Source organism: Nothobranchius furzeri, chromosome 6 (assembly GCF_043380555.1).
Source record: "Nothobranchius furzeri strain GRZ-AD chromosome 6, NfurGRZ-RIMD1, whole genome shotgun sequence".
Lineage (NCBI taxonomy): Eukaryota > Metazoa > Chordata > Actinopteri > Cyprinodontiformes > Nothobranchiidae > Nothobranchius > Nothobranchius furzeri.
The window spans coordinates 58782079-58926257 of record NC_091746.1 but is presented as its reverse complement, the minus strand read 5'-3'; the positions used below and the strand labels follow the sequence as shown (position 1 = coordinate 58926257).

Genomic DNA, 144179 nt, shown 5'->3' with positions numbered 1-144179 from the left:
CTGTTGTCACTCACTAGGGATTGACCAGATAATTGGCTTAAAATAAAGACACAATGCATGAATTTTAAATGAGGTAAAATATAAACACAGCACTTTTTGCTTTGAGTCAGAAAAAAAGGAAAAGCTTTTCCAGTAACTCACTTATCTCTGAAATAAACGAGAGTGCATTGATGCGTCTTTGAATACTATTATCTAGTGTTAGCTTTGAGGCCCTCTGATATATATTTTCTGGGACAACAAAACCTCATAAATCTCCAGCATAAACACTGAAACCCAGAGATGATGACACGGGAGAAAGAGACCTAGTTAAACTCCCCAAGAGCTTAAAATACCAAACAAAGTAGGCCTGCATCATACAGAACAAACCAGGCACCTGGGATGAGGCGCATATAGCTACAACCCACAAACTGTACGTTACACACAGACATACACGCGAGCTGTCGAGGAGCCTTCAGCCGCAACCAGACGGTGTCTGCAGGATAATCACAGACCAAAATAGCTGCATATCAACCTTTGTAATAATTAATGTACATTTGTAAACCTGAACCAACAAAGACACGATGTTTGCACATAATCTGAGTGTCAAAACGCTCCCACAATGAGAATGATCAAAAGCTGATTTCATCCTGATTATTATTAATAATGGATTCTTACCTTTAAGACAAATATTTACATTTTCTGATTTGATTTTATGAAAAGCTTCAAATTATGGAAGCACACAGCTGCCACCCATGCAAAATCAAAATTAGAGCAAAATCACGTTATAACATTGTAACTTTATTGTTCTTACAATAACATTTTCACATTCATACAATATGCAGATTTATCCCTTTTATACAATATAATATCACATTCTTACATTATCAATATTATATTGTACAAACAGCATATTTATAATGTCTAAATATGATCGCATATGGTATAAGAGTGATAACATATTGCAGGAAAGTGAAAATTATATTGTTAAATCAATAAAGTTAAGATGTTAATATAGGATATCACTCCATTTTTATTTAGCGCATGTGGCAGATTTACATTTCTGTACAAAATAGAATAGAATACAAATATCTATTGTCCATCAGTGGGGGAAAGTTTGGTGTCAGAAGCAATTAAATTCACAAAAGGAGCAAAATAGGAGAGTAAAAATGAAAATAGTAAAATACAAAACAGCACAGAAATCTTAGGTGTGTTCTTGCTGTGTGGTATCCATCCATCTTCAAAATTCTCCTCCATACCTTCAAAGCAATCCACAACCTCTCTCCTCCATATATCTCAGACCTTATAAGTATTCACACCCCGTCCCGTTCACTCAGATCTTCTTCTTCCATCCATCTTGCGGTTCCTTCTGCCCGTCTCGCTACCATGGGGAGCAGAGCTTTCAGCCGCTCTTCTCCTCGACTCTGGAACTCACTTCCCCCAGACATCAGGAACATCGACAGTTTTACCTTTTTCAAAACAAAACTCAAAACACATATGTTTAAATCTGCCTACAACCTCTGATTTTATTGAACTGTTTCTCTCTTTGTTTTTTCTTCTTTGGGTTTTATTATTGTTTTATTGTATTTTATGACGCGTTTTCTGTCAAGTGACCTTGGGTGTCCTGAAAGGCGCTTTTAAATAAAATGTATTATTATATTATTATTATCTCTAATTCCATGCTGTAGTTCTTTTTTAAAACACAGAGCAGTGTTGTTTACCGCGCACGGGCGGCCCCGTGCGTGGGAAAACAGGTAAACAACACTGCTCTGTGTTTTATAAATAACTACAGCATGGAATTACAGCACAGAAATATTTAAAATATTCAAAATGCTGAATATGTACATGCTTTAGAAATTAAAACAGAAATGACAACATATAAGAAACACTGTATGGAACACAAAAAGATGGCAGTCTTTACTGGGAAACCTGAATGGGGAACTGTGTAAATGAAATAATGAGTTGGTGCAAGTAGGACAGAAAAATGTACAAATCACAAAAACAGCAGATATGAAGGAATGCAAAGGAGATTATTACTGGGAGCAGTAGCGGTTGTAAATCCCAACAGCTGGAAAATAAAGCCTGTCATGTTCATCAACATTTGAAGCAGGTAAATGGACCTCTCTGGTGGACAGGGCTGGCAGGTCTTGGTGAAAATTCCTGGGATGAAAAGCCATAACGGTCACAATGACCTGAAGTGTGCTAAAGCTTTCTGACAAATTCCTCCACCTCTCCAAACCTGCAAATGTTTTTGCTCACAGTTGGACACAAGAGGCTGGAATACAGAAATAAACTTTCTGTTCCATTATTTTATGATCTTATCCAGGAGGCTGCATGTCCCTCCAAGTCACGACTAAATAATTCCATTATAGTCCTCCAAATGAAATCCATATAACCGGATATCTCTGAAAATACAAGTTGACCTACATAAGACTTTGCATGCAGTAGCGCTGACATCACGATTTGAAGATTATACTTTGGGAAGGATCTGTGATTTATCTTGAGCTGCTCGGTTAACTTCAGTATTAATCATTCAGTGAACTGCTGCAAATCTAAAATCTGCAAATCCAACCAACTCTCCACTTGCATGTTTATGTTGTGCAAGATAAAAGAAAGTCTCACGTCGTGTGTTTGGTGGCCTCCTTCTAGGTTAGACGTATTTATTTGCACTGTTTTTTGTTTACCTGTTTTGGCAGCTTAACATAAATCATTAGAATTTTTTTGATGCACAAATAAATGAAGACTAATAAAAATCTCTGGCGCACAAACAAAGCAGAAATGACATAGTATAAAAATGGTATAAAAACTTTTATTTTGACAGCATTTGGGTTAAAATTCTAGAGATTTTGTCTCAGCTAAGATTGTCCTTTCCTTGCTTTTGATGTATTTGAGGTCAAATCTTACAACTGCAACTCTGTTGTGAGAACTATTCTAGGTTTACACACAAGCGTTCGATAACTTTGATGCACTTTTATGGATCAGGAGATTAGGATTTTAAATCCAGAACTGTCTATAATTAACAGAGTTAATGCAAGTTTGCCTGCAAACTACTGGCTTATTTACAAGGTGGCAGATGTATGGCTAGAGGAACAAATAGTGTGCAAAAAGGAATGTAAAGAATAGTGCATGGGCATGTGTAACGTCCAGCAATGGTCAGTTTTTAGGTACATTTTGACCATTCAACATCTGGTCAAAATGGAGACTCAAGACTGCATGTGTTCCCTTTAAATCGGCCTGCCTTCATCCCATCAGCTGGAGCTCAGAGCCTCTCTGCAGCTCTGAACACGTGATAACGAATTGTCAACAATAGTGTTCTCTCCTCAAGGTCCATCCTTATCGTCCTACAGGATTCTTCACGCCTAACACTCGCAGCTCGGGTTAGTTGCTAAATCAAAGGATGGTTTCCTAAATTAAATATGAACTTCTAAAACTTATAAGCTTGATAATCATTAATTAAACCTTTGTTTATTGCTACTTAGAATAATTATAATATAATGACATGTTTCATTAATCTGTGCTCAATGATTGAATTTTGAAATGAACGTTATGTTATGATTACAGTGACTGAAATACGTTTCAGCGTGTTAATATGACAAGGTCATCACCATTTGCACTCACACAAGGACAAAGTAAGGTAAAGTTAAACTCTGACACATAAATAGTCCTTTACCCCAGTCAGAGCATCCGTATCAAAGAAGGCGTGTTTCTGAGATTCTTGGTAATATTCGTCAAACTTGTCAACCTCTGGTTGGCTACACAAATCATAACATGAGAACATTAAAACTGGATCACTCTGGTGATTCATCAGTTCTTGAGAAAAGCTTCAGACTGGCCATCTGAAGCAAAACCTCTTTAACCCATCAAAGCTTTTGACACGTCGTCAAAATCTTTTTGCACCTGCAAAGTTGATACAGCAAACAGTTCCTGTAGAACAAGCTGATATTGTTCAGACTCCTTAAGGAGTCCCAGAAGCGCGGTCCCATCCATCTGTCGTGACCCGAGACATCTTTGGACTGGAGAAGTTGGTGCTGTGGTCAATCTACTGGACCTTCGGTGTCAGAGGTCATCCGACCTCTCTGACCTTCGGATCCACCAAGAGGGTCTCTGAAAACGGGTGAAGTAGACACACAGATAGCATCTGATGTGTTTTGATAATAATCAGCTTCATAGCTTAGCGCAACCCAAATTCTTTTACGTCCAGAACTCAGCTTTCCTAGATACGAAAGTTCTGATAACATTGCATTCACACATAGGTTTCATACATCTTATCTAGTTCCATCCATCACAGTAAATGTTAGTTAACCTGTCATGTTTTAATTATTGGTAAAATAAATTCTTACTTTTATAAACTTGACTCTTTTCTGAAGCAAAAGGAAGTGTGTACAATCCCTTAATGAACAAAGAATCCTAGAATCTTCTGATAAACACAGTAAAGACCAAGCAGGGTGATATTCTATATTTAGATAGAGTATCACAGCTTGTTGGTCATGAGTAGAGGTAATGTATACTGAGCTCTTAAAGCACTCAATTTCCCAAACCCTACACATGGAAACATTTAATTTAGCATGTAGCTCTGTGCTGTGGGTGTAAGAACAGCTGTTGTTCAGAAACATTCATGCTAATGAGTCCACCCGTTCAGAAGCTTTTGCAAGAACACAACAGAAAAATCTACACTGAAAAAATAACTTGTTGAGATAACATGTAAAATAGTTTTAAAATGCAGCATTTTGTGTGTTTTTAGATCATTTAGTTATGTTGTAATATTTTAGGTCATTTAGGCCTGTCACCTGGCGACCTGTACCCCCGCCTCTCAATGCCTGCTGGAGTTAGGCACCAGCTCCCCCGCTAACCTACTGAGAAATATGCTGAGCTAATAAGATAAAAACTAGTCTGGTTACTTGTAATTAAGTTGGTAACGTAATTGTATTTGTAAAGTAAATGTGTTTGTATTTCACATCTACTTTTACTACAGATGGGAAAGGACACAGACAAATGTTTCAAGAGAAAAAAAGAAAATTATAGTTATATCTTATAAAACTTATATAACACTTTAGAGTTCAACAGTTTTATTTTTCAAATATTTTAATTCAAGTCAAGTCAAGTCAAATTTATTTATAAAGTATATTTAAAACAGCACGGCAGCCAAAAAGGCTTATAGAGATTTTCTTGTAAAAGATTAAAAGATGTTGACTCAAACAAATTTTTTGCAAATCAAATCTGTTTTGGTTTACTATTTAAATAATTGTCAAAAGAGATTTTATTTTAAATCAACAAGTGACTTTTTGTGGCATTAGATTTACACAAAACAACATACTTACACCCTGTGTTTGTGGTAAGGAATCATACCTGTGTTTAATTCAAAGACACATGTTTCAGTTTTTTTTTTGAGAGCAGAAACCCATCGTATCTTCAGACTCTTCCTTGTTTTTGTGGGCGGGGCTGTCATTAAGAGGTTTGATGTCATTAATCACTTGGAACATTGTCTTAACATTGTTTCTGTAATTTACAGCATGTAAAACCCGCACGTTTCACGGAAAACATCATCTGCGTACTTTGTCATGTAGATTTTTATTTATAGATCTTGGGTTTATGAACACAAAATTTAGACTGCGTAAAACGGAGCAGCCAGCTCTTGGAGAGGACACCGTATTAGTCAGCATTTTATAATCGGCCCTTATATATATGTTGATGAATCGGCCCCAAGCTGACCTGCTTGAATGCCTGTTAGCATATGCATATATATGCATACATTCCCTTAAATGACAGAAAATTAAGAACAAGACCTCATTAAATTAAGTTCTGCTTGCATGTTGAAGTCGTATGATTCAATTTGTGCGTGTACCCCTCTGTTTAGATAGGTGCCGTTATCTAATCAAGCCATAATAGGAAGAAAACATCATAACATTACAGAATGTTATTACAGAGCCCTCTAGCAGTTTAAAAAAACTGTGTAGTCTTAATTATCTACATAAAAATCATTAAATAAAAAAATACATAATCTGGGAAAAGCCTGAGCTCCACTTCCAATCTATTTATAGGGTTTTGGCTTGGAAGAGAAAAAGAAAAGCTTCATTGCATAATGAGATGAAACAAGGCGAATGGTGCACAGCTGACCTTCCGGGGTAAAGATGCTGGCAGACAGACAGCGGATGGACCGGTAGCTGTAACAGATGTCCCCACGTGTTACGCTGCTTGTTTTGTGAGTCCAACGATGCAGTCTGGGACATGCACCCTGTGTCGTTGTTTCATTTCAGATGAAGGAAGTTGGTAGAGAAGGACAGCAAGCAAATAGATTGGAGTGTCTTTGAGGAAAATGTGTGTGTTGTTTTGCAGTTACATTAGCGTCAAAGTAACATGTCAGGCTAGCAGAGTTTCTTCAATTAAGGCGATCTATGGGCATATCAGTCATGATGCATCTCATTCCTCCCATCGCAGTCACTCAGTCATTCGGTCACTCACTCACATGCAGCTGTTATTTTATTCTCCTGATGGTTCAGCTGCTTTCTGCTGGACAACATGACGGTTTCTTTTTTTTTTGTTGGAATAAAGAAAGAGATGAGACGTCCAACAAAACACACTGCCAACTGTTTTCTGCTTTTCCCTTCTTTGATTAATAAACATCAGAGTGACCCTCTACAGAAAGGCTAAAAAGTTCAAATCCATCATCTGTGTGTTCTTGCTCTGAAAGCTCATTTTCTTGAAAGCCTCCACATGTCAAAGACTGGATGCTGCCATCTTCCCCTTCAGTCTCTGATATACAGCGGCATTTCACATCCACCCTTTGTCGCAGGAATTGATGGTGCTCTGCTGCATCCGGTTGAGCTACACAGCCAAAGATTCTTCACGTGTGATGCACACTGGTGTGATGTAAGCAGGCAGACTTACTGCGAGAGCAAAGGTCGACCCGCCTAAGCAGATTTATTACAACCCTGCAAGAATAATGGATCATAGGATAATCAGTGGGCCAAGAGGCTGTCCACTATCCTCACCAACATGATGTCCCAAAGTTAAGCATCTGTTAAGCCTTGTTGTTTGTAACAATCATAGAACACGGAGTACTTTAACTAAAATCACAGGACATAGGATCTTTTTAGTATTATTAGTTTTTTTTTTTTTCAAATTAAATAGTATAGTTGTTGATGATGATGAAGATGGTAATGTTATGAGGTAATATGGTTTGATGTTAGACACATATATACATATACATATATACATGTAAACATGTATATACATATATACATGTACATATATACATTTTAGTGTTTTCCAAAAAATCGATACCTAGCTATAAATCGATACAAAAAGTGGTATCTAAATTAGATATTCCATCCCTGTGTATCGATATTATGGACTATTATACACAGCCTTCTTCAAGTACACCGACACGCACGACAGCCAGATGCCGTAAAGCAGCCTCCGCCTCCCAGACAAACAGAAGAAGAAGAAAACGCCACATGGCTACATTGCAATTTCCCACGCGAGTTGTCTCCGATCCAAGTTTTGTCTGCCAAATAAATAAACAAAAACATAAACAGCGAATTTGGGAGGCGCTTCACAGCCCAACTTAATTAGCATACCAAGTCCGACACTTAGCTGTAAATTCACGCTTACATGCTTAAAGGAAAACTCCTGTTTATTGCAACCCGGACTTAATTTCTAGCATGCAGTACGTTTGTTTACTCACGCTGACAACTTTGGTGCTACTTGGATTCTCCGGGGTATTTAGATCCATCGGCGAATCGCCATCAGTGGATATCCATATAACGGGTGCGGACGGGCACCCATGGTGCAGCCTCGAAATAAGACATTATCTGCACCAAAACATCTTCATGTCGAAAGGTTTTGTTAAGAATCATTAACATGATTCCCCTGTTCGTTTGGAGCGAGTCTGGGATTTCTAGGCGTAAACAGACTAGCTGCGGCTAATTAACCAGCGCTTTTAATGACGTCACTGCCGTGCGCCAATCTGTTTTTATTAAGATTACCGGTAGATGTACCTTTGTCCTACTGTGGAGAAATTCGTTTTCTCCCTATATTGACCAACAGAGTTGGTCAAAGGTACAGAACAAAACATACGGCATTACATCTTATGACAAAAATGCACCTTAAACAGAGTTTAAGCAGCAAAACATCACTCTGCAAATAGTGTATATATAGTGAGACAATTCATGATGTAAAATGTTAACTTTCGCCAGTTTTTGTATGCACGTTTTAAAAAAGCCTGATACTTGAAAAGTTTAAGCACTTTATACACTTAATTCTTAACATTTAATTTTTGCAATATAAATTGAGGAATGTTATTTTTTGAATAAACTTGTTCAATAAATTGGTGTTTTTAAATAGTATCGAAATCGAGTATCGAGTTTTTTTTCAAGTATTGAATCGAGTTTGAAATTTTAGTATCGTGACAACCCTAATACATATATACATGTACATATATGTATATATATATACTGTATATATATATATATATATATATGTACATATATGTATATATATACTGTATATATATATATATATATATATATATATATATATATATATATATTTGCCTAACAACAAACCAAATTTCCTCAGAACAGGAGCTTATCAGTGAGAACTCACCCCACCCATCTAAAGTCAGGCAGATTAATTATCAAAATGGCAGTAGCTTTTTACCAAAGGACAGATTAAATGAACTTCCATAACCCACTCAGCACTGGAAACAGCTTTGTTGTTGTTGCAGGGAACAATCTGAAGGCTCAAATATGTTCCAGTAAACACACATCTGCATCCTCTTAATCTGGTGTGAAAATCAATAAGTTGTGAATTGTAAACATCTTAAATTCAGTAAATATTACTTTGAGTAGTAAAACAGAATATTGACCAAATGATGTGCCTTGAATCCCTAGTTCTCCATCACCTTTGACTAAAAAATAAAGAGATTTATTCAAATAAGATTGTGTAAACGAGAGCGCTAGTAATGAGAGTGAGGTTGTAATTATCCATGCACTGATTAGGAAGCAGTCCAAAATGAAGCTGGAAAGGTGTTTGTATCGACTCTGGCCAATGATGGCTAATGACTATTCAAATATTTAGATGGAAGAATAAATATTTCATAGAGCAAACAGCAAAAGGAGCTCACTATGGCAAAGTGAGCGGAAGGAAAACCCTCAGAGAGACGGGAAGATATGAAAAACAACAAAAGATGGTTTTGTATCATTTCTTCTTTCTGTAAAGTTCAGAATGATGAGAAATTTAGCAGTGATGTTGGAAGATATGTGTGTGTGTGTGTGTGTTCGTGCGTGTGTGTGTGTGTGTGTTTGCGCATGCGTGTGCATACGTGCATGCATGCGTGTGTGTGAGTGTGCGTGTGTGCGTGTTTATGTGCATGCGTACATGTGTGTGTGTTGGCTACCTGCCATCTTGTGTTTTAGTATAAAGTGTATAATCAGTCTGAATAGCCCCAGGCTCGATGATCAATGACTGCCATTTTTCAGAAGCTTGGTAATTCTACCAACCTGCACTGATATTTAAATCTGTTTACTAAACAAATAACAGATTTGTTAAAATCTGATAATTTTATGCTGCATCTGACACAACAAAATTAGTAGCCAAAAATCAGAGCCTAATAGTTATTATTACACCTAGAGATAGTATATTTAGCTATTGCCTGCTTAGTTTAAGATCTACAACTTGTTGAAATGTTATGTCTTCTCTAAACCAACTTAAATAGGTATTTTAGTTTTTTATGTGTTTACATTAAGAAAAATAATAAAAAAGAAAAACAAGTAGTTTTTCTAAAGATTACCCAAAAGGCCTCATTGTGGCTCAGATTATGAAAATGGATTTCATTCGTTACAATTTTTTACACAAAATAAAGATTACTAAATAGTAAGAAAATAAGCCTGTTCTTCTTATTATTATCATTCCATCCATCCATCTTCTGAACCCGCTTTGTCCACGCAGGGACGCGGGGGGGGGTGGGGGGCTGGTGCCTATCTCCAGCAGTTATTATTATTATCATTATCATTATCATTATTATTATTATTATTATTATTATTATTATTATTATTATTATTATTATTCATAAATCCAGAAAGAGCTATATCTGCCACTTCTTAAATTATTCTGATGTCGTAATACATTTTATGCAGAGTATTCAAATGGATCAGTTGTTGAAATCAATTGAATCAATTACCTCTTCATCATGCGATCATCACAAGTCTAAATACAAACAGCTAAGAGTCTTTCTCCTGTCCCATTTGGGGAAGTCAGAGAAACTGGAGACAAGACCAGAGGATTCTGGACGTCTTAAGCCAACCCTCGAAGTTAGCCGAATTGGACTGGAGTGTTGTAAAATGTTGGGCCTACTGATGTCGCGCTTGGTGAGCTAAGTGACTCATCAGTGATAGAATCATTAACTTGAGATTGAAGTATGGCGCCCTGCCATTGTGATGCACTTAATTATTGAAGAGGATGAGCTCAAAGACTTAAACCTGGATTTTAAGCCTTTTTTTGCTGCGTTTTCAAGCTTCAAAGCAGCTGCAAAAAGGCGAAGAATCTACGTTGCTTAATGTCACCATAGAGACCATTTGTTCCACTAATTATACATTTTTTCCAGTTTTCTCCACTAAAACCTCCTCAGAGACACCCTGCTATGACCTGACATTCTGCTCCGAGATCTGCTTTGCATTCGAGATAAATTCATCTCTTCAATTTATTTCAAAAGATCTGTGACACAACAAACCCCTCACACAGAAATCACATGTTTAATTGGAGGTGGCTGCCTTCAACTGGACACCACTCGCTTTAAAAAATCCGATTCTCACAGGTCAATTAAACTTTAAAGGATCCTGATTGGATGACAGGACGTTCTTATCTCACCTTCTGAAAGACAAAGAACACAATAAATATTGCATTGTTTCAGATTGCTGTGGTGATCTAAGCAGGTCAGTGCGCTAGTAAGGCATTAGTGGAGTTTGGACACAAACAGGTTTAATTAAACCTTTACTGGATTAAAATATAAATAGGATTTTGCTTTTTTCCTCCCCCAATTGATGGCATTAAAATCATCAGAACTGAAACACAATCAAAGTCTAAGTTGTAAAGTCTGCAAGTAAAATGAGTAAAATACACAATATTTGCAAATTATTTTATGTCCTCTGAGATCAAACATGTTCTCAAAATGATAGCACCAATAACCAAAGGAATTCAAATATATAATCAGGTTTGTGTCAAGTCAATTATGACCATCTAAATGTGGAAGCATTTCAAATGACTCTCTCAGATGGAGCTAATAATATTACAATGATCTGTTAATTATCAATCACCTTGTTACTGCAACATGTTTTCTGAGCCCTGCTGGATCTGCAAATTAGAAAATGGCACACAATAAAGCAATTACAATGAACATGACGAGATAACCCCAAATGAGACACTCAAATCGATGGTTCCCATTCAAAATCCAACTTGACAGCTCTGAGGTGATTCTTACTCATCTGCGAGTGTGTCTTTGCCCTCTGTCTGTCAGTAGCTGCTGAGACATCTATAGGCCTTTTTCAAGGTGGACGTTTTGACATGCTGCAGCGGGGAAAGCCCAGGTGTGACTAACAGTAATGAGCCAATCAAACGGTCCTGCTAAGCCTCAGGAACCAGCCGGATGGCAGAGCAACACGGGGCCTGGAACTGGATCATCTGGAGTCTTTGAACAGTTTCAATTTCGCTCGAATTGAAAATTACAAAAACGTTCAGAAAATTTTCAAATAAATAGGTGCAATTCTGAGAGAATTTTTGACATAAAATGCTAGTGCAGACCACTGAAAGATAGGGTAGGAGCTCCTGGAAAACATTCCAGCAAGCTACATTTAGAAAATAGCACAATGTAAAGGTCTATATTGACTCCCCGTATGTTTCAGGATCCATTTTAAGATACTTTTAATGCTTTTTAAAGTGTCTTAATGGTAGTGGCCCATCTTATCTCTGTCACACTGAGCCAGGAGGAGGTTAGGACCCAAGATGCAGAAACCCAGAACGACACAAGGCAGGAGCAAAATCAAAGAAAAATCCTTAATTTATTTATTTAGGAAGAGAGTCCAAAATTAAAAAAAATCCAAAAAGGGCAGGAAGCCAAGCCTAAAGTCAGTAACCTGACTAACGAAAACAAAAAGCTCTTTGATGACCAATACCTAGAGTTTCATGAGGAGGAACAGAACTCTGACAACGACAATGGACCGACAAACACTGGGAGACACAGACAGGGTTGTATACACAGGGCTGGGTGATAGGAGACGAGGAGCAGGTGCGTGGGGAACTGGGCACAGGTGAAACTAATGAACTGAGGGAAGAGGCAGAAATAAGCAGCGGAGAAACCCATATCTAAATCCTAAACCAAAGCTACTAAAATAACCTGAACTTTAAACACTGTAGAACAAAGACTAAAGATAAATAAACTAGTGATAAGTGAAGTGACTAAAGGGAAACCTGAAGAAGCTGGGGACCAAAAGGGGGGCACAGAAGATTAGGGGACACATGAGGGGAACCAGGAGGGGGCTGGGGACCACAGGGACATAGAACATGACAATCTCTCACTTTTGCTTTTACCATATGAACCCTCAAGGTCTCTGCGCTCCTCTGGCAGCCGTCTCCTTGTCATTCCTAAAGTCAGGACTCACACTCACGGCGGCCCTCGCCTCTGGAACGGGCTGCTGGAAGATCTCAGGGTCGCAGAGAACATTCACGTTTTTAAGAACAGGCTCAAGACCCACCTTTTTAGTTTAGCTTTAAACTGATTACTATTTATTGCATTGCTTGTTTTACTTATTTATTTTAATTACTGTTGTGTTACACATTTATGTTTTATTTGTATAATCACATTTTATTGGATACTTTACTATCTGTATTAGCTCTTGTGATTTTGCATGTTACGTATTTTGTTCCTTCCAGTGTTTCCTCTGTGGAGCCCTCTGCCTCGGGACCGGTGGTCGGTGGCGGCGGCTGGGGTGCTCCTTGGGTAGTGCCCAGATAGTTGTGGGGGGTTGCCACCCTCCCTCCCAGGGCACCCTGGATTGGTGTCTTGGCTGCTGCCGTCGATCTGCTGCTGTCGAGGCAGATGGCTCCCTTGATGGCGTGTCTTTCATTACCTGTCCAATCTGAGCTCAGCCTAGTGTTTACTGTGGTCTTTTAATGTGTTATGTGTATGAGTGTGTGTGTGTGTGTGTGTGTGTGTGTGTGTGTGTGTGTGTGTGTGTGTGTGTGTGTGTGTGTGTGTGTGTGTGTGTGTGTGTGTGTGTGTGTGCGCCTGGGAATGGTATGTGGATTGGGGGTGAAACTGTCATAACTGTTTTAAGTGTGGGAAATGGTGGGAATGTGGGTTATCTGGGTCATTTTAATCTGTTAGGCACTTTGTGTTGTTTGCTGTGCATGAAAAGTGCTATATAAATAAAGTTTGATTTATTTGATTTTGATATAATCCCCTTTCTTCAAGATCCCTCCAAGCCAAGCTGACTTTCTTTTTCGGCCCATGGTTGGAACCTTTTCTGCCTCATTTCCTAACAGAACACACCCACGTAACAGCCGCAGAGCCGGTGGGATTCTGATGGATTCCTCATAGTCTGATGATGGTCAGGAGTTCTCGGGTCAGAGGGCAGTTTTATATCAGAATCCAATCATTAAGAATGGAACATTCCCAATGACTGGATGAGGTTCGTCCAGGATGGCATGTTTCAGAGACGATTAAAATGATTCATTTCATGACAAAACATTTAACTCATCGGTTGCCATTGGCATGTGAAGAGCATCTCAAGCCACATGGCAAAAAATGCTCCAGCAAAACATCTGCCACCCCTCCTCTAAAGTTGGTCACTAACTCAAAAGTATTCACTCTGCTTCTACTAACTAAAACCTATCTACAATTTCATCTCAGGTGAGAAATATAGCTTTTATATATACAGACCTTATATAAACAAAGACACGACTGTGTTTACTTCTCTTGCACATAATCAGAATATCTTGTTAATGGTGTATGTTTGGAGCATATATGCAGATATGCATATCATTATATGACTAATTACATTTTAAAGTGTCATCAAGGTATAAACTGCACAATAAAAAAGCAAAAACTTGGAATTCTTTATGTTTTTGTTGCACATGGTGAGGGGAGGGTGTAAGTTCTGCAACCTGCCACTGGGGGAGCTCTATTTATTTATTTATTTATTCATCCAACTATCCTATTTTATGAAAAAAAATGTGAGGAGTCATTTCATTGCTGAAAGAACCGGTTCATTTTTGACGGTAACCAGAAGGAGGGGGCACATTACTCCTGTTCTGGCCCAGCTGCACCAACTCCCGGTGCGCTACCGCATCAAGTTAAAAATTTTACTTCTTGTTTTTAAGCCATGACTCTATCTTTATGCGCCTCTCTACTTGACTCAGCTGGTTCAGCCTTACATACCTGGTCGAATTCTTCAGTCAGCAGACCACCGCCTGTTACAGGTCCCAAGTGTTCGGGTGAGGATGCGAGGAGAACGAGCGTTCTCAGTCTGTGCGCCTCGTCTCTGGAACCAACTCCCCCTAGCAGTGAGAATGGCCCCCCCTCTCTCTGATTTTAAATCACACCTGAAGGCTCATTTTTATTCCTTGGCTTTTACTTCAGCCTAGCTGGCATTTTACAATGTTTTTGTTTCATTTTTATTGTTTTTATAGTAATTACTGTACTACTTTTATTACTTCTTCACGTGGGTCACTAATTCACACTGTAGTTGTGACAAGGTGGTGATGAGCTACATGTAGCCACAGCTGCGCGGTGACACAATGACAGAGGCGAGGCTGCTGAACCCAGAGTCCATCGGTCCTGACCACCACCGACGTGCAAGCAGGGTGAAGTGTCTTGCCCAAGGACACAAAAACTGATGGAGCCTGTGTTCAAACCAGCAACTGATTACAGGGCATAAGAGGAGCAACAAGCACATTGCCACACAAACCCTGTTCTATACAACTGTACATTGCTATAAGACTTACATGTAATTCTATGGTGATTTGCATCAGAATCAAACAGCAGATAGCTGTTAGTAAAACACACCCTTCTAATTCAGACTAATGGTGATCTAAAGGTTTACTAAATGACATCTGCATGAACTGTGAGACATTTAGGAGGTTAGTCGTTTTAAGACGACAGCAATTCAATTGGAGCTGGACTTGCTGTGACTAACTTTCACCTCATCTGTCCAATCAGAACTGGTCTCTATCTCTCTGAGGCTGGTCGGTGAGTTTCCCACTACAGGTAAAACATTAGTCATCCACAGTCTGTTCACACACAGTTCTGGCTGTATCTAAAGTGGAACAGACTGCAATATATTAAAATTCTCTCCATGTGCAGGCCCTAACAGTGGGGCGTGCTCGTGTCTGTGCTTCCTCTGTTTACAATCGTGTGAAATGCATAATCAAGTCGGAAAGCTGTCACTCTTCCAAGGTGATGACACTGCGTGTGGTAATGAGTAAAGCTGCCCCGGAGCCTTTTCCATTTGGGAGCTTTAACCTTGCTGTTCTGCTGAGGCAGCAGACCCAAACACCAACAAGTTGCTCTGCTACACGGCAGAAAGAGAAAAAACAGAACAAGCAGCAGGAGGAAATGGTGTTTGGAAGAAGAAGTGCTGTGCCACGGGTAAAGTCTGAGTCTAGAGGACAGGTTGGAATAGAGGGATGAGGCAGTGGGAGGGAGGGGTGATGTCATAGGTTTTTATCACGCTCAGTGCTGCAACTTCTGAGTTCTTTTAGTCAGACAAGGGACTCAATATATCCTCATACCCTAAAACATTTAGATTAAAGGAAATTCCTTCCTGTTGTTTCAAACTCCAAATGCGTTCAGACACACACGCATGTAAACACACAGATGCAGGCTGGCTGGGGTCGGGGCTGTCCAGTAGTACTCTTGATCGCCATGGATTACTATTGGATTACTATTGGATTTTGCCAACAGCCACGAAAATCTCTGGCTTTCAACGTTTAGGCGATTTGACTTTTTGGAGCCTTAAATAAACATTTGGACTTTTGTACTCAGACAGCCAGGGAGCAGCTATTGTTTTATTCTGCTGCGTCGGCTTGTTTTTAATAATTATAGACATGATGACCTTTAAATTCTGACATTGTCACATGCAAATCTTCATTTATCCAAAGCAGTGGATAGGTCAAATATTTTTAGTCAAGTTTTTACTAGTTTTGGTGTGAAATAAGTGAAGCATTTATGTGTTTGCTTAAGCGTCCGCTCAAACACAACAATAGCATCAAAATAAATACTATTCATGCTAGAAAAACGATACTATTCAGCACGAGATACAATTAGAACGTGTGACAGCTCAACAGAAACTGTTTCCTAAAACCTTGCTGCAACTAGGGAAACTGTCTCAGAGCAAAGACGTAATTTTTTTTTGGGGGGGGGCATGTCCCCCCCCACTTTTTCCAAATATATTAAATTGGCACTGGTTGAGCTCTAGGACCAAGTGGAAAACAACCGTTTGTGTTGAAGCCTGTTTCTCATTAGTACATACTGTAAAGATACCCCCCCCCCCCCGTGCCCCCCCACTTCAAAAGTGAAAATTACGTTCATGTCTCAGAGGTTCCACTGATTTGCCACACTTGCACAGCCTTCCCCACTTTATTTATAGATTTACAAAGGAATAATTAATGGAATAAAAGAAAATAAAGTACATACAGTCATTTGTAGTTATTACAAAAATGACACCAATCAAGTCAATCCCTCAAATGTTAGAGAACAAGTGAAAAGAGGAGCTTGCAAAAATTCAAATCAATTAAGCTCAAAGCTGAAGTAAAGAGCATTTCCACACGAAAATAACATCTGTTTCATTTCTTCGTTTTGGCTCTCATGGATAAAAATGCTTCTATAGAAAAGCCCTCTGACCTCACACAAACTCTTGACGACTAAAGTGGTAATCACAAGTGCATTTGCAGAAGAAATCTGAGCAAATGCCACTTTTAAAGTGGGTATCAGTTTAATTAATAAACATTTTGTCACGGTGTAGGAGGTGGAGACGGCGGACCATGTGTGGATGAGCTGAGCAGGAGGTAAAAATGCAGGCTTCGGATAAAGTAAAAATGGTTTAATGGCAGGATGGGATGAACAGGAACACCAACAGACAACAACAATGATCTGACAAAGGACAGGGGCAAAACAGGTGGTATAAATACAGAGGGCTAATTAGGGAAACATGGGCAGGTAAACGAGGGACAGGTGAGAACAATAAGGGTAATCATGGCAGGAGAGGAACACAGTCAGGCGGGCAGGGGCAGATCGTGACACATTTTAAGGTGAAAATTGTTTACATTATGCAGCGTCCTGATTCTTCTCCAGCTTTTATTACAATTATTTGTAATAAGAACCAAATAAAACTCCAGACTTTTTAAATGTTTTTGTCTCTTAGAAAATAAAGCTCACACACACACACACACACAGGCTGCATGATGGTGCAGTGGTTAGCACTGTTGCCTCGCAGCACGAAGGTTGCAGGTTCGAAACTCGGCTGCGGCCTTTCTGCGTGGAGTTGCGTGTTCTCCCCATGCATGCGTGGGTTTCCTCCGGGTACTCCGGTTTCCCCCCACAGATCACAATATGCCCTATAGGTTATAAATTGTAAGTCCCTTTGGATAAAAGCATCTGCTAAATAAATAAACATAAACATGAACACACACACACACTTTCCTATGACTGTTCTGAAAGGCACTCCCCATCAACGGATCAAAGGACGTCAGTAAATCCATTACTAAAAATACTTACCGATCCTTTGGGATTACTACGCTAAGCAAGTGGACATTGTGCATGGCACAAATCTGGAATTAGGCAGTGAAAGGCTGTCAATGGTCCACCAACACCTGATCCACTGGGCTGACATATGTTTTCTAGGGGCAAAGGTGCCAGTAACCATGCTTCACCTGACCTGCACCATGTGGTGCACTGATTTTCCATTCTTCTGAGATAGTGTCATGGTGGTGCTCATTAGCTTGTAAAATAACCTTTGTGAAGTGAATACCAGAAGCCAATATTATAAAAACCGTGTGTGAAATAATAAGATTTTATTGTTTGTTCAATGAAAAAACAAGAAATAATCAGTGATGCAATTGGTCTGAAGCTAATTATTACCAGGAGTTTGTTTTGGTGGCTTGGAGCTTAGGCAGGCAGCCTGGTAGAGTATTAGTGCATAGTCTGACGGTATCCTGCTGTGTGTTAGTTCCCCGGCTAATTATACCCACCGCTACTACCAGTGTTGGTTTGATGTGGGAGAAAATGCAGAAAACACAGAATCTAATAAAAAGATTTTATTCTTCCTCCAACAAGTTGTTTGTTTCTCATTTACTCCTTTTTTACAACTGCAAATAAAATGCCCCAGCTCCAATACACTTTACACTTCACACATCGTTCACCAGTCACATGTCATTAAAGACGGGAGGAAGTGGTTTATAAAGACAACTCAAATTAATGCATGTTGTTAGCACAGACTTTGAAGGTGGAACAAAGATCGCAAACACCAAAGTGACATCTAGTGTGTGGAGGTTGTAATTGCAACAATAAAACAAGGTTTGCAGTCGTCGGGATACCAGGTTCATTTACGATACGTGTAATTTATTTATTTGGGTCCATCTGTTTCTTCTAGTGATGGGTCCAGCAACACTGGCGCACCGGCGTATGTATCGGGCTCATTAGAGCAACACCCATGTCGGTGTGCGTATTGTTAAGGAAGTAGTCACGTGACCGATACAGCTGCTGTGTCGCTCATCAGTAAAGCGTCGAGCTGTGTTTGAATGCAGGAGTGTTTCCCTCAGTCAACGGGATGAGTTTCTGTCACAAATAGCTAAATTATTCTACCGTTCCACCAAGGAGCCAGAAAGAAAATACAAGGTGGTCCACGAGGCATTATTTCCTTGTTCCATTCTGTTTCTCTCAGTTTCTGCTTGATCCATCAGAAAGACATTTTTAAATTATTGTTTTTTAAATCATTCATAGTGTTTTATGCAGGTTAAACATCAGTTACATCAGTGATCTGATTGTTCCATACATTCCTAACCGAGCACTTTGCTCTCAGACTGCAGGTTCACTGGTGGTCCCCAGAATATCTAAAATTAGGATGGGAGGAAGATCTTTTAGTTATCAGGCTCCTCACCTGTGAAACCAGCTCCCAGCTTTAGTCCGTGAGGCAGACACCTTGTCTACTTTTAAGAATAGGCTTTAAACATTTTTGTTTGATAGGGCCTATGGTTAAAATCTGATGTTAGCCTAGATCTGGACAAGTGGGGGAGTAGAGGGAGGTGGAGTGTACAGTCGGTAAAGACAGCTCTCCCTTGCCCTGCCTCCAACATGCCTCCATCTAAAAAGGCTAGGTTATCCAGATTTATCTCTGTAGTTATGCTTAGACTGCTGGAGGATGCACTGACCCCTTTTCACACTCTACTACTTTCTTCTACAATCTGCTCTTTAACCGTATAATTTTCTGCAATTTCAGCTGTTAACTTTATTTTTTCTTTGTGTTTTTCTCCCCAGAAGAAGCTAAAATGAAGTTCTGCTGAGCTGTGGTGACCTCATGGAGGGGGCCATCGTCTAGCACACTGCTGCTAACCACTAATACATTCTCTCTCTCCTGATAATAACTTTTTGGTTTCCTTGACGTTGGATGTGCTACTGCTAGTTTACCCGTTTAATTATAGATTCACTAGGATAAATACAATAAAGTTTATCTCTCACCAAATAGAATATTTACCAAGCATTCACAATGTAACCATAGACACATTGCTTTGTGTGTGTGTGTGTGTGTGTGTGTGTGTGTGTGTGTGTGTGCATGCGCGCGTGTGTGTGTCTGCTCTGTCTTCTCGATCCCCAGTGAGTCGTGGAGGATGGCTGCTTATACTGATACAGGATCCTCTGGAGGTTTCTTTCTGTTAAAAGGGAGTTTTCCTCTCCACTGTCGCTAAATGCTTGCTTAGTTTGAGGATTGCTGTAAAGACTCTGACACTAGTCATCAGTGACTTGATGCAATTTGCTGGGTTCCTTATGTAGGAAGCGATTTTTCTTATTGGCTTAATGAACTGACCTGAATTGGAATGTTTATTATGTGAAGTGCCTTGAGATGACTCTTGTCGTGATTTGGCGCTATATAAATAAATAAAAATAAATAAATAATATTTGTCACGAGTCACGAACCAAGTTGACTCAACAAAACATCTTTTAGGATTTTTTCCCCACAGGTGAGGAGCGGAGGGGACACCAGCTGCGCTGGATCTGTAATCAGGTGTCCTGGCATAAAGGGAGGATGGAGACACTACTCCACGCCGGATGATTGCTACAGTTTGGTTAGCTCCAGCCACTCGTACTAAGTCTTTCATACTCGCAGTTTTTGTGTATATAACTTTGGATTTTACTTGGATCTCTCATTGAACCTTCATATGTTTGATTCATCATAGGAACCTCTCAGACCATCCTCATCTCCACCACTACGACCTCCGGAACCCTCAGAGCCAAGTCCCATCCTCCTCCATGGCACCTGCCCCTTCGCCTTTCCGCTTCCTCACCCACCTCACCAGGACCCCTCCACCAGGCACCTCAGCTCGTTACATTCCCCTTGGCTCCCTGGACTCTCACTCTGGATCTACGCCTGCCGGCGATCTACTCACTGGACTCCCCAGTGCTCCTTTTGTTCCCGTTTTATAATAAAGAGACTTTATTTTTACTCACCCCTGGTTGTCGTGTTGATTTTGCATGTCTTGGGTTAGACACCTCCCGCAAGTCATGACGACGTTACTTTTGTCAAACTGAACGTACATACATTGATTAAAGAATGTCGTCAATTCTGAAACATTATAGAGAAACACATGGGAATTTGGCTGTGTAATCTAAAGGTAAATAAACCAGCTCATCCTTGCTATGTGGATCGTTCTCCAATAATACCAACTTTTGCTGAGACAAAACTGCTTTTTTATGTTCGATTGATGCAGTCTGAACCATGTCTCTGCAACAGGAGAAGCAAATGGGATTTATTGTGTATTTGAACATTAATGTGTGCTTTTGCACACTAATTTGACGGTTTGCAAACCTAAAACTGTTGTATAATCAAGGTCATGCTCGCTGACGATGCTCTTTGTTTATTCAAGTCTGTTTGTTGATTAAGTGAGCCCTGCCTCCAGCTGCTTCCTGTCCAAAGCTCTTCCCTGATCCCTGAGCGCCATGATACCATAGCCGATTCAGTGGGAAACAGACCAAAGCTCACAATCCTATTACAACACTACCGTCTTCTCAGCCCCAATCAAGGTTTAATTAAAGTTGGTCCGATAACAAGATCCTAAAGAGGACAAAGGAATCAGCTTACGAGTTTGGATTTTTTTATCTCATGCAACATTTATGTTTAATTTAATTCAGTTAAAATAATATTTCAATGTTGCCTTTTACAGAAATGTTGTCTCATTGATTATTCAGATCATTCAAGGTTACTTTGTTTCTATACTCATTGCTCCTTTAAGCTCGACTTGTTTATCTGTAGTTATAATTCCTCTGACTCAGAGTAATCACTTACTTGAGGCCTCATACACCATTAAAGTGTCTGATCATCCTCCATTTTTCCTCCTATTCCTGATTTTGTGTCATGAGTCCAGCTTCAACATTGTTTTATGACAAGTTTGAAAACATATGGAAAATTGGAGTGCACTCATGTGCTGGGAAAATCGTGGTGACATTTTGAAGAAGCAAACTCAATAGAAAATCGGAACTAACAATCATCTTTTTTTTCCTAACAAAACCAATTGTTTAGAGGACTTGATCTAAGTCAGGGGTGTCCAACCATGGACCCTGAGGTCTCCTATAAAGCAGGCTTTGTTTCTCAGCTCAACACACCACATTCAATGGTCAGATAACCTGTTCAGCATGAGAAAGCCGCAGGAACAAATGCTGGTTTTGGCTTTTCTGCAAGGTGTTAGCATGTCCTTCTGCATGCATGCATGCATACATTTTCTCTGGTTTCCTCCTACAGATTAAAAACATCTATGGGTGGTGTTAAATATCCCTGTGAATGCTTGGTTGTTTCTGGGTGGCCTGATGGACTGTCCAGGGTGTCCCCTGCCTCTCCAATGAGGAATTCTGGACATAGGCACCAGCTACCTGCAACCCTTTGCTGTGTAAGTCAGGAAACGTAATACAAGGGTTTTGCCAGATAGCAGCACATGCAACAACCGCCTCTTTCTCTCACTCTGATTTGCAGTTTTTAAAAGGCAGTCAGCCAGAAATTCAACCAAAATCAAGCATTAAAACAATGAGCAACATGCAAAAACCTTGAGTTGTGTTAAAAAACGATGACCCATGAGTAGCAAAAGGATGAGAAAGTGGCATGTTAATGTTGTTTTATGAAATTAAAAGAAAATAAACATAAATGACCATGTTCAATGCTGCTCTGTGGCTCGAACAATACCAGGCAAAGCAGCGGTACATAATGTTTCAGGTCCAGATGAAATATTGACTGTAAGCAGAGAAGACTGGGTGAATTCATGTAAAATGCAATTTTGGAAAAGGCCAATGAGACCAACAGAAGACTCGAGGGCAAGGGGTTTCCCCATGCTTGAAGAAAGATACACTGTAGGCCTATCACGTGTGATTTATAGTCATGGCTACAATAAACATTATTAAATATTATGCAACACTCTTCTCTATGACTGACCCCCCGACTCTGTGGCTGCATTAGCTGTGTTGCTGAAGTTGCACAAGCATTGTGGAAGGGTAACAGTTGGCATTTCAGCTAATCCAACCCAAATCTGCAGCGAGGGTAAACACATTTCAGAAAAATTAAGGAATGTCTGCTTCAATTACGAAAACGTTCAGATCATTACATCATAATCCACAACGTAACATACAAAAAAAATCTGAGCTAATACTCTCTTTTGTGATGTGCACACAGCCAGCTGTGGTTTTGTGTGGCCATGAATTGTGTGTGTGTGTGTGCGCGCGCGTGTGTGTGTGTGTGTGTGTGTGTGTGTGTGTGTGTGTGCGCGCGTGTGTGTGTGTGTGTGTGTGTGTGTGTGTGTGTGTGTGTGTGTGTGTCATGCCCCTTTGTGGAAAAAGCTACAGCAGCAGCAATATTCAGAGGAAACACATCTATATTATTACTCATCTACTGTTCAGTGAAGCATGATTAAAAAATTGCACACACACACACACACGTAATTTTTAAAACATGCTCTTATATATGCATGCATACATTTACATATATGTGTGTGTATATTTCTCTTCACAATATCCCACGGATTCTCTATGGGGTTCAGGTTAGGAGAGTTGGCAGGCCAATTGAGCACAGTAATAATACCATGGTCAGTAAACCATTTACCAGTGGTTTTGGCACTGTGAGCAGGTGCCAGGTCGTGCTGAAAAAGGAAAACTTCATCTCCATAAAGCTTTTCAGCAGATGGAAGCATGAGCTCCAAGATTTCCTGATCGCTAGCTGCATTGACCCTGCCCTTGATAAAACACAGTGGACCAACACCAGCAGCTGACATGACAACCCTGACCATCACTGACTGTGAGTACTTGACACTGGACTTCAGGCATTTCAGCATTTCCCTCTGCCCAGTCTTCCTCCAGACTCTGGCACCTTGATTTCCAAATGGCATTCAACATTTGCTTTCATCCGACAAAAGTACTTTGGACCACTGAGCAACAGTCCAGTGCTGCTTCTCTGTAGCCCAGGTCAGGCGCTTCTGCCTCTGTTTCTGGTTCAAAAGTGGCTTGACCTGGGGAATGCGGCACCTGTAGCCCATTTCCTGCACACGCCTGTACACGGTGTCTCTGGATGTTTCCACTCCAGACTCAGTCCACTGCTTCCGCAGGTCCCCCAAGGTCTGGAATCAGTCCTTCTCCACAATCTTCCTCAGGGTCCAGTCACCTCTTCTCGTTGTGCAGTGTTTTCTGACACACTTTTTCCTTCCCACAGACTTCCCACTGAGGAGCCTTGATACAGCACTCTGGGAACAGCCTATTCGTTCAGACTTTTCTTTCTGGGTCTTACCCTCTTTCTTGAGGGTGTCACTGATGGCCTTCTGGCCAGCAGTCAAGTCAGCAGTCTTACCCATGATTGCGGTTTTGAGTAATGAACCAGGTTGAGAGTTTTTAAAAGCCATGGGAATCTTTTGCAGGTGTTTAGAGTTAATTAGTTGATTCAGATGATTAGGTTAATAGCTCGTTTAGAGAACCTTTTCATGATATGCAAATTTTTTGAGATAGGAATTTTGGGTTTTCATGAGCTGTATGCCAAAATCATCAATATTAGAAACAATAAAAGGCTTGAACTACTTCAGTTGTGTGTAATGAATCTAATATATATAAGAAAGTCTAATGTTTATTAGTACATTACAGACAATAATGAACTTTATCACAATATGCTAATTTTTTTAGAAGGATCTATACAGTAGATGTATATATATATATATATATATATATATATATATATATATATATATATATATATATATATATATATATATATATAGAGAGAGAGAGAGAGAGAGAGATAAAATACCTATTAAAGCCATAGAAGCCATAAGATCCTGGTAAGCTATTGAAATTTCAGGAATTACTGTCCTCATTCTCTGCCAGCATCACTGATGCAAAGAAAGCTTTCTACACTGACAAAATTCTCAGCTCTGCCGACTCTCAGAAACTATTTTCAACATTCAAAACTCTGCTCACCCCTCCATCTCCACCTCCTACCAACAATCTATCAGCTGACACCTTTGCCTCATTCTTCACTGACAAAGTGGCAGCTAAAAGGCAAACAGTTTACTCAACTGGCCAATCCTGAACATTCACTACCACAAACTCCTTCAAGCCCAACCATCTCAGGCCCTACTGCTTCATTTTCCTCTTTTTCCCCTGTCACTGAGAATTGTGTGTCCAAGCTTCTCACGTGCAGTCGCCCTACTACATGCCCACTTGACCCCATTCCGACTAAGCTGCTCCAAGCTATTGCTCCTACAGTAGCCGCAGCAGTCACACATGTGATCAATGCATCACTGACATCCGGTACATTTCCCACCTCTCTCAAGCATTCTCAGGTTAAACTGTTGCGAGTCCCCACATGCCAAAGACAGTGGCAAGTACGGGGTCAAAAGGTGAGCCACACTGGACTGGCTTGTACGAGCAAAATCAGCCAAAGGACAGGAGCTGGGCTGCAGGTCAAAAAACTGTGGTCAGAAACAAGGGTCACACAAGGGTCACAGGGACAAGAGGACAGAACTAGGCAAAAGGTCAGGCTGGCTGGCCCCACCCCTGGATCCACCCCTGGCTTGGAAAGACGGGATTGGAGGAGAACAGAATGAAGACAAGCCCATCAGATCCAGAAGCCCTCTCAGGAACATTGGAGAGAAACTGAAGAATACTGCAAAAGATGATGTAATGACCTGTGTTAAGAAGAATGCTGCATGTAGTGAAAATGACACCAAATGTTTTGTGTTGAGCTACAAAGTGTGTATCTGGTAAATGACCCCATGACCTTAAGCTGGCCCAGGAAGGGTATATAAGAACAGCTCTGAACAGCAGAGAGAGATTGAGAGAGAGCTGAGGCAGGCAACAAGAAGAGACAGAGCAGATTTGGAGGGGTCATCCCCCATCCAAACCTGGATGGGGGATGACAGAGAGTTTAGGGATTCCAAGACGAGAGTTTTTGGGGAGATTCTTAGAAGACAGGAGCTAGTGTAAACTAACTCTTATTTAATAATTTTGAACTAATTCCTCCTTGGGGGATAGCAGTTGTTTTTTATTTACCCATTTTTGTATTTTCTATTTTGTAATAAACTTTTTTGGAAAAGAAACATAATCCTGATTATTTCAGGTTTTCTCTAAAGCTTCACGGTTGGGGGCCCTGGCCATAAATTGCACAGAGGTAAGCATGTCGATCACAGGTCTCTGAATTATCAGGACTTACTTTACAGTTTATAATAAAATAATATAAAGAAACCTTAAGATAAGGGGAGTTTTAACTCCCCCTCCTTACGAGTAACGAGTTGTCTTAAGGGCGATAAAAACAGAATATTAGAGGTTATTTTTGGCTCTGATTGCAGGTTGAAAAAGTCTCTAACAGCTGGAGTGGTTGGATTAATAAATAAATTGATAAACTTATGATAGCCTGATCAACTAGCATAAATCATTTTATAGTTACCAACCTCCCACATAAGCTGTTAGAGGCGCAATTAATCCGGATAACCCAAACAATTGCTGAGAGGCTTGGCTTGCCTCCAGACTTCTCTCTAGTATCTTAACCAAAAGGTAACGAGTTTAAAAGAAGTGGACTACTCTGGGGATTGCTATTCGTGCAAGTCATTTCACCTTTAAAATAAAAGACACAATTCTAATTAGGTGGTCCAAACCCGGGTCTAGTACGATTAAACTCGCCGACACCCCCACTCGAACCCTGATGGATGCACCGTCTCATAAGTTCTAACGGAACCGGTAAATGGGACGGGCACGCGACAAAACCGCTGCTAAAAAAACCCATCTCTTCCTCCAAATCATGTGGAGAACTACCGACCTATCTCTCTCCTCCCTTTTCTGTCCAAAATCATTGAAAGGGTGGCTTTCAAGCAGATCAAAGAATACCTCTCACAAAACTGTCTGCTTGACCCTTACCAATCTGGGTTCAAAAAGGGCCACTCCACTGAAACTGCTCTGTTAGCAGTGACTGAATCCTTAAAAGAAGCTAGAGCGACAGGCAAATCCTCAGTGCTTATCCTGCTCGACTTATCGGCTGCATTTGACACTGTCAACCATGGCTTCCTTTTGTCCACACTCTCTAGCATGGGCATCACAGAGAAAGCACACGCCTGGTTTAAATGGTACCTCACAGGATGAACATTCAGTATCTTGGCTTGGACAATCCTCTACCGTGCACCATCTTGCCACAGGAGTCCCCCAGGACTCTGTACTAGGACCTCTTCTCTTTGCCATATGCACCACCTCACTGGGTGAAATCATTCGATCACATGGCTTCTCCTACCACTGCTATGCAGACGACACCCAGCTCTATCTGTCATTTCCACCGGATGTCTGCACGAATATCAAACTGTCTCTCTGACATATCAAAATGGATGAAATCCCACCATCTCCAACTCAGCCTCTCTACAACTGAACTACTTGTCATCCCAGCAAAACCATCCCTACAGCACAATATCTCTATCCAAAATTATTTCCCATCTATGGCTCCTTCAAAGGCAGTTCGAAATCTGGGTGTTGTGATTGATGAACACCTGACCTTTAAAGATCATGTTGCCTCTGTTGCCCGTTCATGCCGCTTTGCGCTGTAAAACATACAAAAAATCAGACCATACCTAACACAACATGCTACCCAGCTCCTGGTGCAATCTACTGTCATCTCCCGCCTCGATTACTGCAATGCCCTTCTAACTGGTCTTCCAGCCTGTACTGTGAGACCTCTTCAAATGGTCCAGAATGCAGCGGCGCGTCTGGTATTCAATCAGCCAAAAAGAGCACACGTCACCCCTCTGTTCATTGAGCTCCACTGGCTACCGCTAGCAGCACGCATCAAATTCAAATTGCTAAATCTAGCATACAAAGTCCGAGATGGTACGGCTCCCATCTACCTGAATCCTCTTGCAAAGGCTTACGTCTCGGCCCGGCCGCTCCGGTCATCACAGGATTGTCGGCTAGCAGTGCCTACACCACGCTCAGGACAATCCAGACTCTTCTCATGCATCGTTCCACAAATGTGGAATGACCTTCCAAGCACTACCAGAACTGCGGCTTCCTTTTCGATTTTCAAGAAACTCCTGAAGACCCTGCTCTTCAGAGAGCATCTTCTTAACTAGCAGCTTGCCTGCACCCGTCCCCCCTCTCTACTGTTCACTCCTTGTTCCCTACTCTCCATGACTGATGCCAATGTTGTTGTTGTTATTGTTGTTGTTAGCCTCAAGGGCAAAATGCTGGTTATCACTTGTAAGTCGCTTTGGACAAAAGCGTCTGCTAAATACATAAACATAAACATAAGCTTAATGAGTTTCTGTTGCCATAACAAAACTACTACTACTCCTATCACTACTGCCCCCACTACTGCTACTACTACCAAGGATTAAAAAAACTGTTATTTTTTCTAGTTTGGAAGGATTATTCAACATACACATTCTATTATTTTTAAAGGGCAGGCTCACTGAGAAACAATTTTTTTACCTATTATTTTTGAAAATAATTGGTCACTCAGAGTTTTTCATGCAGGCTGAACGTGAAAATAGTCTCCTGCATCTATCTCCTGCATTAGCTTCTGATAGGAAATAAATGGTGAAACTTTAGGATTTGAAAAGTTTCTGGTCAATGTGCCGGAAGATTGTTTTAAGTCTGATCGCTTGCCTTGCACATATTGTTTATGAGAACAGTCCTTTTATGTCCAGTTGTTTTACACTTAATTTTATCTTATCGGTCTGTTGTTCTTTGATGTAAAGCTAACTATGTGTCTGTTGCTGCTAGCTTTTGGCCAGATTGTTGTTGTAAATGAGAATGCGTTCTCAATCGACTCATCTGGTTAAATAAAGGTTAAAAAAATTAAAATAAATGAATAAAAGCCTGACAGATCTATGTCACACTGTCATCTAACATTCATGGATTCACCCACAATGGCTCACAATGGGGAAGGCAGTTGTTGGTGTCCAGGAAACAGCAGAGAACGTCTCGACTAGCAGAAGCTAATCATTAGCATTAGTAATGATTAGCAGAACTCCTTCAGGCTTGTGTTATTTGTATAGATAATACATCCAAGTTGCAGAGCAAACAGTCAGTGGTGGAGTCACATTGCTGTTATCCAGTCAGAGGCAAGATGTCCAGATATCAGGAAATAAGACTCAATATCACGATATATTGAGGATTTCACCTCGATAACGATAAATGGGCGATAACTACATATGCCATCGCTCACTGTGCATGACAAAATCCACGTCTCAGTCCAGCCAGGACTTATCCATTTTTGACAGAACTAATAGCATGGCATAGTTTATTTATATAGCACGTTTAAAACGCAGCATGGGAGCTGCCCAAAGTGCTGTACAGGCTAAAACAAAACACAGCCATTACAAGGAGCTAAAACTGAGGATAAAAATCTCAATCAAAGGCAGATAAACCATGATGAATACTAAGAACACAATTAAAACAATGATACAATAAAACACTAAAACGAGTCACTGTCTAAAAGCCAAAGTGTAAAAGTGGGTCTTTAAATGAGATTTAAAAACCGCCAGAGATGGAGCCTGCTGAACTCCAATGGGCAGTGAGTTCCATAGCTTTGGGGCAGCATGCATAAATGCTCGATCACCCTGCGATTTGAGTCTCATCCGCGGCGTGTACAGCAGCAAAAGGTCAGCCGACCTCAACGTGCGCGTGGGCACATATGGAGTGAGCAGGGCAGAGAGGTGGGGAGGCGTCAGGTCATTGAGTGCTTTAAAAACAATAGTCGGTAACTTAAACTGCACTCTGAAAAAGACAGGGAGCCAGTGAAGACGTGTCAGTAGGCTATTGTAACATTTGGGTTGTGCTCGGTAGTCGAGATGGCACAGTGGAAAACACGCAGGACAGTGAAAACACACAACCACACTGGTACGGGGAATTCCACACTGTTTGTCCTTTAATATCTCTCTTCAACAACCTTACAAGGCCCGGTTGAATGGCTGCTATAGTCACACATGAAAAAGAAGCAGAGCTCACACAACCTGTAACGTCACTTGAGAGAAGAAAATGTTGTCCATTTGAGTCCATACATCCATCTGCATCCCGCTTCTCACACACTCTGGAGGGCAGGTAGCGGCGCATACTTGTGACATCACTAACAAACAACTCAAGCTATCTCAAAGTGACCACACAATCACGGCTGTTACACTATATAAACAATCATTCAAGGGTATTGTGTTAAAGCTCAGTAGTCCACATGTGGTTCTTCAGTGTATTTGCATTGCACTAAAATGCATTCACTTTCAATGGGCATATATGTGGCTGATACAGGTAGCCTATGAAATGTGTAAAAATTAACATTTTTACATAACAATATAGTCATTATAGTCTAGTAAACGTGTTTTTGAGGGAAGTGTGCACTGTTGTGTTTGTGTCATGTATAACTTTTCTTTTTTAAGTAATTATTTTTTATTTACCCTGACTGTTAGATTATTTGTTGATACAAATATCTGTTTTTTTAAATTGTAATTTGCGACCTAAAAAGTAAAGTAAACAAAATTAACTTATTATAACTACAGAAAATGGTTTTGAAATAAATGTTTCCTTCTTTTTACTTTTACTTGAGTAAAGAGCTTGAATTAATACTTTCTCTTAAGTAGTCTCTATACTTATAACTGTGATAAATGTGAATACCGTTGTCTCCACTGATTACCAGTCAGGTGCTGCAGACACACCTGAGACTGACAGCACCTGAAACAAGAGTGGACATCAGCAGGAGGCCACTGCAGGGGATTGGCATTGAGATTATCATTGTTTGAACATAAATAACCTACAATAACAATATGATCACGAAAACTTTGCAACGTGTTTCATTGAGTCAGCTGGAAACTAATCTGCAGCCAGTGGATAAATAAATAAAAAAGGTCCCAAACAAAGTAATAAATTCACATATTGTGTTGGATTATCCCCACCATGTGAGATGGATGTTGACGGAGGATAACGGGAGGAGATCGAGCAGGAGGAGGATTTCACTGGCCACATTTATATTATGTAAATAAGGCGCAGGAGCGTGTGGCAGTGAAGCCGCAGTGGCGCGCGGAGTGAGATGAGGCTCAGGCTGTGATCGGTACAAGCCGGGCCCGTCGGTAGATGGCGGTAACTCGAGAAACCTGATCCACCGGGCTCTCGTGCACTCCAGCTCAGTTTGCAGCACTCGCATTGGAGACAGGAGGAGCTGAACAGTTTTGAAGGACATCAAAAGAAAAGAAAAAAAAGAGTGGAGCTCGCGGCGGGCTCCTCTCCAGTTTAACGCGCAGCTCTCGCGAGCAGGCGGCGGACCGCTTCATCTCCCTGAGAGAAGACAAAGATCCAAACTCAGAGCACCATGGAAGACAAATCCAACTCGTTCTCCAGCAACAAGGAGGAGAAGGCGGATGGGAATAATGTTTTCCAGAGGCAAGACTCGATACAGAAAAACAGCACGGGAAGCCAGAACATGAAGGACCATGGCAACTCCGTGGGCTTCAAGGGGGAGCGGGAAGAGGCCATGGTCGGATTTGACGATCTGGACGGGGCGTCCAGGCAGTATGGTTTTATGCAGAGGCAATTTGGGGCGATGATGCAGCCCGGAGTCAATAAGTTCTCCTTGCGTATGTTCGGCAGTCAGAAAGCCGTGGAGAAGGAGCAAGAACGCGTCCAGACGGCCGGATACTGGATCATTCATCCATATAGCGATTTTAGGTAAGGGCTGGAATAGACACCTGCTCACCCCTCCTTCCTTTATACATCCCGTCACCCTAGGGTCTGCAAAATTTAGCCGACACTTTCACACACACGAGCGCGCGCGCACACACCTGCCCCTGAGCGCATCCTGTAATCTAGCTCAGTATTAAGACTATTCGACTCCTGCTGGCCTTCCCCGTTTCATTGCGGCATTTCAAATAAATCTTAATAATGAAACCAAACTGATAGACTTCAAGCTAAAGATGTGTTGGTGGTATGTCCTTGGAAGCAGAATGGTGAATGTCACACACACACATACACACACTCACGTGCGTGCGCACACACACAGGCAGCAGTGTCGGGTCCTCTTTGCGACATATTCCGCTTGTGTCGGGGCGACGGTACCTGGACACAACGTGACACCGCCACTGCACCACCGTAGTAAACACTACCCTGTAGTCAGTGGTGAGACGGAGGGCCAGGCTGCGTGGAGGAGAAAAAAACGTACAGAATGCGGTAAAATCATGCAGCTGGAAGATTGAACTCAAAATGCCGTGTTGAATAAATTAGAGAAATATTATATCTGGGTATATACAGGGAGGAGAGGGCAAATCATATAGCTGGACGTATCAGAGGTGTGTGTGTGTTTTATTTACGTGGAAACGTGATCAATAGTTGAAGCATCATAATTACTGATATTTATTCTCACATGATGCGCAGGCCTCTTGCACCAGGAAGGATGTACAAAATAATCTACTTTTCATAGTTTGAACAAACTCCTGATTTGTTTAACGTTGTCAGCAGTGTTTGGGATGAAAAAGAGCATCTAAAAGATGATTAAGATCCTCTCAAAATGCGTATTTACAGCCCAGCACGACCGGTTAAGCCCTCAGATTCTTCACCACTGAGCTGTCCATGGTCCTGAACCCAGAGCAGCTAAAGGGAAAAGAAGTGTGTAGCTCGGCTCCCCTCTGATGTTATTGATTGATATAAAAGTTTTTATCGATTACAGTGCAACAGGCAGATAGCATGCACACGATATTTCCAAGCTGTGCATATGCCATCATCCTATATTTTGGACGTTTTCTTTTTTTTTTTTTTTTTGTTGTTGCAAAAATGACTTGGCCAGAATGAAGCTAACCAACTAATCCTGTACTCAGACCCACAGATAGAGTCATATGCACATGCACACACAGATGTACAACCATGGTGGGCAAGGATTAGCATAACAGTAAATGAGCTCAGCAGACTCTGAAAACAGTTACGTAAGGAGATTGACCCCTTCCAAAGATGGCCAAAGAGTACGACCCACACAATAGAGTGAAATCTATACGTCTTCTTTACATGTTTTTTTATTGTCTTTACATTTTAAGCTGCATTGATTATAGTTTCTTTATACTTTTTAAAAGTATTTACCCAAACTATATCCCTGTTTCCTGAAGCAAACTAACTCTTTTATTCCTGCACTGTCAGAAAAATCCTGCTCTGGGTTATCTTCCAGTGGCATTTTCCAAAGAGGAAATTTTCAGAAGGAGTGCTTCCCCTCTAGCTGACATAAAGACACAACTCTGCTTTGGGTTTACAGTTTGGCTTCAAAATGATGGATGGAGGAGAAAACATTCCAGCTCTTCAAAAATAAACCACTTTTCATTTCTAAAATTGGATAAATAATAATTTCAAACACTTTGGAATCCTTAACTTGCATTTAACAAGACAGGACCTTGTAGGACCAAACATTAGTCAACGGTGTTACATAAGTACAACACATGAATGACTACACCATTCACACAGGCTTATAATGCTTCATGGGAGTGTGTGGAACCCAATATCCAACATGTTATTTGCACACAATAGCTGCTTGAATATTGATGGCAGGTTAGTAATATTCATTATTCATAGATTTTTGGAGAGGCCTTGTGCATAGCCACAAACACTCCATCCCATTCTGAGAGACTCTTGGTATATTTCCATTAGTCTATGTGAAATATTTCCTGTCATAATCTGCTTTTATATGGAAATGGGCTAAATTCTTGTCATTTCAAAAGATATCGTCAGTTGATAGTGTGAACTAATGAATAAAGGCAGGTTTTTAGGGAAAATGTCGTTGGGTTCCATATATTAGGCTTTCGGGGAGAAATTTCCTTGATGCAGCCATCATCGTTGTGTGACCTCTATCAATGCTGTACCTGTTACATTGCAGACTGGATTGGGCCGCTCTGTGCTGAGTAAGATCATGTGGGGTTCCCTCTGTTGCTTGGCAGGATTGGTCTGGCACTGATTATGATGGATCGCTTGTTGTAAAGTGGAAATCTACAGGAAAAAAAAAGTGCTGGCTTGATTTGAAGCGTGATTAGTACCAGTAGTGTTCCCTCTGTCTCAGATTGATAGTTGGATGGGCTGGGTTTTCAGCACTGGCTTTTAGACAAGCATTCTATCTCAGTATTTGTCTTCAAACACTAAACTATGGTGGAAAATAATGAAAAAGCACAAAGAAATGTTCTTTGTAGTGTTATTGCATTTATATAGTTAAATGTATGAAAACAGCAACGTGCTTATGTTTAAAGCTTAAAAAAGGAATGATCAGGAGATTGGATGGCTCTGATGGAAGTGAATGCATATAGCTGGTGCAGTATCCTGCTGGAACAATTAATGGATCGGCAGTTTAATGCTGCATCCACTGCCTAACACGTCAAGTTAGAAGGAAATAACCTAAATGCACAACTAGTCTTAGAGTTGTCTTAACTGCACATTGCTGCTGGGTTAACTGGCTGCATGGTGAGAACTGGAGCATTAAAGCAAGAGACTAATGTAATGATGCATGCAATGATGAGTGTGATGTTAGGACTTTTGTTGGAGCTTTTGTGACTGGTTCTTTGGGATGAAAGGGGACCATATTTTACACCAACATGCAAAGCAGAGAAAAATATTTGCTACCCTACAGAATTCTTTATTTATTTATTTTGCATTTTCACCAAATGCAATGAATGGATGTCTTCTATTGTCACTGAACAATTATACTAGATGAATTAGGTGAATGAATTCGATAAAATAGTTAACATCAGCCACAAAATGACTCAGAGAAAGATACCCTGAGTAAATACCAAATGCAGCTTTAGAAGATGCTACACCTGCTGGTAAACTACCCAGCCAGCACACATGGGTGGACCCCATATGGATAATATGGGAAAACTGAATAGGTGCCAACAGGGTTTGTCCACAGTTTCCATGGTGGCTCCACAGGGGAGTAGCCCACATAGATTTTACCAGGTGACGAATGAGTCAAACCATCTGGGTTCATCTGAAAACCCAATCTATGTGTTCTGCTCTCTACTGAACATCCTGAAGGAGAATGTCTGACCTTTGACCTCAAACAGGCCATTCATGCTGGAAAACCGTCCAATGTAGCTGAATTTAAACACTCCAGCATAAAAGAGTGTGACTAAGCAATTTAAGAGACTAGTCAAAGGTTATCAGAAACACTTGTTTGCCATTTGTGATGATTATGACTCTTTCACCAAGAAATAAATATCTTCTAAAGTTGTCGAATCAAGCTCTGTTTTTAAATATAGAAGAGGAATAACCTTCTTTCCTTTATATAAGTGGGTGTCCTGGAGGTCATGCATAAATTCCACCCACCTAAGTCGTGATGAAGACAAGGATCGAAGGAGTCGTGTTTCCTCAGTGGAATTTCATTTAATTTGTGAGTAAGGAGCATCGAACATTTCCCTGACTTAACACTTAACCCGCTGAGCTGCTGTTTTTGTTTGATCTCGTTTTGTTCTAATATGGCTCTCTTCTTTAACCACAGAGTGTCTCATGATTTAATCTTCATCTTCATTCTCGATGCCCTCTAGATAAGAATTGTTCACTTCCCCGTGTCTGTGGGAACTGAAAACATGAATCACAGCAGATGAGTTCACCACAACTCCTCATTAAGTTCTTTACATAAAAGGAACAAGAAGAATAGGTCATGTGCAACATCCTGGGAAACAGCAAAATAAGCCAACTGTGTTTGTGTTTTTGAAATTCTGTAAATTAAAAGAGAAAATGCACAATGCACTCCTGGGATTAATATGAAGATTAAAAAAAAGTGCATCACTGATGTTCTGGCTTAAAAATACCTTCAGTGGATTTTATGAGCCGCCTAGAATACTGCTCTTTAGTTGAAGTGAGGATGATTATCGGACACACGATCTGTGGATATTTATAAAGCCGAGACCTTGGTTTAATTTGTTCACGCAGATCCATTACTGAGTGGCCGGGTTTCCAGACAGACAGGCAGCCTGCCACAGCAGCCAGCAAGTCCATTCTTTCCACCATCAACAGACAGCAAGGCAGAGCAGCCAGGCAGCTAGGATGGAGATGGTGGAGGGGATTTTACAATGAGATAGGATTCCTGAAAGCATCTATTTTCATTTGTGGTCATTCGGACCGTTATCGGGGCTCGGTGCGCTCGGCGAATGGAGCAAGCAGCTGATGAATCACTTCTGCCTTTCTTCGTGGCAAAGCAGAGGGCAGGGACATTAATGCAGCTGTGAAGGATGAGAGGGTCTCAGTCTAGGGGGCCCTGAAAACATGCAGTAAGTGGTAGCAGTAGATAACACAGTGTCCTTGAATCACAGTTAACTTTCAGCCCAAGAGATTTTGTAATAACTCAAGTATGGACTCTCATGTTGTCTCCCATTTGTTGGCTGCAACATTAAAAGCCAACCCCACGTATCTTTTCTGCTGATTGTTTTCAGTCAACAAGGTGCATGAAGTTGGGGTTTGGGGTTGTTGGTAAAGTGGGCAAATAAATATTGGATGAGTGATTGTGAAAACAGATGTTTACATTTGTTTTTTTAAGCAAAATGAGCTGTGAAAATTATAATAATTGTTTAAATTATTTATTTTTTCTTTTGCTGAAACCTTAAAAGAGGCTCATTATGCAAAACTCACCTTTTGCATGTTTTATCTGCTGCCACGTGGAACTCTACTGCCTCTATAAACACTCCAAACATGAAAAAATGTCCAGCCACTTTATATCCTCCGTGTTTAGGAATTATGTTTCTAAAACAAGCTTTTTCAACAAGACCCTGTTTGTGATATAGCAAATGGGAAAATTACCAAAGAACCTCCTTTGTGGAAGAGAGAGAGCCACTGCTGGAGGAGCAGAGGTTTTTTCTATCAGAGCTTCTCAGCCTATAGAGCTCCGGGAGGTGACGTCACACGATCCCATCATGCACCACGGTGCTCCATATGGGCAGGAAACAAATTTTAAGCAAGCCAACTAGCCGACAGTTTTCCAGCTTTCAGATAATGGTTGACTCGTGTTGTGCTCCTAGTTGCACAAACCACCGAGGTCAGGTTAAAGACCGAGCCTTTTATTGCATTTCGAAAGACCCAGCCCGGAGGGAACGATGGATTTCTGCGATCAAATGAGCTCGAAGCGCGATGAAGAAAACCGAGCGTTGGAACCCGTCGCACAATGGATTCCGCTTGTGCAGTGCCCATTTCATTTCAGGCAACTTCACGTAATTTGAAGTTAAGGTTTAAAAATAGTAGTTCTAGCTCATGCAATCAAAACATGAGTCCACGGGGTTGATGGTAACGGCTAACAAATGTTGAAAAATGATCTGTGGCGGTGTAAACAAAAGGCTTAACAGTAAAATAAACAGAATTTGTGTTATATTACTCAAAAGTAATAGCTACCATTTTTTTCTGTCTAAAGATGTTGTCTAAAGTTCGTACCAGTAAAAGCCTTTGTGTTTTGTTGTAATCCTCCTGAATTCTGTTTGTTCATTTAGTCCTAGGGAAAAGAGTGACAATCTGCTTTCACCCGACTATGTCCATCAGTTTTCAAGCATGTGCCCTCCCCAGTAAATAAGAAGGGAAAGTTGCTTATAGAACAAACTTAATAGATGACAGGCAGCTAAAATAAGAAGATTACAGCAAGATTTCACAGAAGCAGCCATGGGATCACATATTTCTGCTGGTGAAGCCTCCTCCATCAGGGACTACACTGAACCAGAAAATGACTCCCAACCTTCTGCAGGACCATCCACTGTCACAGATTGCACAGAACCCAAACATCACCGCCAGCCTTTGGAGGGAGATAGTAACTAAGGATGCACCGATACGATACTGGTATCGGCACCAATACTGATACCAATACCAGTATCGGTATCGGTAAAAGTTAACCGATACCAATGCAGTTGCTTGAAAATGGCTTCACTGTAACTTGTCATTTCTGTTAACCTTATATTTTAGTTTTGTGATGATTTCCATTCATATATTTTACTTTTTATCTACCTCACAGTCTTTACCTGTTGAAAGCAGAGAAGAAAATAAAATCTGTATTCCAAATCATTGAATTTTTTTGTGTGGTAGAAGTATCGGTATTGGTAATCGGTATCGACGAGTACTTAGATCAAAGTATCGGTATCGTATTGGTTTTGAAAAAAGTGGTATCGTTGCATCCCTAATAGTAACACTGGACCTTCATGTGAAAACTGTCAAACAATAATCTATTCACTCAAATTGGAGGTTCAAGCCTTGAGGGCTGAAAATCAGCTACGAAAAGAGAGCATATGTCTAAAACTGAACTAAATGAATCTGCTCTGCAAAACGGTGATCAAACAGTTCTAACGTTGACTGGATTACCCACGTTTTCAATTCTGATGGCTCCTTTCAATGTTGTTTTCCCATTTCTTAAAATGAAATCTTCCTTCACATTATTTCAGCAGCTTGTGTTGACCTTAATTAAGTTACGGATGAATTTAAGCTTTGATTTTTTGGCTTTTTATTTTGGAGTTGATTCCACCAGTTTCTAAACTTTTCGAGCACTGTATTAGTGTGATGTACTGTAGATTAGTTCCAAGTCTTATCGTCTGGCCTGAGAGATATTTTAAGACAAACTCTACCACGTGCATTTCGTAGCAAAAACTTTGAGAAAACTGTATTATTGACTGCTTTGAAATATTCATTGAAAAACCAAGTAATCTTTTAGCCAGTACCCAGTGTTATTCTACATCACATCACACTGTGAAATATCTGATTGCCATTAGCCCACAGGGATCTATTTGTTTTATTTCTAATGGGTGGGGAGGCCGCACAAGTGACAAGTTCATCTCAGAAAATAGTCACTTTTTATCACACTTACTTCCAGGAGACCTAGTTTTGGCAGACAGGGGCTTTAACGTGAGACAGTCTGTACAATCGTTCCAAGCTGACAGAAAGATTCCAGCTTTTACCCGTGGTAAAAAACTGTTAGATCCTGTTGACCTGGAAAGCCCCCGATGCTTAGCATCACTCAGGATACACACTGAAAGGGTCATAGGAGTTGTTCGTCAGAAATACGCTTTATTGCAAAGCACCGCACCCATCACATTTACTGACACTGACAAAGAAAAGGATGTGATGCATGTAGATACAATTGTGAAGGTGTGTTGTGCTCTCACAAATGTATGTGAATCAGTTGTACCCACCCAGTAGGCTACAAGTAATGTGATTACAATCTGATTTGCATTTAAGATCAGTGTAAACACTACATTCATTTTTCAATACAGACGACTGAAAAATAAACTGTTAAAGAAATTTGATATTTGTACAGATTCAGTATGGTTCAATATGATTTGCCAGTCATGAACATTTGCATCTGAACTTGATAAAAGTGACTGTGGTCATGTTTCAGTCTCATGTTTCCATTTTGGTCATTTTCAAGACAGAAACTTGTATTTTTTACCGCATCAGCAACAATTAAATCTTTGGCACAAAAGGGACACTTGATTTCTATGACACCAATACCACAGCAGCTGCAAGACACAAAGCCGTCCGGTGATGCTCCAATAAATGGATGAGTGGTACAGCCTTTTCGACCAGAACGTCAGAATGTGTGAGACGATGTTGGTTTTCATAGTGTTGTTGTGCTGCAGCTTCACGTTTACAGCCCCATTTGCAGATAGGAAAAAAAGAGATGTTAATTAACAGATAAACATTAATTTCAAAAAATAAAAATGCCTACGCAAACCACAACCTTGTGTAAGACAGAAAATACCTTGTTGCTTCACCTGAAAAACTGTAAGACTGTGGATAACAAATTTTTTTGATAAGAGATACTGAAGGCTTCCTGATGTCTGTTTTACTTGCTGCTCTGAATGTGGATGCAGTAATTCTGCCGGCTCTCTGTTCAAACCATAATTTGGACTTTTGCTGATCTCGCGTCTGCTTCTCCACCACTTCACTCTGCAAATGCAATAATAATTACAACATATATCAAATATGACTAACCTTATGAAGACAGAGAGGACAGTTGATACGTTATCTGTCCTTTACTCACTGGTCATACAAAGCTTCTGCTCTTTTCTGCAGCTCATCTTGACTCACTTCGCCTTGTGTGTGGTTAAACACAATATCCTTCCCCTGCAGATATTCCACCCTCTTCATAGCAATGTCACTTGGTCTGTCCCATTTGCATTTTTTTATGTTGCTGTTACCTCATCTTCCCTTATGCTGCCATAATCTCAACAGCATAGCAAACGCATGAGAGCAACACTCTCCCTGTCCAGCTGTGCAATTACAATGAGCTCCGAGCACAACACCATCTCTTCTAACCACTGCCCATGGCTTTTAATTTGGGGGGCATTTAATCTTTGTGAGCGATTTACCTGTAAAAAATAATCAAACACAGAATAACGTTTTGCTATTAGCTTCCTGGCTAACGTATCATAGCATATGCTAGCATACTACCGGCATTATATTTGGCCACTTACCTTTATAATGACAACAAAACAATCCCTTTGTTGTAAACCCCACAGTTGAATCTCAGCCACAAATCCGATTGAATCCATTTGTATCCCTCCAGACTTTTGTAGGCTTTCAGCGAGTCTCCGGTGTAGTGTGAAGGAAAGTTGATGAGATAATTATATATGAGAAGGTGATTTGCTGCAGCCTGCCATCTCTCCAGGACCTGTATGTCTCCAGAACTCGGGGGCGTGCAGGTCGGATAGCAGCTGACCCTTCTCACCCGGGTCACAGACTTTTTGAGCCGCTATTCCCTCAGGCAGGAGGTTCTGGTCCATCAGGACCAGAACCTCCCGCCATAAGAACAGCTTCTTTCCATCTGCCGTTAGACTTGTGAATAGCTTATAAACACACATCCATGCTCGTCTTCTGTACTCAACACAACATCAAGTTATTGGCCATGTTACCATTACCTGCCATTTTTTATAGCTGAAAGTTTTATTCTATTTTATTCTATTTTTAATCTTATTATTATTCATGTTATATGTAGCACATTAGTACCAAAGCAAGTTCCTAGTTTGTGAATTGTTTGTTCACTGACAATGGCAATAAACCTTTTCTGATTCTGATTCTGATGTGGGGAAACTGTAACTTTGGGAGTCCCGCAACGCGTGCCACCTGATCTATTGGTTTAAAAAGTACACCCGGAGCTAATTAGGGATCACTAATCTGTAGTCCCTGAAGTTTAGTGGTGTATCGCTCTTCATCACTTTCCAAAAGTTGCCTGCAACCATCCATTGTAGTCGCCGTTCATTTATTTTCCCCGTTCGCGTTCCTGCCAATATGGCGTCATTAACAAACCTGGTCACGTGACGCCCGGAGCTCTATAGCAGCCTGAGTGGGGGTTGGGTGGGTGTGGCCAGCTCCAGCTTGTGACAGAGCCCTGAAATGGCTCATTCAAGAATAAAAACTGGTGTAATTTTTGTTAAATGAGAGTGATTTAGTGACGATAACTTCATGAAGAATTATTATATCGACCATAGGACAATACCTAAAGAAAAGAAGTCAAACCTTTTGTGACTAAAGTACTTTTTGCTAATGTGTGTTTTTTGCTTTGCAGGTTCTACTGGGACTTGATAATGCTCATCATGATGATGGGGAATCTAATCATCATTCCTGTGGGAATAACCTTCTTCTCAGAGCAGACTACTACCACCTGGCTGGTCTTCAACGTGGCTTCAGACACCATCTTCTTGGTGGACCTGGTCATGAACTTTAGAACAGGGATCGTCAACGAGGAGAGCTCTGAGATCATCCTTGATCCCAAAGTCATCAAGATGAATTACTTGAAGAGCTGGTTCGTTGTGGACTTCCTCTCTTCCATTCCAGTGGATTATATCTTTTTAATAGTGGAGAAAGGCTTTGACTCAGAGGTTTATAAAACAGCACGTGCTCTGCGAATCGTCCGCTTCACCAAGATCCTCAGTCTCCTGCGTCTGTTGAGATTGTCCCGGCTCATAAGATACATACATCAATGGGAAGAGGTATGTATACATGCACATTCAAAAGTAGCAAGAAAATGTTATAGAACACAAAACGGCTGAGAAATCTGTTCAATATTGCTTTAAAATGTTGCTGCTGTTTGTTTAATCTGCATGTTTTCCCTGAAAACGCAGTTCCCTTTTTAAAGGAATTATTGCACAAAGACAAACCTGGGAGTTGGTTTGAATAACTAATCAAAGGATTAAACTAATTATGCAATTAGTAAAAGTCAGAAACAGCACCTTGAGGAATGAGATCAGCAAATTATCTAAAATCAAAGTAATTAAAAACAGGAAGAAAGGCTTTAGTTTTAATTATCGTGGGTATGTAAAACCTAGGCTTTGATTCTTGGTGACAAATTACAAACTGAAATAATTAAGGATTTTACTGAATGTACCCAAACATTTTTGCGGGTTCTCAGTTTCCTCGTATGTTGCTGAAATGTTATAGAAATGACAAGAATTGCGTTTTTGGAACTCCTCTTTAATATCTGTGACAGAAAATGTTAAAAACATTAATTTTCCACCCCTTTTTTTGAGGAGTTGGTGACCAAGTTGAGTATAAACCAAAGCCCCACAATGCGGCTCAGAAACTGGTCTCAAACCGGAAGTACCAAAAATTGCAGTTCCACCCTCATCCGCTGGGGGCTGGTGTCAGAAGCGAGCAAATCCTCATTGACTCCCATGTTAAAAATACCAATTTCACAGCAGAAATAAACATGTTTACAGCCTGGTACCAAAACATGTTTTTGGTTTAAATGATCTAGTTTACACTCATGACAACTCTGAGGGGGGTGAATTGTATGTGTATTAAAAGCCTAAAATTCTGTATAATTAATGAGCATCAGACCCACGTGACCGCAGAGCTAGCACCGTGGAAAGGCCTCAGTAGAGACTCGGACTGGCTTGGAAACTGCTCCGGGATTTTGAGTCTCTGTGTTTGTGTATTCTGTTTTGGATATTATTTGTGCAATTGTTGGACAAAATGACTTGCTGTGGCATTAATTGCACCAATAGAGCATCCAAGGAGTCTCCACTTCATTTTTTTCGGTAAGTAAAATTATATTTATGTATTTTAGGTCACTGCCGAGCTGAGCTTAGATTTTAACATGTACTGTTTAACCATGAAATTTAAATGTAATAGGGTAAAACCCAGTGCATTTAACATAATGCTGCACTTTAGAAAATGGGTTGAAATATAACATGTTGGTGGATCTGGGTTCCGACTATCGGCTTGTGGAGCTCTCGGGAGACCTCTGTTTTCCACCCGTTCTCCCCTCCCCGCAGCTCGGCGCATCTCTGTCTGATCGCGGCTTCTGTGTGCTGCGCGGGCTGACGGCTTGTGGAGCTCTGGGATAGAGCCTTTCCACCTGGTTCTCCCCCGCGGCAGCTCTGCGCATCTCAAATCGCAGCGGCGCTTGTCTGCTGTGCGGCTGCCAGCTTGTGGAGCTCTCGGAGACCTCTGTGTTCCACCCGGTTTTACCCAGCGGTCAGCCCGGCGTATCTCTGACTCAGAAGCTCTGGTGTTGTGCACAGTTAACTCCGGTTGTAGCTAGGTTGCTACCTCCGTTAGCTTAGCTCCCACCTCCGCATTAGCGTTGGGTTAGCTTCAGGTTAGCTTGTAGCTAGTTCGACCGGGTGTCGTCAGTTGATCCCAGCCTTACAGCCCCACCCTCAGCTCCACCTCTCTTCCCTTTTATGGAATTGTCTGGGCTTGACGGAACCTGTGACACGGTCAAAATGGCGGTGGTGGCCACCTCCCATTTTAGTACAAAAACTTATTATTGGAGCCTATGGAAACCCATTGTCCATATATGTATGTCGATGGTATAAACAAAGGGTAAATAACAAAAATGAGACATTTTTAAAACATTTGTGGCTAAATTAGAGCAAGATGCACACATTTGTTTGCACTCATCATCTGGTCAAATATTACCCGCTTACATAGAAATAATCCCACATTTTTACACTCTATTCCCTCAATGGTGTGTCTCCAAATAGTCACCCACAGTCACAGCCCACAGAGATAGTGCATAAGCACAACAGTCGTAACCTGAAAGCTAAAGGGTTAAATGCTTAAAGGGAGACTTTGCTGTTTTGGCTTGCTGTAGTGTCCATCGCTGTGCGTTCGTCTTTTTAACACCTTCATCTAAATGCCCCCCAGCTTTCATTAGTTTCTACAAATCATCACTAAATCAACAAATCACCTGTGTTCACGATCTAAAACAAGCAGGAAATATGCCAGAAGTAGACTCCAGTGCTGGCATGTCGGTTCCACTTTACTAAGAATAACAAGGACCAGCCCGCTACTCTGAAGTTGCAAGTGCGATATTCTGGCCACAGAGGGCGGTGGAGGTCTGAGTGACATTTCATTAATCGAATAAAGGGTCATTTTAGCACATACTGGCTCAAGACACTGATTCAAATTGATGAAAAATGTGCGCGGTTACGCCTTTATTAGTTCAGGTGGAGTTTTTCTTCTGGACGATGCTTTTGCAAGTTTGCCTTTTTGGACGTGTCAGGATCGAAGCATTTATATCTTTAACTGAGTCATTGTATTTCCTGACTCAGACTGTTTATCCAAGCTCCAGCTCTCTTTCCTATGATAATGATTTGATTATGTGGCCTGAGAGATTGCACCGCTGCACATCATGACAAAAAGCCTCTCAGCCAGCAGATACGCTTTAAGATATCATGGTAAAATAATCCAAATGATCCTCTGGCTGGTCATGTAGGTTCATTGTGATGCACACTGGTGAAGATAACATACATTTTTAATGAATTAGCTTTTTTTATCACAAGTGTTTGTGATATTTAAGGAACACTGTGCAAAGACCTAGTTTAGATGTTCTACAGACGTGGTCTGGACCGACAGACTCAATAAAGACATGATCTGCACGTCCATGTGACGTTGACTGTTTGCAGGGATGCTAAAAGTACAGCACTAAACTGCATCTCCCTCGCCGTCTCAGCATGACTTATCGTTCAGGATTTGTGCAAGTCACATTTTGCAAGTATACCTCCACTTTGAAGTTATAATCCTGGAATCTCACCATGATTTCAATCTGACAGCAGTTTTTTTTTTGGGGGGGGGGGGGGGGGGGTTGTGTGCTTGAGAGAGTATAGATCAGGTTAAGAGCACCGATTTTTGGTGCCTCAAGGCTAAAGAAATTCTGCAGTGAGCTTGCAGACTGGCAGTGCAGTATATAGGGATGTGTCATCATGCTTGAATGCAACAGCAGAGCTCAGTGGTGAGCTGAGTTCATCTCTGTCACTTCATTTCTTCCACCCTCCAATGCTCTTTCTGCCCCTGCTCTATCCTTTTATTTCTCACCTTCATACTATTTAGTGCTTTTCCTTTATTTTGTGCCAAATTCCCCCCAAGGACCATGAATATTAAAACAAAACCTGCAGGAAGAAAATGGACTAGAAGTAGAATTTTCAATCTGTTGTAATGTTTGGATTTGGCATCAGGAGTAGAGAACCAACATAGGGACAAATGAGTTCAGTGCAGTGTGCCATCATGGAGTTATAGTTAAGGTTTCAGACAGTCAGTTTCTGCAGTAAGTCATCATCCGGCCTCTATCCATCTTTCCTTCATCTGTTGTGTGCCGGCCGCCTCCTCCGTCACTTCGTCACATCTCTGTGAAGGAACAGAGGCTGTTGTTTCATCCTCCCGCCCCAGACAGTCTGACTCGTCAGCTTGATTTCCCGTAAAACCTCGTGCCAGTCAAAAGGTGCACAGCAATGGGACACCAGTTCAATGTGTCGGCAGTGTTTCCTTATTCTAGGCTCTCCATTTCACATATCTTGCACTTCTTTATTTTTACCCACAAGCTCAGGATTTATTTTTACTTTACATGATAGATGCTGGACATGCGTGTTAAAAATGAGCTCGAAGCCAGCTGCAGGTGTGTTGAAGCGGTTACCCCTCATGTCTCCGTAAATATACACCATTCCTTTGTGCCCAAACAGGAACATCTCACCGTGTGTGTGTGTATGTGTGTGTGTGAATAAAACAGCCGTGTACATACATTTTTATTATTTGCAGAGGAAGTGACTATCACTTATAAAAGTTGTTGCATGAAGAGCTGGAAAAAAAATGCAGTAACGTCTGAATCTGTCACAGGCGATGGTTGAGCTCCACACGCAGACATTATTTTGTACTACTGGTCGATACTGTTTATTCCTTCATTGTTGTGTGTGTGTGTGTGTGTGTGTGTGTGTGTGTGTGTGTGTGTGTGTGTGTGTGTGTGTGTGTGTGTGTTTGTTCAGGAATTCATCTGCTTGTTTACTCTCACATAATTATTGCAATGTGCAGAGCTTTGGGAAATTATAGCATACAGTATGAAGGTCACACCGAGCCGCAAACACATCTGTGCTCTAACACGACATTTTAAACAAGCACCAGCCAACTGGAAGCTGGTGGACTGTTTGCACATCTGAACACAGATTTTGGGGAGTTTTTTATTATTATTTTTGGACGTAGTAAACAGATGAAAAATTTCTCTGTATATGTTCCTTGCTTGGCTGAGTATTCTAGTCATTCTCAAAACAATTCTAAGTTGCACCAAAATACTGATCGAACTATAATCTAGGATTCCTCCACTTTCCTCACCATAATCCTGTGCCAATACTAGTTGACAGGTACAGTCCCTAAAGCCAGAGAAACAGCAGTAGCTGGTGAACTCATTACACAACATGTGGACTGAACTCGACAACGTCACGTAAAACTCACCATCGTTTTGTGTCGCCGTTGACAACAGCTTAGTACAGGAAGAGTTAGATTCTCTTCCCCCTCATGGAAAACCATTCCATGTTAAATATCGATTCAAACCAATGGGACTTAAAAGGGACCTTTTATGCTAAACTCACCTTTTGCCTCATCTTGTGCTGCCATGTGGGTCTCTACTGCCTCTATAAATACTCCAAATGTGGAAAAATACACGTCCCATCATCTTCTGTCGGTGTTTGTTTTAGGAATCATGTGACTAGCACAAGCCATTTCAAAAAGTCCCAGTTTGTGATTTCTCAAATGGGTATATTTGAATAGAATTACCTCTCACATGCATGAGAGAGCTGCTGCTGGAGGATCCCCTCCCAGATATCGGAGCTCCTCAGCTTATAGAAGCCTGAGTGGCGAATAGGTGGGCGTCGCCAGCTCTAGCTTGCTTTACTTAAAGCAGGGATTCCCTAAGTGTGGTGCGCGCACCCCTGGGGGTGCGAAAGGTGAAAAGTGTAATGGCTGCGGAGCTCAGAGAAGTCTGTCAAATGTCACCATTAGCGTAGCCAGAAACTCATTTGTGGGTGGACCTAAGAAAAAGTAAGTGGGCCCAATAAATGTAATTGAAAACAAGTATATTTTGTGTGTGTGTGTGTGTGTGTGTGTGTGTGTGTGTGTGTGTGTTTGTGTGTGTCCTCTTTCATGTTCCCTAGCTTCATAATAATAATGCGCTCCGAGCTTCAGCGCTCTGGCCTGCGCACGCTGTTAATAGCAAGATATGTTCCGTATTTGATCATTTTTAACGATGTTGGAGAAATCTGAAGGTGATGAGTCATTCTGGCAGATTGTAATAAACACCTGTCTCATGCAGGTGTTCTGACGTTGTAAACCTCACACACAGAACATTGTGGATGGTAGGGGTTGTATGAACTAGTCGACTAGTCGACTTCACTGCTCTGTAGTGACTTTTTATGCCTGTCATCGACTAGTCGCTGACGCTGTCACGTGATAATGACCGGCAAGATGCAGTCCTCGGAAAAGACAGCAGGTGACAAGCTCCTTTGCCAGAGCATCGGTACTGACACCTGCCGTAAACCGGACATTTGACCAAATTGTGACCTTTACCCTCTTACAATTTAACCTTCCCCTCACCCCCATCCTAACCTTAACCAGCTTGCGCATGCAAAGCTCTGTTTGTTGATGCGCTCCAGACATGTGCGTCCTGAGCGTCACACAGTAACATTATCAAATTAGATGTCGCCACCTTAAAAACAAATTTAACACGCGATCATTTATGTCGGCTCATTTCCTTTTATGTTTTTTGTCTTTTATTTGTGCCTGATTTGTTTCGCTGCTGTGGAGCGGGGCGCATCACCTGTTTTGTCCTCCGGTGATGCAACTCACTGATGCGGCCGGCGTGCAGTGCACACTCCAATTCGTTTTTGTACCTGGTGGTTGCAACAAACAAACACCACTGAAGGTAATCAGAAGTGTGGAACAGAAAATGAAATAATTATTTTAATGTTTAGAGCAGCAGGAACTCTGAGAGGCTGCAGGCGCATCAGTGAGTTTGCGGCCGCTGAGCAGGGGGAGGTGGCTGAAGCAGAAACTACCGTTGATAAAAAAAGGTGATTAACTTTGAAAATGTGGGCGCATTTTTAATTGTCAAAAAAACTCCAGCGAACCAACCCAACCCCCCACCCCCGGCGCCGCTTCAGATGTATAACGTCATCAACGACTAGTCAAAGTCAACTCCATTTTCATTACTTGACGGTTGACTTTAAAAAAAATTAATTGTTGTGGATGCAACAAAATAAATCAAGAAATGATTCCCATCTGAGCATTTTAGCATTATTATATTATTATATTAGCACACTGACTGTGGGGCAGCATTCTAAATGTGTCAGGCTATTGACAGCGCGCTGAAGATCTGAAGTTCAGAGTGCGTCTGTCAGAGGTCAGACGCGTTCCAGCGGAACCACGGCTCACGGGTGCACATGTGAGCACATCTGGGCTGGGCAGAAGTCATTTTACAACATTGGTTTGAATAGCGCCAATAACGAGACGCGGTGACTGGAGAAGCTCATGGAGCTGTGCCTTACACACACATACACACACAAATTCAATAAGCGCACGCTGCGCAAACTCCGGCGTTGCGCTGCAGCGCCGCACCGTCAGACTGAAGGCAGAAATGAGCGCTGCCTCCTCCGTGATAAAAACTTTTAAGAGGCTTTATAACAACATTTTTCATTCAAGGTCAAATTAAGATATTAGCTTCTATTTTGGGATGATGTATGAAATCCGAGTCCGCTTCAGCCAGTGACTCCTCATGAACCTGACCACGACTCATGTTGCTGCAGCATTTGTTATTCCAGTCCGCGTGGCAGCGGATCGCAGATTCAGCCACACCATAAAACAGCAATAAGTTGGTCTGAGGCAAAAGTGAACCTCATGGCTATAGCTTTGCCATCTTTTCCCTTATAGACATTTGATTACGCACAAGTAGGTGACTAGCTCAGGTTTACGCAGAGCAGAAGGAAGGAGAGAGCTCTGGCCACAGGTGAAACGTTCCTACTTTAAGAAAACCGTTAAATTGCATTGTTTATGTGCTACCTGGGCACTCTAAATATTTATTTAAAATTAAATCAAAGGAAATTGTAATGGTATTGAATGTTTATTAATTACTATTTAAGAAATGATAGTGATGGGGAAAAAGTTCGATCATATTTTTTTTAACCCTGTCTGTCGAGCCCCCCACCCAACCCACATCATTACCTGTTTTTTGATAAAAATGTCAAACAGAAACCTGGCATGGAACAGAACCGTCTGTATTTGGGCCTCTGTGCTCTCAGCATGCATTAGCAATCAACATTTAACCTAAGTCAAAGTGAATAAAATCCTGCTTATATGTCAACAGTGAATCTATGGCATTATTCATCCCAAATTCAATTTTTTTTTACTTCAACACATACTTTTAATTTAAAGTGACAGTGTGTATATCCCCTGGCGACAGGGGACACTAGATACCTAAATCATTGCAAGCAAGCATTATTTTTGTGTTCAAGTAACTCCTTACCAACAGATGGCCATTAGGGTCAAAAATCCCTGGGAGTGCAACCTCCATCAAAATGACAAGAACATCAGATTCACTTTCATCACTGGCAATGAGTGAAGAGGTAAATGTGTAAAAGAACATTTATTAATGCTGAAAGTTTTGTAACCGTTTGTTGCAAACCAGTAAATGCATTCTGTCCTCACGGGCATGGCATCAGAGATTTAGACCTGCTTCCAATTTTTTAGACTAGATTTTTATGGTTGTATGTTATAAAACTGCCAATATTATTCAACAACTGGGTATCTTTTAATTTATTTACAAAAACATTTCAATGGATGATTCCAGAGATTAATGGTAAAAACTACACATTGTCACTTTAAATCAGTCGCTGCACCCACCAGGTGGCGAAAGTTGAAGTATTTGCAAAAGGATAATAATTATTATTATTTATTTATTTATTTATTTTTTAGTTAGTTGTTTTTTATTTCAGGACAGTGGAATTAATGACATTTAAAATGATAAAAAGGATAATCCGATAAAATGATTCACTGTATGAGAAAACAATCCAGACAGGGTTTTTCACATTTTAGATGAAAGATAAAAAATAACCATTTCCACAGTCAGGTTTTACCAAAAGACTTTAAAAATGTTGGATCGGGCTTAAACCACCTAATAGTTCCCGAGCACAGCCGTGTCTGCAGCTCACCGCACCCTCAAGGGATGGGTCAAATGCGGAGAACACATCAGTGTGTGACGACTAATTGGACTTTAATCTTTAACTTTAGTCTTCAACTAGAGAAGATAATGTGGTTTATTGTCATTTACTGATCTTGGTTCAGTTCTCTGAAGGATTTCTTTAGATACTTTTTGTCTTCGTCCCACAGTCCAGAGAAAAACCTGCATTTGAAGTTGTGTAGTGATTTGAACCCAGAGGTGTAGATGTGGACATTCGTGTTTGTTCCCAGTGAATTTGTTAACAAGGTTCACTTTTGGGATTTGAAGCAGGAGAACCGTTTTTTAAAAATTACAGAGGCTGTTACTCGTCCAGCTCTAATCATGATTGTGGTTAAAAAACTAACCTCAAGATTCCTTGTGGCTCTTCATAAACTCACATAAACAATAGCTGACTGCTTATTGATTCATTAAAATAATGAGAACAATTAACCTGATATTTTCTAATTTCAACCCTTTTATCTGTATTTTAAGAAGCGTTTTTCTGCTTTTAAAGGACTTCTTTGCCCCTTGGATCCTAATTTATCTCTGACCCTGACTCTGACGTATGTTTCTCTTATTATTTCATGCCCTCACAGACACAGAGCTAATTATCCCAATGACTTTAGAGTCACAGTACAGATTTGTTTTTCCTTTGTTGGTTTTGTTTTATTCTATTTAATGAAAAATGCAAACGCAGACTAAAGGGATTACATGTTTAAACTGCAGTGGAAAATCCCCCGGGCTCCCAGTGCCACACCTGGCTCATGACAGCAGCACCAGACCTCCTGTCAGATTCTGGGTCATGCTGCTGGGCTCAGGTTGGGCTTGGAAGAAACCACCTGTCCCCTGGGGTGGCTTTACCTTTTCTGGTGCCTCAGGCTGGGTTTCTCCGCTGTGGAACGACACTAATGTTATAGAACAACTCTTTAGTACACAGATTAAATAAATACAAGAAAAAAAATACACACATACATGTATATATATATATATATATATATATATATATATATATATATATACATTTATATATGTATAAAAGAGAGAGAGATGCAATAAAAGCATTGCAACAAAATGTCATTATAAGACATATGCGCATGCTTTTTGCTGCGATGCTTCATTAAGTGTTTTAGTGAAATGATTAGTGAAACAGCCTGCAGGCGAGTTTCAGGACAGTTGCATAACTACTGTTTTTTGACATTATGTTCTGTAATTGAAAGGACAACGTAAGACAAAGTGTTATATTGCATAGAGAGAAAATTAATTGAAACTTAAAGTTCAAGCACATATTAGAAGAGAAAAGTAATAAATAGATACTCGGATTAAAACCAGATTCTTCGACTACTGGCTTAAACAGAAATTGAAACAAAAGGCAAAATTATGAACTGGCATCAAATTACTCTCAGGAAGACTCGCCATGGAAGAAACTGCTGTACTACACACTGTGATATTTACTGTAAACGTAATCAATAAATATCTTCTAGAAAATGAAGTGACTGCACAGTTCTGATGTTTTTAATAGAGGTGTTACTATAAAAACAAAAGACATCCAACATATTTACCTCAAATTTGAAAAACTTAAACACTTAAGAACAAAGACTAAATTTAAAATTATTATTTCGGTTATCCATTCACAATTTCAAATCTGTCTAATTTCCTTGTTGCTGCCTAAACAATAAATAAATAAATAAAAAATCTCCATAAAAATTATTGGAACTTTTAAGTTCTTTTTAAAATGCTGAGCTTCAGTCAGTCAGTCAAATCTGAACATTTAAAAACATATACATTTAAATGTGATTTATTTCATTAAATGTTTATTCATATTTTAATAAAACACATTTATTAGTTGGCTTTAACATTTATATGTTGATTAAAAATATGTGTGAAAATGAATTAAATTATTTTAAGGAGGTTGGTCTTCCCTCGGGGGGGGGGGGGGGGGGGGGGGGGGGGCAGTGGCGTGCCCAGCAATTATCCAGGGGTGGGCATGGCCCCTGTTAGCTACCCCTTGGGGTCACCACTGACAATAACATTTATTTTACAACTTTTAAAGTTCTCCTATATTTTAAAAGCTATCCTCTTTTTGTTTTTCTTTAAACAGGTACTGGCTGTCTGCTGGTGCAAGCTGCTAAACATAAAGCAATTGATCTATTTATTTAGAGTCTGCCGGCACAGATCTGTCGTCCAAAACATAGGTGCTGAATTTTCAGTGGGTAAACTGAGCTAAAAAGAGGAAATTGTGAGCCATGCTTACTCAGGTATCTGGTTCATTGTTAGAAGGAGATGCAAGTTGGCCTCCCGATAACCCAAACTGCTGAGTGACAGTCTGACAGCCCAACTTTTTACACCCTCCATCAATTTCGACTCATTTTACCTACTGACTGACAGGCGGGCTGTGAATGTATTTTCTTTTAGTAAAAGAATCTCTTAACACACTCAGTTTTAATTTCATGCTTTTGTTTTTAAATGTGCCCGACTAATTTATAGTTTGGTTGTCTTGCCTAAGAACACAACAGCAGCATTCTCTGGTCACAGCCAGGATTGAACCTGCAACTTTCCATTTACTGGACAACCCACTCTACCTCCTGAGCCACTGCTGTTCTCTATAAGGCCATATCCAAGCACCTAGATGTTCCTGTGACTATAGTTGCACAAATTATTTAGAAATTTAAGAGCCATGGGACTGTAGCCAACCTTCATGGATGTGGCTACAACAGTACAGTTGATGACAAATCAAAGAGATGGATCATCTGAATGGTAGCAAAAGAGCCCAGAAAAACTTTCAAAGAGATCCAAGGTGTACTTCAAGCTCAAGGAACATCAGGGTCTGATCCCACCAGCCATCGTTGTTTGAGCAAAAGTGGACTACATGGGAGACGACCAAGGAGGACGCCATTGTTGAAAACAAGTCATAAAAAGGCCAGACTGGAATATGCCAAACTACATGTTGACAAGCCACAAAGCTTCTGGGAGAATGTCCTATGGACAAATGAGATATAAATTGAACTTTTTGCCAATGTTCACAGATGGAAAATAACACTGTCCCTACTGTAAAACACAGAGGAGGCTCTGTTATGTTCTGGGGCTGATTTGCTGCATCTGGGACAAGGTGTCTTGAATTTCCACAGGGTACAATGAATTCTCAAGACTAGCAAGGGATTCTTGAGAGAAAAGTGCTGGCCAGTTTCAGAAAGCTCGGTCTCAGCTGCAGGTCGTGGATCTTGCAACAGGACAATGACACTAAACACCGCTAAAAACACCCAAGAATGGCTCAGAGGAAAACACTGGACTATTCTTAAGTTACTTTCTATGAGCCCTGACCTCAGTCCTATTGAGCATATTTGGAAGGAGCTGAAACATGCTGCCTGGAAAAGGTGCCCTTCAAACCTGAAACAACTGAAGCAGTTTGCTCATGAGTAGTGGGCCAAAATACCTGCTGAGAAGTCCCATTGACAGTTACAAGAATCATTTAATGAATCTTTGTTTGCAGTGATCACCTCAAAAGGTTGTGCAACACAATATTAAAGAGACAATGTGTAGTTTTACCATTAATCTCTGTAAACATTCATCAAAATATTGTTGAAAATAAATGAAAAGATGCCCAGTCGAGTAAATTCTTACCAACGGATGGCCACCAGGGTAAAAAAATCACTCATTGCCACTGACAAAAGGAAGGCTGTGTGCCCCTATTGGCCATCTGTTGGTACAATCTTACTTGAACACAAAAATACAGCTGGCTTGCAATGACTTAGGTATGTACTGCCAACTGATCCAAATGATCCAACTGATACTAAATGGAAGGATATATAATTCAGTGTAACCTTTCTTACAGCACAATAGAGACATTGACATTTTAGTGATTTTTTCATTGTAAAATTTTAACTTACTGTACCTTTAACAAAAAATTCTAATAAAACGAATGATAGAAGTGATACAAAAGTAGTTTTTTTACATGCAAAACATGTGCACACTTTAGCAAACTGAGGGAACAAAGTCTTCCAAACTACAACTTCACCCCTGCTGGACTCCCCAACTTTTCAACCCATTGTTAAAGGTGAGAACCCGCAGCAGTGCTAAGAAAGAAGAAAGCAGGAAGTGAAAATGCCTCAAACAAAACAACAAATTACTTTAAAATCTCAACATGAAAAAAATCAATCAATGAATATGTTTGCTACTAAATGGTGCTCTTTAAATGTAGGTGCAGAAGGAGAAAAGTAGGTTCTCGTGTCTCAGTAACAGATATTTTTGTGTCCAAGTAGATTAGAGAGTTACAGCGACCCGTGGTCCTGATTCACCTGTCTCAGGAACCAGGTGCTGGGAGCCTTGAGCCCATCATCCCTGAGTCACATTTGGACACAAGTGTTTAATCTCACACACACACACGCACACACACTGCTGATTCATGGCATGCTGATCACGTTTTAGAATAAAGGAGAGAAGATAGCGCGGAAACAAAGGAAGGAATCAGAGTGTGGTCTTTTTATATCTTACAGCCGCACCTGCAGTGTGCTGAACCCTCTCATGTGTTTTGGAGGCTTCTTATTCTGTAATTACAGCATGTGATGTCAAGTCCAACCTTTTTCTATCCTCAATGTCTGTAAACAACCTTTCCCCTTTTCAATCTTGGTCAACAATTTATGACCGACTCCAGCAAACAGCCAGAATTTACCGAACAGACACTCGGTTTTCTACAGAGTTCTGTAATAGGAGGATAATTAAACGGTTTACATCCTCATTACCGTGTTCTGTTGAATTGCAGGACTGTCCTCTGTTAGACAGCGTTGTTGACGCAGAGCTGTTTGCGTGCAGCACGGTTGTTTCCTGGAATGTGATTTGATGTGATGTGTCTGTGGCAGGGCATTTCCTACCCCGTGGCTTCGAGAGGGCACATCTGACAGTTTGGTAACGTAACAGATCTTTTGTACTTTCAGCTCAGTGGAAATATAGATCCACACGAAAAGCTTTTTTGTATCACATTTACGTGTTTAAATTAAAATTGATTTAGAAATAAAAGCAAAGCTAATGGTGCATCACAAGAACACAAAACAAGATCATCAGTCGTTCTCACAGACTCAGCCACTAAACTTTGAACACCTCTGAGTGTGCTTTAGCTTTAAAGAAAGTCTGTTGTGTCAGGTTCGTTGGCAGATCTGAAGCGTGACTGAGAGTTCTGTTGCCCAGACGCGGAGAGACGGATATAACCGGCGTGGTTATCTCCTGTAGGTGTAGTTTGAGTGTTTTGAGGGCTGGTAAGCCTGGAGACTCGATACAAAGTCTGGTGAGAAACGATGACTGAGCAATGAATGAAATGCCGGCACTTCCTTAAGTAGTGCCGGCGTGATGACGTCAGTCGCCACGTTGGTGGCAGGAATGAATGGAATGCAGTCAGCTGGAGGAGTTCGTGACAGGACCCCCCCCTCGAGGGACGGCTCCCGAAGTCCCAGGACGGCGGGCCCAGAAGTCAGTCAGCAGGGTAGGGTCGACAAACGAGCTCGTGGGCTCCCAAGAGCGTTCCTCAGGCCCGTACCCCTCCCAATCCACGAGGTACTGCCAACCTCGTCCCCGGCGGCGAGCGTCCAGAATCCTGCGGACCGTGTAGGTGCGATCCGCCTCAACACCGCGGGGCGGAGGCACCCGGACCGGTGGAGGGTGGAGAGGAGAGGAGATCACCGGCTTAAGCTGGGAGACGTGAAAGACCGGGTGGATCCGGAGAGTAGCCGGGAGGCGCAGACGGCAGGTGACAGGATTGATGACCTTAAGGACGGGGAACGGACCCAGGAAGCGAGGAGTGAGCTTCCGGGAGCCAGCCGGCATCCTCAGGTTAGCGGAGGAGAGCCACACCTGGTCGCCAGACCGGAAGACGGGGCCAGGCCGGTGGCGGCGGCGATGCTGACGGGCATACTCCGTGTTGGCCCGGGTGATGGCCGCACGGGCCCGGATCCAGGCGAGCCGACAGCGGCGGACCAGCGTCTGGGCAGCAGGGACCTCCACCTCGGGCACCTGATGATCAAACAGAGGAGGCTGATAACCGTAACAGGTCTCGAAGGGAGACAGACTCGTGGCTGAGGAGGTCTGGAGGTTGTGTGACAGCTCCGCCCACAGGAGAAAGCGGGGCCAGGTGGTCGGCTGGGACGAAGCGAAGCAGCGCAGGTAGCGTCCAAGCTGCTGATTAGCTCTCTCTGTCTGACCGTTTGTCTGCGGGTGGTATCCAGAGGACAGACTGGTGGAAGCACCGACCAGGCGACAGAACGCTTTCCAGAAGCGTGAGACGAACTGGGGTCCTCGGTCGGAAACCACGTCCTGAGGGAAACCATGGAGCCGCACCACCTGTTCCAGGAGCAGTTCGGCCGTCCTCTTGGCCGTGGGGAGGCCGGCCAGGGCCACTAAGTGCACGGCCTTGGAGAAACGGTCCGTGATAGTCAATATAGTGTCCAGGTGGTCGACCGCCGGCAGTCCCGTGACAAAGTCCAGCCCGATGTGTGACCACGGCCGCTTGGGCACAGGGAGAGGCTGCAACTCTCCAGCGCCGGGTCGGTTGGAGGACTTGGAGCGAGCACACACATCACATGCAGCTGTGAACTCGCGGACGTCCCTCCTCATGGACGGCCACCAGAGAGCCCGACGGAGGAACTGGAGGGTACGGGCTTGCCCTTGATGTCCCGCGAGCCGTGAACAGTGCCCCCACGTGAGCGCCTCTTGCCGGCAGGAGGCGGGAACGTAGAGGCGGTTCGGTGGGGTCTCCGGCGGCGCTGGATCGCCAGGAAGTGCCGCCTGTATGGACTGCTCCAACGGCCATTGGATGGAGGCCAGGAAGCGTTGAGCCGGTAGAATGGTCCGAGGCTCCGGGGGGCCGGCATCTGGTGCGAAACGCCGAGAGAGAGCGTCCGCCTTGAGGTTCTTGGAGCCGGGCCGGTAGGCGATATGGAAGTGGTACGGCTCGAAAAAGAGGGCCCACCGAGCCTGACGAGGGTTGAGCTGGCGGGCAGTCTGTAGATGAATGAGATTCTGGTGGTCGGTCCAGATCAGAAAGGGATCGGTGGTCCCCAGGAGCCACTGCCTCCATTCCTCCAGCGCCCACTTTATTGCCAGCAGCTCTCTGTCGCCGACCCCGTAGTTCTGCTGTGTGGGGGAAAACTTCCGGGAGAAGTAGGCACATGGGTGGAGCTTAGAGTCTGGACCCCGTTGCGAGAGAACGGCCCCCGCTCCCACATCTGAGGCGTCCACCTCCACGACGAAGGGCCGGGTCTGGTCCGGGTGGAGGAGGATGGGTTCCTTAGTGAAACGTCCGACCAGCTCATGGAAAGCACGGACAGCCTCTGGAGTAAGGCGAAAAGGGCGAGGCTGATTGGTGGTTTTGGTGAGTGAGGTCAGAGGTGCTGCGAGGGAACTGAAGTTGCGTATAAACCTCCGGTAAAAGTTCGAGAAACCCAGGAAGCTTTGCAGCTGCTTCAGGGTCGTGGGTAGAGGCCACTGAGCTACGGCCTGAACCTTCTGGGGGTCCATCTTCAGGCCCTGGGAGGAGATGGTAAAACCCAGGAAGGAGGTGGACTCCTGGTGAAACGCACACTTCTCCAGTTTGCAGTACAGTCCATGATCCAGGAGGCGGGACAGAACAGCTCGAACATGACGGATGTGCTCTTCGGCCGTGCGGGAGTAGATGAGGATGTCATCTAGATAAACAAAGACCCAGCGGCCCAACATGTCTCTCAGCACATCTGTAATGAACCGCTGGAAGACGGCGGGGCTGTTGCAGAGTCCAAAAGGCATCACCAAATATTCATAGTGGCCAGTGGGCGTGATAAAAGCGGTCTTCCACTCCTCACCTTCCTTAATACGGATGAGGTTATAGGCGCTGCGCAGATCCAGTTTAGTAAACACTGCGGCTTGTGTGATGGCGTCCAGAGCGGTGCCCATGAGAGGGAGAGGGTGGCGGTCCCGGATCGTTATTTTATTTAACCCTCGATAGTCTATGCAGGGCCGGAGATCCCCCTCCTTCTTTTTAACAAAGAAAAACCCCGCGGCCCCGGGGGACGTTGAGGGACGGATGAATCCCTTCTGCAGGGCATCAGTTATGTAATTGTCCATAGCCCGGGTTTCCGCCGGAGAGAGGGAGAACAGGCGACCCCGAGGGGGGGTGGTGCCGGGCTGGAGCCTGATCTCCAGGTCGTAGGGTCGGTGAGGAGGTAACCTGGTAGTGGGTTCTTTAGCGAAGACCTGAGCGAGGTCGTGGTATTGAGGAGGGATGAGCGTCAGGTCTACGTCTTTGGGAGGAGCTGCTGCTGCCCGAGGTGCAGGGGAGTCCCGGTGGTTATGGCAACCCGTGCCCCAGGCCAGGACTTTACTGGTGGACCAGGAGATGTGAGGCTCATGGCGGCAGAACCAGGAATGACCTAGGATGAGAGGCGTAGCCGGAGCCTGGATGACCAGGAAGTGGAGGGTCTCCCGGTGTTGGTCAATAGTCATGTGGAGACCCTGAGTTCGGTGGGTGAGAGGGTACGGCATGATGGGCCGGCCGTCCACAGAGGTCACGGGAATGGGTCGGTCGAGGGCGGTGAGGGGTATCTTTAGCCGAGTAACCAGTCCGTGGTCGATAAAACACTCCGCAGCCCCAGTGTCTAAAAGTGCCTCCAGTCTGGTCGGGCCTTGGTCCAGGTGGAGGGAGACCGGGAGAGTGGTTCGGTGTGGAGCCGGAAAAGTGGAGACTCCGGGCGGGACAGCTCCTACTCCGACCCGGAGGGACCTTTTCCCGGTCGTTTTGGGCACGTGCCACGGTGGTGACCCAAATCCCCACAGTAAGCGCATCTCCCCTCCTGGTAGCGCCGTGCCCGTTCCTCAGGGGGAAGATGTCCCAGCTGCATCGGCTCCTCCGTCGGTTGGTGAGCCGGCCGGCGGGGTGACGTCCTGGTGTGTACGGGGGCTGACAAGGTGCTCGGCCGGTTCAGGATGCAGCGGTCCAGTTGGAGAGCCAGATCCACTGCCAGGTCCAGGGAGGTTGGGACCTCGTGCCCGATCATGCCCTCCCGGATTCTCGGTGACAGTCCCTCCAGGTAAACGGCCTTTAGGGCGGCGTCATCCCACCTCAACCGAGCTGCTGTCGTCCGGAAGCGAGAGGTGTACTGAGCCGCCGTCTGGGAGCCCTGGCGTAGCTGAAGCAGCCGCGTCTCGTCCGAGACCTCGCTGCTGGGGTGCACAAAAGTCTTTTTCATCTCCTTTACAAAAGTCTCATAGTCATTGCAGGCAGGAGATTTCTGATTGTAAAGAGCCGCCGCCCATTCACCGGCTCGACCTGTCAGCAGTGAGGTCAGCAGAGCGACACGAGAGCAGGATGTGGGGTAGCGTGCCGGCTGGCACTCGAAAGTCATGGCCAGGGTCGCCAACATGCCCTCCGGGGATCCCCTGGTTCCGTCCCACTTCTCTGGAAGGCTGAGGCGTGGTTCCATCCTGTCAGGAACAGCTGCGGTCTGACGTTGCAGAGCGGTGGTCAGCTGGAGTACTAGCTCAGTGAGTGACTCAATCTTTGTGGCTTGGCGATCAGCTATGGCACGGAGCTGGTTCATGTCTGCCGTCTGCTGATCCAAGATTGCGCGCTGTTGAGCCACTTCGGCACGCAAACGCGCGAACTCCGCTGGGTCAACTTGGGGCTCAGTCATCCTGTCAGGTTCGTTGGCAGATCTGAAGCGTGACTGAGAGTTCTGTTGCCCAGACGCGGAGAGACGGATATAACCGGCGTGGTTATCTCCTGTAGGTGTAGTTTGAGTGTTTTGAGGGCTGGTAAGCCTGGAGACTCGATACAAAGTCTGGTGAGAAACGATGACTGAGCAATGAATGAAATGCCGGCACTTCCTTAAGTAGTGCCGGCGTGATGACGTCAGTCGCCACGTTGGTGGCAGGAATGAATGGAATGCAGTCAGCTGGAGGAGTTCGTGACATGTTGTAGCTCTGATTTTTGTGTTGTTGGTAGAAAACACACACACACACACAACCACCCACAGCACCAGGAGTAGTTTCTTTTTAATGAGTCAAAGAATCAGTAGCTTTTTTTTGTCTAGTGCACCCAATGGTCTGTTCTGCTTACGACTCTGTAATAACACTTCTGCGAATCAGATGCCTTGAGATACTCTTGGTATTTATCATACAGAGAAATGCCTGGAATCGGCTTGTGTGTAATGAGTGAGCTGAAGGAAGAGTTATAACGCTGGCTGATTTACAGCAAAGTCACATGTTAGTAAAGGAAGTGAGATGGATTTGCAGGTCTCAGTGGACCCCTCACCTAAGCTTTTCGGATGTTGCAGCTGTGACGAAGTAAACGTCCAGCGCACTGCTGTGAACGCACGCCGCTATTTGGCAAGGCATCTACAGGTGCACAGGGGAGACATCAATCCCCTTTGATGTCCACATCCTCCTCCAACAATGTTTCCTCTAGATTTACTCTGTCTGTGTCAGCTGTCTCCACTTTGACACTTCTGCTCCAAATCAAGTGACTCTTTAGTTCTCGTTACTTCTCCATCACAATATTAACATGATGCCCTGGGTTATAGTGGCCTGTGGATTTTGCAGATGTGAGCAATTTTTGAATCACTTCTCCGCCCAAGATCTGCCACTGCTCGTCCTGTGAACTCATTCATCCCAGCAAGTATGTAAAAACACAGAAATGGTTGAAATGATTTCTCTTGTGTCTGAACTAGTCGAGTATCTGCTGCACAAGGTGTTTCATCCAGACTGCACAGTGGAATAGTGGGCTATTGCCTCAAAGCATCAAGGGCGCAGGCTTTGCTTTTCTTTCAAGTGTAGCTTTTCTTTGAGTACTTTTTAATCCCACAGACCAAAAAGCTTGCACAGGTATGTTAGGTATACTGGTGATTCAGAACTGAAACATTTCCATCTGGACTAGCCGAAGAATTAGCTTTGTTCTGCTTGCCCCATTTAACTTGTTCCGGATTTTTTTTTTTTTTACAAAGACCAGAATGTCTGAAGGCAGGTGTTAACAAGAGGGTTGTTGGTTCAACACCTGGTTGCCTTTCTCTGCAGTGTTTTTATGTTTTCTCTATGCATGGTTTTCATGTAGTTACTCTAGTTCCCTTCCATAAGGCAAAATAAACATGCTAGGTCAATTGGTGACTTCACATTTTCTGTAGAAACGTGTGCAGGAATAAGAGGTTACTGAAGATGAAATATCCTAATTTGTTGCTATCCACACATTCAGGTTGTTTTTGTGTGTTTGTTTAATGTGTTTTGGTGTCTTTTACGCTTTAGCACTGGAACTAACTTGGTGAAAAATCTCCAGTATATCAGTTGGATGGATAGATTTTCCAGTTAAAGGTGAGGTTAATGGAGAAATGCATAGTACTTGTTCTTTTTGAAATACGATTACTCACGCTGAGTTTCACATGCAATTCCAGTTGGCACAAATGATGTCACTGAGCACTTTGCGTAGCTTACGGAAGCAGGAAACATGGCGTTTAAGTGGTACAAATGCTTGTAAGTTTGGTTATATTTTAAAAGAAAGCAAGACAATAGGGTAACTTGCAATAATTGCAAAGTAGATTTCATCTAGGGAGGGAGTATTACGAATATACAAAAGCCTTTGGGCACAAAATACTGATAACTTAAAGTTATTGATGTGTTTTGACCTGCTCTGGACTAGTGAATTTCAATGCAGCAGCAGCAATGACATCTGCACGTCCTCTCCTGTTAATACTGCAGGTAACTAATCAGCTAACACTGTTTATCATGTTAACATCACTAGCTTTATATACACACCTCCACACTAGCAGACTCCAGCGACAATGTTCTGACCTGTAGTGAGATTTTTCCCACTCACATGGAGCATAAAGGAGAACTTTTGGAAAGATAATTCCCACCGATACAGGTACAACTGATTATTTATCATAAATAAACGGACAGTTAAATTGCAGGAGCCGTGCACAATTAGTTTTTTGTCACCTGTTTAACTACTCTGGAATTGATAAGGGAATTGGATCGATAGACAGAATCGACAATGCCATTGATACTGATAAAAATGTATCAATTCTCACCCCTAAGAAGAGAACAGAGAACGTCTAGGTTAGTAGAAGCTAACCGTTAACATTAGCAACTCCAAAGGCAACCACATGGGCTGTTGTTAGCCAATCAGATGCCTGGTGTCTGCGATATTGTTAATATCAATAAGTAAGGGCTTTTTTTCCACTGAGAACAACTCACAAGGTATTTATTCACACCAGATGCCCATATATAGATATAAGCACATTTCCTCATGAGCCATGGCAGCTTTCTTTGGACATTTTTTTTCCTCCATGTCTTCAGACTACAGGGACCAAACAGATTACCAGGGTTGACATTTACCCCAGAAAATAGCTCAGTTAGGGAGGCAGTAGCTTTGAACCAACCTGAAACTTTATGGGTGAGGTGGCATGCATTACAACAACAGCCATACAATAGAAATGTACAAACCAACCCAATCGGTTCAACACAAACTAATCATTCAGAGGACATTGAATAAAAATGAACAAACAAGTAACACTAAATTGTACAGTGACTTATGAATGGAGACAAACAGATTTCTCCTGGGAAGGGGATATTTTAATCTCCTTTGTTAAAGGCTCCGGCTTCTAAATATAGAACATGTTCACTAAATGCTAGGAGCCTTTACTTTTAAATGTGCCTATTTTTAGACTGTGAACAGTATCTGCGAACGGTGGTGTGAGAGCATGTTGGCGCTTATAAACTTGAATGTGGAGATCTGGATTGTGAATCAATTCATTAAATACAAATAAAATAAAATACGCAACATTGCTGTGCTGACCTGGTTTTCATACCAATTTCTATAAAAATACTTTGTAATTAAGTTTCTTTGATTGAAAGATTGGCATGAATTTCAGTTTGGTTTTAAATGTAAGTTTGACAAAAGATGAATAATTTCAACCAAACGGCATAAACACAATGCAAGAAGAATTCCGTGTGTTTGGGACCCATATTGGTGTTTTTACAGGCGTTGATTCATTCGGTTTGGCAAGTCCTTTTTTTGTAAACTTTTAATTTTCAACAAGTAAACAAAAAAGTCTAATTTGTCCATGACATTAAACACCCCCACCCTATGTAACGCTGCAGCGTGCGGCCAAGCGTCTTGTCTTGTGTGTGGGAGTTGAAGCCTGCAGGCAGATAAAGAGCTCAGTCACATGTCTTCATGTGTGAAAATCTGACTGTCACACTTCTGACGTTTTAAGGTGGGGGGGGATGACGTCTCTCTGTTTTAATGATGCGTTTTTCTAATGCTGTCGCTGACAGGGTTGTACACATTTAGGAAACATGCTGCAACAGTGTCCATAATTTTGTTTTCCTCCATTGATTTGAGATTTAATATATATCATATCCAACTCCCTCTAGAAAAAAAGGAAGTCATCTCATATTTTATTTGTTTTTACTCTCATCTCTTTGAAAACACAAATAATCACCATCTTTGTTTAGCACAAACAGCCTAGCTAACAATAACCAAATGGACTTTGTCAGTCAAGAACAGAAAAATGAAGGACATTGTTCTTCCCCTCTCATGCCGCCTGGGCTCTTGTCCTCTCTGTTTTAAGACACGGCTCTCTGACGGTGAACGTAATGCGCCGTGAATTCTGCTCTTGCTCAGCTTGCTGAGGGAAGCTCACTCTTGGCCCAAGGGAAGGAAAATCCCAGACTCCACAGCCTGAAAGAACAAGTTTTTCTCCTTGTTCCATGCTGATTATCTCTCTTTTTTTTGCCAAGCCAGTGCTTCTTCTGCTGCTAGTTGGTTCTTGTTAACTGCTAAAGAGAGCGCTAACTACTTGAGCATATGGTTAAGAGTATGAGTCAAGGGTCACAGTGATGACGTTGAAGCAGAATGAGTGTCATAAACTACTACTGGCTTTTTTATTATAACATAAATACAGCATTTGTTGTTATTTCAGTGTACATTTACATGAAAATATCAATTATTTTGTAAAGATGAGTGAAAGTGTGTGCAGCCGTTACTGAATAAAACAATTGAGATGGTTTTCTTAGATATCTCCAAAATAGAACCAGAAAAGGAAGATGGAGATAACAAAGTTCAGATCTAAGATGAAATAGTACTGTACTGTTTTTCACTTTTTAGATGGAATAATTTAAAATAAGACATTGCCTATTTCAAAGTGACACAGTTTGAACTGTGATAAAATATCAAACTCAAATACTTGTTGAAGAAGGAACCTTGTGTGTGCATACCGTAAATCCTCTAATTCAGGCCCAGGTCTGTATTTGACTCAAGCTCATCAAGCTCCAGGCCTTTATTGGAAGGAGGGCCAGAATTAGAGGCAGGCCTCAATTTCTATTTGAGCAAAATGAACTAATGGTTCGCTGGAGTTTTTGACAATTAAAATTGTGCCCACATTTTCAAAGTTAAACTCATTTCTTTTAACAACGGTAGTTTCTGCTTCAGCCCCCCCCCCCCTCCTCCCCCTGCGCAGCGGCCGCAAACTCACTGATGCGCCTGCAACCTCTCAGAGTTCCTGCTGCTCTAAACATTAAAATAATTATTTCATTTTCTGTTCCTCACTTCTGATTACCTTCAATGGTGTCTGTTTGTTGCAACCACCAGGTACAAAAACTAACTTGTTTTTATTTGACTATTTTTCTGTCCTGTCTGTTTATTATCTTCCTGCATCTCCTCTCAATCCTAAAGAAAAACTGCTACCTGGGTTCATATATATTCACCTTATGAGTTACCTTTGAACTGCAGTTCTAAAAGATCTACCGACCGCAAAAACAGCGGAGTGAGCGCTGCTTGCCGGCCACATCAGTTAGGTGCGTCACCCGAGGACAAAACAGGTGATGCGCCCCGATCCACAGCAGCGAAACGCATCAGGCACAAATAAAAGAATAAAAGACAGAAAACATAAAAGGAAATGAGCCGACATGAACGATCGCGTGTTAAATTAGTTTTTGAGGTGGCGACACCTGATTTGATAATGTTACTGTGGCCGTGCTCAGGACGCAGATGTCTGGAGCGCGTCAACAATCAGAGCTTTGCATGAGCAAGCTGGTTAAGGTTAGGATGGGGGTGAGGGGAATGTTAAATTGCAAGAGGGTAAAGGTCACAATTTGGTTAAATGTCCGTTTTACGGCGGATGTCGGTACCGACGCTCTGGCACATCGCTTCGCCTCCCGACGCGCAGGAGCTTGTCACCTGCTGACAGCAGGCTGCTGTCTTGTCGGAGGACTGCATCTTGCCGGTTATTATCACGTGACAGCGACTAGTCTATGACAGGCATAAAAAGTCACTATAGAGCGGTGAAGTCGACTAGTGACTAGTTCATACAACCCCTGCTACTGCTCCCCAGAGTGTTCTGCTATATAATCAGCACGTTCTCTTTGAACTTAATATCAATTTTCACCTCCTCTTCGTCTCCGCATGGTTAAAGTTACCCTCGCAGTCTATCACTGGCAAATCAAAAGTGAGACAGGTGACGCAACCGCCCCCCGTACTTGCTTGTTACCACATTCCACCTGGCCACAATAAAAAAATGGCCATTATTCACCTCCGCCGACACCGACACCGGCCAAAATATGATACCCGGCAGTTAATTAAATACAGGCTAATATTAAAGGATTTACGGTATGTTATCTGATTAGTTGCATTGCTTTTTGTTCTGTCCCTGATAAAAAAAACCCACCAATGATTACTTTTTTTAAAACATTTTATTATCTTTCATTAGAGCCTAAAAGCACATAAAAAAAAACCTTGACCTTTTACCTCTGCCAGGTGTTGTTTTTATTCACAGGCCTTTAAAACATGGATCTCTGCAGGATGGATGTGTACATTACTTACCTAATGTTAGGACCATCTGCACTTTCACCCTTTAGAGGTCAGCGTGAGCTGCCCAACATGAGTGATTTATAAAAAAAATAAGAAGAAGAAGAATCCAGGCCTTTTGTTCTGGTTTAATTACAGCATTTATATTCTGGAGACTTCCACACTGTTCCCTTTTTCCCTGCTAATAGACCCAATGTCAGGCACATGACAGCTGAGTGACAGGTGGAGGGAAAAATATGGGGTTATAATAGAATATTAAATTGATGACCAGTTCTGATATGTTCCTGGTTAAAATAAGGGAATCGGGGAGTAAAGAAAACTTCATTTGACTTGTTAAATTATTGAATTAATGAATTTTAGATCTGTCTTAAAGAAAGAAGCAGGAGATAACGGAGCTTTGTTTGTCTGTGATGCGGTAAATCCTGATTGTGTTGCTGTGAGTGGATGGGCTCTCCTCCACTGGGGGTACTGGTGTTTATTCCGTCTCCCTGTCTCTCTCTGTCTCCGTCTGTCTGCCTCTCAGTCCGGCGCTTTATTTGGTACAAAAACAGACACAGTTAAGACAGACAGGGACACAGAGAGGTAGTGATAAAGACATGAAGTAACCCAAAAGAGGGGAAGGTTTGTCCACTCTAAAGCAGACATTTTTTTAAAGCACCTCACAGTTTTTTTTTCTTTCAGTTTGTAATTTTGTTGCTAATAATTAATGCAGATTTTTGGAAATAATTTTAAAATATTTTATTGTCCAGTTATCACCTTCTGATCTGGTCTTTGATGGTTTTTTTTGAAAAAGAAAAAACATTTTACATGAGATTTGGGAGTATTTTTAACCAAGCTAAGAATGTTATTTCTTTTTTTCTTTCAATGTGTTGCTAATACTGTTGCTTCCGTGTGCCTTGATGTGAATAGGTAGTCATTTATGTAGAATGTTGCTGGGAAATGTTCATTAAAATGAAATAAAATAATGTGTTAACCTTCCACGTTTTTAAATAACTTTGAAACCTTTGTAAAAAAAATATTATTTTTTTTCTTTAACACTCATGTAGTCTTAATTATGAGTCCTCGTTAAAACAGAGATTAAATAGAAAATAACTGTATTTTAACACACCTGAAAATTAATCATTTTTTTCTACAAAAAAATCCTGCATCATAATTTTCATTCTATTCAGCTTAAACCTGCTGTTCTTGTTCGTGGAGACACACATTCATTTCTTCTTCTTCTTCTTTTTCAACTATTAATTAGTCACTCTGTCCCAAGTAGAAGGAATATGCACCAAACAAAACTCTGGATTTAGCCTCTATTTTTAAGCTACAATATAGAAATCAGAGACATCAGACCCCAACTACAGCTGGTTAAAGTATAGAATATTTTCTAATAACCCATAAAATGTTTATACATTTTTAAAATTACTTTAAGTGACAATCTGTAATTTTAACCTTTAATCTCTGAAAATATCCATCAAATGTTGTTGAAAATGAATGAAATGATGTTCAGTTGTTGGAAAATATGGCAACTTTGCACCATATAGCCATAAAGTCTAAAGCATAGGGTGCAGGTCTAGCGTTTTTGGCAGATGCCATGTCTCCTGTCCTCTTTGGCCGACTCGGGTCCTGCGCCTGTCGATGACATCACACTAGATGATTGGCCTGACGTACGACTTTATGATTTTACCACGTACGAAAACATTTAAGCAGTAAGAAACATGAATTTAATAGCAAAACTGCTAAACTATTCACAAAACACTATGTGAAAAAACAGATTCGAAGAGATGGATTATATTTTGGCCGAGTGGTTTTGCTGTAGTATGATGATGTCATCGGCAGGCGCAGGAACCCGAGCAGATCCAGAAACTACAGCGCCAGAAAACAACTATCAGCATTGCATCATCTTGATGGAATTACCTGAAGGACCATCAACGTCTGAGGAGTCACGCCGAGGTTTACCGTAATGTTTTTTTAATCTAGCCTGCAGTCATGCAGACATGGTGTAAAACTATAGCCTAGTGAACTAGACCAAATTCTTGCTTTGCAAAGTTTGGTCTAGGCATGCTCCATTGGAACCTCAGCAGCTCCTACCAGGACTCTGGCTAGCCAATCACAGCTCTCTAGAGGGGTTTCAAACACATAAAGAGCTGTGATTGGTCCATAATGGTGGGCCAATCATAGTGCTCTATCTGCTTGGTGAACAAATCACAGAGCTTTATCCGCTTTGTGGGCCAATCAGGGCACTCTATATGCCTGGTGGGTGGGATGATGCAACAGAGTGAAACAAGAGTATGTCACATTCATTGTCCAGTGGAATGCGGAGATCATTTGAAAGACAACGGTAGAACCCGCCCCACAACCGAGAGCCGTCAATGGAGCATGGCCAGACTAAATAATACATTTATTTAGTCTGGCTTGCCAGGCTAGTAAAACTACCCTGAATTGTACGTACTGCCCTCTAGCGCTAGGAAACTACACACTGCCACTTTTATGCCTTACGTAATTATCTCCTCCTATAAATAGGGCTAAATAAGTTCATTTGAACTCTTTTGATTTTTATAAGTGTGGTCCTGACCCAACTTTGGCAATCATTTAAAATACAATGCTCAAAAAGTCCTGCACTATTTTTATTTTATTTTATCATTTTTGGACTCTGAGGTACAGAGGTAACTGTTTTATCAGCTTCACATCCAACAAAATCTAAACTTTTTCTTATTCTTTTTATGCATCATTTTGTTTTTGAAGCTGTATTTAGTTTTGCAGCAACATTTTCCCCATGAAGTTCATTCTGTCCCTCCAGCAGCTTTTATCTTCTGTCCACCCCCATGGGAAATCCCTCCCCTCCTCCCCTCAATGCCTCCGTCCTGTGAAGACAAGTTCCCCTTAGCTCATTGTGCTCAGAACAGTAAGCAGGCAGCAGACAGATAAATCTGTCTTATATAAATGTGGTGGGTTGGGAACTGATAAGTATGAAGATTATGCCTATCTTTGGTTATCCTGGTGTGCTGGGCTGTTTTTGCTGTGTGCATGTGGGAGGCATGTTGGGGGCCTGAGGAGGTCACGCTGAGGGAACACAGATATGGTGCATAGATTAAATAACTGTTCACAAGCACAAAGATGCTTACATTGTTGGATTTAGTTGCTAAAAAGTGTGAAAAAATAGTTTTATGTGTAGAATCAAGTAAATGCCATCTTCTTATTCTAAAATACAGCTTGATTTTTACTTGAAAAACATCATATTTATTATTAGAGCCATTTAGGAGCATTATTATGTCCATCAGCTAACTGAATAATAGACCAATCAGTTCAAGGCTGATTGACTGAATCTCTTTGAGGCTCATAAACTAATGATCCCTTTGGTAATTAGACTCAAGCACCACCACCATTCATTGCAGACATCCTGAAATGATGCCTTGTGCAAATTAATTAATTAGTAACCAGTGAAGCATTTTGATTCCTTCTTCTTTCACTTCCCAAGAGTTAATGTTGCGCTGAATGAATTTTGCGAGACACCGTTCGTCATATACAGATGTTTATTTTTGTCGCATGGCTCCTTGTAAAGAGTCGTCACTGGAACGTTGTGGAGTCGTGTGGCTTCAGACAGTCAGGATGATCAGGGACATGAGCTGCAGTCACGAGGCAACACTTAGAGGTGTGTGAGGCTGCTGAATGTACCGATGCTCCCCTCTGTGACTCATAAGGCAGCTCTCGTAGGTGTTAGCATTTCTGCTTGTATTTTCTGGCTCTGCTCTTTGCATGACACGCCAGGTTAAGAGGACTAGACGATCATCTGGGCTATCAGAGGCTGTGTTTGAGCTAAACAGAAGGGATCAGCTCAGAGCATTTCTAGCACACAGCTAAGGGTGTGTCCTCACTTTACATTGTAGTAGGTAGAGTCCATCTCGCTGATGTTTACAAGATCACAGCAGGTCACCCTGTGCAATCCAGTCAAATCCCTCTTGCTCTCACATGGGCACTAATCTTCCCTGACGGCCTTCTACAGCATGACTTCAACTTAGCTTACAAGGCAGCACAGACCAGTGCTCGCATCACTCCTTCATCCTCCATCTTTCCTTCTGTCTTTCGTTTAACATTTTTCCTCCTTTTATGATGCTGTTGTTGCCCTTTGTTTCAGTTTCATTTCTGTCTTTCTTTCTGTCTTTTTTTCTTTCTTTCTTTCTTTCTTTCTTTCTTGCTTTCTTTCTTGCTTTCTACCCTTTTAATGACAAAACATTTAACTACCATACACATATACATCAAAATGTTCATCTACTTCTACTCTTGCTTAAAATGTCAAAATATGGCAGCTCTAAAGGATTTGAGATATATTTAGTTTGTTTGGCACAACTTGCGATTTAGTAGAAATGTCCTGGGTGGGTGGGTGTCAAGATTATCTCAGGACCTTTTTTCCATTGCCTAACTTAAATATTTGTCCTCTTGTGCACAGATGATATTTAAAGTTTTAAGAGTGCATGATATGAGATATGATATAATTAGCTACCTAAAACAATGCAGTCTTTCTTTTTCACTGGGGGTTTTCAAGAACCCCATTCGTTAAGGTTAGGGTATAGTGGAGTTACTTAAATAAACGGAAGTCAATGAAGGCCAATGAACACAAGCATATAAATACAAGTGTGTGTGTGTGTGTGTGTGGGGGGGGTCTGTACTTTACACAAAGGCAAATGCGTTGTTTTAAAAGCATTCAAAGGACGATCTTAAAATTATTAGACACATTACAGAATAATTAGTTTGATAACATAAACAAGTTATGGGAAGCAAAATTATCATTTAAATTGTACCTTTTTGTTCAACGTTACAGAAACATTGAAGAAAATACCCTTTTGTAACTATTTAACAGTTATAGAGGAATTAGAAATTGTGTTTTAGCCATTTATTGATATAAGTGATGTTTCTGGATCAAGGTGCTTGAGTTCTGGACTTTTACCAGAGTTGCATAATTGAACAAATGGAGGAAAGATGAGCCATGATTATTCCTGAGTGCACTAACATGTTTTTGGATAAATTCTCTCTGTGCTGAGTCCACTGAGTGTTTGGAGAGGTGCATCTGGCTGAAGTATTAGATATTTGCAGTTGTGGCTCAGGTTACAGGTACAAATCAATACAACATTCATCCATAAATATGTATTCTTTTCCCCTTGATGCACTGAGCCTGCCTTTTTTTCTTCTTTCAATTCCATTCAATATCAATTTTCATTATTTGCACGCATTCACTGAGAAGAAAAGCTGATTTGGTATGGGTCAGGAGAAGTTCATTATTCTAAACTAGAAAATTTTTTAAAGAAAGTTGGAAGGGTGCCAAAGCATCAAAAACACTTAAAAATATATTTTCTTTGCAGGTAAAACAGGCATCAAAATCTCCAGATGTTTTAAGGTCAACTTCACACACAAAAAAACACATTTAAATCATTTTTTAAATTATAATCAGTCTCTCTGGGTTTGTCATGCAGGCTGAACATGAAAGTAGTCTCATACCCTTATTTCCTGGATTTCCTCTAGGATTTGAAAAGCCTGACGTTACACTGTCACTTGACACTCATGGACTCACCCATCTTGACTCGTGACGTGGAAGATTGTTTTTGGTTTAGTGTCCAGAAAACAGCAGAGAACGTCCCGACTAGCAGAAGCTAACTGGTAGCATTAGCAACTTCACAGCACAGCAGAACTCCCCAGGCGTATTTTATTTGTGGAGATAAAACATCAGTGTTGTAGAGCAAACTGAGTCAGTGGTAGAGTTGTGCTGCTGTTAGCCAATCAGAGGCAAGATGTCCAAATATCAGGAAACTGAGATAAAAGAGATAAAAAAGTTTTATTTAATCTTGGTCATTATGTTGTCTAGACAGTTTAGGAGTGGTTTGAAGTGGATTTTTAAAGGTTTACATATAGAAAGACCTGGATCCTGTCAGCAAAGGGGTGTTTTCTAGGAATAGATTCTAAAGTAAAATAAATAGAGTGGACCCAATAACGACCCCTGAAGGACTCCACATTGTTAACTAACATGATGTTGGCTTGTATTACGCTACTAAGCTATCACTTAGCTTACATTATCTGCACGCAAAAGCATAACTCAACTTACACCGTTTAGTTGGAAAAAACTGCAAAGTTTTTTGCCTTTTGCTGTCTCTGGCTGGTTTGCTGAACATTGTGCTGCTCCTCTATTCACTTAGCAGCACCTGTCGGCACTGGATGCTTGCGTTAGCCGAAGGTGTGTTTAAAGATGGCTTGGAAAAATATGTTTCCTCATATAAACGAATAAAACGGCTGAAAAAAAAGTGCGGGGGACAGAGGGCACTGTTATGGGAAGTGAGGGGACATGTCCCACGCATACCCCGTGTGAATTACGCCCATAAACGGCACAACTACTGGTCTAAGTTGAGAGACTGAACATCGCGGAACAGTTTTAAGGCGAGGCCGAGGCTCAGGCTGAGGCCTTTCCACGGAGCTAGCTCTGCGGTCACGTGGGTCTGAGGCTCATTAATTATTTAGAATTTTAGGCATTTAATACACTTAACTTACTCACTGCCAGCGTTTCTCACCGTTTTTACTGTTTTTTTAAGAGTCACAGAACATTGCACGCTAGGAAGATGTTGACGCCGAAACAACCAAAACAAAGCGGAGACTCACCTCTTACATCAGGAAGAATCCGCGCGTTTCGAGCTTTATCCGTTCATTACAAATCCGTTGTTGAATTGTGATCGGCAGAATCTTTTCCGGTTCGCTCCTCACTTTTTTTTACAGCAGCGGCCCAAAACGATCTCCTAAGACATGGATTTTCTGCTTCCTGATCACATGACGTGCGACGTATGTGGATAAAATCGGCTTTAGAGCTGAGATGTTTGTTCTCATGGTGCGGGGGCTCGTTCTGATGCCCACACAGTAAAAAATGCAAATGCAGTGAACGGGTGGATTTAAAATGATGACTTTAGTCGTCATTGGCAGTGAATGAGTTAAATAGAAGAGGGACAAAAAATTCACCCCCCTCAGAGTTGTCATGAGTGTAAACTATATCTATTAAACCCAAAACATGTTTTGGAACCAGGATGTAAACATGTTTATTTCTGCTATGAAATTGGCATTTTTAACATGGGAGTCAATGAGGAATTGCTCACTTCTGACACCAGCCCCTAGCGGATGAGGGTGGAACTACAATTTTTGATACTTCCTGTTTTGCTTCATATCTGAATTATGGGGGCTGTTTAAGACGGGGAAAATACTGAGTCTTTGATACCAACAAGAGGTGACAACAGGATGTTATGATCTCCGATATCAAAGGCAGCAAAGAGGTCTCAAAGCACAACAGCTGAGCTTGCTGAGATAATGGCTACGAGAAGGTTGTCACATCCCTTAAAGCGGCTGTTTCAGTGCTGTGGCAGGATTTAAAATGACTGGGATGTTTCACCAATGTTCACAGATGCAACGGTGGCACAGGAGTTGAGTGCTCGCCCCGTAATCGGAAGGTTGCAGGTTCGAGCCCCGCTCAGTCTGTCGCTGTTGTTGTGTCCTTGGGCAAGACACTTAACCCCCCTTGCCTGCTGGTGGTGGTTGGAGGGACCAGTGGTACCAGTGCTCGGCAGCCTCATCTCTGTCAGTGCATCCTGGGGCAGCTGTGGCTACAATGTAGCTCATCCCCACCAGCGTGTGAATGTGTGAATGACTGATTGTGTTGTAAAGTGCCTTGGGGGGTTCCAGGACTCTAGAAGGTGCTATATCAAATTTAGGCCATTTACCATTTACAAGTTAAAACTGTTTTCTCTAAAATATTTGAATGAAAGTCCATTTGGATATGGGTGTATAACTAGAGAGTTCTTTTTGGTGAAGACCCTTCATTTACAGAGGCTGAATTACAGCAAGTTAGCTTCATTAAAGACAAACCCAGTCATGGGCGAGAGGCGAGGGACATCCCGAACATGTCGTCCAATCACTAGGGCACGCAGAGAAAAACAACCAGTCACACACACTCACACCTAGGGTCAAGTTAGATTATCCAATTGATCTCAGGCCCAGTTTGCCTAGCAGGATTTTTAAATAGTTGGATGATTTTCAAAACAAATGAGACCGCACTCAAGGAGGTGGAATATCATAGCTATTACAGTTTTAGTTCTACAGTGTGTTTTGTCTGGCCACATGGCAAAAGTGAACAGATTGCACACATGAACTTTCACCATCAGATGTAAAATCCTGCAAAACCAATCATGACTAGAGCAAACAAATGTGGTGGAGGGAGAGTATACAGCGCTCTTCCATCACCTTGCTTTCTGGTTGTCCAAATGTCACTTTTAACAGGCAGTACATTATTTTGTCCCCGAAAATCAGACCAAGATCCCCTAACACATTTGAACTCCTCAATATGTGATCATAGCTTTGTGCATGCCCTAGGGCTTTTATGGCACCAGGCATGGTATATTTAAATAAACGATTTTAGAGCAAGAATGTTGGAAGGTGAGGTCAAAAAAAGGCATGATTAGGTTACTGTGTGAGCCAGGTCTTACTTGCAGGGTTTTGGTCTTTGGGAGGAAGCAGGAATACTCCCACGCATGCAACTCTGCACGGAGAAGTTGCACGGGCGGGTTTCGAACTGGTTCTGCAAGGAAACTGTGACATGAGGTCCAACTTTTTGTGACCAAGTTTTACTCTGAATCGTGTTTTCATTGTGAAGTCTGACTGAGCAATAAAGCTCATAGACGGCTGGATTTCCTTACATATTCTACTGAAATCCCAGGGCTTGTGATCACATGTGATTATGTGTTGCATTCTGGGATGTGGCGGACATCTTGGAAGCATCACGAGTGTGAACAAACTGTGGAAACAAACAGTAAATTGTGGAGAAGAAGCAGATTTGGGATAAAGAATGTTTTAAACAGCATGTTAAAATCCTGCAAAAGGATGCAGAATATATAGGGATACGGTAAATAAGGAAGCCAATGAATGGTGTGTAGAAAAAAATCAGCAGTATAAGCAGTTCGGATTCATATGAAAGACCCAAGACTGGAGCACCAACAACAACTTGCTCCTGCTGCAGCTCTGCTTAAAGGTCATTTTCAGCTTTTTTGTTTGTGGTGTGAGCGCATGTAAATGTCTGGATGAGAGGTATATGTTTCATTCAATTGTATTTCAAGTAAAACAATCAAAATTGTCACCCCATAGAAGAAGTGTAGCAGAAGTCTACACTGCACAACGTTCAGCTACCAAAAGCCATAATACACTATTCCTGATTAGGTTGCATGTTTATGTGTATTTAGGGCGACGGTGGCAGAGGATGTAGGTGCCCACCCTGTAATCAAAACGTTGCAGGTTCGATCCCCACCCAGTCTGTTGCAGTCGTGGTGTCCTTGGGCAAGACACCTGACCCATCTCACCTGCTGGTGGTGATTGGAAGGACCAGTAGCACCAGTGTAGGTGTGTGTGTGTGTGTGTGTGTGTGTGTGTGTGTGTGTGTGTGTGTGTGTGTGTGTGTGTGTGTGTGTGTGTGTGTGTGTGTGTGTGTGTGCGTGTGCGTGTGTGTGTGTGTGTGTGTGTGTGTTATTAACTGATTGTGTATTAAAGCGCCTTGGGGGGTTGCAGAAAACACTATATCAAATACATTCCATTTACCATTTATTTACATGGCGTATTAAAAAGCCAATGGAGCAGACACAATTAAAATTGTGACATAAATAGAAGACTATTAATAAGTGTGCTTCAGTGCTCATACATCAACACTGTTAATTATCACTTTCACTCCCAAAGTCGTGTGAATTTAAAGAAGACACCATGATAAATATGAACTTTTTAACTGTGTGCGCTTGAGTCCCAGAAGATGACCCTGCTGTCAATGCAGCTTCGAATGGGAGAGCACAGATTAAGGTAGAACAAAAGTGTTGGGGTTATCACACTTGCAGGACAAAAATAGATGCAGCGCGGGTGAAACGGCGGCCACAGCAGCCAGGCTCCAGGAGCTGCAGCGTGATGCGCTCCAAGGAAGAACAAGAGAAAACTGGCTCACATAAGAAAGATGGAGAACAAAGGAAACAAGCGTCGGTTTTCCCACAGGAACGAATGTCTTCATGTTGGACACAAAACAGAGATGGAATCATTAAACAAAAGCACCGATCTATTGGTGAAGTCTAGTAGTTCTTCACACATTTTACACCTTTGCACATATTACCAAGCAAATTCCTCCAAATGGGATGCAAATATTAATGGATAAACAAAGAGAGCCTTTTGAGCTTTAGAGCACCCAAACATGTTTTATGTTTTAAAACTGGATGTTAAATAACATATTTAAAAGAAAAACAGCAGTGTACAAATTCCATCTATGGCTCAGCGTAATGTTGTGTTGTATACATATGATGCGTATGTCTTCATGTGGATTTACTGAATCAGATCTCGTCTTTGGAAATGTAAGTGCTTTAAAATGGACAAACGCTTTAAGTTTAGGAGTCAAAGATGATTATTTATTGTACTGCAAATTGTACTTTTTAGGGATACTTTGCAACTTTTTCATATTTTTTGAGCCGGTGTGTGCTAAAATGACCCTTTAGGGTTAATGAAAGGCCACCCACTCTCTATTGCCTCCTATGGCCAGAAAATTCCACTTGCAACTTCAGACTGGGCCACTCTGTTGGGACTGCAGTCTGCTTCCAGCACGTTTCCTGCATGTTTTAGACCATGACGCAGCTATATTGTTAAATTTAGAGATGAATCATTCCTTTAGACACTAAGGAAGTCTGGGAAATGTTTCGGCTGTTAGATTAAGGTGTTAAAAAGACGAACCCACCGCAAGGAGACAGACAACCCCAGCGACAGGTTCTGCTCCAGCTACCACGCCCAGGTGCTTCTCCAGCTACCAGATCAGGCTCTGTTCCAGCTACAAGCTCTGCTTCAGCTCGGCTTCAGCTACCAGGCCCAGGTTCTGCTCCAGCTAACCAGACCAGGCTCTACTGGGGCTCCACCACCAGCTTCTGGACCCAGCCAACAGGCTCCACCACCAGCCTCAGGACCCAGCCAACAGGCTCCACCACCAGCCTCTGAACCCAGCCAACGGGCTCCACCACCAGCCTCAGGACCCAGCCAACAGGCTCCACCACCAGCCTCTGGACCCAGCCAACGGGCTCCACCACCAGCCTCTGGGCCTAGTCAACAGGTTCCACCAGCAGCCTCGGGACCCAGCCACTAGGCTCCACCACCGGCTAACGAGGCTAGCTGACAGACCACGCCGGCTTCACAACCAGCGGCCCTTAACGCTGATAAGATGTCACCTGAGAGGAGCAACATTAATGAGGAGGAACAGGAAGACATAAAGAAATCACTAAACTTTATGTCAGAAGAAATAACAACAATTTCAAAACAAAAAAAAACTGATAATTTAATGGATGATATTAAAGAACTAAGAAGGCTGAGCGAGGACAAGGACAAGAAGATCGCTATGCTGGAAGGACGAGTGTCAGATCTGGAACAATATACAAGAGTAAATTATGTGATAGTGACAGGACTGGAAACCAAGCATCAAGCGTATGCACGGGTGGCAGCTTCAGAAGCAGGAGAGCCACCTGAGCAAGAACTACGCACTCTGAAAGAGCAGGGAATGACTTTCTTCAACTTCAAGGGTATTGAAATAGACAGTAATAATATTGAGGGATGTCGTCCTCTTCCAATGAAAAACAAAAAGCAATTACCTGCCATTATCATTCGTTTTGTTAATAGAAAACAGAAAAAAGAACTGCTCAAATAAGGAAGAATGCTAAGAGGTACAATTGTATATTTAAATGAACACCTAATCAAGAAAAATGCAGACATAGCAAGACAAGCAAGAGTTTTGAGAAAACAGAAGAAAATACAGGCAACTTGGATGTCAGACTGTAAAATATTCATTAAGTTGAATGGAACACCAGAGCAGGCTGAGGTTCTAGTCATCAAAGAGATGACGGAACTAGAAAAATATAACTGATAAATCAGTATGCAAATTAGAGCGATATATGAGGGGAAGGTCTGAGATGCTTAGGTGGTGAAATGTTTGAAATAAAAATGAACTGAACTGAGCTGAACTGAACAAATGGACACTAGGGGGTGCTAAAAGCAAGCTAAAACTGTTCCCCTGCATATCAGCAAGATTTAAAGTTTGGAACTTCATTGTAAATTGAGACAAGTTTCAACATAAAACCGTGTTACTCTGCTATTCAGCACAAGTGCAAGCATTAGAGGAGGCGTAGCCAACTGCCTTCCCCAGAGGGCTGGTACCCAGCATATTTTTGTTTTCTCCCTGCTTCAATACACCTGATTTTAATCAGGCTTCTGCAGAGCATGATGAGCTGCAGGTGAATCAAGTGTTTTGGATCACGGAGACAACTAAAATATGCTAGAAAATGGCCCTCTACCCATGCATTAGAGGAATGCAGCTTTGTTTCCTGCTAAAAATCCCACTGATCTTCATTTGTGTTTATTTAATTCTTTGGCCATGTAATATTAACTCAGAAAAATGGCTTTTCTTTCCTCCTTCTGTGCAGTCTGGTCTATTCTGGAGCATGTTCTAAACAGATCTGCACACTTATTAGGTTTCCAGAGCACACAAGTGCACTGCCTGAAGCCTTCAAGTTATGCCAACTGCATTTATGTCTATTTATTGCTGAATTACGTACATCAGCACGATTACACGTTGCACACAACAGTCACGTGAGTTGTAATTACTTACAGTACAGCAAGCTGCTTTTCCTGGCAGGATAAAATAGATGTTGCATCAGAACATGCATGTTTATGTATTTTGCCTTTTTACAAGTTTTCCAAGCAAGCAGAAAAGAAGAAAAAAAGCTCAATTCCAATTAATTCCAATTGCGTGTGCCTTTTTTCTCTTAACAAATCCATGTTCAGCTGTACTTTAGTAATTACGCAAAACCAAGGGACATCCAAATGGAGATTTACGAGATTGATGTTAAGCAGGAGAATTCCAGATTTCCTAGATGCAGTTTTGTTATCCCTCTATGCAATAGCTAGTGGTGGATTTAAGCTCCTCAAATTAGACCCATGCTAATCCTCACTAACCTCACACAGAGGTCACTCATGTCCAGTTAAAGTTGCACAAAGGCCACTTTGTCGTTGCATGTTCAGAGCCCACAGTTAGATGAAAAGTAATTCTCCTGCATGCTCTTTTTTTCTCTGTAAAGCTGCTTTAACACATCAGCCAGCTGTATAAATCCAACCCAGAGTCATTCCAACTCTTCACGTGACTTTTATTACATCTCTGTATCAATGGCACTGATTGAAGTAAAATACATTCAGACAGTAGTGTCTGCATGTACATCTATAGTGTCTGTAATGCTAATAAATAGTAAGTTGGGTTATGTAAATTGCTTTGAGAGCCATTTATATTATTAACACCACTTGTGATCAATAAGCTGTGATTCTCTATTTATACATAGAATATCACCTTGCCTGGTCTTTATTTGTTTTAGTCAGAAGACTCTAGGATTCTTTTATTCATTAGGGAATTGTACACACTTCGTTTTGATTCAAGAAACAGTCAAGTTTATAAAAATAAGAATTTATTTTTCAGACAATTAAGACTTGACAAATTGGTTAAACTATTATTTACTGTGAGTGGCTGTGAACTAAAGGATGGTGTCTGGAACTTGTGTGCAAGTATAATGTAATCAGGATCTCCGTATTTCAGAGAGATGAGTCCTGGATGAAAAGGAATTTGGTTTGAGTTAAGCTATTTAAATAGATTATTAGCAAAACCACATTCAGACACAATCTCACTGTGCTCTACCTCACCCTTTGATGACCCTCATCATGGATCCGGAGGTCAGAGAGGTCGGATGACCTCGGGGCTCCCAGGTCCGGTAGACTGACCGCAAACACCGACTTCTCCAGTCCAGAGTTGTCTCGGGTTGCACAGACGGATGGAACAGAGGATCTGGGACTCTTAAGGAGTCTAAACAATATCAGCTTTGTTCTGCAGGAACTATTTTGTTATTATCAGCTTCGCAGGCGCAAAAAAGGTTTAAAAAGGTTTTGACGACGTGTCAGAATCTTTGCTGGTTAAAGAGGTTTGCTAAAGATGGCCGGAAGCTCACTCTACCTCTAACCTCTAACTACTCGACTCAGACTAAAGCCCAAGTCTAAGTAGTCCAAGTTGATGGTTTCAAATGAGCTGATGCCATCTGAGTTGTTCCGCTCTGTTGCATTATCCCGCCCACCAAACCACTAGAGCGCTGTGATTGACATAACATGATACAGATCCGCCCAATGACCTGCTGAGGCTCCAGTGGAGTGTGGCTAGACCGCCTTGCAGAGCAAAATCATTTTGTTTTGGCTACTGTGTCCTGATCTCTAGCTTCCTGAAGTACAGCAGATAAATCACACTATATTTTAACCTAACTGTTTTTTGAATGGAAAAAACAAAAAGCAAGATGATTATATTTTTGAGCTGTTTTTTTCCATGCACACTTTCTATAATTTTTATAATCTAGACGGACATTTATGACCTTTTAATGTTACTTTAGAGGCAAATCTTAGCTTTCATATAACATTTACCCTCATGCTTTTATTCTTCCCGATGACTGCATTTGCTTCACAGTCATTCCATTAAAAGTACAAATAAACTTCTAAAGCTGTATTTTACCAGCAGGACTTTTCAAAGCGGTGTTCTGGAATTTAAAAACCCGACAAACTTCAGTGTGTTAATGACTTTCTGTGTTTTACCCTTCCATCCTTTGTGATGCTGCATGACTCAAAGGTCACAGAAACTTCAGCAAAGTGAGACGGTCCCTGGGAATTTGGAAAACCTTGCTCCATCCTTCACACACGGCACCTTATCCCTCTCCATGTGCCCCTTTTCTGTTTTGCTCCTTTTTCCATTGTGCAAATGGAGAAATAGGCACAAGTGCAATAAGTTTTTTTCTATTTTTACTTATTTTTTAATTATCAGCAATTCTAAAAGTAGCTTGAAATGTTACATCCTGTTTTACAGTCCTGCTTCAGTCGATCATGAATTTAAAACTTCCACCATATCATTGGTTGTTATCCTACATGTTGTTAAACTCTGACTGATGCTAAATGACGAGTTCAGATGTGGGCAGCAGAGACGATGTTGGGTGCACTGAGACCACCACCCTGTAAGATTGGGGCTATTTTTAGCCTTTTAGGGCAGCGTGCCGTGTCTCCCTGTGGATGAGATGAACCATAGAGGGATCTGAGCATCAGCTCAGGCCTTTTTCTTCCCTCTGTTCTGCTTGTGGACACTGCCCTTTGTGCAGGGGGGCTGCAGGACTCAGCCACAATAGAGCGAGGGGGAGAAATGTGGATTCAAAGAGCTATTACAGCACCTGGGAGTTTGATCAGGTTGAATTAGACACGAAAAGAAAAAAATGAACTATCACAACATGTGTGTCAACAGTCTGGGATTCATTAGGAGTAACATCCTGGTTTTTAAATCAAAATCAGAATGTTTTGTTCCTCCAATACAAAGGGGATTTATTTACAATATTAGCTCAAATTATTGCTTCTTTTTCTTTAGTAAGAATTCTAGAAAAAAAAGTAAAATTTTGTAATTTCTTTTAAAATTTTACTTCAATTGTACAGATCATCTCAAGACCCCAACATAATATTTCTTCACCTACTGCATGTTCTCAAATAGAGATGCACCAATGACCAATTCTCTGACCTGCTGATACAGAAGGTAGCAGAAGAACAGAACGTTCATCCATTACCTGAACCGCCGTGAGGAGCTGGTACCTAACACCAGCAGTCTGTCACACAGTAAATTTGCATGCAGAAGACCTTTGGGCTTGTGTTTTCTGTGGAAGACCCGTCCACAACGCAGATACAGAGATGGTGGTAGTTTTGTGGTTGTTAGTCAGAGGTGAGATGTCTGAATTTCAGAGAGTATTAGTCAGTGGCGGAGCCAGAACGTAGCAAATGGGTGGGCCTAGAAAAATCTGGATGGGCCTAATTAATTTCAAAGCTCATATGAGATGCGCGCCGCGTGCACGTCAAGATTACATGTTTTTAATAAAATCTCTCAAGCCACAAATAATTCTATGATAGAAGATTATATATTATATACTTGTTCCATGAATAATTGTTACATTTCTATTTTAAGGACTGCTACCGATGCTGGACTCCCGTTTTGGGCCAAGACCTGCTCACTCCCTCGTGTGAATTTTCAGGACCTTAGACAGGTTCTAATCTCAGCCAGGCATGCTGCCATGCTCTTCTCAGCATCCTAGCTGCAGGCTGTCAGCTAAGAGCTGAAGATCCAAAAGACCGCAGCTTGCCAGAGGTCACGGCATGTTTCAAAAATCAGGATTTTTGACTGTTCTTCATACTCCAGATAGCTCAAGATGCAGCAGAAGGTAGTGCAAAACCAGAGATCAGATCAGATAATTCTCAGCAACCGCGCCCTCCACCAGGGAATAATCAGCAAGCACGATCCAAGCGTGCATGCACGCATGCACGCACGCACACACGCACACACACCTTGACTAAGCAGCATACACCTCTGACCACACCCCCTCTCCTCACCGGCTCTCAAGGGCTCTGTCTCATTCAGGACCACGGACAGCGACGCGCCGACACGGTTTGGGATGACTCATCACCTCCGGGATTTTCCACCCGAACCCCCGGTCCAGATAACAACAACAATAAAATGAACAGAACCAAAAAATTGCCTTAGAGTACTACAGCAGACCCGGCGAGATACCCGGATGAAACGATTCGTTTCCTTTACCGGATTAATGTAAGTGCGAGGAAAAGCATCAGATAAAAGGTCCTTGTGTGTCCGCTGCGTGCTGCGCGTCTGTCTCCCCCTCACACCCAGTCCTTTCTCAGTTTACACCACTGACAATATCAATGATGTCGTCCGCAGACTCCGGGAGATGCCCGGTTCAGCTGTGAGAAGTCCAGGCCAGGAGGATGATTCTGAGAAAAAAAAAAAAAAACTCATGAACCTCACTGGGTGGCAGGGATGGCATCAGAAAATTTTCGCTACAGTAGGTTAATAGTTGCTTAGTGTCAGTTAGCAGGTGCCAATTAGCTTTTTTATATAAAAGACCAAATCACAACTCCAACGAGCAAACTGGAAAACTTAGACATAATATGATTTAAATTAATACCAGATATAAAACTTTGTATTTTTATTACACAGTGAAAAAAGTGCACATTCATTAAAGTAATAATTTTTTAATTGTTGTTACAACATAACTGGGGTTGCTAAGCAGTTGCTTGCCTGGCCCTGCCCCTGGTGGATGGGCACTCTGTCAAACTGGGTGGGCCTGTGCCCACCCAGGCCCACCCATAGCTCCGCCCCTGCTAACTTCTACTCCTGGAACACAAGTGCAAGAGCTTTTTTTCCCAGAGAGCGACACACAAGACATACCTTTATACTTTAAATGTACTGAAAAAAATAAGTTAATTAAAAAGTTAAAGTCCTATTAGTCACAACACACTGGCGACATTCATCTCCACAGCTGACCAGTCCTCGTGGGAAGTGGTGAGCTGCAGACACGGCCACACTCGGGAACAGTTTGGTGGTTTAACCCCTAATCCAACCCCTTGAAGCTGATTATCAAGCAGGGAGGCATTGGGTCCCATTTTAAAGTATTTGGTATGACCCGACCGGGCTTTGAACCTCCCAGTACCAGGAGGGAACACACTACCACCAAATTTTGAGCACCTCTTATTTACATTAAAAGGCGTCCCTTTGAATACAAATAAATGGAGATATAGAGGCACAGCTGCTACTGTTGAATGCTGCCACCAATCCTTGGAAACCTCCACTTTGTGAAGCAGCCAGATGTTTTAAAGGAACCAGCCAGCTGTTGATCTGTTTTGATCAGACTCAGGGAGACAGCCTTCTGCAGAGGGACCTGAGATACTAAAAGAAAACATGTAAATAAATCTAAGCAGTGTCCTTATTTTGTGTAACATCGTGTGGTTTGGAATTTAACTTTTAGGACTGAAGATTTTACATTTAAAAGAAAAAAAAAACTAACTTTTCCATAAAGCTGTGAACCAATTAAACAGTAAAATGATAATGTGGGAAAGAGAGCCATCAAGTAAAAAGAGATAATAATTTCCAGAAAAAGTTATTCCTCCTATTTAACTAAGTGAGAAATGAGGCAGGTTTATTATGTGAAATGGTCCAATCAGCAGCCATGATTCTTTTTATTTAAGTGTTTATTATGGGGTGGTCAAATTGACGTTTGGTTCAACTAAGACTGTGGAATAACTAACCTGGAAATAAGTAATGAGTTTTTCATGCTAATGATGATTTCTCATGCTAATGAGTGACTCTGAATGAGTGCCGCAGTCATTCAGGTGTGAGTCAATTCACCGTGGCCAGATCCGATGGAAATGAAGCGGTTTCTCCCTGCAGATGTGCTTGCTCGCCCCCACTGATGACTTTCTATTCTGAAACTTTCCTGCTCTGATTAAACAGCCCCGCCAGCAGTAACACATGCCCCAGCTTATGGCATTTAAACCCTCTCACTGGCTAAAATTTATTTTATTATTCATTGGTTCTCTCTCTCTCTCTCTCTCTCTCTCTCTCTCTCTCTCTCTCTCTCTCTCTCTCTCTCTCTCTCTCTCTCATATTCATTCACCAGTGCCTTAACTCTGAGCTGCATGAGCATTTCCTCCATTTGCCCATTTATTCTGAAAATCAGCCGGGTTGAATTTTCAGCAGCTGAAACTGCACAGACATACTGAAGCAGACACTCTTTTGTGAACAAGCACTCAAACATAAGGGTGGCTTTGTACTTTTTTTTCTTTTCATTTTTGGGACTGACTGGTTCCTGAAGTCTTTAAAGTCTCTGTGCATTATTACAGTACAACCTGGACACTTATTTTAATGCACAGATGTCAGATGTCTGATGAGCTCTAACCGAGGTCTCTCCCTCCTTCTGTTTCTCTGGCAGATTTTCCATATGACCTATGACCTGGCTAGTGCAGTGGTAAGAATATTTAATTTGATAGGGATGATGCTGCTTCTGTGTCACTGGGATGGCTGTCTACAATATCTGGTGCCTCTCCTCCAAGACTTTCCCCCTGACTGCTGGGTGTCGCTAAATGGAATGGTTGTAAGTATCCCAACCTTGTTTTTGCCATTTTGCAGTAAATATATATTTGTCATTAGCTTAAGTCTGTTGGATGAAATGTCTAATCTAAGACAGGGATGTGCATTTTTTTATTAACCTTCATTTAACCAGATGAGTCGATAGAGAACTTATTCTCATTTACGACGATCTGACCAAGAGGCAGCAGCAACAGACACATAATTAGCTTTTCACCAAAAACAACAGGTAGACAAAATAAAAACAAACAAGATAAAAATAAGGTTAAAACAGTTAAATATAAAGACAAAGGACTGTTCTCATATATAAAATGTACAAGCAATCAAAACGGACTTAAAACAGTCTAAGTACTCAGAAGAACATTTATCAGAAACTATTGGTTACAATGAATTATTGAAGGCAGATAATGGGATGTAGGTAGTGAGCTTTAGGGAGTTTTGCAGCTCATTCCAGTCGATGGAAGCAGCAAACTTGAATGAGGAGCGGCCAGAGGAGGTACGAGTTTTGGGAATAACCATAGAGATTAAGTTACCTGAACATAAATTGCTCTGGTTGTTGGAAGTGACGAGTAATGAGTGAAGATATGACGGGGCTCTACAGATGAGAGTACAGATCACAATGATGAGTAGTGAAAGGGGCACCAGTGATGAAACGGACTGCTGAGTGATGAATGACATCGAGCCCTATAAATGATGTCACCGTAATCTAAGACGGGAAGGATTGTCATTTTGACCAAGGTTTGCTTTGCAGAACGAGTAAAGGATGACCTGTTGTGGTATAGAAACCCAATTCTTGACTTGATTTTAGAAAGTAATGAATTAATGTGAATGTCAAATGAAAGTGTGCTGTCAAGCCAGATACCCAAATACTTATAGGAACTGAAAAGATCTGTACCATAGTTCTAGATGTAATTCAGGGGAAAATGAAATTCTGTTTGACAGAATGTATTAGTTTTAACAGTATGGCTCAATTTTGGGTTATTTCACACCTTTAAAATAAAATCCAATCAACAGCCAGATTTCTCCTCTCACAAATACATTTGTTAGTGGTTTGTGCTTCTATTGTGTTTATTCTAGGTTTCAAGTTTTACCCATACATGATCATGAAAGTTCATGAAAAAGTCTTAACCACAAGGTCTCTGAAAGGCTGTGTGTGTGTGTGTGTGTGTGTGTGTGTGTGTGTGTGTGTGTGTGTGTGTGTTTGTGTGTGTGTGTGTGTGTGTGTGTGTGTGTGTGTGTGTGTGTGTGTGTGTGTGTGTGTGTGTGTTTGTGTGTGTGTGTGTGTGTGTGTGTGTGTGTGTGTGTTACGGGGATAGTGTTCTCTAGGTGCAGCTGCATGCTTGTTTTGAAATGCCTTTGATGATTATATCATGCTAATAATGAGGCCACTTGTCCTCAAAAATTCTGACCAGCATCTTTGCTGGTAAATGATTCATGAATATAGAAATTCAAAAATACATGTTCTGTAGTTTAGAGTATATATTTAAAAATAAAGATAAATATAACTGAATATTCCAGTCTGTGCAGGCTGTTTAAAGCATTTGTGTTCAAGGTTTGTGAAAATTTTGTGTGAAGGAAGTCACACACTGTGTGTGTGTGTGTGTGTGTGTGTGTGTGTGTGTGTGTGTGTGTGTGTGTGTGTGTGTGTGTGTGTGTGTGTGTGTGTGTGTGTGTGTGTGTGTGTGTGTGTGTGTGTGTGTGTGTGTGTGTGTTACGGGGATAGTGTTCTCTAGGTGCAGCTGCATGCTTGTTTTGAAATGCCTTTGATGATTATATCATGCTAATAATGAGGCCACTTGTCCTCAAAAATTCTGACCAGCATCTTTGCTGGTAAATGATTCATGAATATAGAAATTCAAAAATACATGTTCTGTAGTTTAGAGTATATATTTAAAAATAAAGATAAATATAACTGAATATTCCAGTCTGTGCAGGCTGTTTAAAGCATTTGTGTTCAAGGTTTGTGAAAATTTTGTGTGAAGGAAGTCACACACTGTGTGTGTGTGTGTGTGTGTGTGTGTGTGTGTGTGTGTGTGTGTGCTTGCTTTAAATGCAGCTTCTTTATTCTGTATTCTAGCAGTTGGTCCAGCTGCCTGGTGATAAATACGAGTGTCCTCTTTGTGGTCCTTTTTCATCACATCATTCTGTGCAGTACGGTGCACTTTTGCTTGGATCGCTGTTGCATTTTTCCCCACGCAAACACTATACCCACTCGAAGTGGGCAGAATCAGCTATTCATCATCGCAGGATGTGAGGCTGTGATCTCACTGACACACAACTTCCCTGTGTGTGTGTGTGTGTGTGTGTGTGTGTGTGTGTGTGTGTGTGTGTGTGTGTGTGTGTGTGTGTGTGTGTGTGTGTGTGTGTGTGTGTGTGCCACACCATGAACTAGTGGTTGTTTGAATCAGTAATTTACAGCTTTATAAGACTCAGGTGTGGTATAAAAGACGCCTGGAAGTCCCCAAAAATCAGTTAACAAATTTGCTCCTTTATTTATTATTCAATCACACAATATTTAGTCTGTGCACAGATATCTGTGAATCATATAAATTAAATATCAGATTTTCACCCGCTTGAAAACACAAGAAATCCGTGTTGCTGCTGCTGCTGCAGAGATGAATCACTACCTGTGGTTCAATGCCAATCAACAGTCTTTTGTCAGCATCACATGGTGCCAGCTTAGGTGAGACAGAACCACATCATTTTTAAAGGAAGTCAAAAAAGCTCTACTGCACCACATAATGAGTGTGCCAGTGGAAATGGTTGGTCCTGTAGGTGTTTAAAGCCGGAAACACACAGTTGGAACTTTAAAAAAATAGTTAAATTAAGTAGTGTGGAAAAGGCTGTAATAATTCCTAATTTCATTACATATTTTCACAAAGAAACAGGGTTTTCCTGTATTTTAGAAGTGGTTGTGGTTAATATTTCATTGGGTTTGCTTTTAGGGTTATTTAGTTAGTTTGTTACTAAAATTCTTAAGTTGCCTTCTTTTCATCTGTGTGTTAGATCATTGTTGGGAGGTGTGCATGTTTATAGCATTAAAAGCAGGGATGTAAGAAAATGTCAATACACTGCAATATTGGGATATGTAGTGTTATGATACTGAATCGATATAAGAAGCGTAGCATTTTTTTTTATTTAAATCATGTATGCAAAAATGTACTGTATGCTGGTGAAGCTTCTCAGTCACCCAGGTCATGGTAATCCAATGTTTGGATTAACATTTACTGACTTTGTCGTTTTTTGTGACGCATTGCAAACTCTGCTAGTTTTACCACCTTCATTCAAACGGAACGGCTAAATCTTGCGATAACACTGAATGTGTCTAGGGAAACATCTAGCCTGAGATCATGATTTCAACTTTTTAAACCCTTCCAAAATGTAGAATCATAATACCTTTTTATTGTTAGGAAGTATGTTAGAGGGAGGCAAGCCACCTCTTATCAACATGAATGTTCTTAAAATTCACATATTTCAACCAGTCTTAATTGCAGTGATGCAAAAGGGTTGAAATCAATCTACAAAGGTTTAAAAACGAATCTCAGACAAGAGAAATAAACACAAAGGCATTCTGATCAAAGATCAAACAAAGAACTTGTCTTCATGTTTCATGTCAACTTCTTGTGGTGGAAGCATTCCCTATAATAGTAGCCTTTGCTCAAGTTAGGCGACGTTATTTCTCCTCGTCTAGTTGAAGCACGGTGTGCCCTGTTCTTGGGTGGACTGTCAGGTCTGTTCCATGCTTTTTCATGCAGTTCAGATTTAGAGATAAAATCTGACTTGTTGGATATTCCAGGTGTTCCAGAATGACCTGGGCTGTAGTGAAAACAGACAGATGGAGATAGAGTGTGTCAACACACCTTCTTGGTGTGTTCTTCTGCTCCTCCAAGAGCATTCTGTCTTTGTTCATCCCTATCCGTTTAAATTGAGGGGGTCAAACATTGCTGCTCCTCTCAGAGCAATACGATTGTGGGGAAGTGTGTACAAGCCTGCTGGGCAGAACTGTGACTGCTTGCCTGTGGAAGTCTTCTGCCTTCTCATCGCCTGCTATGTGACAAACATTTTTGTGCTTCACATGCATGCTGGCTGCTCGGAGGCAACAGACCGGAGGTGCAAATGTCAGCTCTCCTCAACGTCACCACTCTTGTTTCCCGCTCTTGTCTCCACTTTGAGACCATGGGTTGCCTGAGCGAGTTCAGTACCAACTTAAACGTGTTACTCATGCAAACAGATGGAACAAACAGACACTGCTCTGTTTGCGCCAAAAGATTTTACACTGATATCGTTTTCTAAACAAATGTTGCAAATCATACTTAGTAATGGTTTCGTTCACAAAAATGCATAAAGATCCTCTTCACTAATCAAGATTTCATTGTTTATTTTTGATGAGTATAACTCTGGAATCACATTCATTTGTGTCCCTCTGCATGAGTCAGACACTTGCCCCCTTTTTTAAATGCACATCACTGTGAGGTAAACTCGTGTAAAAGGTTAATTCACTGCTCCCTGTGTGGGCCAATCACTTCCTTGGTGAAGCTGGAAGGCTTTGGGAAGAACTTTGACTTAACAACCTCAATTTTCTGTTGAGTAATTTATATGTAGAAACAAAGTAGGACACCTTTACGGAGAGTCAAGACAAAAAATCTGTCACAACACGGACGACTTTGGCGAGGTCATCAAGTTTGTGTTAAGAACTCAGTGACAGGTCGTCAAAGGTTTTGACCACTTCTTTATGTTTTATGCCAGTGGTGGAAGCACGTCTCAGATCATGGATGGAGTACGTTGACAGTGTTTTGATGATATGAAGCAACATGTGCTGATGTGGTTTGGTCATCAGGAATTTGAATGACAACTTTCTACACGTGCGTCATCCATCTCTAGGATGATGCTGTTTATGTCCTGATAGAGTCCAACAGGGTCATGCCAGGATGGACCATGACACAGTGATGAGAGTACATGATAGGATTGTTGCTAAAATATTTTCTGGTGAAAGAGAGCACCCCAAGAACACAATACAACTAGAGTCTAAAGAGTCATGAAAATTATTCTGGGTTCTTAGTCGAGTGTGAAGTGGACCTTAGAGCATTGTAAAGTCTATACAAGAATGTTCAAAAAGTTTTTGAATAGTCCTAAAAAAAAGCAATCTTAGTCCCTTTATTCTTGACATTTTCAGTACCTTCCAGAATGAGCTGTTTCAGGTTTTTTTTTCCACTTTAAACATACAGCGGTTGGCTGACCAGAAATTGCTTATTGTCCCCTGCACCCGATTTAAGATTATTGGTGGTCAGGCTTTTCAAGTCCTTGTACCCTCTCTCTGGAACCAGCTCCCGCTCACAATCAAACAGTCCCCATCACTGGCAGTCGATGGCCTCGTTCTAAAGCTTTTGCTTTCAGAATTTTTTGTTTTTAGCTTTCTTTTAACTACTTAATTTTAATCATCTTTTATCTAAATTTCATCTCATTTGTATTTTATTGTTCTCACTAATGTAAATGTTCTTATTTTGTTTTTAATCTTTTTGCTACTTTTAACTTTGTTACTTTTCTTGTCATGGTAAATGGCCTGCATTTGATGTAGAAAAACACTTTGTTTTACAATCGTTACACATTATGCTGTTTGTATAAATTAAAGACTTCCACATAAGAAATTTTGCCAACTCTGCATCTGTCCAGGTACTTCCGCAAACACATGCACGCTCTGTGATTGACATGTAAATGATGTCTAACGCTAGTGGCTATTGCTGACAACACTCAGTTTGGATGTTTGGATGGGACTCTTTAGGATGGAGGGTGGGTGTACCCACCAAATATTTAACTTATTGCCTACTATCACAAGACTATCACTTTTATGTATGTCTAATAAAATCATAATTCCCAAGGGGCCCTTTTGGTTTGCCTTTTTTGAAGCCAAGAAGGAGTGGCTAAAATTGTAGTTCCACCCTCATCTGCTAGCAGGGGCGCCGTAAAGCGGTGAAAGATTAGGAAGATTCTAAAGCCTGATTCATGCTTCTCCGTCAGCTCCGCAAGAGACAGACACGCACGGGTTGATGGAAGCGTTTTGCTCTCATACTTCTCCGTCTCCTGGAGAGTGTTGCAAAGCAATTCCCCGGCAGGACAACAGAGGGCGTAGCGCTGTTCTGTGGTATCCTGTCATGTATCGGTCCAAGATAGTGTGTTTATATTGTCTTTTTGTATATAAGAGACTTTTTAACACGGACATATTTGTCTCTCATTCTCCTCCACCTCTTCATACGCTCACCACCCCTAAACCCACGTTTCCTGTCATTTCCGTCCACCAATAAAACACTTGCTGCGTATCTTTTCACTCCTCCAGTCACGGGGGGATTAAACGTTCAAGTTTTTAGAGTTTTTTCGCGAGGTATTCTTCAAGCTTCTCCGTGTCGGCCGCTTGTTAACCTCGGCTCTCTTTATGTTTTTGAGGGCGCAACAGCGGCGCTGTAGACAACAGCGGCATCCTGACCAATCACAAGCTTGCGTTGTCCATCTCGACTGACGGATGTTTAGAAAATAGAGCTCGAATCCGTCCGTCCTTGCGGAGCTCTCCGGCAGGTCCGCAAGGACGTTGCGTGTCTTCGCACCGACGCAGACGGAGAAGCATGAATCAGGCTTAAGGGCCCACAGCTTTCAGGGGCCCAAAAAAGTTTCAAAGTTGAATAAAAAAAAATTTTGTTTAAAAATCACAAGTTCTTTACTTTGCAGTATTTTTTCTCATTTAAGACATTAAACAAACAATATTTTAGTCTTTATGAAATGCATATTCATTCAGAGGTCCCTACTTTATTTTGACTAATTAATTTGATCAATAATTTCCAAATAATTCATCAGAGAGCAAAACTGAAACAAAGGCTATTAATAATTGTAATAAATAAACTTAATATAACATTGAACACAATAAAATATGAAATCTAGTATTGATGATGGAGAACTACAGCTAATATCCTGCAGGAGTCTGTGCTGCATTTTCCCTGTTGTGCATTAATTTTAAAGACGGTTGTAACTTGGATAAAGATTTTGTCACAAATGATAGCCTATATTGTAACACATATATCAGTTTCATTATGTACAGAGCCTGGACCCTCCCAATGTCAGGTTTGGTCAGGACAAAGAATATACGTATTTCCATTCCTAGTTTTGATTCCTAGAATGCCGACGGAAGAGGAATCTGCGGCCGATCTCTGTGAAAAATAAACGGGATCTGCAAATTGTGATCAACGCTTTTCTGAGCTGATCACACCAGCTGTCTGTGTGCAGCACGAGCCTGAGCGTGAACGCACATGAAGCAGCATGCTCGACCCGAGCAGCTCAGCTCAACTCTCTTTTTCTGTGATTTTACAGAAAAATAGGCAATCACAGTAAAAATGCCAGGGCTCATTCTACAGGACCAGGGCATTGCAGAAGAATGTATGAAGAAGACATTTATTATTTCTATACATGTTTTTGGCAGTCAAACTTCCATAAGGCCCCTTTAACTCCTGCAGCTTAGAGGAAACTTGTTAAAATACGCCAACACGGTGGATTTAATAGAAGCTTTAAAGAACAAACTCTGGACAGTGTGGGGTGAGTTTGTCTCACTGCAGAAATAAAAACACACGGAGTGTTAGCAGTCAGACACGTGAGCGTCAGAAGGCTGAACAATAACCTGTAGAATTATTAAAGTCATCATGCTAGAGCAGCTTGGTGGACCACACCAGCTTCTGCCACAATAAATAATTATAATAATTATAATAATAAATCACACACAAAGTTGTGAACATTTTAATTTCCTTTCTGAACTATTTCTGTTGAGAGTTTTAATGTTTAAAATCTGTTAGATTGTTACTGACAGCAGCTACATTTAAGTTTCACTTCCTGTTCTGACTGAATGCTGCTGCAGCATGGAGGTGTAGTTCTCAGTCATCCTGGACATGATCATCCTGAGAGTTTTAGCTGAAAACAGCTGGATGTTTCTGGATATGTTGGAGACATTTAGCCTCTCATCCCAGAGGCTTCTTCCAGACTTTGGTTGTGGTCAGAAACAAACACACTGGTTGTGCTGCAAGTCTTTTTCTTTTTTTCCTCCAAAACATGTTTCTGTCTAAATGAAGGTGATGTTATTGTTCATAGAATAAAAATTCATGTTGAAGTTAAGATTATTTCATCAAGTAGGACCTGTGGTTAGCTGGGTCATGTAAAGCATGTCATGTCTTGAAAGAATTGGAATCGGAAATCGATAGGAACCGGAATTGAAACGAGGAAATGGAATCGGAATTGTTCAAAATCAAACGATGCCCAACCCTAATGATGGCATGCTGGTCCATTACTCCCATTATTTCAGGTGATGACTCCTTCAACTACATAACTCCACATGTGTTCATTCAAAGTTTTGATGCCTTCAGTGAGAATCTCCCAATGTGAATGAGAAGGTGTGTCCAAACTTTTGGCCTGTACTGTATATAGGATGGCTCGCCAGACTATGCATTTGCCTCATCTGCTGATTTGATATGGAGAGTAGTTACAGCTCCTTCTGTCAGAAGAGGTTGGGTAATCTTGCTGTGTAACGTCCGAGGTTCTCAATAACGTAGTCAGGTTTGCATAACCCCTTCAACAATAACCCTCCTAGTTCTCCAGAGTTTTTAAACCTAGGGATAGAAATAACTACAACTACAACAATTTACAGTTGATCAAAATGCTTTACAATTTAGCCAAAGAATGTTAAGCTAGTACATTCATAACTGGTTAATAACATGGTATATATACAAGGTATAATGAAAGAAAACAAAAATGACAAGACTGGAAAATCTGATCATCTAAAAGTTAGAAGGATGTTCCTCCAGCTTTGGGATTCAAAGTCAGTCTTCATTTTCATGAAATTCTGCAGCTTTTCTCTTTTCTCTTTAATTTCATACCTTTTTTCAGACCAAAAGATCTAGTTCAGCATCGTTAGTTCACTTGACTTGTTTCCAAAGTGCCTCGGGGTTGTTCATAGTTTTTAATTGCAAGCTTCTGATGTAGAATTCTGTGAAATAAATGCAGAACATGTTTTTTTCTTTTTTCCTCCCACATAAAGGTCAGCAGAGCCATACACCCCCACTCTGTTGAACCTTTATTTCTGTGTTGATGTTCTGTTTATTCTTGCATATTTCCCATCTGAAGTTGGTATTTTTAATAGTTGAATTTGAGTTAAATTTTAGCTTCACTGCAATCGTGGCACTGCAGATGGTTCTCCCACAACTAGATTTTTAGGGTTATACGTTGACAAAATAAGAGAAAGCATTTAATATAATTTAAGTCAAAGTTTTAAGTTGTTTTATTTCATTTCATTTATTTATTTATAGAGCACCTTCCTGCTGCCAACCAAGGCAGCCCAAAGCGCTGAACACAGCATTGTAAAAACAAGCATTAAAATAATAAGGGGTACATCATAAGGAGTAAAAAGTACTATACATGAATGCATGTTAAAGAGTAACTAAACCCCCAAATAACTTTTTTTTTCTTTAAACCGTATAATTGGGTCTTTAAAAAAGCAATCTTTCTGTTTCTGTGCATTTTTTACATGTTTGTGCAAACTTGATTAAATCTTGAGTCTGGGTCTTAAAAACGTCTTTGTGCTGCCCCCTGTGGCAGAACAGTGGCTACTGCATTTTAAACTTGTGATTGGCTGGGGCTGGAACAATTTCACGTCATCGGTACAGTCTCCTCCCACTCCCCCTCCCTCCCAGGATGGAAATTCCCCACACTTGGCCATGCCACTCTGTGCCTCCTGGCAACGCCCACTTTCATGGCCTTTTTCAAATCTTGACTAGGGTGGAGTTACATCTTCTGCTGGTGTGCAGTCCCTCTTTAAGAACCAAAGCAACAAAAGCATAGATAAAATCTTAATTTAGATACAAACTACATGCGAACAAAGGCTAAAAACCAGGCACATCAGTTAAACCAACCAGATCAGAGGCCTAACGGGGTGCTATGAGCCTGTAGTGCATTTTTAATTTAGCTTTAAAAGCCCCAAGTGAAGTTGTGAGTCTTAATGCAATTAACTGATTTTTTTAAACTAAACAATGAACTATTGCTCATGTTGAACAGTTTTTTGTTCACATGCTTTATATATATATAAAATGAGCCTAATCTGAGGTAGAAGAAGGTGACATTTTTATTTATTTTGTGTTACTTCCTCCTTCAATATTTAAACTGTTATTTTTTTCATATGCTCCGTGTCTGGAAGCCCGTAGATAATAAAATTGGTGGTAAAATAGTCTGACTCTGTGGTACTGTGTGAGATTTGTGCTCATGAGCAGCTGGCTTTGTGTCTTTGGCTGCGATTCGAGCAGATTGTGGAATCTCTTCCCTGTGGATCTCTGCTGAAGTAATGGCCTGTGTGCTGACTGTGACCTGGCAAATCCAAAGTGATGAGGCCCGCCCACATGTAGGATCCTTCTCCTCACACCATCACAATGCATTAGCATGCACAAGCTAAATATCTCCATATTTAGTGTCTGATTGTTTTGATTCTTTTCACAGCAGATTGAAACAAATAATAAAACTTCTAGATGCACAGTTGCATCTGTTCTAAACTGATGATTTTAGACTGATCATGTATGTTTTTATGTCTTCTATTCTTGGCTTGCACTTGGCTTCCAGCTGGGTTAAGAAGGAGGAGACTTGTGAGGACTGCAGATACTGCTGAGTGTTGCAATACTGCGTGTAGCGCCGTTATCTTCTTGACTAATGGTCTGAGAGTACCTTCTTACTCTTTAGAGGCTGCATTTGCTTAATCGCCAGACAAGATAATGCAACTGTCACTGTGTCGGCTCTGTTCACAGGATGGCGGGCTGTTTGCATGTACAGTATGGGGAACATTTTTAGGGGCATGCATGTTGTGTGAATGCACATGCACATTTTAAAACGCAGAGAGTCGCAGAGAGCTGAAAACTCACGTCACAGAGTGGGTTAGAGGCAGACAGACAGGCAGGAACACAAGATGGATACACACATCAACAAATCCACAAAGGACTGGCTGGTCATGCATAACCACCCATCAGTCACCCTTCTTTGCTTCTTTTATTCCTGGCTCACCCACTTGTTTTATCCCCCACACACAACCCCTGAATGAGTCATTTCCAGCAGCTGAACTCAGTTCAGACTTTATAAATTAATCAGGCCTTTTGTCTTCTTCTCTTCAGCAGAAATGCATGCCAGTCTCTGTTTAGTAAATTGTAACCGGAAGGTGAGAAGAAAACTTTTCTACATTAAACCCATTTCAACACATCTAAACATGAACACATTTTTAAGGAAGACATCTATGCATGAAACTGCCAGTCAGCATTAGGAGCTCTGCATCTGCACCAAGAAATAAAGGTGTTGGCCAGGCTCAGCATTAAAATAGTAGAAAATCAGTATAACTACACTTTACCATCAATACAACTATGAACTAGGTTCAGTTTTCAATTTTGTTAAGAAATTTTGTCATAAATCATTACAGAAAATCTAAATTCACTCCTCCAGACAGTGAAGAACTGTTTTCCATACATCACTCCAGCACGTAAAACAAGGTAGCTGCTGTTGCTAGTATTGTGAATAATTGTATTTTGTTTAGTTTTGTGCTCTTAATTATTACGGAAAATTGCGTTTACAGCTACAGAAAAAGGTCTGAGCCATTTGTCCGTGTCCTACATGCATTTTTAAATAGCATAGGTCTGATGTAAAATTGTGACCTACATCTATAAATCCATCTATCGCACCGCTACTTCTGGACTCCAGAGTCCCGTTAGCATGACCACAGCAACACTGCTAACCACGTTTGCTCTGGTAAGAAAAATAATAGTCATTTGGGAAAGCTATGACACACACATACACACTCGGATACGATCTAAAAGATGATCCCCATATTTCAGCGCTTTGGGCTTCCTGACAGGGTTGCGGAAGGCGCTTTATAAATAAAGCTTTGATTGATTGATTGATTGATTGATTTCAATAATAACTAATAACTAACAAGTTACTCCAGCATCAGGAAGATTTATTCTGCTAAACTATCGGTTAAATATTTGCTGGAGTTATCAATAAATATATGCAGCACATTGTTTTATTTATCTGTAGATTGTTGAATTAAATTGGGACAGATGACGGAGCTAAGACCTGCAGTCAGTGGACAACCCATCAGCGTAGAGCTCCAGGTGGAAGCGCTACGAGCACAGAAATAAAATATCTAACAAAAGTAAACAAACTACCAGTTTTTGTTCAGAAGATGAACAGAATCCTCCAAGGTGTCCAAATCGGGTCGCGGGTCTTCTGAGTCAAACAATCCAAAACATGTCTGCTTCTCTGGTAGTGATATCCAGCTAGAGGGGTCGGAGTTCGGTTGAACTTTTCTGGTAATCCACAATCAATTCTCGCTGCCGTATCCCGGAGAAAAAACAAATCAGACCGACTTGCAGAGGCTTCAGAAGCTACACGATGACACACTGTTCTCTGCTATAACGCTAACGCAGAAACACCGGATTCGGGGATTGTTTACAATAGCTCGTTCAGCAGACCTCCATGTGAAATGTCACTAGATAAGAGTGGGTTTCTGTGAAAAGGTAATGAACAACTAATGCCTTAGCTGTTGTCTATAGCCGAGTGAAAACCTGAGATTGGTCCTGAGCTGCTAGTCTGAATGGGGTCTGTTACTAAATACTAAAATTTGATAACAGTACTGGCAGAGATTTTATAAATTACACAATCATGTATATCAAATTATTATTATACAAATGTAAGCATCAAAATGTCCTCGCTTTGTTTTAAGTCTAACATATTAGCCACTACCCACCTATCTACAGTACCAAACTATATTTATTTCTAGTTAGACAACAATGTATTATTTCATGATTGTATATGTTATGTAGTTCTTCCTCCATTGCATGGCGAACTGCCCCGTTGACTGACATACATAGCATGTCAATCACGGTGCTCTATCAGCTGGGTGGGTAGGATGTTACTGATACAAGATGGTGGTGGATCGTTTAAAAACGCTGTGACATCAACTATTTTGACTTGGGCTTTTATTTGAGTAAAGAGCAGATAGAGGTAGAGTTTATACAAAAAACTGATGTATTTTCATCTTTTTTGACGGAGTATGGTGGACTATACCTCGTTGACTTATCCATAGTGGTGAGTACATCACGTTGCTTGTTATCCAACAGCATGCAGAGACAGTTTGAAAGACAACCATAGATCCTGCCCCACAACTGAGAGCCATCAATGGACTGTAGACACACTGCTGGAGATTTATTTACTCATCTTTTGGGTGTAAAGTGGAAAACACACAAGTATTCCAAAGCTATTATGAAAGTAACTGTATTCTAAATACAATGTTTACAAATAGTAACTGTAATGGAATACAGTTACTCATAATTAGTATTCTAAAAACATAACGGCAGTACATGAATTCCTTTACCCCCAACACTGCTTTTGCGCAACAGACGATGATGTCATGATCACGGGTGGAATGTCTGCCGAGCCCCAGCCGGCAATAATATTTCATTCATTCTTTTACCTCATTCATTTAATTGTAAAGCACCTCTGCTTTGCAGAAAAGTTGCACCACTGCTTTATGAAAAAAGCTGCTATTATCTTGTTTGTTCACTCAGATCTAATATCTATTTCTCCAGATGTAGGCTATTCAATCAGAAACACATGCACACTGTTGCTTTAACTGATACAGAAGAATTGAAACCTCAGAGGCAATGGGAAATACAATCTGTTACAAACAAGTTAGAACAGTTGCTTTTGGTTATTTCACTATGTTTATTTTCACAAATGTTTTTATAGATTTTTGCTTTTGTGCACCAGAAGGCTGTAATCTTAGACTCCTGTGAGACTTCATTTGTTTTTGGAAAATGAGTGTTTTCAAAATCTGGACAGATTGCTTGGTCTCAGAGAGCTATGTGCTTGAAGAATCTGACCCATAAATTATTGTTTCTGGCTAGAAATTGTGCTGTAAGTACAAAGCAAGTACACATGCACATTTGTAATGCAATGCATGTTATGATCAAGCTGTGGTTTTATTTACCCTTCAAGCAGATTGTTACCAAGAGGACGATTTTTTTTCTTGTATCAGTGCATTACATCCCGTTAGGCTCATAGTTATTCATCGGTATCAACAACAAGCGACACCTCTGGGTGACTCTCAGCACCGGGGCGATGGTGAATCAGCCTTCCGCTCACATAACCAGTTACATCTTTTACAAGGGAACTGTTGGAGATGGGATTGTGACTAATGAACTGAAATCCTGACAAGCTGTTACATACACAGGCTCTCTGTTAAACACATGGCAACGTAAAATTATAGAAACTTTGAAGCAGCTATTATGAAGTGGAAATGGATTTCTTTTTCTGGCGTCACTTTTTGTGCTGGATACTGAAAGTGTGTTATGCGGACGACATAGAAGGGTTATGAAAGGGTATAGCAAAAGAAAAGTTCAGTGAAAAGATGCAGCATGACTCACTCACTCCCGAGAGGCTAATTGGGGAAAGCAATGAATAATACAGTAATTTTATTAGATTTCTACTTCTTTTCATATTTAAAATAAAATTCTACTTAAAGGTACAATATGTAAGAATGAAGTAAGAATGAGATCCTGTGGTCAAATTTGTGCACTGCAGTCCACTTTTCTAAACAAGAAGTTACTAAGAACCAAATCTGTTTCAATATAACCTTCCGTCCAACATGCTTGACAGATTAGACTATTTTGTTTGTTTGTTTTGTGATAATTTCATTGTAAAATTCAAGCATATTGCTACTTTAAGCTTCTGCAGATTGTTGGAAGAAACGCATCCACTTGGTACTAAGTGTGACTGTCTGTTGCAATTGTTTTTTAACCAGTAAGAGTAATTTACATAAATCCTACCAGTCTGTGAAAGAAACAAATGTTTATGACTCAGTCAGGGAAAACGATTAGCTGTTACATCCTGGCTATGCTCCACTAATTCAAACAGAGCAGGAAGTGCTTTGCATGTCAGTCAGCCAATCAGCAGCTTTCATCAGGTTCATAGGTTTGATGACACACAGCTCTTCCAGGGTGCTTGCTGGTGGAGGGACCAGGAACTGCTGCTGAATCACCCTTGGGCTGAAGGCTGAAGGGCATGGATGAGGGCGGGGCTTTACATGCAGACTAGAAAGAAAACATCAATAGCTGTCATTTTAATCTAGCAAAGGCTGGTTGAACTGTGAGGCATTAAGAAGCAGGAGAAAAAGAAGGCATGACATGATGGGATACCAGTCCTAAATATGAAGTGGCAGGGCTCTATCCAGTACAAAAACATTGTAGAGTCATAATAATGTTGTGTTTGGGGTGCAGTAGGGAGTACCCAAAGTGCACACTCTGAGGCAGGAAGTGACTGAGACTGAAACATATGTTTAAAGAAAACTGCTGTCAAGGCGTCTAAATAAAACGGCAGAAGGGGGGCGCACAGGGAGCAGGCAGCAGGAACAAACAGTGAGCAGGATTTGATGATGAGTCAGAGGAAACTAGGGATATAAATCCTAGGTAGGGCGATGACATGATTCAGCAGATTAAGAGGCAGGTGAGAGGAGAGCTGAAACAAAGACAAGTAAGGCTAGGACACGGAGACACAACGTAAGTAGTCACTAATGCAAAATTAACTACAGATAAAATGAAAGAGAAAAGGAAAAATGGAAAGAAAATCAAGAAACCAAGATATTTTTTATTGAAACCACAAAATATTGGTGTCTTATTTAGACATGAGTAAGAAAAAGCTAATCAGAGTCTGATTTTTCCCCCAGTCCTCTCACAGCATGTTTCCTGCTGTTTACTAGTCAAATTGAACAAAGAAGGCAGTTTTCAAGTCAAATTACAGAAGAAGAGCCAGAAACTGTGTTTGAAAGAAATGATCATCTTGAGTCAGAGCAGGGTCAAAGTGGTTAAGTAAGCATTTTGGCAAATCATCTTTGATGTTTTCTGTTTTTTTTCTCATCTGCTACGCAAAATAACAACCGTGACCTCAATGTCGAGACCCCGACTAAGCTTTGAACTTTGCTTAGCATTAAAACATTTTTTCTACAAAGCAAATCCTCAGCATTTTATTTTTGCAGGAGGTGAAGATATTAAAGGAGTCAGCAGTTTGGCCCTATCTATAAGGCTTAGCGAGCTGTTGCAGTTGTTTTCAGACAGGGACTTAACTGAGTTTCACGACCTCAGAGGGCTTGTTTGGTTGGCCATTAGAGACTTTGCACGCCCTCAGGGACGAAGACACCTTTACACATGTCATATCTGCTGTATTAATGAGTCCAAATCCTGCTGTTTTCACTTTCTAATATTACTGTCATTGCCGTGGGACAGATGCTGTAGGGAACAAAAAATGTTAGAGAGATCTGGAACGCATCTGGAAAACCTCAGGGTTGTGATCCTACTTCATACTGCTGATTAATTAACCAGTTTTACTGGTTTCTGCATCTGAGTCCTGATGGGAAGTTGCTCTTAATGAGATCTGTCATGGTGAAAGGGCATTTTTGTAAAATAAATACATTTTTAAAAAGTTTAAAGGCCAGAAGGTGACAGTTAAAGTCTCTTTCTGGAGCATGTATCTTATCAGTGGCACCATCTAGTGGCTGACAAGCATATCACACAAATAGTCAGTCGATCTGTTTTTTTAAGATGGCAACTTCACGTTTCTGTTTATAAATGTGCTTCTGTAGCTGACAAACTGCTAAAAGACATTGTTTTACGAGTATAATTCTCATGTCATGTTGTGTTCTCATATATTCATATTTCAAACACTTACTTGTCCGTGAAACGTTCATCAACTCTGTATCAGCCAAGGTGTTCCTTAAATTTGAAGCACGTACGCTTTTGGTTAGTTCTGGTCGGCACTCAGTTTCCTAGTGCACAGTGCTCTGCAGGGCAGGGGGCGTGCTTAGCAAAAAAAATAAAATAAAAATAAAAACGCGTTTTTTGCTTACAAGATATGATAAAACAATCACGTTTACAGATTTCTGAAAAATCATAAATAATTTCTGAAAGAGGGAAAATCCTGAAAGATACTTTAAATAGATCAGAAATATTCAAGGATGAAAGAAAATGCTTGTAATAAATGAGAAAGACTGCTGAATTATTCTGCAATGTGTAATTGTGATTAAGTCCAAACTGAGTTATGCTTTAGACCAGGGGTCTGCAATCTTTACAATCCGTAAAGACAATCCCCCTCTTAATCCACTTAAATAAAACGTGTTTAGAGCCATAACTGTTGCAGAACATTTTTTTAAAAGGCAGTTTATATTTTTTGAGTAAAACCTAGAGAGAGAAAAACTAGAAGATGAAGGCCACTGCTTTTCTGGGAAGAGTCAGAATTCTGAGATTTATATCAGGATTCTGATTTATAGTCACACTAATACATCTTTTTTATTCTACCCCTTCCTGTCTACTAAATGATATTTGTTGATGTCTCTATTAATAGGTTTTTAAATTAAGAAAACAAAAAAATCATTTTTCTCAGATGGATGTTAAATGTGAGGAAAATGATGTAGAAAATGAATGGATCTAAAATTTTTATTGTATTTTTAGTGCGATTCTGAGGTGAAAATTCACTGCAAATTTTCCATGAAAAGACTAAAAACAGCTGAAACCAGCATATTTATTTAAAAAAAAATTTTTTTTTGTTATATCTAGACTTGAAAATATGAGTTGATTGAGTGTGTGTGAGACAGATAGACCCTGAACACTGGCTGAAGGAAAAGCACACCTGGAATAACAAAAACTAACCAATAAAGACTAAATATTGGTCAGGATAGATTTATTCTAATTTCCTGATAAGATTATTCCTACATTGTCATCAGCACATATCAAACTAGGAAAGGTCCCTTTTGGTTAAATCCTGAATAATTCCAAAGCATCAAAAAGATAGAACATGTCCTGGGACTCTAGTATACTGCATTTTTCAATCAAAAAAACGAAACCAGCAAAAACAGAAGGTCCTTGACCTTGTGTATGAGAGGCCAGCAATTCTTCATGAAGCGATTTATTCATGCAGACAGCTTTTTGTTAGCTTTTTATCATCTGATATTAAAAGTATTTTAAGCAACTAAATGAGTAATTTCATCAAATAAATTCAATCGAACTTTGAATTTAGACCAGACTCTCTAAAGTGCCTCTTCTACATTATACCATCGCTGAAAGAGGCTGAACAGTCCCTACCTGATCAGTTTTCTCCAAAACAATCAACACTTAGCCCATTGTCATTTTTAGAGCAAAATACTGCCAAACAAAAGGCTTTGTTAGGATTTTGTTTGTCCTAAAACTTTTACTTCTAAATAATGACATAATATAAGTGAAGAGTAGGGGTCCTTGAAGCTGGCATGAGCATCATGAATGTTATTAATGAGCTCATCTAACTATTTTTATATATGGACTATTAATGCTGTTTCATTGTTTAGCCAACCACTCAAAAGGATTAGATATGACAAAGATAGCTGCTCTAAAATCCAGATGAATAACCAGAACCTCCAAATACAGTTCAGGATATCATTGGGACATTATGGGATGTGTGCAAGATAAAGCTGTAAGGTCAAGATGAGTGATTAAAGGAGTTGCACAGAACAATGAAAAAGGTCACGTATGTCTTGGCAACAGCACTGAGAGGAAAGATAAAATGATGCCATTAAGCTCTCCGCCATGAGGTGAATGTTGGTTGAATGCTTAACTAAGATTCAGTGATCCAATAAAAAAATATATAAATGGAAAAGAAAAGAAAAATCCTTCCTTTCCTGGCATGCCTTGCCTTGCAGTAATTCCCCACTCCTCTTCTGTCTTCCTGCCCCTCCCCTCTTTGTCCTTGCAGAATGTTTCCTGGGGGAAGCAGTATTCTTATGCCCTGTTTAAAGCCATGAGCCACATGCTGTGCATCGGGTATGGCGCCCGAGCGCCCGTCAGCATGTCTGACCTGTGGATCACCATGCTGAGTATGATTGTGGGCGCCACGTGCTACGCCATGTTTGTGGGCCATGCTACAGCTTTAATCCAATCACTGGATTCCTCACGCAGGCAGTACCAAGAGAAGGTAAGAATCATGTCGACATCCAACATTTGTGTGACAATACTAAATGGGATGATGCCCAAATCATTTTTTTCCAGGTACGTAGGGCTAATTAGGGATGTAAGAAAATATCAATACACTGAATGATTGCAAGATTTAGTGTTATGATACTGAATCAATATTTAAATAGTGTTACATGCAAACATTTACTGTTTTTCTTTTATGCGGTGCAATTCAAAGTCCGACAGCTAGTTGGCAGCAGTCTGACGGAATGAAGGCGGTGAAGATGGAACAACAGGATCTTGCAATAATACCAAATGTGTCTTGGAAGCATCTGCTCAGAGTTTCCAGTTAAATTCAGTCCTAAAAATTGCAAATGAAATCTGGCGTTTAGAATCGTGAGGTCCTTTAGCGGCTCTCCTGGATTGTGATGTAAAATGCATCGCCAAATTCTTGCCAATACTCACACCTAGTGGTGAGTTATCCCACAGGGTTTGCCATTTTAGACTGCACAACTACTTGCTCATTGGAGCTGAGCTGAAATTAGCTCTTCTTACAGTCTCTGGAGATTGCATTATCCAATGAGTTGGAAAGAAGACACCCCCCCCCCCCCCCCCTTCACTAATACAGATCAAGTACAGCCATCACTGTGATCAAGGTTATGACATTACCATTCATCTTCCTGTCTGTTTAATTCTTTTTAATTTCGACCCCTATTGCATCATACTTTTTTGTTGTTCACACAGGGGATGATTATCTAGCTTTTTACCCAGCCACCATCTGTGATCCCACTCAGGGGCCTGGGGTTTTCCCCGAACAGCCGGAGCTGACCAATGGACTTTGTGATGCCAAGTTAAAATCCCCAAACTTTTACTTTATGCAACATAAATCCATTTATGCAACTGTATGCAACATTGGAGCAGGAGATTAAAGTTGTGTGTGCTGAGTCGTTTCAGGACATGATTAAAACAATACGCTCAACCGTAGGCTGGTTTTCTACTTAACAGATACCCGTGGTTCAAACAGCTAAAATCAAAACTAATCAAATAGTAATTGCTAATCTGACATTACACAGGATTTAGAAAACTATACAAAAATTATTTTGAAGCCCTGAAGTTCTAGACTAATGAAAGTGATGATGTGTATTTTCCCTGGTGGTAGGGGGCAGTACATACCCAAGTCATTGCAAGTGCACACACACACACACACACACACACACACACACACGCACACGCACACGCACACACGCACACACACACGCGCACGCACACGCGCGCACACACACACACACACACACACACACACTTATATTTATGTTTGTGTGAACCTCCACTGACTTCCATTCATTTTAGGGACTCCACTATGCACAACCCATACCCTAATTTATACTTCTCCGGATGCATCAGGGCCGAGACACTCAACGCCATCATGCATCGATGCAAGAGCCCTCCAATGTGCTCGCAGCGGAAGATGGAAAAATGCCCCAACTATCCGTCGAAAGGGGTGGCGAACGCAGGCTTGTGATTGGTCAGGATGCTGCTTCCTGTAAATGTGTCAACAGCACTGCCTTTTTCACTTCAAAAGTCAAGAGATATTAGGCGGCAGACACAGAACAGATTGAAGAATGCATCAATAGTAGATATACTATTCTGGACCTGATATGTCACTGTAATGGTGGCAGGATACCTCAGAATAGCGCTACGCCCTCTGTTGTCCTGGCGGGTAATTGTTTTGCAACAATCCCCAGCTGACGGAGAAGTCTGAAAGCAAAACGTCTCTGTCACTGCGTATGCATCCCTTCTTGTGCAGCTGATGGAGATGTATAAATTAGGCTTTAACCCTAACCTAAGCTCACCTACACTAAAAGTTAATTCACACCATACCTCTGGAACCAAGTATTAGGGTGCCCACAATGTGGAAATGTCTACAAGTACACACACACACACACTGCATTATTACATGGATGGAGCACATAATGTTTACAACTGAATTAGCTCCATTATTAAGTGTTGATTTGCACAAACAAGATGTTTAAACTCACAGAGGCTGCAAGTCTTCTGTGCTATGAGCAGACCCCGCTGGGAAGCAGTTAGTAAGGAGCGCTAAACGTGCTTTTGTGGAGCAGTTGGGGAAACACATTTGAAAGACGAAACTGAGTCTGGCTACCAAATTGAGCAGATTACTGACGTAACACCGGTGCGGGTTTCAACCAACAGGAGATGGAGGAGAGAGGGGATAAACAGCGGGTGCATCACAGAGACCGGACTGATGTTTTTGAGCAAAACTGTGGGAAAAGGGTGGCTGTTTAACGTTCACATTATGAAATGTGTACACCCACACCCCTCACAGGTGAGACGCAGCGCTCATGCAGGTGTCTCTCTATCTGATTCATTCTCTAATGTGGCAATTAAAAAAAACTTTTACATAGAAAACGTTACCGTTTAGATGTTAAAGGAAAATGAACATGCAGCATCTTGGACAGAAAAAAAAGTTTTATCCTGTATGCAGTAATTTTATCTGTTCAGCAGCACTATGACATAAAAATCAGCGGTCAATGATGAGAAGAATCTGCTTTTTTTTAAGCTCTCTGACCACATGTTTGCATAAATTGAAGCTTTGTGGGGGAATTTTGCCAAATGTTTAGGCTTTGGGAGTCAAAGGTTGAATATGGAAGTCTTTAATAAAGAAATAAAATATATATTTAAATAATACCTCCATGGGGCAGTATTTCCTTTAAAAGCTATAGTTTTATTTAAAAATAAATCACTATTTTGGCAGGTGTGACACTGGGTTAATGTTTGAATCTACTAGCCAATAAAGGGCACCAACGCGGGTTGCCATAAAACGGTAAACAGTCCGCTCGGCACACCGAGGCTGGCACTGTGGGAAATTAATTTAATTAATTAACAATTAATTAAATGGAATATTCTGAATGAGACAAAGATAAATTGTTGTAATGTTAAAGTAACAGGAACTCATGACAAATCATAACTTTCTTTACATTTTAAAGGATGCTGGTTTGTTGGTCGCAAGCCTTGTTTTGTGTCTTTGTATTTAATCTCAAACAAGTGAACAAAACTAATGCTTGTTTTTCCAGTAGGTCGTTTCCATAATTCTTGTCAGAAGATCAGCGGTGTCACCTTGGTTGTGACTAATAGAGCATGCAAAAATACCAGTTCATTAATTTGCACCTTGCTTATAAAAGCATTTAGATGGTTTCAATTTATTCAGTACGATGGACCGACCTTGCAAGCTGCTTTCATGGTCGATGTAATTTAGAGAAAAGAGCTCCTCTTAGCTTTTGGCGCTGCTCTGCAGAGCTATTTTACATGGCACTTAAAGGTCGTCATTACTGTCTGATTGCAGACTCTAACCCATGTGCTTCTGCAAGAGTTCTTTAACTAGAGTGTCATTTTTATGCAAAGTTAGCCTCAATGTTCAGTTTGAAGATCTGATTATGGACGCAGACACATTTCTATGGAATGACCATGATCAAGTTTATGTCTCTGTAAAAAGTGGCGATGGTTTTTCCTGGAGTAATATTAGTTTATTTTTCATAATTTTTGGAAACACTAAATATTAGCTGAACTCTAACCAGTTAAAGCTTTAGCTCAGATGTTGTTTCACTCATAAAAGAAGAGATCAGGTGGAATCAGTGCAGTTTTAAATTTAACATAATAATTCTAATAGGAGAGAATATAAAAGATGACCTTTGAGTTTGGGGGAAATTATTTAATTATTTTATTGTAAAACACAATTTTGTGATTGTAAATGGTTAAAAATGGATGTGCATTTCCTTTACAGGAACTTTTCTTAAGATCATACTTCTATCTGTCAGTGACTCCTCAGGTACTCGCCTTGTTGTTTTGGTAACGAAGCCCCAGTGTGCAGCCAGGTTCAGCGCAGGCTGATTTGGCTGAGCATATTAGTAAAGGAGGATGAGGAGCAGCAGGGATGAGTTCAGGGTACTGAGCCTCCAGTCATTACATCTATCTCTGCCACAGCTGGGGGGTTGGAAGCATGGGTGGAAAGATGGGTAGGAGTGTTCTTATGAACAATTTGAGGAAACAAGATGTTCATAAGGACATATTGTTGTCACTCGATGTAGTGTTTTCAAATTTTATATACTTTTTTTTAGTAACTGTTCTTGTTAATTGGAGCAGAAGATAAGAAAATCAAACATTTATTACCAACAATATCAAAAGGATGATGAAAAAATGCACAGTGAGCACTATCCAGAGGAGAGAAGTTTAAATACTTAAAGGAAACGAGGGAGTAAAGTATGCACCATATCCCATCCCTGCTGAGATGTCTTAGCGCTGAATCACTGCAAGCCAGAGGACAGTTGTGTGTCGTTGCAGCTTAAGACCAAACAAGCTGATTTTCAACATTTCTTCACAAATTTAAGATGATTTTTTATAATCTTTAATACTTGCTGAGAAATTATGTTTTAAATAAAATAGCAAAACTAATGTATTTACAGAGTTTAAAGCACAAAATCACGTCTGGCTCTATCCTAAGTATTTTAAAAAATAGAGATCATTTGGAGTTAGTATCTTACCTGCTTTAGACAACAATCAAAACCATTTCACTTTGTGGAAAATTAAGAGCAGAATTCTAACTGGAAGAATATCTAATAACGGAAAAGTATTTTTAGTAGATATACTGAAAAATCCATTCAGCAAGATGCTTTCCCCAGAAGATGTAATGGATCAAGCTGCTCAAAATAGCTGGACTGCAGGTTAGAGATCCAGATAAACAGCATGATGTCACGTGAAGTATTTACTTGTACAGATCTTTAGTTTAAAACTATTTTTGATGGTTGAAATCTATGGAAGAAGCAGTCTCACCAGAATATGACGTAGACTTCAAATTTATAACATTTAATTTTTATTCTGTGAGATTATTTAATTAGAATTTTTTTAACTTACTAAATATTTTTCTGTAAAAGTTCAACAGCATTTTATGTAAAAAAACAACAACAACAACATATTTTTCTTGTAAAAATTTCAACATTTAAATTTAACAGCAGAAATTTAAGGACAAATTAGGTGAACTGGTGACTAAGCCAAAGTAATCGTCACTTGATTGAGTCAAGTGGCTTTTAACCAATTTAATTATGTCTCTTGTCATATGACTCCAGTGAGGCGTCGACTTGATCGACTGAGATCGCTTTTGCTTGGGTCACCGGGAGGTCACCCCATTTGCTGTTGAATTTCTGTTATAGAATTTTTGATGTTAACTTTCTGATGTTGAATTTCCGCAGATAAAATTTACGCTGAAATTCTGTTGTTGAATTTTTGAAGATGAAAATTTTCTAACATATTCAATTGAAAAACAATTTTACAGAATTAAAATGCAATGTCATGAATTCAATGTCTGAAAATAGTGATATTCTGGTGAAACTGTATTTGTTTCATACTAATCAGCATCATTTTAAAATTTCAGTCTAACTAGCCATTAGCTTGACATTTAGCTTTCTGCTGCAAATAAAGCTCAATTCACATGGCAGGATAATCATAAGAATGTTTGACCATCCCCGCCCCTTCCTACAATCTTAAAGTTGCATGTCATTACTGTAACGGTTCTGAAGATAATCTTATCAGATAATCCTACCTTTTGTGGTGTGTTACGAGCACTCTGATCTGCTCAGAATGATGTTGAAGCTGCTCCGATCAAGTCCAGACTTGTTGGAAACATGTTGGATTGTCTTGGTTTGACTTTGAGAAGAAAAGAAGATGCTGCCTGTTGAATGTGACATTTAGCTAAAGCAATGTGACAGATATGTGCAGCACGATCTTCTTTCACTTTGTTTACCTTGAAGTCAGGTTTTATCTCGAGAGATTTCTTGTGTGAGCGGAGAATGTCCATGAGTGAAAGTGGTTTGTGTGTAGTGTGTAGTTTTTGTCGAGTTGTTGCACATCACACACTGAAGAACCAAACCACGTGTGTGTCTTACAGAGGTATAAACTTGAGTCACATGACCTGGACTCGAGTCAGACTCGAGTCATTATTTTAATGACTTCCCACTTGACTTAATAAAATTTATAAAGACTTACAACTTGACTCGGACTTGAACACCAATGACTTGCGACTTGAATCGACTTGCATCTGTTGACTTGATGATGACTATTTGATATTTTGGCACAAAAGTGGCACGACATGGACAAAAATCATAAATCGTTCTTGGTTCTGGGTTTGATTTACTCCTAAAGGCAGCAGCTCGGTTTCTGCTTGTTTGAGCAAATAAATGAAGCTTTAAGAAGTTTTATTTCTGGAATTTATTTATTGTCATTGTCATTCAATTGAAGTTGTTCAGATGACTTAATTATGACTTGAAAATTCAAAGTTAAGAACTTGGACTTGACTTAGACATCCATATCATTGACTTTGGACTCGACTTGGACTTGATCGTCTTTGACTTGGACTTGACTCAAGACTTGACTGGAAAGACTTGTGACTTACTTGTGATTTGCAAAGCAGTGATTTGGTCACACCTGTGGTGTCTCATGTTTGAAAACCGGCTGGCTGTTTAAAAACCCTGCCGTGTGAACTGGGCTTCAGATGCTGACTCTTAACCTCTGAAACTATAAAAAATCTAAATCTGCACTGCATTTAAATTACCCAATTAAAACTCCTAAAAAGAAAATATTTAAGTCAGGATTTTATATGATTATCAATGTAATTTAGACATATGATTCTGGATGGAAGAAGTCAATATAGGGGGACACAATAACTTAACATCTTTCCACTTTTGCCTAAATTTGTGTTCCACCTTGGTTGCTTGAGCCAAAATGGGCTGGCTGAGTCCCAGTGGACACTTTCCAGCATCAACTCTGTGAACTCACAACAAATCAATTTCCCACAAACAAAGCCCAGGTCCCTTATCACCTTTCTGCAGCTGGTAGAGGAATCAATAAAAGAGGGCATTGTGATTGAAGAGTCTTCTCTTTCTCTGGCTGGTTGCATCACACCGGTCAAAGAGCTCGCCATTGACCTGAGCTACCGACCCCACAGCTGCTGTCTGATCTCCCTCGCTGCTTCACCGTGATTACCCAAGAGAGTGTGAGAAACACTGTTTACTTTCAGCTGTCTGGATTGGATGTGGAGATGGAGTTCATCTCAAATCTGTGAAGAAAAACACTGATCAACATAGATGAGTTCACGATTCTGTTCCTGTTTCTGTCTTCTGGTTCAACTGGTCAGGATTTAAAATCCTGCAAGTCTCTTACATTTTAGTTCCACATAAGAAAAAAAACTCAAAAATAACAATAATCATTCTGAATTCAGTCATAAATAATAAAAACTGAAAATATGTACTTTTTGAACATTTCCTATTTTTCTATTAAATCCTTGTTTTTGTAATAAATTGATGCTGTCCTTCACCCGTACCTCACTGATTAGTTTCAGTTACCAGTGTATTTAACTGCAAACACCAATGTTTCTAATTTCAAACTAATTTTACCCCCAGTGATTATTTTTCTATAATAAGAATTGGTTAGTTTATTTTTTAATCCATACCCTGGTCAATTTGTTCCCTAAAACCAGCCAATAAATATTTCTAAACTGAACTGACTCACCTGTTTCTGCACCATCTTTCTTTAACTTACCTTTCTTTAATTACCAACATCAAATGTTCACTCTGTATATGAACTTGTTTATAAATGCACAGTCTTGTTAGAAAAACTTTCTTTGCAAAGTCCTAATGCTAAATTTTGTAGTGAGTACACAAGAAAGCTTCTCCTGTGATGACTCTTTCATGAAAGTTGGCACAAAGTCTTCCTGATCTTCCTGAATATCTTTGAAAGTTTGATGGCTGTTGCTCCCAATCAGGCAGGTCCAGGGTGGAAGGAATTTTTCAGTTTGATGGGTAATTAGCTGCCATTATTCATACAAACTTTTCAAATATTTTTTTGCTTCATATCTGACCTTGATCACCTTGTTACTGTTATAACTTTTTTTATTCAGTGGCACGAATCTAATAATGAATATATTGTGTTTTGTCGCAGCACTCAACACATTTATTGTGGCGGATTGAGGGAGAAAATGGCACACTGGGAAGATTGCAGACCCCTGGTCTACATACTGTAGTCTTTGGTGCTCTTTTTCTGTTTTCGGGCCACCAGATTTTCTTTTTTCCAGATGACACAATGGCTGCCAGTTGCTGTAGTGAGGGTTAAAAAAGTAAACATTGATATTAGCAATACCAGATCTGTTCCTACCAAAGAATGCAACAAAACCTACTCATACTAGAAATCTAAGAGGGCTTTGAGGTTTTATTGTTTAGTTGTCTATCCCTTCTGCCTGTGAGATGTCCAGTGTACCATGTTAATTCACATTAGGACTGGGTGATCAGAACCACTACCTCGGTCTGACATAGCCCAGGGCCCGTTCCTGTTTCTACTTCACCACCTGCCTCTCTTCCTCCCCGCACACACAACCCGGACACGGCCCTGTGACTGTGTGAGAGCACGACTCGTCCTCATTACAGGAACACAGCGTTCACTGTGGGATAATCCGCATCTTTTATGCTCTTTTTAATGTGTGAAACTGTTGGGAAATCTCAAACGACTCACATAATTGTGTTTATCTAAATCTGTTTGAACTGATGCATGTGCTTTCTGTGACTTTTCCAGTATAAGCAAGTGGAGCAATACATGTCCTTCCACAAGCTCCCAGCAGACATGAGGCAGAAAATCCATGACTACTACGAACACCGCTACCAAGGCAAAATCTTCGACGAGGACAACATCCTGAGCGAACTCAACGACCCACTAAAAGAGGTGAGAAACTCAAGCATCCATGCTATAAATAAGTATTTCCTGAGAGGCTGGGGTCATTATAGTTTTAGTTTTGAAACAGAAATGATCATATGTTGATTTGTGAATGTTATTTTAATTGAACAAGCATCATCTTGTTTTATAAGGCTTAATAGGAAAAATGAAATTGCTGTCTGGATTATTTTTCTGTGCCCCACATTCACCTTAGATAAACCACTTTTTTTACATGTTTAATCTTCACACACTTGAACCCTTAAACAGGTCCAGGATTGTTCAGAGGAAAGTAAAAACAGAGATTTTGAAGTTGTTTTATGGAGTGAGGAGGACAGCTCATGGTTCAGTTCCTCAGATCATATAATTACATAGCGTGGAAGTGGAAAAACAAACAGCAAAGCAAGCAAAGGTGCCCGCAGCTTTCTTTCATGTAGCCCCATTAAGTCACCTTACAGAGCTGAATGCTAGTATATGGTTGTGAATATTCACTAAAAGGGCACAGGGATTTACAGGTTTAACAGACAGTTCCACAGGCTTAACTCAGCAGCAAGATCAGCTCAAATCATCCTGAAGACCAGGGGCGGCGTTAGGCCTGGCTACTTGGGCTGAAGCCCCAGATGTTTCATGAAAAGCCCCGGATCTCAAACGTGGAAGTAACATGCAGTACCAAAGTCCAACAGAGAGGGAGCAGCTGGCAGTAGTTTGTATACAGCCTGCCTGAGCCTCCACCACTGAAGAAGAAGCCCTTCAGCAGCCGTCTTCTTCTACACTCTCTGCCTGAAACGCACGAGTGAAGATGGACATAAGAATGTTTTTTAGACAAAAAGTACAACGACAGAACCCCAGCTTTGATGAGACTGGTGTTGACTCAGGTTTGTGAGTCTTATTTGAAAATATTTGTTGTGCTGCTGGTTTGCCTAAAGTTAGCTTATCAGGTAAAGGGAATATTTACAATCATCTCACACTAAACACTAACAGGAACAATACTCTGGCCTGAAAATGCTTAATCTGTAGCTTCAGATTAAAAATTATGTGGTACAAGACAAACATACAGGTGCTGGCCAGTAAATTAGAATATCATCAAAAGGTTGAAAATATTTCAGTAATTCCATTCAAAACGTGAAACTTGTACATTATATTCATGCAATGCACACAGACCAATGTATTTCCGATGTTTATTACGTTTAATTTTGATATTTATAGGTGACAACCAATGAAAACATCAAATCTGGTATGTCAGAAAATTAGAATATTCTAAAGGCCAATGAAAAAATGTTTGTTTCTCTAATGTTGGCCAACTGAAAAGAATGAACATGAAAAGAATGTGCATGTATAGCACTCAATACTTAGTCGGGGCTCCTTTTGCCTCAATAACTGCAGTAATGCGGCGTGGCATGGACTCGATCAGTCTGTGGCACTGCTCAGGTGTTATGAGAGCCCAGGTTGCTCTGATAGTCGTCTTCAGCTCCTCTGCATTGTTGGGTCTAGCGTATTGCATCCTCCGCTTCACAATACCCCATAGATTTTCTATGGGGTTAAGGTCAGGCGAGTTTGCTGGCCAATCAAGGACAGGGATACCATGGTCCTTGAACCAGGTGCTGGTGGTTTTGGCACTGTGTGCAGGTGCCAAGTCCTGTTGAAAGGTGAAGTCTGCATCCCCATAAAGTTGGTCAGCAGCAGGAAGCATGAAGTGCTCTAAAACTTCCTGGTAGACGGCTGCATTGACCCTGGACCTCAGGAAACAGAGTGGGCCAACACCGGCAGATGACATGGCACCCCACACCATCACTGACGGTGGAAACTTTACACTGGACCTCATGCAACGTGGATTCTGTGCTTCTCCGCTCTTCCTCCAGACTCTGGGTCCTTGATTTCCAAAGGAAATGCAGAACATGCTTTCATCAGAAAACATAACTTTGGACCACTCAGCATCAGTCCAGTCCTTTTTGTCCTTGGCCCAGGCGAGACGCTTCTTGCACTGTTTCATGTTCAAGAGTGGCTTGACACACGGAATGCGACACCTGAATCCCATGTCTTTCATGAGTCTCCTCGTGGTGGTTCTTGAAGCGCTGACTCCAGCTGCAGTCCACTCTTTGTGGATCTCCCCCACATTTTTGAATGGGTTTGTCGTCACAATTCTCTGCAGGGTGCGGTTATCCCTAGAGCTTGTACACTTTTTTCTACCACATTTTTTCCGTCCCTTCGCCTGTCTGTTAATGTGCTTGGACACAGAGCTCTGCGAACAGCCAGCTTCTTTAGCAATCACCTTTTGTGTCTTGCCCTCCTTGTGCAAGGTGTCAATGATTGTCTTTTGGACAGCTGTTAAGTCAGAAGTCTTCCCCATGATTGTGGTGCCTTCAAAACAAGACTGAGGGACCTTTTAAAGGCCTTTGCAGGTGTTTTGAGTAAATCAGCTGATTAGAGTGGCAGCAGGTGTCTTCTATATTCAGCCTTTTCAGAATATTCTAATTTTTTGAGATACCAAATTTGGAGTTTTCATTAGTTGTCACTTATGAATATCGAATTTAAATGTAATGAACATTGGAAATACATTGGTCTGTGTGCATTGCATGAATATAATGTACAAGTTTCACGTTTTGAATGGAATTACTGAAATATTTTCAACCTTTTGATGATATTCTAATTTACTGGCCAGCACCTGTATATGATGTTGACTAGTGTGTGTCAGCGCGCGCGCATGTGTGTTAAGCCCCGGATCTTCTTCAGTCCTAAATCCGCCCCTGCTGAAGACAGCGCAGAGCACCAACGCTGCTCAGGGTAAAGCTGTTTTAACATCCACTCTAGTCTACAATCACATGCTGAAGGTCTAAACACAATTTATTCATGATTATTGTGTGTTATGGAACTAACAGGCTAACAGATATAATACATATTCAAATTAAACTCTAGCATTAAAGGCCAAGTTCCTCAGAAACCATTGTTCTTGTTATTTTTTAAATATGATCGGTCACACTGAATTTAACATGCAGGCTAAATGTGAAATAGTCTTCTAGACCTATTTACTGCATTAGCTGCCAATAGAAAATAGACAGAGAGACTTGGATTAGACTAGCCAGTGACATAAGCACGTCAGAATGTCTAATTAGCATTTATGGACTCACCGGGCTTGGCTTGCAACGCGGAATGCTGTTGTTGGTTTATCATCCAGGAGACAGCAGAGCACTTCTTGGCTAGTAGAAGCTAACTGTTAGCATTAGCAACTCCACAACATGGCAGAACTCCTTCAGGCTTGTGGTATTTGAGGCGATAAAACATCTGCGTTGTAAAGCAAACTGAGTCAGTGGTAGAGTTGTGTTGCTGTCAGCCAATTAGAGGGGAGTTGTCCGAATAGCAGGAAGTCAGACTGATGTCTGCCGCTCATCTCAGCTGTGGCTCACTTTTAGGTCCTAAAACAGGAGATCAAGAGCTTTTTGTTCCACAGAGATTGATTCACTAGGCGGTCAATTATGCTAGAGACCAGTGCAAATGTGTTAAACTAGTGAACTTGGTCTTTAAAGAGCAAGTCACCCCCAAATCACCTATTTTTTTCTGATAAACTACAGAAATGTGTGTCTAATCGTGCTGCAGACACGTGTAGTCAATAGTTTTCTACTTAAATGCATTTTAGTTAAAATTTTATTTTCTGCCTAAAACTGTCAGTGTTGTGCCGTTGTCAAGTAAAAGCTCTGCACTGCATTTGAATTTAAATCCATCGCTATTGGCTAAGAGCTATACTAGAACGTTAGCTGGTACCATATGATGTCACAATGCCATTGTGAGCCTGTGTGTGTGTGTGTGTGTGTGTGTGTGTGTGTGTGTGTGTGTGTGTGTGTGTGTGTGTGTGTGTGTGTGTGTGTGTGTGTGTGTGTGTGTGTGTGTGTGTAGTTGTTAGCAGCTCCGTCCTCTCGGTCTGCTAGGCAACAGCATTTGTTGCATTTTTCAAACAGGAAGTAGGAGTGGAGTAATACTCGGTTAGGGGGTGACTTGCTCTTTAGCTGTTAGTCAGCTTGCTTTTATTTGTCTAAACCCAATTCGAGATGGCTGTCACAGCCAATCAACCTTGGCAAACTCAACAATAGTTAAAACTCAATCAGCTGTACTGATATTGACCTAAAATTCATTCACAGTCATTCACAACAGATACTCTTGAGTGTTAAAAGATCAAATGAATTATTTCAGTTTGCTGTGATATTATGCGGAACAGTTGATTTTATTACTGTAGTGGCTTATATGTACTTTGAAATAGAGATATGTCAGCAGCAACATCGGTATCAGCCGATGTTAGTGACTTTTTAACATATCAACATTGGTCTGATGAATGAAGCTGGGCCGATATTAACAACCACTATTTATCTGCTGCTGGATGTATGAGTTTCAGGAGGGTTGTGTGGTATTTGTTTTGGCGTGATGTCATAGTGATGCAGTGCAGGTGAGTGAGGGCGTTTAACTGACGCAGAGACACAATGTAGGTGTAGCTGTTTTAAAGGAAGGCTACTTTGGTTCTGTTTCCAGTTTAATATTTGTGACTCTTTCAATTACATGTCTCAGAACTTCAGAGCTGAAATAAAGGCAGAATTTCTTTGTTCTTTAGTTTTAAAAAGATAGACCGTTTCATACAGATCACCAATGCTTAGAGGTCAATAGGATGCACCATGCTTGCTAAGGTCAAGGTCAAGGTCAGTTTTATTTACAGAGTGCATTTACAGCAGCAAAGCTACACCCAAAGTGCTGTACAACGTTAAACAAATCAAGGTACAACAAATCAACAATAAAAACCTAAAATAAGATGAGCACACAACAGTCACAATCTATAATAAAACTGTTAAAAACTATTAAGACAAGTCAACCTGCATGAGAAGCCAGATCAAAAAAATGCATCTTATGAAGGGATTTAAAATGCTCTAGATTCTGTGTGGTCCTGATGTTGAGTGGTACAGTAGCTTGTTCCACAGTTTGGGACCAACCACAGAGAAAGATCTGTCTCCGCAAGTCTTATGGTGTGTTTTTGGAACTGTTAAAAGAGCTTGAGGGATGGACCTCATGGTTTTGGAAGGGAAGTAAGCAGACAGCAGCTCAGAGATGTAAAATGGGGCCAGGTCTTGAAGGGATTTAAAAACAAAAAGTAAAATTTTGAAATGGATCCTTGTAAGAGACAGGATGCCAATGGAGAGAGGTCAGCACCGGGGTTATGTGATCCCGCTTGCTGGTGCCAGTCAGCAAACGTGCCGCTGCATTTTGGACCAGCTGAAGCCGGTGTAGGGAGGACTGGTCCAGGCCAGAATACAGGGAGTTGCAATAGTCCAATCGGCAGGACACGAACAGATGAAGTAAAAGGACCCAGATTAATGGAAAATTGGTGAGTGCTAAGGTGTGTGTCTTCCTTGGAGAGTTGATGTAATGAACAACTCCATGTTTTAAAATCTAATCTTGGTTGTTCTTGGATTGTGATTCCCAAACTTCCTCTCTTTACAGGTATAAAATTTATAAAATAACGAAAGAGGATTCCTGTTCTTTCAGTTTTTAGGTGCATACATTAGCTGTGTTTCGACTATAGGAGTTCTGGAAAATTTCAGGGATGGGGCAAGATGACAGGGAAAATATGCTGACTCCATTGTGTCTCCATAAAAAAATCAGCCCTTTCAGGTCAAGATTTCAGCGTATCGCAAACTTTTTGGCCCAGAGAGCGGTCCTTTTGGGCTGGACCGCTCAAATAGAGACACATGCATACATAAGTTCCAACTGTTGATGTGAAGATGTTACATTTTAGATCCTCTAAACTTCATCACCTTTTCTTTCCTCTCTTATACTCTCATCTATGAACCATCACAGCCGTTGATGGTTTCCCCAATCTATCCTGGTTGGACATAAAAAATAGTTCCCATTCAGATTCACTAGTTGTGATTCCGGATTGCTGGCAAACACATCTGAGCCATAGCTAGCATTCTCTCTGTAGCCAACAACATGGCAGAGATTGGTTATCTATCTGTTAATGTTCTGTTGTCACGGAGAAGAGTTATCTCTCGCGCGTGGGGTCAACAGCATGCTACTGCATTTGCCAAATGCCCCAGCTTTCCATCTGCACGGCAACAGAGATGTGTGGACAAACAGACAGCAAGCTCCTAATCTCCTGCAGCGTACGAGAGGACAGGATGAAACCAGAGACATGGCTTGTAGCCGACACCGGAGGGCAAACTCATCAGGGTGTGACTCGTGTGCCAAAAAGTTTCCTCCCAGGAGAGATATGGGAAGTGCTTTAGCAGCATTAAGACTAATGCTAAAGTACTATGCATCAAACTTGTTTGTGTGTTCAGACAAGAGCAGCAGAAATTGGAAGGTTTCTTGAGGGTATTTTGTGTCAGGGTCTTACTGCTGCTCGTTATTTCATATTTTGGATGGAAATAAATAATTTATTTGGCATATATCCCATTTTTCCACCTCTAGGAAATAGTCAACTTCAACTGCCGTAAGCTCGTGGCCACCATGCCGCTGTTTGCCAATGCAGACCCTAACTTTGTGACCGGGATGCTGAGCAAGTTGAAGTTTGAGGTTTTCCAGCCAAATGACTACATAATCAGGGAAGGCACAGTCGGGAAGAAGATGTACTTCATCCAGCACGGCGTTGTGAGCGTCATCACCAAATTCAACAAGGAGATGAAGCTGACTGATGGATCTTACTTTGGAGGTATGAACAAGTACTTTCTAGCTTTTTATGAAATGCTCAAAAAAACTGCATAACACGTTTTATATGTCAGTTCTGCCACATGTTTGCATGGCAACAGCTCGAGCCCTTAATGCTATTGAGTTATTGTAAATTCTCAGAGTTAGACATTAGTCAGCTTCTGTGGTTACGTAACTGCTCATCTGGTAGCTGGAGTGAGCCAAGGCATGGATCAGGCATCCCTCAGGACATACAGAGGTCCCTCCCCCTCCCCCTTCCTCACCCTCACATGCACATCCACCCCCCTCCAAAAAGGTTCTCGCTGCATTTACTTGGCACTACCCACAAGCCGTCTCAGTGGACTCTTCCTTCTGTGGAAAGTCAGGAGCGATTTGCTTGTTCTATTCCTCCACTCCGCTCTTTCTCTCAGCACGTCTCTCTCTCTCTACAAGACATTACAGATTTCATACATTTTTTACTTGTCAGTTGTTTACTTCAACAAAATCCACATGTTGTGTCTATTTGAAGGCAAAGCAAGCATTCCTATTTTAGGGCTTCTTGCATATTTTATGTTTCGACTCCATCCTTAACTATGCAGAGAGGCAAAGGAGTCTAAGAATACCTTCGCTTTAGAGTTTCTGCTGAACACGTTGCAAGCCTCGCAAGTGAATCGAGGAAGACAGTAAATCAAAATGAAAACAAGTTACCTTCCTACTTTTGATGCCAAACAACCCTTCTAAATCTGACGGCTCTCATCAGAATTAGGAAAATTATATACTTGAAATATTTTGTTATTATGATTTTTTTTTCTGCCCCCTCTCAAACAATTCAAATGATGTAAGAAATGGAAAAAAAGTGGTTTTCCACCAACAACTGAGCAAAAGGCTTGATGAGAACATTTTGAAAAAGGAAAGAAAAGGTCAAAGTAGACTTCTGGAGATGAGACAGGAACCCTGAAAACGAGATTTGTGGTACATCTGAGGGGTCCGTGACCCCCAGATTCTGATAAAGACTGAAAAAGAAACTGAGTGTTTCTTCTATGCGCCTTAGTTTATCAACGTCTGTTTCAAGGTGTGAAAATGCACTTTTTATCTCCTGCAATGCCCTTACCCTTCACTGCTCTTTCCCCATTTGTATGGCATTAGTAGATGGTCATCATTGTCTCTCCTCTTAACAACCATGACCAGAATGAAAATTTTGTGTGAAAAAGTGAGACAAAACCAGAGAGAGAGGAGAAATGAAACAAAGCCATAGGAAACTAATGGCATGATAATAAGCAAGACATCTCTAAGGAGAAAAGGTCACGAAGCAGTACAGCACCTGAATGCAGAAACAAGAGCACTACAGGGCTGGATGGGATTGCGTAGTATCATGCAGCTTGTTGTGTGGCTCTAGGACTAGCGGAGAGATGCGAAGACAATGACAGACAGCAGCAGATGAGGAATCCTTTCGTGTCATGATCCTGCCATGCCCTGACCTCCATGCACCATCATTCATCTCATCAGCCTTCATTCATCACACCTGGTCACACCACCCATGCCTGTTCCCGACTCTGCTTCTCGCCTGCTCCATGGACCTCTTACAGATCTTCCTGGTTCTGACTCACGCCTGTTCCCGACTCTGTCTCCAGCCTCGCCCTCCACGGGTAACGCCACGTCTTAGCTTTTTGCTAATAAAGACTTTTAAAGTGTCTTACCTTGCCTCAGGGTCCATATGGGTCTTCAAGTCCAGTCATTATAGAATAATCTGCCCATACATGGACCCGACGCAGACACAGGACTGGCAAAGCAGGAGTTGAGCCAACGTACAGTACAAGCTGATTGTCATGGATCCAGCAGGTGAGTTTCTCATGCTCCTTGAGGTCATGGAGTTGGAGAAGGTACAGGAGTCACCATTCTGGGGAACGCACCTGGCGATCAAGCCACCACCTCACAGAAGGCCGGACCTGCTGTGAGGGATGTACACCTTCCCCAGAACCCTCCAGCACCACATTCAGGTCCAGTCGTGGTCCCACCTCCATCCGTCCAAGAGGCTCCTGGTCCGTCATCGCCGGGCCCCAGAGCCGCGTCTCATCGTTCGGCCTGCCTCAACGCCGCCCTCCTGAACTCTGCATCCCCGTGCGGCCTCCCGGTCGCCCTCCTGACCTCTGCTTCATTAGGCGCCCTTTACTGGGCCCGCTTTATGTTCTTGGATTCTTTCTGTTCTGGTTTCTGGCCCTCCTTCCTGGTCCCCCTCCTCCCGTCCTGCTCTGGTTTCCTGTGGGCATCTGGTATACGCCCTTGTGGGGGGGTTCTGTCATGATTCTGCCATGCCCTGACCTCCAAGCACTATCAGTCATCTCATCAGCCTTCATTCATCACACCTGGTCCTCTCATCAAGCTCATGCCACACACCTGCCTCTCCTGCTACATAAGATCCGGCCTGCTCTCCAACCATTGCCAGATTATTGAACGCTCTTGCTTGTAGCTCTTCCTGCCTGACCCATTGATCATCGACCTTGTTTCCCTCCTCCACCTCGCTTCACATCTGACCCTCGGCAGGAACCCTACCTGTATTCACTACCCGCGCCTGTCCTCTACCACGTCTCTCGCCTGCTCCACAGACCTCTTACAGATCTTCCTGATTCTGACCCATGCCTGTTCCCCGACTCTGTCTCCAGCCTCGCCCTCCATGGGTAACGCCACATCTTAGATTTTTGCTAATAAAGACTTTAAAGTGCCTTACTGTGCCTCAGGATCCTTACGGGTCTTCAAGTCCAGTCATTACATTTTGGGCTTGAATGTCTTAGTCATGAGAGACTCACTCTGCTCTGTTAGTCATAAGGAAAGAGGAGGATGGGAGCTGCTTGACGTGTTGGTAAATTATCCATGATGCTCCAGGAGTCAGCGCTTGTGACAAAACAATTGACACGTGTCAAACTGCATCATGGGAAGTGAGAGCAGTGACTGACTTACACACAGTCACACCTACAGTTCTACAGGTGACAGCGCTGACATTTCTGAAAATGCTACCAGTGTGGGTGTTTCCTGGTTCTTATCATGGAAATCATGTCAGTGCAGCAGAATAACTGGCAGCTGAATGTGTGTGTGTGTGTGTGTGTGTGTGTGTGTGTGTGTGTGTGTGTGTGTGTGTGTGTGTGTGTGTGTGTGTGTGTGTGTGTGTGTGTGTGTGTGTGTGTTGTAATAAAGGTTGTTTTGCTAGTCTGAAGTGGGTAGTGGGTCACTGTCATCTTATCAACCTCAGCACAAAGATGCTATTTTTTTCTTCAAACACATGATGACTTCTTCAAGAACCAACACTAAGAATTTCTACTTTGACCAAGACTTTCAATCAGTTTAAACCAAATATGCAAAACGACATTAGGTAGTGAACCAAGTGATATGAACTGGTTCCTCTAAACCTAGCTGCTTAAAGAGCAAACTGCAGGTTATTTTTTATTTATTTCATATAAAATGTCAAACAAATACTATTTGAAAAGCCTATTATGGGTATTTTGTTTTACAACACACAACAGTGCATTTTTTTCAAGTAAAAAATGGCCTTTTTCTGCAAAGCTTCTAAAAATTATTTTTTTCCTAAATGATGTTAGCACACACGTTTAAGCTAATATCATGCTCTCACCACGACACCTGGCCTACTTGCCACTGATTCTCCTGAAACCACAACTCAATGTCTCTCCTTTGGCCATCGTTTCTCCCTCTGGGGCGTGCAGAGGGCTCATAACTGCGTGGTTGTGGTTCATCATAAGTATAAGTATAATTATAAACATCTCGTTATTTTGAAAGTAGAAAAACTGACCCCCCCCACCCCCCCACCCCCCCCAAGCTGACTGAAACAGCTTAAATGCAAACTTCCTCCAAGACTGAGACATTAGAATGTTTTATGATTATTTCACTGTAGAATTCCTTTGGATAGCTCATTACAGTTAAAGAGTAATATACATTGTTATATTAAAAAGAAATACTTTTATTCTTTACATTCAGGCAACTCAGGTTAATGGATCCAGTTGACGTTTAATTGGGTGCTATAGTGGGGCAGCTGGTAGCTCTGCTGCCTCACAGCAAGAAGGTCACAAGTTTGAATCCAGGTGTTTCTGCACAGAGTTAGCGTGTTCTCCTCATGCATGCATGGGTTTTCTGCAGGTACTCTGATTGGCTCCCAGACCAAAACATGCATGTTAGGTTAAACAGCCAACTCTAAATTGTGTGTGTTTAAGTGAGTGTGTGAAAGCCATGTGTTTCTGTGTGGCCCTTAATGTTCAGGGTGTCCCTACCTAAATTATATTTCTACCTGATAAAAATTAATGACATATTAAATAAAACCCCACTGTCTCTCAGTGAGTGGCTGTGACTAAATAACTGCATTTAATAATCTTCTGTGGCTCTTAATTCTTGTTTACTGAGTCTATTTTTGGTCACGCATTGAAAGAACCTCTAGTTAGGCTAAATGATCTCTTCTGGTTCTAGAAAAAGGAAATATATAAAATAATTATTAAAAAGCACATTTATGTGAATTAAGAGAGAAAATTGTTACAATTTATACTCCAAGCTTAGAAAAGTAAGTGGGTGTTGATTTATTGGAAAAGGTGTAATATTTATATATTTTTAAATAATAACAACTATAAGTTGCACTTTATTAATCTCCTTTGGGTGATTCATCTGCATTTGACCTAACCCTGAGGAGTGGGCTGTTACTTGTACAGCACCTGGCCTGGAGGGAACACATGGTCTGCTGTAGACCAACATGAAACCGCTCACCTTCAGTTAACAACTCCTCTCTGCATTCAGTCAAGAGTTATGCATCTTGCCAGTTCATGTAACTGATATTGCAGCCCGACTGTAGCCTAGTGAACTAGACCAAATTCTTGCTTTGCAAAGTTTGGTCTAGGCACGCTCCATTGGAACCTCCGAAGCTCCTACCAGGACTCTGGCTGGCCAATCAGCTCTCTAGAGGGGTTTCAAACACATAAAGGGCTATGATTGGTCCATAAAGCTTGGTTTATGCTTGACGCATTCACTTTCCGCTTGGTGATGCGGCTCGCGGATGGAATGCGCTTCACAACTTGCAGCGTTTATGGTTCGTGCGGCTCGTCTCTGCTGTGAGCCAATAATCTCCCAAACTGAACGGGGCAGCATGGAGCTCTACACGGCATGCATCCAACACTACACCATAGTAGAAGTAAAAACTGCTGTTTACAACATGGCATTTCCAGCATTTTTAACAGCGTCCTCGTCTTTTCTGACAGTGCGAGCTATTTCTCTCCACGAATTATTAACAACATGTTGATCATGGTGATCTCTGAGAGCTGAATCATACAAATGTCTGTATTTACGAACCTCTGCCATATTAGTTCTTGCCAGTCTGCCATGTTTTTCCGCGTCTGACCGTTCGCATGGTTAGAAATTTTCCTAGGTGCATGTTGCGGAAATTTTGGGCCGTGCGGAGGCGCTGTGGAGGGGCGTGGTTGTTAAAATGACGCAATTTTGCCGCGCGGAGCCGTGCGGACCTCGCGGACGCGTCAAGTATAAACCAACCTTCAGGGCCGTTGCTAGCTATTTTGGTGCCCTAAGCACAAAGGCTTCGTGGTGCCCCCCCACCCCCACCCACCCCGCAGAAAAAACAACACAATAACACAGTATTTGCAAGCACTTCGCCTTAAATTATCTTTAATTCTCTTGTATGCACAAACTGCTTATTATTTACAAAAAGTAGGACTGATATTTACATAATATAACATACTCAACACAGGAACTTCATATTGTTATTATTTAGAACTATGTAACAGATCCACACACCACAAGCACCGGTTGTGGCACATGTGTTTCTCCAATGTAATTTTCAGATGCTTTTTCAGATCCAGGACTCACTCTGCCTTCAGAAGTGCTGGCTGTGGGCTGTGCTCGGTCTGTAGGTGTGCTTTACTTTATAATTCCTGGTCAGGGCTGGGTGATGTTGTAGAAGGTTCAGACGTGATGGCTCTTGAACTGCTGGTGGATGGCTGATCTGAACTTTTGGCTTGAGCCCCTCCTTGAATGTACTTGTTCATTGAGCCTGCATTCAAACACAAAAGATAATTTGTCATATTCATTCTATAATAAGATAAAAGTTTTAAACCATGGTAAAAAAAAAACTGCAATAGATTATTTATAGGTTTATATTATAAATCACTGGCATGTGATATGACTAAATTCAAAACTATTTAACCTTTATTAAGGACTAGAGAGGCACAATGTACACATTTTATACACAACTAGAAAATTCTGAATATGAAGGGAGGAGGTTAGCATAATGGACTTTTTTCTTCAAATTATACCATCAGCAGCTGATGTTCCTCTTGGCCCGTAAATGTTTATGAAATATATATCAACATAGAGCAAATACCTAATTAGAAAATAGGTTTATCTAATTTTTCATGTTAAATCTCAGTTACATAGCCTATAGGCCACATAGGCTATTTAATAATGATATAAATCATGTCCATAGTTAACTCATGATTAATCACAAACATCCGCTTATTTAAAAATAAAATGTCTTACTTTACCTTGACGGTGTTTTTGTCCTTCCTGTTTTTGTGATATTTAAGTATTTGGGTGGACAAATATGATTCATTTGTTTATTTCTGTTTCAAAACAGCACAGATGGGCCTATCTGACCTCACAGAGGAAACTTTATTTTACTTGAGAAAGATGTTTTAAGATGAACTTATTAAAACAAAAAAATCTTCAAACTCTTCAAGGTCTATTTTTAGATGAACAACCTTTAACACCGTTCAGACTTATTTTTTAATCGCACGAACAGGCTGAATAAAAGCCCCTTTGTTGCATTTAACTATTTCTTCTTTAAAGAAGTGCTGATTCAGAAGAGAATAACTGCATTTAGGAAGATGATGACTTGCTACGTTGTTTTTCTCCAGCAGTAAAAAAGCTCTAAAGCTTCTCTGAGTTTCTCTCCCTCTCAGCCTCTCTCACTTAGCTACTAACGAACGCCCGGTAGGTGGACGGGAGGCTGCGGGACAGAGTGGCGCATTATACTTTTAACAGACTGGAGAAGCAGAGAACAAAATCTGCCCAAACCACGCAGATAGAGTCAAAATGTTAAATGTACGGAAGCAGAGAACGAAAAACACCAAATAAAAGTCCTGAAAAGCAGCATGCTTATACCAAACTAGGCAAAATTTGACCATGAACAGATTAACTAACAGCAGTAACAAGTCTGAATTTAAGCTAGGTCAAACGACCCTCTGAACTTGACCACACGTGTTTAGAATTTAGAATTAGGAATAGATTAAAAAAAATTAAGAATTTCCATTTAAATACTTGTCTTACCTGCAATCGAAGCAACAGCATCATCCCGCTGTTGCTTCTTTTGTCTATTTACTGCCCCGGACTCCTGCAGCCTTTTCGGAGCCATGACTGTGCCCGCTGCGCTGCATCCTCCACGCGGGGGGGTGGGGGGGGTGGGGGTGGGGGTGGTGGGGGGGGTGACGGTGCGACACGGTTCATCTCCTTTCCGTTTTGTGTTGTTTTCTCTCTGTAAACATGCTGTTAACTTGCTTTGCACATCTTCTAATTGAAATCTGTCTTCATCATATATATATTATTTTTTCATAAGCTTGCGTTTGGTGCCCCTCCCCCGGCGTGGTGCCCTACGCGCTGTGCGTGGTGTGCGTGTGCGGAGCGCCGGCGCTGCCAACCTTAATGGTGGGCCAATCACAGTGCTCTATCTGCTTAGTGAACAAATCACAGAGCTTTATCCGCTTTGTGGGCCAATCAGGGCACTCTATATGCCTGGTGGGTGGGATGATGCAACAGAGTGAAACAAGAGTATGTCACAGTCATTGTCCAGTGGAATGCGGAGATCATTTGAAAGACAACGGTAGAACCCGCCCCACAACCGAGAGCCGTCAATGGAGCGTGGCCAGACTAAATAATACATTTATTTAGTCTGGCTTGCCAGGCTAGCCCGACTGCTATTGTCCTCCCATTTTAGACCTGAACTGACTAGTTGACAGCTGGACGTTGCATCTTCCAAGCTTTGTAGCAGAACAGCATAGTTCCTAACAAACACACACTGTCTTTCTGTTGCCTCCTGTCTGATAGAACATGCAACTCGGAGCTCTTTTCTATCACCGTCTCCTTTTTCTTTGGTTCTTTTTTTGTTAACAGAGGCTCCATTCACAGTGAAAGGTGCTTTTCCATTACAGCAGCACTAACACCTTCTTCACACCCACAGCTTGAGTGTCGCACGCGCATCCTGCACATTGTGCGTTCTGTTTTCGTGGCAGCTCATGGCAGAGCCTAAGATCACACAACAACAAGTTAACATTTAACCATGCAAGGAAGTGATGGAGCGGCCTGCATGCAAGTGAAAATGTAATAGAAGGTTATGCAGTGCTGCGTAATGCTAGATTAATGAGAGGTTATGCTAGAGGAAGGGAATAATGAATGGATACGACTCTGCAGTCTTGTTTTGGCTACTGTAAATGTCAAATGTACAAAGCTGTGTAAATTCATATATTTTCTGAAGCTTTAATGGGTGCATGTTTCTCCTTAATGTTCATGGTGAAGTGTGTTATTACACCTGCACATCAATACTTCTTTTTGCAGGCTTTAAGTAGGGATGATCAATATTATTGGTCTAACATTAATATCAGCCAATGTCTGCGTTACATTTAATATTGGAAAAATCTGTATCGGTTTTCAGTCTTTTAATGACACTTTAACATACCATACACAGAAAACGTCAACATTTGTCCTGTTAAAAAAGAAGTAGTATTAGTTCATCACAAAGACAAAATGAACCTATTTCATATACCATTCACATATTATATATAAAACTCTTCAGCTACTTCTCTGTCTCAAAATCTCAAAATCTGACAGATCTGAGGTGAGATTTTTGAGATAGTATAGTTTGGCACACAGAGCAGCTGTGGCTACAATGTAGCTCATCCCCATCAGTGTGTGAATGGATGAATGATACACTGTAGTGTAATGCGCTTTAGAGTCATCTGGGTCTGAAAGGCGCTATACAAATGCAAGTCATTTTTCATTATTGTTTATTTCCTTGAGTTGCAAAAAGAAAATATACAGTCCTGGCCTGCCAGACTCCTCCTCTGTTTAATTCTGCACAGAGAAAGGGTCTGGGAACTCTCCTATTCAAATAACCCCACCCCCTGATAATTCTAACCGAGCCAATCAGCGCTGAGTAGCGTACGTCACACACCACAATGCCGATTTTGTCATAAACATGGTGACTGAAGTAGAGTTCGCTGCGGCTCTTTCCTCTGTTCTAAGTGACTTGAATGTCTTTAAAATAACAACAAGTAGATGCATTAAAAGCCTTTCTTCTCAAAAAAATAAAAAGATGTTTGCGCCGTTGCCAGACACCATTTTTTTGCTACAGCTAAAAAGCTACAGCCGGCATTTCCATATTTTTTCTGATTGGTTATTTTTGAGCTGGCTAGTCCCACCCCTCATGTGACTCTCTGCCTTTGAGTAACCAGACGTACGCTGCTTAGCGCTGATTGGCTCATTTAAAATTCTCAGGGGGTGGGGTTATTTGAATAGGAGAGTTCCCAGACCCTTTCTCTGTGCAGAATTAAACAGAGAAGGAGTCTGGCAGGCCAGTCTAGCTATCTAAGCACTCCAAACTTGAAAAATTCCCGTCCATTCGTTTTCTCTTAGTGTTTGGTTTTAGGAATTATGTGCCTAGACCCGCCTGTTCCATTTGTTGGTATGTTCTTTTTTTCGGTCACCCATCTTTTCAGTTTTCTCATTGGATTTTTGTTTTTGTCAATTTTCATTGTCTCTTTCGTCAACGAAAATGTCTAACAGTATTCGTCATAATTCAGTCTTTATTGGCGTGTTTGTTTTCTTTTTGTTTTAGTTCACAAAAATTAATATTTCTCAAAAAATAACAAAAACATTTTGTCAACAGAATTAACACTGGTTTCAGTGCTAGCGCCGCTATTTAGTCGGCGCTAATCACCTTTCCTATAAACTAAGGTTTTTCATAGAGCTACAAAATGTATTTAATTGTTCCGATTTTTCAGCAGAATCCCCTTTTCTTTCTAATTTATCCAATTTAACTTCAGAATGAGGAGAGTGTGGGGCCTAAATACAGTTTTTGATCCATGCATATGGCTCCCGGGTACCACTGGGGCTACAAAGTGAATCTGTTGCTAACGCATTTCTGCACCGCTGTCTTCATATGTCCCGATGTCAGAAACAGGATCATGCAGATGCTGTGAAGTCAGACCCCTCTTTACATACTCATTACATTTCAGAATTGATGCAGTGCGCTGAAGCCTGACACTGAAGCTGAATACTGAATCACATTATGAGACTATTAGCCTTCTGCAGGATGATGAATTATTTTAGCACAATATATGTGACGGTTCAGCTTCTAGGTTTCTGGTTTTATTTACATTCTTATCATCTCTTCTGCTCTCTAACCTCTCTCTTCTCACACTTCATCTATATGATAATGTGTACAGTAATTACAGCCATGATTGCTTTTGTTTATCCCGCTCCTGTTCCTGTTTCTTTACACGCTTTCCTTTTTGTCTCCCTGTCTTCCTGACATTCAGAGATCTGTCTGCTCACCAAGGGCAGGCGAACGGCGAGCGTGCGTGCAGACACTTATTGTCGACTCTTCTCACTCTCTGTTGACCATTTTAATGAGGTGCTAGAGGAGTACCCCATGATGCGACGAGCTTTCGAAACTGTCGCCATCGACCGATTGGACCGCATAGGTAAGACTCTTGACCTTGTGCCCTGTTTACTTGGTGGACTCACTTGCTTGTCATCATGCCTTGTTGTCTTGTCTTTATCAGACTTTGTTTACCCCTTTTTCCTCATAAAAACATTGTGTGCCATCTTGTGTTGCATGACCTGTGTGCATTTTGCTTTTGTCTTTTTTGTCTAAAATTACATTACGGACAATTTTGTTGTTTCGATCATTAATCCTTCTGAAGAAGCACTGTAAAATGTTGTAGTTGGATTAATTGAAAGGCGATGCATGTCGCTGTCCGGGAGGGAGTCAGGTTGGCCTTCCTTTTGGTTTTGTGTTGACCCCTCCCCACTGGAAGCCAGCGAGTGGGTGAAAGCTAACCTCACATGCATGTGTGTGTGGCCCTCTTTAAACTCATCTGCACTCCTGGGTATGAGCAGCACCCCGCCCCATATTAGACGTTTTAAACACAGAGAAGCAGCAGGGACCAAATAAACCCTGATCAGTTTACATCAACAGAAATAGTTTTTCATGACTAAACAGATGATAAACTAAGTGATCTTAATTTAGATCCACACAGATATTTTACAGTTAAAAAGGGATCACTCGCTCCTTCCTGTAAATCAGATCAATCTATTCTGGCTCTAAAGTGAACGTTTGGCACATTGTTCAGCTTCTTCTCAGCCAAGTCATGTTTAAGCTGGACTAAACATTGTGCCGTAAGTGTATAACAAGGATTACTGATGTCACAGGTCATAATAATAATAAGATTACCTCGATTTGAGTAATTCTGTTAGTTACTCTCAAAAAGCCTCAGATACCTCATCTTCATCCCAAATCTGTCAGAACAAAAAATAAACAAAGGCCAATCTGAAACCTATGAAGACTATTAAGGTAAAATAAATAAAATAAGTAAAACCTTTAATATTAAAGTTTACTGTATTTCATATAAAACTCGAGCAGCTTGTTAATAGAAGTTAAGTCTTCTCATTTAAAAAAAGGAGCCAGTGCTTTTTTCCCAGTAAAATATTGACCAGAACCATTTTAATGAGAGTTTAAAAGAAAAACAATAATTGACGTCACTCATTGGTGTTTTATATGTCCTGGAGTTATATTTGTAAAAATCTGCTAAACTCAGGGATAACGGTGTTTGCAATAAACTTTGTGACACAAAAGTAGCTAAAATACTAAATGATTACATCAGGAATCCACAGCATACAGAGCAGTCAAAACATTTTGGCTTTTTAACAACCTAAATGTTTCAGATCAGCCAACAAATTTAAAACTTGATTCTTTGTAAGCTTTCTAAACTAATTTTGCTCACATGAGAAATTAGCTTCCCCTCATGAACTGTGATTTACCACATTTTTGGGAGTTCTGGGTTCACTAGTTGGCCTTCACACGTCACACCCAGGTTTGACTACTGACAGACCTGTAGGGTTAGAAATCATTCTAATAGAACTTTTCTGATCACAAGAAAAAGACTAAAAGATCTGAAAAAGCAACACGTTACATATTGTTATAAAGAACTCTAACGACAAAAGAACACCTGAAGATCCATGGTTCACTTTAACATCCAATTCCTGGATTTTACAAAAGAGAAAAGACAGGAGGACGACTAAAAAGCCTCATGGGAAAGTTCCAAGGAAACAGAAAAAGTTTAAAAAGGCTTCACATTTGCAAAAAGTCATATTGGTGATCCCGAAGAATTTGGATGAAATATTCTGTGGACTGACGAGACAAAAGTGGACCTTTATTGAAGGTGTGTGTCCAGGTACATCTGGTGTAAAAGTAACAGTGTGTTTCAGAAAAACAATGTCATAATACCAGTCAAACATGGAGGTGATAGTGCAATGGTTTGGGCTGCTTTGCTGCTTCAGAGTCTAGACTACTTGCTTTAATTGATGGAGCCATAATTTCTGCTCTCTACTAAAGAATCCTGAAGGAAAATGTCTGACCTTTGACCCTAAACAGGCCGTTTGTGTTGGAAAACCCTCCAGTGTGACCTAATTAAAGCGTGCCTGTAGAGACCAGAGGAGCAACACTCCCCATTCCAAGTTGTCACAAATATCAAGAGAGTTACAACCTGTTGAGTCAATTTTCCCTTCATAATTGAAATAATGATTTGAAATGGCTGATCTGAAATATTTAAGTATGATAAAAATGTAATAACTGATCCAGTCTGTACGGTCTAAGTCTTTTTACAGCACTATATGGATGTCACAGTTTGGAGGACCCCATATGAACTTCTTGGAAAAGCTCAGTGATATTATCTTTATTATAAGGAAATTAAAGCAGAGTATGTGAGAAAATTCATCAGAAAATCTTTCATAAACCAAAACATTCACAAAACACAACCTAGATGAGTTGTAATTTAGCTGCTTATGAACAAAACTTCTAGTGATAGATCAGATCTTTTAAAACTGTTTTCTGTGGTAAGCTCATGATCAGCTGAGATCTTACCTGTAGCTCTTTGAATGGCCTCAGTTTGGAGAAATACAGATAAGCTTGGAAGAGATGGAGAAGCTAACAGCTAGTCGAAGTGGTACAAAAGCTAAAGTAGATTGTTGTTGCTTTACACAAGCCTTTGACTCAAACAGTTCACAACTATTCTTATGAAAACTATTTTATCAACCTCTACACCACCATCTGTGACGATTATTAGTTTTTCCTAAATAAATTGTTGATTTCTGTTATTGCAGAATCTAGTGTAAGTGTCATGTGAAATAAATACAGAGGTGAAGGTCAACATTGATGTGAAACCATGAATTTTAAAGGAGCTCCTTTAAGACAGAATTATTCCAATTTGGTTATTCTGTCTAGCCTTTAGCTTGTCAATCCAATGACCATTAAACATGATTTCTCCAAAGTGAGGTTGTTCAACTGGTAACATTAAAAATGTTAAACTTTCTTAAAGAAATCCTTTTTAAAAGATAAGAACTATTTCTCTAAAAGAGAAAATGTTACATTTTTTTCAGAATAATGACATTTTGAGGAAGTATCAAATGCATGTCCCTAAGAGAAGCCTGAGGTTTTGTTCATTGTGCCCTTTGACGTCAACACCTCTAATCTGCATCTACCATTTTCGTAAGAACTGTACGCTGAGTTAGACTCGCACCATTACTGCTTTGGACAGTGAAAGTTGTGCCCTCTGACATCTCTCAGAGACTAAACATGAAAGGGGTTTTGTCTCATACGATGGAAGATATTTTGTCATGTGATCAGTTCTGGTTGTATCATTTCTACATACTGACTGCATTTGGTTACATGCTTGTCTTGCTCTTAAAGAAAAAGAAAAAAAAATCAAAGGTAACCATGCTTTGATAACAGTAACATGTTGCACATTTGACATTATCCTTTATTTATCTAAAAATTATTTGACCAGGAGTCCATCTTGAGACGAGCTCATCTCGTTTTCAAGAGTGTCCTGGCCGACGAGTAGGCACCAGGTAAACACCTCATTCCCATGTTTGAACAAGAGCAAATTGACTTATTGAGGCTTTGCTAAGTGGATCCAGTCTCAGAATCATCCCAGAAGTTTTGACTTGTTCCAGAAAGTCACATTACCTCTTTAATTTCTGCATCCGTGACACATAACCTCAAGTTACCCACACTAGAACTTCAGAACACTAAAAAATGTCAACCACTGAGACAATCAAGGAAACAAAGTGATCTCATCTAGTCTTACATCCCATTTTTATTTCATTTTGTTGTCGTTTTTTAGTAGAATCTGCACTAAATAATTGGCAGAATTATGCACATAAACACAAGTCATACACCCGGGTTTTTCATGATTTTTATGAATCCTTTTCTGAAAGTGTATTTACAAAAATATTAGTAAAACCTTTACTAATGCCACATATTGTTTATGTTACATATTTCATTATTTATTTGTGTTTTCACCACACTGAACATTTGTTTCTGATTGTCTGACGTCAGATGTTTTATATGTCTTGTGTAAAATAACTTGTAGAAAATCGGCCTTGTGTTTTGCTTCCATTTTAACTTTCAAAGTTAATTTTAAATAAAAAGATCATAACAGCTCCAAATTTTTCAATTATATTTAGAAAGGAGATTCTGAAATAGTTGAACTATTGGGTCTCTTTATCTTTTCTTAATATCACATAGGATATTTGACCAGATGTTGCCCTTGTCAGAACTTTTATGAGGCAGGCTGCTGTTCAGAAAATTAACACATACACCATGTGACATGTTCTTTTCTAAATTAAATATTAAATTTGATGTAAATTTTTTTCAAAATGCAGAAAGTGTAATTTTTTTGTGTTTTAATTTGCGTGTTTGAGCTGGTTGGTTTTCAGTGTAACATTCAGATTAAGCTCAAAGTTCTCTTAAAAGTGATCTTGCTAAAATAACTTCATTTTCCATTTTGCTATTTAATACTTTTGATCGTCACTCAAAAGTATATGGAGCCTAAGTCACGCCCATCTACTTCCGCATCATGGGTCCCTGGAAGAACGAAAAAATGAATGCACGTTAATGGGGCTAAAAACACTATTTTCTAATTCTGCTTATGTACCTTGGATTTCACATATGATGTTCGTGAATTTTAGACACGTTTTGATACCAAGAACGTGCTTATTTTCAAACAGGGGGAAACGATATTTTAGGTTTTGTGTGAAAATAAGTCTAGGACTACAAATGTGCTTCACGAAAGTGGTGACATCGAACCAGACACGGAGAAAACTGAGAGAAAAGGGCTGTAAGTTCAACAAACTTCCCACTGGAGGAAAAAAAACACCATTAATCTGGCCATGTAGTAAGTAGCATCTACTTTAGGGGGGAGGAGAATATGTCACATCACATCACATCACATATGCAATGTGCTGATTTCTGGTGTGTATGCTAATTACGAACCTTTACAATCTAATAAATCTCAAAGTACGTGACTGGCGTGGTCGAAACACCTATCATTACTTTTCATTTAAATAACAGTACAACATATGTGCGATCCAGGGCGTAAGGCAAAACTGATTAGAAAATACCTCTTTTAGCCCCGTTGACTTGCATTCATTTTTTTCGTTCTTCCGGAGACCCATGAGCACACCAGAAAGGGAGGAGAGTTAGGATCCCTAGTTGCTTAAGGCTGAGTGGTCATTACATTTTGATATACTTACAGTATTTTTGATGCACACCTTCTAAAAGTCATATAAGTTATAGTTCAACCATTTACCTTGAAACGCAAGAGACGTTCACTTATTACTGAATGATTTTTTGGGCAATTTAAGAGTTTTTACCGCAACATAATTTTGAAAGACTAAATATGAAATAAATAAATCTTCTTATGTCGTTGAAACACATCTTGCAGCAGCATGATGGACATGCAACCTTGACATTACATGCAGTTCTCTCATACCAGCACTTCAGCACTATAGAGATCTGATGCAAAAATGTTATTTGCAGCATTCATGGCAGCGCAAAAAAATCTCCACAGACTCCAGTCAGATGTGGTTCTGCTCATAGTGTCCTATCATCTTCATCACAATAAGAACAGACTCCCTTTTATGTTTCAACTTCCTTCTTAGCTTCTGATGGCTCCTGCTCTATTGGTTGTATGGGTAACAATAGCCAGCAATGTGTTGGTAGATTGGTAATACATAGGAATTATGTCGTTAAAGCCACATTAAACCATTGATCTTGTTTTAAAAAACATAATGCATTAAGAAATCACTTTGTGCATGGCACTGATTTTTCAATTACATAAAAAGGCATGATGCCTCATGCAGTACCTTCCATAAACAGTAGGTGTCACAACCAGTAAAATAACACAACTGTATCTGGAATGGCAGCAGGAGAAGAGTTTACGGGAGACGCAAGGATTACGTTCTTTGAGCTTTTAGATGTATTATTCTAAAACTACCACAAACGTTGTCTTCTTTGTTATTAGCTAATCTTATTATTCAATAGAACATATAGACTTAACTGTATACTTAATTTAACGTTTCTAATTATAATAAAGTGACTATTTTCAAAATCAACACTTTTTTTGTTTGTTTGACATTTTAGAGGAAAAACCAAACGTCTACTGAGTTTCTAAAGTATTTTTTTCTTTTTTTCCAAAACTCTGCCTATAGATATTTGCTCTATTTTCAGGGATAATGAACTAACTTTAGGCATTTCATGCTTTACATTTAAGTATATGGCACTTTATCTATTTAATGTTTATTTGTTTTTTGAATACAAAATAATAGATTTTACTTTTGTTGCCTTGGCAATGGTCATTATTGACCTTATGAAGTCATACTAATTCATTGATGTATTGTGAGGGTTTTTTTAGTAAGGAAGAAGACATTAAGTACAGGATTAAACATACTTGATGAATTATAATAAAAATATAGTGTTTATAGAATGTTAACATCTGTACACATTATGGTTCTTTTTTTCTTTTTTTTAAAAAAGCAGATTAAAACAGCTTCTATTTACTCTAGCTCTAAGTCTGGACTACTCTGTCAACCCAACAAACTTTATTGACAGTTTTGTTTAAAAATAAATGTGTTTTATTCCAATCTGCAGTGTTTGATCCTTTCACCTTTAACATTGCAATGTAAGCAGCTTGTAAGTTTTCACTAGTTTGGTCTGTGCTTGTTTTAGCTCTTTAACAACCAACCCTGTAGTGATTGTTGTATTAGATTAGATACACAAAAAGAATGCTAAACTTGACATAAATCTATTTTTTAGGAGTTATTCTCTGATAATTGGATTCATCATGGCTTCCCGCCCGGGAGCCTTGACAGATTCAAACGCTGCAGAATTGTAAACTGCGAGGAGAAATTTTCCCCTCTCAAGGACGAGGCTTAAAGATTGATTGACTGTGGCTAAAGCCTTCAGCACACGGAAAGTCTATTCTGTCTTCTTTACCGACAACGCTCCGTGGCTTGTCAATACACAAGGGCAGCAGTAATTACAGGAGGCACGTCCTCTAATGACAGCCGGATGTGGTCGCTAAGTACCTCTTTACTGTGAAGTGTGGCAATGATTGTTCTAAAATATAAGACAGTAATGCCTTTTGGTATCTTAACACAGTTTTACTCCCAAAGCCACGAAAGCGTTTGGTGTTTAGGAAGCCATCTGTCACACTGCGGCCTTGCTTTCTGACAGGCTGGGAAACATTCTCTCTTAAGTACAAAATGTTCTCTGTGGAACGCAACAGAAATGTTGTTTTTTTACTGCGTCAAATAAACAGAATAATGAAAAGCCTTCATTTACATACTAAATATTTCAATTAATGAATAGTTTTCTCCACAATAAAAAGCCAAAAATTAACAGTACAAGTAAAATGGCCCTCTCTTATTGTATATAGATTTTAGAAGCCCTTGTAATGTGTCCTAGTAAAAGTTTTAGGTTATTTCAGAGCTTAGAGTTTCTGTCTTTTACTTTGTCTTTAAAACAATGACCAGTATTGTGATGTGTGGGTACAATCCATCAGTACTTGTCTGTGTTTTGACATCATAGTCGATGCTGTCATGTCACACCTTCACTCCTGTGTCCTTGTTAGTCTCAAACTTCATATCTCTTAGTCATCACCATCCAATGTCCTTTTTTATCTATTTAAAACATCTCTTGATGGGTTTACAAAGACGCAGCATGTACGACTGAATCAATATTTTCAAGATTTGATGTGAAAACACTAAAAACGATCCTGTTTAAACATACACGCAGCGTCTTTGTTCAGCCATTTCTTTTGTTTCCAAAGTTCACCACTATCACTTGTGCTCACTGTTCTCATTGCGCCCCGACAGGGAAGAAGAACTCATTGCTGCTGCAGAAGTTCCAGAAGGATCTGAACGCCGGCGTTTTCAACACGCAGGAGAACGAGATATTGAAGCAGATTATCCGTCAGGACAGGGAGATGGTGATGATGGTGGATCGCAAGCAGTCGGTCACTGGGATGAACTCAACACCAGTGTCAGGAAACTCCATCATTAACTCACCAGCTCAGCCACCATACTCCACGGCCTTTGGCATCACTCAGCTGCAGCAGTCTTCTGTACCCATGACCTATAGTGCTTCGGCTATTGCCAATGCCTCTGTTGCACGCATGCTGCCAGTCGCTGTAGCGCAGGGCGGCTACCCAGCTCCCAGCATTTCCCACGGTAGCCTGAATTCATCTTCACAGACCCCGCTGCAGCAGCAGGGAGCGATCATGTCCCCCTGCTCCTTCACAGCTGCCATGTGTAGCCCGCCTGTTCAGACCCCTTTGGCCAGTCGGAGCTTCCAGTACGGCTCACCCACAGCGTCTCAGCTGTCGCTAATCCAGCAACCCATCGGCCAATCGTCTCTACCCACGCAGCAACAGCTCGGTCAGCAGCCGGCTGCGTCAGCTGCTGCTGCTGCAGCCTCTTCAGCAGGGCAGCAGCAGCAGGTTCCTTCACCTCAACGGGGAGACATCCACAAGAGCACACAGGCCCTACAGTCGGGCAGCTTGAGTCGAGACATCCGACACCTTTCGGCCTCCCAACCGTCACTGCCACATGACACATCCCTGGGGCCCAGAGCTCATCCAGCCTCAGGAGACTCTCTGGCCTCCATTGTGCCACCGACAGCAGCAGCCATCCAGGGAATAAGTCTACAAAGTGGCATTCGCACTACAGTGCCGCAACGGGTCAATTTGTTCCGCCAGATGTCGTCTGGAGCCCTGCCCCCTGTGCGCTCGGCTGCATCTGCGGCAGCGGCGGCGGCGGCAGCAGCAGCGGCGGCATCATCATCATCCTCCACCCAGCACAGGGAACCCCCCGGATCTAGGAGAGATTCTGTTCTCAGCAGTGCAGAGACTGAGCAAGACAAAATGCGTTTTGCTTCAAATTTATGATCCCTGCATGTTTCCCTGCCCATGCTTTTCTTTTTCTTTTTTAAGTTTAACGTGTTTTAATTCATTTTTAAGATGCAGTTAGAACAAAAGAGGCAAAAAGGGGAATTTCTGCTATTTTTCCTCTCCCATTTTCCTCAAGCGTAACCTCACAGAAATCTTGTAAATAAGACCTTGTATTATATTTTAGACAATTTCGTCTCCCCAAACTTAAGAATGTATATTATACAAATACATTAAATGGATTTGTGAGAGGGTGTGTGCGTGTGTGAGTGTGTGCATGAAAGTGAAAAGGTGTGTAAAATTCAACTACAATATTGGAAATGGCTATTTAAAGCTGTAGTATAAAAATGAGTCTTCCTGTCAGAGAAATTTAAGGAACTATATATCATGTATGGAGGGTTTTTTATTCAAATTTCTTGTTTGTTTGTTTGTTTTCTTGCTTTGCTTTATTTTTTACTGGAATGCAATGTGTTTTTGTGTCGGGTTTTTTTTTTGTGTGTGTTTGTTTTGTTAAATTTGACGAAGAAGGAAAACTGTCTTCTCCTATCAAGCAGCTTTAGGCATCACTGTGGAATCATAAATGCAAATAACTGACGCAGAAATTCAAAAAGCACATATTCATGAAATTATTCTCATAATTTACTGAAACCTTGTTTTGGTAATCCACACAAACACTGTAACCCAGTATTACGTTGCTCTCAGCAATAAGAATACAGTCTGTTGAGCCTCTCTGTCCCCACAGAGGCTCATTCTTACCACAACAGTGTTATGGGTCCAAAGGGAAATCGGTTCTTGAAATGCTGCTTTTTATTCGTCGTGTTCTGAGGAAGCTGAGTGTGGACATGTCTATGGATGGATGCTGTTTTGTTTTTCTATTTCTTTTTTTTTCAGATGGCTGAAATGTTAAGTAATGTTGCTTAAAAAATGTGTGTATATTTATAATATTTATAAACTAAAGATTATCACCATTATGCAATAGACTGTGACATAACAATTACCTATATGTGTGCTGTAAATAGTTTTGTAGATCTAGACTTTACAGATACTGTGTTGTGCTTTCTCTATCATAACAATGTCTTACTTCTATCATCGCGCAAGGATAAGTGACAAAACATGTATGTTTCATAGGAGACGAACAGACCTTCATGCAGTAGCTGGCAGTGTTTGATGGTGAGAAAACCCTGCTTGAAGGATGCTCATGGTTCCCTCTCTTCTCTGTGGCTGGATGCTTTATGCCTTTTTCTGGTGTGGATCCTAATTTGGCAAAAGCAGAACCACCGGCTACACTATTTTACATGTATGCCTCAATTTGTTTTAGAAAGTATATTCAAAGTAAATTTGATATTTTCGTCGTCTTACTTCCTAAAACAAACAAGGATCATACACGTTTTTACAAATTGTAAATCCTCTGTTTACTCAGCTGGACTTTATCTAAAAGCTCTACTGTGAGGTCACTGTAGCTCAAAGGCTGAATGAATAGTTTAAAAATATATTAAAGCAAAACCCACAACTCTCACTTTGCAAAGGCAAAGAAACCATGGTAGTTTTTTGGGTTAGGGTTAGATTAGACTGAGTCTGAGTGGGCCATGTTTGGTGACCCTTTGTCGAGATGGCTGACCGGCGCTGTGACATCAGAGTGGTCAGTGTCTGTCGTGGCGGCAAACCTACTGGTGGGCACCGGTAGTTAAAGACGCTGTCAAGCTATAGAAGGGGTCCTATTGGGTCCTTTTGGCCTGTGGGACTCGAGAGGCAGCTTAGCGGTACTGGTAGTCCAAGCGGAATGCTGCTTGGAGGCAAAAACCCAAGTGTGGCAGGGTTTTGCCTTCGAGAAAGATTTCCGTACGGCTTTGAGATGTTGGTCCAGCATTCTGCATCTCAGCAGGGGAAAGCGGTGTACTACCAACACTATTTATAGTGGGGACGGTGCGCTGCTGACCTTGACTCGGGACATTGTGGATCGGTGGGCGGAGTACTTTGAAGATCATCTCAATCCCACCGGCACATCTTCCAGTGAGGAAGTGGAGTCTAGAGAGCTTTGGGTCTGGGCTGAGGTCACTGAGGTGGTCAAAAAGCTCCTTGCTGGCAGGGCCCCAGGGATGGATGAAGTCCACTTGGAATTCCTTAAACGGGTGCTGTTCATAACTTTTATGGACATTTCTAGGTGCAGCTAAGGTGCTGAAAGGATCTGTTTTGGTGACCTAAAGATCGAGTCTGCTGTTTGCAGATGATGCGGTCCTGTTGGCTTCTTCAGACTGTGATTTTGGGCTCTCAAGGGAGCAGTTTGCTGCCTAGTGTGAAGCAGCTGGGATGAGAATCAGCTCCTCCAAATCTGAGACCATGAGATGGAAAAGTGTAGATTGGGAGGGGGTGGGGGTGGGGGTGGGTGGGGGGTTTGACGAGCATGAGGTCCTGCCTCAAGTGGAGGTGTTCAAGTATCTCAAGGTCTTGTTCATTATTGAAGGAAAGATGGACAGGCAGATTTATGCTGTGTCTGTAGTGGTGGTTAGGGTTAGGGTGGGGTGTTGTACCAGTCTGATGTGGTGAAAAGAGAGCTGAGCCAGTTCTGCCGTAATGGTGCCAAGCCCACCTACGGTCTCTCTACAATCAAAGTGCGATTGGGGCAGGCATTGGAAAAAAAAACTGATTTATTGCCCACATTAAATCACAGAACAGGGTCAGATTATCACAAAAAAAAATATATATATATATCATACATGATTCCTAAAAAAGGCAAAACCCCGGATTTCTGCTTTAATTGCAATGACAGAAAAGTATTACATTTTATTCTATTATGTAAGAAAAAAATCCTCTAACAGTAACAGAAGGTAATGGAACTGGGATTAAGGTCTCTGCAATGTGGAAATAACCTAGGCCAGCTGGAGACTCGACTTCAGAGACAGCCTAAATATGATCATTAATAACTAATTATGACTGAACTACAGGTGTGTGTGTGTGTGTGTGTGTGTGTGTGTGTGTGTGTGTGTGTGCGCGTGCGTGCGTGCGTGCGTGCGTGTGTGTGTTTGTGTGAGCTCGATTTGCTGCGTGTGCTGAAATGGATCCCGAACGCTTCCTTCAAGCTTTGGGATAATTAGTGTGTAAACAACCATCTTTTGCAGGTAAAATGCTTGTAGGAGTGGAGTCCAGTGTCTCAGTATGCCCCTTTAAATCTGCCACTAAAAGTCTTGTTGCTTTTGAACAAAACATATCATAAACATTTTATTAACACCTCAGGAAAAATGTGTTAAGGGGGCATAATGTTGGACTTTTACCACTGAAGAAGAGGGAACAAGTTCGTCAAGCAGTGTGTTTGTGCTGCTACTAAAAGAAAAATGCTGGTTTGCATGAAGGTTTTTGTCTTGTGTAAATCCATATTTTGGGCTTAGGTACTCTAAACTGACCTGAACATTAAAGCAAGGATCAGACTTCCTTAAAAAAAGAGATCAGAGACATGGTATTGACTTGAATCTTCAAATATCACGTAACCTAAGCTGGCACACCGGTTCTCTAATGAATGCTGGATTTACTCAACTTATGTCCACTGGTTCCACTAAACCTAGTTACTTAAATGTAACATTATGTATATACGTCTTTAAATTTAAGGAATTGGGTTTAGCAGAACTAACCATAAATAACTATAACTTGGTTGAGTAAATTCAGCATTTCATTTTTGGAGTGCATGCATGTACAGTATAGGTTGTTTATTGTGCTCAAGGCCTTACTGCAGTCATTTTAACCAAACGTGACAATTTCTCACCCCTGCAGAACTTCTATTTGCAGCTGCAGTTTTCATGACACCAAATATCCCATCAGTTCACAGTGACTAAGCCCTCAGATTCGTTTTTTAAAAGTCGTCACCACAGATTGTGTCGTTAAGCTTACTAATGCAGTCAACCCACCACTGTCATGAACGCATGCGTTGTCACATGATGCTTAAAAATAGACACTATCTCAAAACTGTTGGCGTTAAATGTAACGTTAAAGTTCTATTTTGTTCATTGTCTCGCTCTCTGCCTAGATGTTATCTGTGCGTGAACAGAAACATTGACTTTTTACATTAACAGTCTGGAGTATTTGTGCCTAAAACTATCGCCATGTTTCGATTTTTTGTTACGCGTGTGAGCTTGGTGCACGCAAGCATCACTTCTGCACACAACCTCATCCTTACTATACTCTGTGTGTTCTATGTCTCAGTGTTTTAGATGAGAGAGGACTGTTAACGATAACGATGGATGATGATGAGGAAGGCCAAATGTCTCTGTTGATCCTGCTGGTATCTTTACTCACAATGTAAACTGCTTGGAGCTGTTAGTTCCTTTTTATTTTCTTTTTGTTCTAACTCTCAGTCAAGCTATAAATATGTCAGGAGGTTGTGTACAGTTAAAAAAAGTGCAATATTTAGGCTTGCGGTGATATCACAGACTTGAGACGTTGTACAAATTTGGAGCATCTTTATACCTTTTGTTGTAGCTAGTCGCTGGCGTTAGACGAATACTGATGTGTAAGAAGAAACTGGCCAAAGCAAAACATTCAGTCATTGTCTTTGTTTGAAATTTGCACTTTCTGAATGAGAAGGAGATGCTTTCTACTCAGTTAGGCGTTGGATGAGAAAGAAAGGGAGCAATATCCCTACATATTTGCGCTGCCCTGATCTATATGAGTTTCTAAATGAGGGGGTGGGGGGTGGGGTGGGAGGGTTCTGTTTGTAACAAAAAGCGCTTAATTGTGAACATGCCATAGTTTATGTATAGGAACTAGTATACAGTCAAGATGGAATGCAGCACTGTTGGTTTGTGCTGTTTTTGATACTTGCCTTTGGAGGGAGAGCTTCCCAACTATGTGCTTTTATTTTTCCTCACAAAACCAACCAACTAGCATACAGGAACGGGCATTATTGGTGATGTATAACTAAATATCAAGCTTACATCTTAGCAGTTTAGGGACTGTCAACAAACCAGCACATATATTTCTACGGTATATTTCTTTCTCCTTTTTTGTGTTTGGGGGGGAGACAAGATGCAAAAAGAACAGATGATGTTCTTCTGGGACAAACCAAATGTGTATTTGGTTGTGATGATCACAGGTTTTATATGTTTACTGATGATGTGCTCAGCGGGACGAGGGGCAGCAGCGTCGACCGGGCGCTTGGTTTCTCCTGAAGCCCACGTTTGCACGGTCACTGTT

General features: G+C 41.1%; 1 protein-coding gene across 2 annotated transcripts; it reads left to right on the top strand.

Annotated features, from left to right (window-relative positions):
- The first annotated feature begins 30902 nt into the window (after positions 1-30902).
- Positions 30903-139230, top strand: LOC107374708 (potassium/sodium hyperpolarization-activated cyclic nucleotide-gated channel 1). 2 transcript variants are annotated; one of them, XM_070552789.1, is made up of 9 exons: positions 30903-31393; positions 41217-41640; positions 84834-84995; positions 103814-104032; positions 112645-112791; positions 119224-119464; positions 130029-130193; positions 133557-133620; positions 137929-138266. In XM_070552789.1, exons 1-9 carry the CDS (start codon positions 31038-31040, stop codon positions 138113-138115), a joined length of 1965 nt encoding a protein of 654 aa, XP_070408890.1. In that variant the 5' UTR covers positions 30903-31037; the 3' UTR covers positions 138116-138266. The 2 variants fall into 2 exon arrangements, with proteins under 2 accessions (XP_070408890.1, XP_015798392.1); XM_015942906.3 differs by lacking the exon at positions 133557-133620 and having other exon boundaries at positions 137929-139230.
- The last annotated feature ends 4949 nt before the right edge of the window (positions 139231-144179 follow it).

Bases quoted from the DNA above. Each gene is read 5' to 3' on its own strand.
- LOC107374708 (XM_015942906.3), top strand. From the start codon at position 31,038: ATGGAAGACAAATCCAACTCGTTCTCCAGCAACAAGGAGGAGAAGGCG. The intron at 41,641-84,833 runs GTATGTATACAT...TTTCTCTGGCAG, and splicing joins ACATACATCAATGGGAAGAG to ATTTTCCATATGACCTATGA. The intron at 84,996-103,813 runs GTAAGTATCCCA...TTGTCCTTGCAG, and splicing joins TGTCGCTAAATGGAATGGTT to AATGTTTCCTGGGGGAAGCA.